This window comes from Rhinoderma darwinii, chromosome 2, assembly GCF_050947455.1.
Source record: "Rhinoderma darwinii isolate aRhiDar2 chromosome 2, aRhiDar2.hap1, whole genome shotgun sequence".
Classification (NCBI taxonomy): domain Eukaryota; kingdom Metazoa; phylum Chordata; class Amphibia; order Anura; family Rhinodermatidae; genus Rhinoderma; species Rhinoderma darwinii.
In genome coordinates, this window is record NC_134688.1 from 404,577,177 (window position 1) to 404,708,774 (window position 131,598).

The following is a 131,598-nucleotide window of genomic DNA, read 5'->3' on the forward strand; positions in this document are numbered from 1 at the left end:
TGTTCCCGTATCCTGCTTCCTGTGTACCGTATCCAGTAATTGTGTTTGGTCCTGAGCGAAGTCTAGTGTTGGCGTCGAGTTCATTCTCTGTGCCACTTGTCATCTGCCACTCCAAGTGTCACCTGCCTCGCCAAGTTTCATTTGCCGTGCTAAGTGTCATCCGTTCTGAGGAGTCTGCTATGCCAAACTGTCTGCTACGCCACGTGTCTGTCAGAACTTCTATACAGGTTGTCACGTAGCGGGTTAGTAGACCCACTAGGTCGTACCACCGTAGCGGGGAGGCAGCTGGCTAAACAACAGGAAACCCCAGCAACACAATGTCCCGCAGAAGGGTACCTGGATAGTCCAGACAGTGGCCGCAGCTCTGGCACTGATGGAGATGGGTGGAGCAGATAACGCCAAACGTGGTGGATGACACAGGTGCCGCAGGTTGCACCAGACGTGGCGGATTCCTCCGAACGTGGCAGATGACACAGGACGTGGCAGATGACACAGGACGTGGCGGACTCCACACTATAGGATACAGGAACAGGTAACAAGGCACGGGTAACACTGGAACGGGAAACACTAAGGCCCCATGCACATGACCGTAAAAAACCTCCGTTTTTGCAGGCCGCAATTGTGGTCCGCAAAAACGGACCCATTCACTTCCATTGAACGCGGACACCTTTCCGTAGCACTACCGTGCCGTGGAAATGTTCCGGGAATTATGGAACATGTCCGTTCTTTTGCATTTTGCGGGCCGTGCTCCCATACTTTGTATGGGAGCACGGGCCGAAAAGGCGGCTGTCAGTCGGCGGCCGGCCGTGCCCGCAATCGCGGGCCGTGATTGCGGGCACGGTCGTGTGCATGGGCCTAAGGGACCATTTGCAAGACAGACTGGGAAAACAAACAACGCTCAGGCAAGGATCAGAAGACCTGGGGTCTTCTTGTAGACCAGGAAATCATGGCAGTTGATGATGATGACGATTTCCTTTGTGCACCCTATGGGACACAGCAGACCGGAGCGGAAGTGAGCGCTGGCGTCTCCTAGGAAGGAGATGGGGACCAGCGCTCATGGATCCATGGCTGCAGGCGTCGGGAGGTAAGTAAACCCGACGGCCTGCGGCCATGGATGCTACACAGGTACTATAGTTCCAAAGACTTTCATTGACTGTAGTTTGGTCAGTTGCTACTCCGCTATGGCGAAGTGGCCTTGGGGTTCCACATACCCTCAGAGCCATTATATCCACCATATTGGAGGTCGAGGGGAGGCCCTGGACCATTCACAATAGGACCTCAACTCTTTCAATGCTGCGGTAAAGGAGAAACTCTGTCTCATTCACCTTTGAGGGGGTACACCATCAGTTTTTATTAGGATTTCGCACCTTTTACTTTACAGAAATACAGATTTCTTAAGCTATTGACGGACAGACTGTGTGCACTTGAGGTCTCATACTTCTGTCTACACATGCTCAGAATTATGATCCATGCTGTGGGGAAGAAGATCGTTTTCAAATCTCAGGACGATCTGTCTTTGAGCTGGGAGCAACTCTACATGGAGCCCCTGCCCATTGCCTCTTATTTGCTGCTACCTAAAGATGATCTCCAGGAGCTGCCACCACTCCAGTCTTGGTGATCCAAAAATAAAAGGGTGTGAAGTAGCACAAGTCCCAATGAATGGGATAGTGTCTAGCCATCCTGTATCCGACAAACTTCAGCCGATCGTCTACAATCTTTCCACCAATAGTATCCAATAAAGGAATTTTTCATTGTCAAACATCGAGTAAAAAATAGCAACTTTTCGACCCATTGTGTGTGTAGGATGTTTTTCAAGCCTAACAATATGTCTAAATAAATCCCCTAAAATATATGAGCAAGACTTATATATGCCAATAATATAGAAAATTCACAGCAGCAATGATCCCACTGGTGTTTACATAACATGCATATAATTGAACTATTCTAATAAATATTTATATTTATGTACAGGAAATACAATAAACATAAAGTGCACATACGTTCACAATATGTCCCCAATTTATATAGATCCCGATCTGTCACAAAAAAACGAAGAGACCGGCTCACCACACCACGAGGATCCATCATGTCCAACAAACGCCACTGCGCATGACCAAAGATCATTACGACTGTCAAAATAACCATTATGGATATTAACAGAAAAGAGAGGAGAAAGTTGTTTCTTATAATAACCCTTATGAAATAAAATATCAAAATTCAATATTTTGTAGCCTACGTAACTGCGGAAAAACCTACATCATGTAGAACTTATCGGCACTCACGTTGGTCCAGGTCGCTAAGCAACCAATTGTCTACACAAAACTCATTAGAATTTGACCAAGCATGGCGAACATAGTTTAAAATCTTCAAAAAAGAAGGAGGAAGAAAGGAAGCTGGCACTGCCCAGTTCAGACAGAGCGGTGTTCCTTCAAAGAGGTTTTAACTGCCATGCGATCATGTATGGAGTTGGCTATATGATTGCCCCCCAGGGTGCTCATCGACAAGTACAGCACATTTTGTTTAAAGTTGAAAAAAGTAATTGCCAAAAAACTTCTTTTATTTTCTGATCATGGTCTGTAAAATGTGGAGCAAGCCTACAGCCATTTCACGTTAGCACAAGCTTTTTCAAGGCCCCACAGGGCTCATATATTTAAGGGCATTTATTTAGACATATTGTTAGGCCTGAGAAAAACCCTACACACACAATGGGTCGAAACTTTGCCGTTTTATACTCACTGTTTGACGAATAAAAATGCCTTCATTTGGTACTATTGGAGATGTGTGCTGTTGTTCGAACACAGGTCAGAAAGACCACTTCAGTCTTGACGACCAAGCCCAAATCCCCGTGGTCCAAAAAATTGCCAACCAGATCGTCTAATGCATGATTTGTTCTATTTTCCGTCTACGGAGTATCCTTGGCTCCAAGGTCCTTTAGGGAAACCCCTTGATGGAGTCCCCCCACCCTGTATATGGCATTTAGCCCCAGCATTAGTCACCGATTTCTTCACCTACTTGCTCTCTGATCATCTTGATCTCTTTACACTCACTTCAAAAATGCATGCCTAACTTGCCTTTCTCACTGTTTGATTAATAAAAATGCCTTTATTTGGTACTATTGGAGATGTGTGCTGTTGTTCGAACACTGGTCGGAAAGACCACTTCAGTCTTGGCGACCAAGCCCAAATCCCCGTGGCCCAAAAAATTGACAGCCAGATCGTCTAATGCGTGATTTGTTCTATTTTCCGTCTACGGACTATCCTTGGCTCCGTGGTCCTTTATGGAAACCCCTTGATGGAGTCCCCCCACCCTGTATATGGCATTTAGCTCCAGCATTAGTCACCGATTTCTTCACCTACTTACTCTCTGATCATCTTGATCTCTTTACACTCACTTCAAAAATGCATGCCTAACTTGCCTTTCTAACTTCTCTGTTCACTTTGCCTCATACTTTACACCTATCCTGTTTTGGAAAAAAAAAAATACACAGGAAACTTAGAGTAACTCCCTGCCCTCATTGTTACGTCTTCCACAAATTGTAATTATGACTGGCTAACCTATTAATCTAGCTACCTTCTATGTAGATGGTTGCAACTCTCCAGTGAAACGTAGTCAGATTTTCTCTCTTATTTCTAAGGCGAAAGTGGATGTTCTACTGCTAAATTCGGACCACGTTACGGTTTAACACTACTCCTACTGCATGGTCTGGTTTTATCCTGGCAGTTCTTACTCAGCATCGAGAGGAGTTAGCGTAGGCTTTCATTCTTACACCCCCTTCTCTTATAAAAATACTGTAATGGATGCAGAGGAGAGATATCTGATGCTTAAAGTGGTTGTCCCAGTATAAAATGTTATTGAAATATAATGCAGCAAAAAAAATTATTTCGTTTTGTAATTAACCTTATGTTCCAAAAATGCTCCAGTTGCGAGATATTCCCTTTACTTCATTATAATGGTGCCCCCTGGTGTTTAATCTGTATAGTAATGAGCACCGCCTCCAACACTGCTGAATGAGGCAGGACGCACATTCTCCGTTCCACTGTCCAACTTCCACCAGCCAATGGAAAATGCCTTCACTGCTTGGTAGTAAAGAAGTCCCTCTTCTTAAGTTATATAGGGCTGGGCTCTCCCTCTAAAAAGACATGTAATGGGGGGCATTTATAAAGCTTCTTCTAGAGGGGTGACAGAGGCAGTGAAACAGAACGATCTGCCTATACAAGCAGGGAGGGGAGGAGCTGCAGCAGAAAGGCACGCCCCCTTAGCTGCCAACCTGAAGAAAATCGAGCACAGCAATTGGAGCAATAAATGGGGAGATATCTGGATCAATGTAAGATACTGGGCTGGTGTTAACTTTGTTAGAAAGGGATTGTCATGCTCTTTAATATGTCTGATTTTATTTTTTCATGAATTCTGGGACCACCCCTTTAAGTATGTGTTTGCCATGTTTTTATCCATGTATCCAGTCCTGTGACTGCCCGGAGCAGCGCTGGATGTCGAGGGGTGCATTATCATATTATGCACTCTTCCTATACAAGAAGGACAAGGAAGAAACCACTATGCATGCACGTCCACAGCTAGGTGAACCGCCGATGTCCAACGGTAACCAAATTAAACTAGGGCTGCAATTACAGGTTTGTGGTCATTTGTCTTTACATAGATTTCCCAAAGTTGATGTACATGGCAGAATGGATAACTGGCCACGAGGAAGCTATAGAAATATTACGTATATAATGAGACTATCCTTTAAGTCACTCTTTTATCCTTGCTTTTGGCCAAACAGTCATAACTTTAGCATATTTCTAACTCGAAATCTCTAGTTCAAAGTTTCATGTCTCTGAATGTGGTTTCTTACAATGTATAATGAATGACATTAACTAAATTCCACTTTCAATAAGAGTGCAGGCAAACTTTGCCTTTAATAGATGCGCTTTTGTGTTTTAAGAAATTCACTTCTTTTTAACACAAATCCATTATCACAGATGCAAAAAATTCAGGCACAATTCATTAAAATCAGTTGACCCTTTTATCATACCAAACACAAACTCCAGGTAAATTAATATCTTCAAACAGACTTTCAAGCATGCCCATGACCTCACAGTTATTTTCCATGATTCAAACTATAAGATTTTGATCCATAATTCAATAGGTTATTCAATCCTAACTTTTTGACCAGCTTTAAAACGTTTCTAGGACAATCTTCATCCAATGACACATGATCTTCATCCAATGGCCAGCTGAGCAATGCCCATTATAATATTTCCCACTTAGTCTCCACATGAGACATCAGGCTATCACGTCATTGCACCACCTTATGTTGTTGATCCGCATTCACTCATCTTAAGTGTCCTGTGGCCACGATGGTGAGCAACAGGGCAGGAAGCCATAGGCTCCCATGCTCCGCTTTAGTTTTTAACTGTGTCTGAGATTGCGGATACAGTTAAATGTGGCGCTCGCTTGAGATTTGGAGCACTGGGCATAATATCTGTGGCATATGTCCCGTATGCCCTGTGCTAGTGACACCCTTGAACGGCATCCGCAGGAACCCATTTAATGGAGCCTCAGATGCAGATGTGAACAGTGCCTTAGAGACCAGTCTGTTATAGGTAATTCTTCATCAGATCATTGTAACTAGCATGTCTGAATGCGTTTAAATGTTCCCCTTTGCATTATTTGCAACTATATGTTACTTTAAAAAGGTCTGTGATATGCGGAAGCACTTTGAACACCAAGCATGAAGTGGTGACTTTTTATTGCTGAGTGTCTTGAGTGTAAAATATTGGATTGGGATAAAGCTTAACTAGGATAAAATCTGTAAGGACATAAAAATATATAGAAATTAACAAATAAAAATATTGTTTGCAATTAAAGTTTAGCTTAGAGAATCTGTGTATTTCTGTTCAGTTATTGGTAATGAAAATTACATAGCTGAAGAACAAACTTTCCATCGCAGTTTGTTGGCTGTAACATTAACCCCAAGTTTGCTCAACCATTTGGTTTCTAGACATGAGCTCAACAACTTGGGATGGGGTTGGCACTAAGGACAACATATCCATTCTGCCCAACATTACTTCCCATTCCCTCTCTGGCACCAATTTCCTATTTACTCACTCTAATTTTTTAAGATTTAGAAAATCCATCTCATTGGGTGACTGTTTGCTGTTATAAAAAGCTCATGAGGTCGCTTTATTATGGCAGTCCTGCAATTCTTGTGTGTAGTGGAAAACAATATAAGGTCATCATAAGTTGTCTTCTTAGTAAATGTCTTTTAAAGGTGCAGAATGTTTGCAATACAAAACAGAGCACATTCAAATGTTCTGCTTCGCAAAAATTTTAAAGGTTCTAGGGAAGACCAGCATGGCGGCACAGTGGTTAGAACTGTTGCCTTGCAGAATTGGGTCCTGGGGACAAATTTGATCAAGGACAATATCTGCATTACATTTGTATGGTCTATCCCTGTTTGTGTGGGTATTTTCATGGACCTTCCAAAAACATATTTATAGGTTACATAGTTACATAGGTGGAAAAAGGACACAGGTCCATCAAGTTCAAACTTTCTCAATAAATTACACGCAATTTGTTGCTTGATTAATTATAACCCTCAATGCCATTCTTCAATAAATAAGCATCTAGCCTTTTTTTTATTGTAGACATAGTATCTGTCATCACTACCTTTTGGGGAAGGGCATTCCATAGCTTGACCACTCTAACTGTAAAGAACCCTTTTCTATATTGAGGTCTGAAACGTCTTTCTTCCATTCCGCCAAAATTCCATCTAACATGTGTGCAAACCTCATCATCAACTACAAAAAACGTCTGACTGCTGTGCTTGCCAACAAGGGTTTTGCCACCAAGTATTAAGTCTTGTTTGCCAAAGGGATCAAATACTTATTTCTCTGTGCACAATGCAAATAAATATATATAATTTTGACAATGTGATTTTCTGTTTTCTTTTTTATATAATCTATCTCTCACTGGTAAAATTAACCTAGCCTAAAAATTCTAGACTGTTCATGTCTTTGACAGTGGGCAAACTTACAAAATCAGCAAGGGATCAAATACTTATTTCCTTCACTGTAGGTCTTTCTGTAATATTTTATAGTCAAATTGAGTTTTAAGTATCCTACAAAGTCTTGTATCGTCAGCAAAAACTAACACCTTGATATTATTCCCTTCCACAAGGTCATTAATAAAGAGATTAAAAAGAATTGGTTATGCATGTGCGTTCTTGAATTTAGACTGTGAGCCTTATTGGGGACAGGAACTTATGTGAATGATGATAATCTTTTTACAGCACAGGGGAAAATGCATACCATCCAACATATGAATCCCCATTCACAGGACACTTAAAGCCCTACCCTCAATCTGCCCAAAAACTCCCCAAAACCTCTTTTTAGAGGCACATTTCATAAATTCAATCCTTTCTATGTCTGTTTTGCAAGACAATACTGCAAAAAATGGGATGGTTGGGAGGTATGGAATATGCTGGTGTTATATAAATCGACAGGAATAATGATGATACAAAGAGCATAAGAAATTTAGCGAAAAAAAAGAAGGGAAAACACTAATAAAAGCCATAATACCCATGAGAGACCTCGAATCTGGTTAATAAATTGATTAACGTTACCAGCAAAAGCTTGCAATTGTATTGACTGTCATATACCTACAAAATAATGATTCATATCACAATTTAGTACTTAGTAAAACAAGCCAAATGTGTAAATTTTGGCTTTATATAAAGGTTTGACAACACATATTTCTTTCTATGAGGGGCCTTTGTTATTTCCAGAAGCTAATTGTAAATCCTTCCAGTTTTCACCACAATTATAAAGATAATATCAGAATAAGCATTTCATTGTGTAATATATTTGGTACACAAATGTGGCAAAAATTCCCCAAATAAAAAACTCCTCACCTTCTTGTGTTGTGCAGAAGTCAGGCGGTAAGTGTGGCTGCCGCATCAAACCCAAAGGCTGCGCTAGAAGTAACAGACTCATCCATATCCACCAAATATTCAGAAAAACATTGAAAAGCTAATAATAGGCCAGGACTTCCGTGATATACAATTCAGTGCGGGGATTTCTTACAACTTGAGTTTTATAATGTGACTTTCATTTAAATCTAGTCATGAAACTTTTTCTGTCCATAAAAATCTGTGGAAATCTGAAGCTCTTATCTTCTGACCTCCATGCACTGTAGTAGTAACTTTTGCTTACTAAAGCTTGGCAGACGCAATGAGACGTACATATTGCAAGACTCAACTCATGTCTATGGACCTCCCTGTCTCTCACCTCAAATTTCATAAAAATAAATTTAGGAGCAGTGCTACTAGAACTCAGTGGTGGTCCAAGAGTCTCCACCATTGGGATCTTCTCACATACTCTATATGTAGAACATATCAGAAGATAATTTTAACTGGATTTCCTCTTTAAATCTTTCTGTCCTCAGTCTGGTGCCTGTGCCCATCATATAACCTTGACTCAACTCTTTCTTCACTGGAAAAAACACGACTACAGCTGTTGGCTTCATAAGAAGTTGGAAGAGTTAACATGTTCTTCGATCAAGATATGTTTTTTAGGAATACTCAGAGACTTTCTGCAAATGGAACAAGATTTCCTAATCTAAATTCTTTCTTCCATCCAAATTTTTCTCCGTGCAAATCACTCCATAACCTTATTAAATCGGGTACATTAAAGTGGATTTTTGGGTCACGAAATCCCTCTTAAAAAGGCAATATTAACCCCTCCCAACTAAAGAGGTCAGTGGAGAATTCCACCCCTGCCAAGCCATGAATTATGAGATCCCCTTAGCTACCCCCAGGGTCGACATGAAGGAGGGCTTTGAGTTAAGTCTGTAGACTGTCACATGTAGTCTGTCACCGACAGCCCCACTCTGTCACTCCGAAAAGTTGCCAGAGTTAGTTTCATAGGGGTGTAAACTTTGTCACATGACCAGGCGTCAACAGCTGAGTTATGTCACATGACTAGACACCGAGAATTGTGTCTGCGTCACGCCTAGTTGCCAAAAAAAGTGTGTGCTGACTAATATTCTGACTGTAAATTCATAACAGAGAAGTGATTTTAGACATAACAGCATAAAGAACAATGAAAGAAACAAAAACTGTAACATTCTAGAAGAATCATAATTCTTATCATATCTATGTGAACTATATACGTAACAGGTTGAAGGTTCTAAAGAGTAAACTGACTAGATCATAAGTCTATTAAAATCATTAAAATCTATTAGGATGCAGTCACACATGGAGTAATTTGCCTTGTATTTGCACAGCGTAAAAGCAAGCTTTAAAAACGACAACATATGTCTATGGGAAAAATAATCCGCAACAGATTTCTCTAGTTCTTGCGTTACAGATTGTTATTCCCCATAAGCATAGATTGTAACGTTTTCTGCAGCTCATCTTATACAATCATGACATTTTGAAATGCTCCATCTTCTTCAAGCAAGCCTTCTGATGATTTCCTATACAAACACTGGCCACAGAGGTCACATGCAGAAGTAACTTGAAGTTCCTGGGTCCCAATGCAAAATCTGTAATAGGACCCCCACTTATCACACATTATTATAATGCTGGTCTCCTCATATGGGACAGAGGGTCCTTTTGTACCCCCCTCAGGTCTAAGGGCACCCTTTGCCCTCCCTATAGATATGCCCCTGGTCACATTGTCATCATTCCTGGAATGTAAACAAAGATCAGTGTGAGACCACAAGATTAGCGCTGGAGCGGTGGGGGATTTAACAGGTTAATAATGTGTTTTTTGTTGTTTTATTATATATTCTACTGCCAGAACTTTTTAGTCTTGGACAACCCCTTAAAGTACTTTTGGGCCCCACACTCTACTAGAAGAGAGCTGCTACTAAGAGTATATCTTACTCTGGAGGACCACTGGTGTCCATGCATTACATAAAAGCTGATTCGTTTCCCTGGCTTTCATTTAATGCTTTATTTCCCTGCAGCATGATCATAAATCTAGTTAGTATCTTCACTGCCACCATAAAACATATCTAAAAGTTGAGAACTTAAAGGGGTTGTTCAGGTTGGGGGCTGTTTTTTAGACTGATGACCCATCCAGAGGATAGGTCATCAGTATATGATCGGTGGGAGTCCAACACCCGGACTCCACATGGATCAGCTGTTCCAGCTGCCTTTGGGCGCTGAAAGCTATGCAGAGGTCAGTGCCAGAAGAAGATGGCTCCGACCACTGTATAGTGGCCGTGCTGGGTTACTGCAGCTCTACTCCTATTCATTTGAACTGTCAGGCATTATAATTAGAGTGGAGGCGCCTTTTTACAATTTTTAAGGGTAGGTGTAAAAAGGGTCAAAAACATATAATAAACGTGGCACATGCCACATACTCTACATTTTTAGTTCAATTTGCACCAGAATTCCAGTCTCACAGGTGCAAAATATTGATCAACATCCTCTCATATGCCTACAATTCAGGAGCGGATGGCTGCTTAGTATTATAATTGCACAAAGATAAGGCTTCTATAAGGTGCCAGTCACATGCCTTTGATTCAAACCCTTTCATCAGTCAATAAGAGTAGTGCAAAAAATATCACTGTAAAGCCACATGAACACGATTCATATTACATGCAAATTTTCCTATGGCAAATTTTTTCCGCACGTAAATTGACCTACGGTGTGAATATTAAAATTAGCAGCATGTCCATTTATCTTGTATTTCCATCTCAGAATTGTATCTGACAAGTTTCTAAAAAAAATGCACCAAAATCCACAGCATAAAATCTGCGCCTGTTTCCAGAACGAAATTTCAAATATGCACCTAAAAATGAATTAAAATCGCAATATTAAGTGTGGCTTTTACCTGCGGAATTACCTTAGTTTACCTGCGGTTTTGATGTGGAATTTCCAACCATATTTCCTGTGCGAAAATTTTACAGTAGCAGCAAAGTTGATGCGATTAAACAAATCTCATTTACACACTGCGTATAAAAGCTGTCTAAAAATCGGACGGAAAATGAAATTATACACAGAATTTCATTCCTCAGCATGTCAATTGTTGTTGTGAAAACGCAACACTATTTCCGCACAGAAAAACAGTCGGGAATTCTGCAGTGTTTTCACAATCTCCACTATAATTTACACCAGTTTACTCGAGTATAATATAATAAATTTGTTAGGCCACTTTGGCCCTGCCCACTTTTGAGAAGTCCGCGTAAAAAGGTCAAAAGTTGCAAGTTGCGTTTGCTTTTGTGCCCTTTTGCAACTTTTCTATAAGAAAATTGTGATTATTTTTTAAATGCCGCTTTTTTCTTTGCTGAAGTCAATGGGGGAAATACTGTAAAAAACACAAGATCAAAGCATGGCTCCAAAAAATTCACTACAATGTAACATCTGGCCACTATGGTAAAATACTACGGCGTTCAAAATGCAGCAAAGATGCTACATGTGAACATACCCTGATATAATATTAATACGATCATGTCAAAGACTATTACCTACAGTTGTGTATGTGGAGCTGATCTTTCCATGTGCTGAGAAATACAATACTTTATAGAGAGGAGAATGTAAGAAGCGGCAGTGCAAGACTCCCTCTATGCTTCACTCTTGCACATTACTCCCTGTGCTCGGACTTGTGCTGTGTCTGAACATACTTTATGAGCTGCTTATTTGTGTTGAGTTATATTTGCTTTTGGGAAACGATTGATATTACTTTGTATAATTTCCATGTGTTATTATGAAGTGTACACACAAAACATCTGTCGGTGCCCAAAGCAACTAATTAATAAGTGGCTTTTGGCATACGTGCATTGGCATACTTTCTTTTCAACTGTACTGAAAAGCATAGTCGACTATGTTTTTTTAGTGCACATCCCGCAAAGATACCCGTCAGTATACGTTTCTTTTACATTGGTTCCTATGGGTGACATATCCAGCTGCATGGCGCAGTTGCATATGTCAGGCCTTTACACAGGCCAATAACAATGTCTACATAGTCTTATATTGTAAAAAATACAGAAACAATAAATCCAATAAAAGTAAACTTGATTATAAAAAAAACTATTATCAATTAACCATGTAAAACAGAAAATTGTATACATTTTATGGCTATCGCAATATAATTTCAATGTTGAAAGACAAATTTAAAAAAATCATCCAACCAGACGAGTCACCCTAAAGCTCAATGATATTTTCATACCTCCACTTTTAAACTTTAACTTTCATCTTATTAACTTTGTTCATAACAGCTTAGTGGTTGGGTGACATTGGGCACTTCACCACATACCATAGGTGTGTCTAATACTGGTATGACAAACGATATGTACAATGCAGTGCACACTTCGCGCAATAGGCTCTATCTGCAATGTTACCACTGGAATGGCTTATACCCTTGTCAAAAGTCCATATATGATAGAAGAGGCAGCTGCAGTTACACCTGGACGTGGAAACGTGGTGAAAAAACGGCGGAACTTTTTGCACTGAAGCCTGTATGCTATTAAATCTTCTATCATATATGGATCCATTAAAGTGTTTTCTTATGTGGCAGTATGGCACAGGCACCAGGCCGAGTTGCGACTGCCACCTTTGCCCCGTGCCTAAGCTACGCCACTGCTTTGTGGTTTCAGCCAATGGAATTCTACCTGCAAGGAGAAGATGGATTGCAAGTTTATTGAAGGATTTTATACTAAAAGAGGAAAGATATGTTCCTAATAGAAAGCTGAGTGTGTGTGTGGGTCAACAGGATAGATAAAGACCTTATAAAGAAGATTTGAGGTCTAGTTCACTGTAATTAATTTAGGTAAGCATTCAATTCCCCACATATAAATGAAAGTGGAACAACCCAAATACCATAAAGAAGAGGCAGTGGAAGTAAACCAAGGTACAAGAGAAAAGTTATATCAGTCACCAAGACGTTAGCAGCAGATTTCTTAAGTCCTGTATGTCGTGAGATGGGGCCTTCATGGATGGGACTTGTTTTTACAGCACATCCCACAGATGGTAGGTCGGATTGATAACCAGGGAATTTGGAGGCTAGGTCGACACTTTAAAGTCTTTGTCATGTTCCTCAAACCATTCCTGAACAGACGGCACTGATAACAGTCCAATATCATTCAGTATGGACACTATCTCCAAGAAAAATGCAGTGGACAATCCGCAATCCAATGAAGGTGTGGATGGTAATTCTTATCCTTGTAGTTCCACCGAGCTCCCTATCGTCTCTCTCCACATTCAAAGAACTCCTGGTAGGAAAAGGAACTTATGTCTCTAATAGATGGAAAAAGGAAGACGCATAGTGCAACACCCTCTGAAAAAGATTGCTCCACGCCAAGTTTAATCCATACTCACAGAAGTAACAAGAAATAAAAGCACTAAGGTAAGTAAAAATCTTTAAAATTTCTAGGCGGCACGCCAAACACTCTCGCCCGACCCTGGGTTTCGCCCTTCCGGCTTCCTCTGGGGCATGTCCCTTTTTCCATCTATTAGAGACATAAGTTCCTTTTCCTACCAGGAGTTCTTTGAATGTGGAGAGAGACGATAGTGAGCTCGGTGGAACTACAAGGATAAGAATTACCATCCACACCTTCATTGGATTGCAGATTGTCCACTGCATTTTTCTGGGAGAGAGTGTCTATACTGAATGATATTGGACTGTTATCAGTGCCGTCTGAGCGGTAAACTTAACTGTACTTTATATATGTCATTTAGGGTATCTGTTGGAACATGCCCAATTTAGTTTTGCCTGCTCCGGTCTGAGAGATATATTGTGGGCATTTGAGCCAAGAGAAACCACCATTATATTCATTCCTGAAAAATTTCTGAAGTGTGGCAGGACGCATTATCCTGCTGAAAGAAACTACTGCTATTAGGGAATACTGTTGCCATGAAGAGGTGTACTTGGTCTGCAACAATATTTAGGTAGGAGGTACATGTCAGAGTAACATCCATATGAGTGCCAAAAACCAAGGTTCCCCAGCGGAACATTGCCCAGAGCATCCACTGCCATTTTTTTACCAGGTAAGCAACGCACACCCACCCAGCAGTCGACATAATGCAAGAAAAAATGTGATTCATCAGACCAGACCACCTTCTTCCATTGCGCCGTGGTCCAGAACAGATGCTCACGTGCCCATCATGGCGCAATCGGTGGTCAGCATGGGCACTATGACCGGTCTCCAACTCCCATTGATAGTCTTGGAATGGGACTGTTCAGTGGGGGTTTTTCCTCAACAATCCCCACTGCTAAAAAATTATAAACGTTTTAATGGTACATGGCATTAAATTACATTACAGAAGACTGTATGTCTAGAAGAGCTGTACATTATATAAATGTATATGGTCACAAAGATCCTTTATGATGTTTTACATTGTACTACCACTCTTTGTGTAATAGCCTATTTGTTCTACATAAGACTTTGTTCGCACTACTGGTTTTAGGTTCCACCAGGGGTTCCTGTATTTTTGACGAAAGGAATAGTACAGTCTGCATCCTGGAACCCTCATGGAAATCTGATGAATTGCAAAATAAGACAATGGGACCTGTCAGGATTTGTTGAGATCCATTTGAAAATAGATACGACACAGCTGTCATGGCTCAGTGATGTCCATGTGTTTCTTTGTTTTTTGTATTTTATTTATTTGTTAGTGCCAGTATTTTAAGTATTTAATCAGTCAGATATTCTCAAATTAGGAACAATATCTATTAGGGGTATGGGGTGGAGGGAAGTGTTACCCCGATGACCCCAATACTAAATGTATGAGATGCTAGGTTAACCATGTTAACTAGCAACAATGACATTTTGGAATTCTGTGTGGCAAATATCAATGTATAGCTGTAGTGTCTTTACTAGATGCCATTGCCTTAACTTTATCTCACAAAAGATCCTGAGGACAATCACACTATGCTGATGCTGATACCCATTGCCATGAAATTAGAGAATAGTAAAGGAAGAGAAAATAATTGCCAACATGGTCTTCTCTTTGCGTAGTGTTATCAGTGTGCCTTACTGCAAATGACAAGCATTAGTTTAAAGAGGCTCTGTCACCACATTATAAGTGGCCTATATTGTACATGATGTGATGTAGATTACAGCAGTGTTTTTTTATTTAGAAAAACTATCATTTTTGACTGAGTTATGACCTATATTAGCTTTATGCTAATGAGTTTCTCAATCGACATTTGACATTCCACGCATTCTAAAAATATTCTGAAAATGCCCTGTCCAACAAGTAACGCTCTTTTTGAGTCTACGATTGTCGATTTTACCACAGCCCTGAGATAAATCAGAAGTGGCTTCAAAGCCTCCACCACTCCACCGTTAGCATGAAGACCAAAGAATTGGCATCTAGATTCACAGTCTCATAGATCATGTGTGGGACTCTTAAGAGGTCTGGACCCCTCCAGAATTTATTCCTGACAAAGCGCTGTTATCATGCAGAGTTTCCCTGCTGTGCCAGTAATCAAGACCACAACAAGCTAATTGGCAACTCCTGATGGTAAGCTAGATACTGGGCACTGTATGGTACCTTTCCCTTTGCTCGCTAAATGGCCCTTTTATTTGGGCGCTATACAATAGTAAATGTACTTATTTAACCCCATATGGTACTGTTATATGGGCAGTATGTGGTAATGTGACTAGATTGCTTTTTGCTGAGCCACTCTTTTCTATTTTTTTATGGAGGGGAAGGCCTCATGCACACGAGCGTATTTTTTTCCTCCCGTAAATACTGGCGTAAATATGGGTCCTTGGTCACACGTATTCGACCCGTATTGCATCAGTATTTACGGACCCGTGCCCGTAAATAAAGGTCCGGTGTCACCAGTATTCCACCCGAATATACGGGCACGTTTTCGCTGCAAAATTGCACTGCACTAATCGGCAGCCCCTTCTCTCTATCAGTGCAGGATAAAGAGAAGGGGCAGCCCTTTCCGTAGTAAAAGTAAAAGAAACTCATACTTACCCGGCCGTTGTCTTGGTGATGCGTCCCTTTTTCGAAATCCAGCCCGATCTCTCTGGATGACGCGGCAGTCCATGTGACCACTGCAGCCTGTGATTAGCCTGTGATTGGCTGCAGCGGTCACATGGGCTGAAACGTCATCCCAGGAGCCGGACTGGAGGAAGAAGCAGGGAGTTCTGGGTAAGTTTGACATATTGATCTATATTGTGATCGGTAGTCACTGTTCCGGGTGCTGAAAGAGTTACTGCCGATCGTTCAACTCTTTCTGCACCCTGGACAGGGACTATCCCCTGACGTCGCCTAGCAATGCTCCCGTAATCACGGGTGCACACATGTAGTCACCCGTAATTACGGGAGCCCCATAGACTTCTATTGGCTGCCCGTGCCGTTATTATGGCCTGAAATAGGACATGTTCTATATTTTTCAACGGCCCGGCCACTTTCCCGTAAGCATACGGGGAGGTACCTGTGGCCAATAGAAGTCCATGGGCCCGTAATTACGGACGTTTTTACGTTCGTGTGCATGGTGCCGAAATTCGCACAATAGTTGGTGAAGTCACTGACTGCTCAAAAAGCACATGCAAGAGGACCAGAAGTTACAAGTTGTTGAACACTGTTCATCACATTTTTCAAGCTTGGAGATGGGAATAGACAGCTTGTTAGGCCTAGTTCACACAGAGTTTTTTGGCGCTGTTGTTGACGTGGAAACCTCATTGGAATGACTGCCCAAGAACGTTTGAAATAGCCTCCCACTGATTTCCCGCGACATGCTCTTTCTTCCCGCAGTTCCATCTCTGACCTCCCATTGAAATCAATGGGAGGTAGAGAAAGCGTTTTTCACAGCAGTTTTTGCCCGCGGCACTCAATAGCCGCGGGCCGAAAAATGCTGCGTAAAACTTTTCTAACAGTAAACCACGGCAAAGAAAGTGCAGGTAGGTCAAAATCTGCCTCAAAATTCCTGGAGGAATTTTGAGACAGATTTTTCTGCCCGCAAAAAAACTCAGTGTGAACATACCCTTATAATATAGTGCACAGTGTGTAAGAATATGAGTGGACAGTATGTAAAAATTTTTGTTTCTAAGTATTATCTAAAATGGTAGAGAAGTAAAATCAGTTACAGATCCCCCTTGAAGATGTCACCCTACAGTGATAAACTGGATAAATTTAAACGCAATCACCCAATCTACATTTACTGTACCAATAATCTTTTGTAAACTACAAATATTCTTACACCACAGGACATAGGATCCTACACTGCTCATCCTGAATGATAACCATTACATGTCTTGGTAACAATACTAGAAAATAAAACAATAATTCCTCATGCACACGACCGTACATTTGCGTCCGCATACTATCCACCATTGTAGAGCCGCAATAGCAGATAGCATAGAACACATTATATCCTAGGGGCCATGGCACACGACCGTGGTTTCCACTGTCCAAACATTGATCGGAGCCCACACCGCAAAAAAATAGAACATGTCATTTTACGGACAGCAATTGTGGTCCGGGCTCTTTAAATTCATTGCACATCTTGTGTGTGCACAGTCCGTGATTGTGGATGACACTCCTCGGGCCATCCGTGCCGTATTCATGGACCTTGCACATGGCTATGGTCGAGTGCATGAGGCCTAAGGGTATGTTCACACGGCTTGTCAAAATACATCTGAAAATACGAAGCTGTTTTCAGACGAAAACAGCTTCTGATTTTCAGACGTTTTTGTAGCAACTTGCGTTTTTCGTGACGTATTTTACGGACATTATTGGAGCTGTTTTTCAATGGAGTCAATGAAAAACGGCTCCACAAACTTCCCAAGAAGTGACATGCACTTCTTTTTCGCGGGTGTCTTTTTATGCGCCTTATTTTGACAGTGACGCGTAAAATAACACCTTGTGGGAACAGAACACCGTAAAACAATGGGCAGATGTTTGTAAGTGTAATGGAGCCGTTTTTCAGGCGTAATTCGAGGTGTGAAACGCCCGAATTACATCTGAAAACAGTGCGTGTGAACATACCCTTAGTGTTTTGAAGGGGTAAAATAAAGGAATACAATAACTGCCATTATAAATATATTTATTTTTTTCCAAAAATTTGTCAAAATACAAACATTTTTGTAAAGCCAGGGGTTTAGCAGAGTAAATCTGCGCAGTGTCACATTTCCCCTGCTGCGTGAATCTGGTGTTGTGGTTTTTCCCTCTCACATTATCCAGTTCTTCAACAGCCAGATCATAATGATCCTCTACAGCTTTTCATAGATTTGTATGGATAAATAATGTCTTTTTTCAGTTGTGCAAACTGGAAATTTTTACACATAATTGCCGAATTCCGTCACACCGCACTATAGTTTGATCTTTGATAAATATTATGTGGACTTCTTCCGCAGTTAAGCTGGCTGGATATTTTGACACATTACTGTTGAATTCCCTCCAATAGGTTTTTTCAATGGTTAACATCTGAATAGGCCTTTCTTGTTCTTCATGTTGTGCATACAAGTTGAGTATATGCATCTAGGCCTGCTTAGTGCACAATATATGTATTCCGCATATGTTTGTCTTTATCATGTATGTCCTTAACAAAAAATAAAATCTATTTATTCTATTTCTCACTATGTAAATTACTGTCTGAAACAAATAATTTTTCAATAAATAATCTAAAAATTATTCATAATTTCTTCTTGGGCATGTTAGGACATATCAAAATGAGTGGTTTGCTCATTTGGAACTCTCTTACCCATTGATAGTACTGTATAAGCAATATGGCATGGCTGGTAATGAACCTCCTCAGCACTTAATTGATTAGAAAAAAAATTAAACAGTGCCACACCTGTCCATGGGCTGTGTTTGTTATTGCAGCTCAGCTCCATTGAGGTGAATAGGACTGAAATTAAAAACCACACATACCAAGTGGACATGTATGGCACTGTTTTTGGAAGAAAGCAACAATGGTTAGACCAGGGGTCTCAAGCATGCGGCCCGCGGACCGCATGCAGCCCCTGAGGCTGTCATCTGCGGCCCGTGAGACACAGAGCCACTAGTATAGACTCTGCTCCGAACAGCGATGTCTGGGGCTTCCCCAGAGCCAGAGTCCCGGGCAGAGCGCTAGTACAGGCTCTGCTCCGGGACTCTGTCAAATTTCCTGACATCTGTGTCCATGTTTGGACACACGATGTCTGGGGCTTCCCCAGAGCCGGAGTCCCGTGCAGAGCGCTACTATAGGCTCTGCTCCGGGACTTTGTGAAATTCCCTAACATCGCTGTCCATATATGGACAGTGTGTCAGGGTCTTCCCCAGAGCAGAGACCCAGGCAGAGCGCTAGTATCGGCTCTGCTCCAGGACTCTGTGGAATTCCCTGACATCGGTGTCCATGTTTGGACACACGATGTCTGGGACTTCCCCAGAACCGGAGTCCCGGGCAGAGCGCTAGTATAGGCTCTGCTCTGGGACTCTGGGGACGCGTCTGACATCGCTGTCCATACATCGACAATGATGTCAGGGGCTTCCCCAGAGCAGGAGTCCCAGTGATGTCAGGAGTACAGCTGGAGTCCCAGGAAGCGTCTACTAGCGCTCTGCCCAGGACTCCAGCTCTGGGGTTGCCCCTGACATCTCTGTCCATATATAGACAGTGATGTCAGGAGCAGAGCTGGAATCCCAGGCAGAGTGCTAGAAGCGGTTCTGCTCCGGGACTCCAGCTCTGGGCAAGCCCCTGACATCACTGTGGCAGCATCTGCGGTGGGCACTGTGGCAGCATCTGCGGAGGGCACTGTGGCAGCATCTGCGGAGGGCACTGTGGCAGCATCTGCGGAGGGCACTGTGGCAGCATCTACGGAGGGCACTGTGGCAGCATCTACGGTGGGCACTGTGGCAGCATCTACGGTGGGCACTGTGGCAGCATCTACAGAGGGCACTGTGGTAGCACCCACAGAGGGCACTGTGGCAGCATCTACAGAGGGCACTGTGGCAGGATCTACAGAGGACACTGTGGCAGCATCTACAAAGGAAACTGTGGCAGCATCTACAGAGGGCACTGTGGCAGTATGTACAGAGGACACTGTGGCATTATCTAGCGGTGTGTTGCAGCATCTACAGAGGGCACTGTGGCAGTATGTACAGAGGACACTGTGGCATTATCTAGGGGTGTGTTGCATTATCTACAGAGGGCACTGTGGCATTATTTAGGGGTGTGTTGCATTATCTACAGAGGGCACTGTGGTATTATCTACAGAGGACTCTGTGGCCGCATCTACAGAGGGCACTGTGGCAGCATCTACAGAGGGCACTGCGGCAGCATCCACAGAGGGCACAGCGGCAGCATCCACAGAGGGCACAGCGGCAGCATCCACAGAAGGCAAAGCGGAAGCATCCACAGAGGGCACTGCGGCACCATCCACAGAGGGCGCTGCGGCAGCATCCACTGAGGGCACTGTGGCACTATCTAAAAAGGGGCTGCCCAATCTTGACATGTGTGTCTATCAAACGTTGCTAACTGAACCGCCGGACTGCATTTAGAGACACTTTTAAACTAGAAAACTGGATTGTTGAAATAAGCATATGGAGAAATATCTCAAATTTGAAACCTAGCGGTATAATTATAGTAATATAGTGTTATAGTAATATAGTGTTATAGTAGTTCAAATAACGAATTGATTAACAATAATTTTGTATTGTATCAAATTTGAAAGTAATGCGGCCCGTCAACTTCACATTTTTTCTATATGTGGCCCGCTTACCCGGCCGAGATTGAGACACCTTGGTTAGACCATGGCATTGCCTTATTCTAAGGCATGTATAACACAGGTGAATGTTCTACCGTTGTCAGAAAACAATATATATATATATATATATATATATATATATATATATATATATATATAAAAAATAACACTAGCATAGTTGGTAACAGTGCTGAATTTGCCGGGACTGTCCCGAATTTACAGAGAAAGTCCCAGAAAATTACTGTCTCGGGGCTTGTCCCGGCAACTGCTACATTAAATTGTATCTGCGTCCTCAGGACGTAGATACAATTGAATACTATGGCAGAGCAGGAAACTATCTGCTTTCTGCTCTGCCATTTACTCCTCCTAGAGCAAAATCCCCAGCCAAAGCGTTGCCAATGCCCTGGCCAGGGATTCCGCTCATAGAGGGAGCCCCTGACTTCACTGTCCATATAAGGGCAGTGATGTCAGTTGCACCTCTTGCAGCGGTGTCCCCGGCCAGAGCATTGGGAATGCTCTGGCCGGGGATTCCGCTCATAGAGGTAGTCACTGACGACGTCACTGTCCATACATGGACAATTAATTCAGGGGCTCCTCCTGGAGCACCGGAATCCCCAGCCAAAGCGTTGCCGATGCCCTGGCCGGGGATTCCGCTCATAAAGGAAGCCCCTGACTTTACTGTCCATATAAGTGCAGGGACATCAGGGGCACCTCCTGCCGCGAAATCCCCGGCCAGAACATTGCCAATGCTCTGGCCGGGGATTCCACTACAGGAGGAGCCCTTGGTGTCACTGTCCCTATGTCTACAGGGAAGGGGGGTGCTATCTACAAGGGGGTGTGTTGCACTATCTACAAGGGGAAGTGTGTAGCACTATCTACAAGGGGAGTATCTGGCACTATCTAGGGGGAGGTGTGGTGGCCCTATCTACAAGGGGGTATGTGTGGCATCATCTACAAGGGTGTGTGTGGCATCATCTACAGGGGGGCTGTGTGGCATCATCTACAGGGGGCTGTGTGGCTTCATCTACAGGGGGACTGTGTGCCATTATCTACTATGGGAGTGTCTGGCATCATCTACAGGGTGGCTGTGTGGCATCATCTACAGGGGAGCTGTGTGGCATCATCTACAGGGGGCTGTGTGGCTCTATCTACAGGGGGACTGTGTGGTTCTATCTACAGGGGACTGTGTGGCTCTATCTACAGGGGGGCTGTGTGGCACTATCTACAGGGGGGCTGTGTGGCACTATCTACAGCGAGGCTGTGTGGCACTATCTATAGGGGGGTTGTGTGGCACCATCTACAGGGGGCTGTGTGGCACTATCTACAGAGGGTACTGTGGTATTATCTACAGAGGGCACTGTGGCACTATCTAAAAAGGGGATAAGTGACACTATCTACATAAGGCACTGTGGCACTATTTACACAGGGGCCATGTGTCAATATCTACAGGGGGCACTGTGGCATTATCTACAGTAAGCAGTGCGTAGCAATATCTACAGGGAGCAGTGTGTGGCAATATCTACAGAGGGCACTGTGGTATTATCTACAGAGGGCATTGTGGCAATAACTTAAAACAAGATTAATGGCACTATCTACAGAGGGCACTGTGGCACTATCTACAGGAAGCAGTGTGTGGCAATATCTACTGGGTGCAGTGTGGAGCACCATCTACAGGGGAGCAGTGTGTGGCAATATCTACAGAGGGCACTGTGGTATTATCTACATTGGGCATTGTGGCAATAACTTAAAACAAGATTAATGGCACTATCTACAGAGGGCACTGTGGCTCTATCTACAGGAAGCAGTGTGTGGCAATATCTACTGGGTCCAGTGTGGAGCACCATCTACAGGGGAGCTGTGTGGCAATATCTACAGGGAGCAGTGTGTGGCAATATCTACAGGGAGCAGCATATGGCAATATCTACAGGGAGCAGCATATGGCAATATCTACAGGGAGCAGTGTGGACCACCATCTACAAGGGGCACTGAGTGTGGCACTATCTACACTGGCATAGAGTGGTCAGCACATATCGCCTAGCTCTAGTGATAAAGTGAGACATCACCTGCCTGTATGAAAGCGGATAACCAGAGAGAGATACCGGCCACCATAATAGTTGTCAGCCAAACTAGTGCAGACATTATTGTTGACTTATGTGTATGCAGAAATTCTGGAAAGAAAGCCACGCCCACTAGCCACACCCTTCAGATAAGCCACACACCCCACAAACATAGCCACCAAAGATACCCTAAGTGTCCCTGGAAAAAAATCTAATGTTGACAACTGTGCACTAGACAAGTGTGTAATATTTTGTGCTACGTTTGTTGAAATACGGACAATCCAACAAAAGAATTCAGAGTCCCCTTTTTTGCATGTAGTTTTTTTTTGTGGAGATCATATGTTTCAATGCTCAATCCTACTCAGTTAAATAGAGAAACAGACGCATCTTTAAATTAAGGCCGGGTTCACATTGCACATTTTTGGTGCGCTTTTAAATGCATCCTGAAGTAACACATGCATGCATTTTTTAAATAACCAAGTGTTTTTCAAAGTGTTTTAGCTGTAAGCCTATAGCCATTCAATTCAAACCAAAATTACAGCTCAAACATTTACAAAAAATGCATAAATTTTTCCAAAAATACATGAGATTTTTCAGATGCCTTTCCGTAGGCTGCGTTTGAAAACGCAATAAAAATGCACAATGTGAACCCAGCCTTAAAGTCTACTTCAATCTTAACATACAATCTCAGCACATTCATGTTATCCTTGGCTTTAAGTTGGTGTTATCTCTACCTGCTCTTTAGTGACTTGATAGAAACGATATCATAAAATAGAGTTTGAGTGTTATCCTATTGCCCCAGAACTTGAGGTTACTGTAGTTGGATAGAGGATGTCCATTAGTAGGTGGGAGTATAGGGAGAGGTGCATCATGGCAGGCTGTACATTTCTAGAAGATATAAGTCACAAAATTTCAATGCCCCTTTTCATTTAAGACCTAGTAAACACCAAAAGCATGGCAAAAATAAACTTAACAAATGCACTGGCAATCTGAGAATAACCGGAGTAATAACAGCAATCTAGAGAACAGTTGCACTAGTCTTGGACTAGTCAAAAGGAAGAGAAAAACCATGACCTGGCAGGGCACATCTGCATTACTGAGGTGGCACAAAACTTCACTTCAAAGTCAGGTCAGTAGATTTGAGAAGAACAATGTTAGCCCAGTCTTTGGAGACTATGACGTATTTGCTGAGCTCTGGCCAAATGTCACAGGCTAGTTGAGTTTGACAAGTCCTGTTGAATTTCATTCAGTCTGTCAATTAATGCTGTGTATTATACCTAAAAGCTTATGCAATCCACCAAATGTTTTTGGTTGTGTGTAGCTAAGTATGGTATAGTAGAGGAAATTACTGTAATCTTTCCATTCAACAAATGCATTTCTTTGCAATTTCATTTTTCAATTGTCTTGATCCACTACTGGGAACAGTTTGGAAATCATAGTATCACCTAGCCATCACCCATTCCTCTATGGTTTATCAGTCAGAACTTACGACTGCCAAGAACTAATTATCTAACCAATAAGCAAACCCATAGTAATGCAAGGAATGGGGTCACCAGAGCGTGATTTATACTGGTAGAACCTTGTCTAATACCTTCTCTTTGTATTCACTTTTATTTCTTGTAACGCACTACTGAACTTCAACTGGCAAAAAGAGAGGAAAATAGGCCTTAAAGGGGTAGTCCAGGATTGGAAAAACATGGCGGCTTTTTTCCAATAACAGCTCCACACCTGTCCATGAATTGTGTCAGGTTTTACAGCTCAGCTTTATTGAAGTGAATGGGGCTGAGCTGAAATACCATACAACATGTGGACAGGTGTGGCGCTGTTTTTTAGGCTTCTTTCTAGAAATTCTAGACACATTTCTCTTCCTTATACCACCTATTAGTTTTCTTAGTTTATGCCAGTTTTTTGCTCCAAAATTTGGGCGCAATTTCAGTGCACGGTGTTGCTTTTTGAGCCAGGTGCATTTTGGGCAGAGCAAACCCCCTTAAAGCTAAGCCACGCCCCTTACAGAGCGTGTGTGTGTGTGTGTGTGTGTGTGTGTATATATATATATATATATATATATATATATATATATATACATATAAGGTCTAAAATAGTCAATAAATGGCTCAATTTGAATAGCAAATTTGGCTTTTCTACAGTACTTTTCTCCTTCCTTTGTTCTGCCAACTGCCCTGGAAAGTATATAGCAGACAGGCAACTTTCATGCTATTCCTTTTCGATCTGGAATAGTATGAATGTTCATAAACAAATATGTGCGTAGCGTCCATGGCCGCGGGCCGTCGGGTTCACTCACCTCCCGACACCCGCAGCCATGGATCCGAGAGCGCTGGTCCCCATCTCCCTCCTAGGAGACGCCAGGGCTCACTTCCGCTCCGTTCGGCTGTGTCCCGTAGGGTGTGCGCGCAGGCTCGCGCCTGGCCTTAAAGGGCCAGCGCGCGCAAATAGGAAGTCGTCATCATCATCAACTGCCACGATTTCCTGGACTATAAGAAGGCACCTGGCCTTCTAATCCTTGCCTGAGCGTTGTTAGTTTTCCCAGTCTGTCTTGCAAATGGTCCCTTAGTGTTTCCCGTTCCAGTTGTTACCCGTGCCTTGTTCCCCGTTCCTGTTTCCCATGCTGTGCCTTAGTATCTAGTCGTGCCACGTCCTGTGTCATTTGCCACGTCCGGAGGAATCTGCCACATCCGGTGTCATCTGCCACGTCCGGAGGAATCCGCCTTGTCCGGTGTCATCTGCCACGTCCGGAGGAATCCGCCACGTCCTGTGTAATCTGCCACGTCCGGAGGAATCCGCCACGTTCTGTGTCATCTGCCACGTCCGGAGGAATCCGCCACGTCTGGCGCAACTTGCGGCCCCTGTGTCATCTGCCACGTTTGGCGCCATCTGCTGCTGCAAAGTATGACGGCCGTGCTGCCCCGCTATACTGTGACCAGACCCTTCTGCTTCTGGCACGACCCCTGCATAGATTCATTCGGAACAGCTGATTGGTGCGGGGTCTGGGTGTTGGACCCCCACCGATCATAAGCTCATGACTTATCCTGTGCAGCTCTGCTCTTATTCAAGAGAATGGGAGAATGGGAGAAGAGCTGCAGTAACCCAGAATGGCCGCTATACAGTGACCAGACCGTTCTGCTTCTGGCACGACCCCTGCATAGATTCCGGCATGTGAAGGCAGTCGGAACAGCTGATCGTTGTGGGATTTGGGTGTCAGACAAAGTTTTCAAGGTATGAATGGACAACTAGGTAGTAGAGGGAAAATTGCTTCAATAATAAGGTGAAGCATATTAATAGTAAGCATACGTCATACTATTAGGATGATTATAGCAGATACAGTAACGCATCAGGAACTAAGGACAAGATTCAATTGGCTACAAAAGATTGAAGGTCCAAGAATGAAAGACAGAGACATGTCTTGAACTGTATTTCAGCCCACTTACAGATTGGAATAAATAAGTAAAAGAATAAAAGGATATATTGTAATATTGGACACTGGGGAGATGATGATTAGATAAATCAAGAAAGGAAAGACCAGTACTTTGAAATATCTTGTCACTGGAAAGACATAGGAATTTAAATTGCAAATTGTTTACATTTACAAGCAGTCGAGCATCTGATTTATTCATACGATGGACATAGTTTTTCACAAATGGGTGATATTAAATTAAAACATTATCCAAGGCGAAAGAACATTTTTGTTAATTTTAACTTAAGGGAACCTGTCACCAGCATTTTACCTATTGAACTCTACTCACCCCTCGCTGGCCGCTGCTGTCAAAAGTTCATTGCCATTATCCCCTCTCCTAAACACCCCTTCCGACCGTAAATAACGATCTGCAAACATTTTGCTCCACTTATGGTAATAATCTGGCAATCTCGTCCATTCCTCTTCTTATGCCCGCCCACAGCCGAAAAATTGTCCCGTCCTGAATGCCAAAATCTTGTCTGAGATAGCATGCATGTGCCTGTCATGTATGGCCCGACACCCTTCCCTGCTTCGTCCGGGCCTCAAACATCTAGTTACTGTGCATGCACCTCTATGGTGTCCTGTTGTGCACATGCACTAGAACAGGACTATGATGTGCAATTGTGGGATTTTGTGTGTGCTGGGGAGAGGGTAGTAGCTGTCAATCAAAAGTAAGGAGGCGGGGTTAACTCCAAAAAGCTTCAGGAATGAAGATATGACTCTTTTTTGCTCATTAGCGCAGGAGCATTAATGAAAAAAACGGAATACTAAAGATACAGAGCCTGTTTAGAAGATAATTCTAGGTTACATACAAACGATTTTTCACCCACTTCCACTAGGTATTGCTGGTTTAATAGGTGAAATGCTTGGGACAGGTTCCCTTTGACTGCAATGAACTATAACTCATCTTAGCTTTATTTCACTTGTCAAATGCGGTCTAATAAAAGTGTAACTCTAACATGTTGTGATATGCATAAAATATTTTGTTATGGTTAATTACGTTAAATTTCTAAATCAAGTTGAGTACAGCAACAACATAAGAGAACTGAGAATTCCCAATTCAATCCTCACTAAATGCTCATACTTTATCTTATCAACAATTAATTAAAAAGTATGTTAAACGAAGATAGAATCTATGGTTAGTGGCATACAGAGAAGATAGGGGGCCCCTTGGGAAAGATTAAAATGGGCCAGCCATTGTAGTGCCATGTTTTGCCACACGTGGCAGAAGAGCTTAGTGTTTTTTTCCCGCATTCACATCCATTCTATGACCCTTGAGCCAATTCTTCAACCAATTGTTTGACAACAATTCGGTAAAATGCTTTAAGAGGATGAAACCAATTTTTAAGGGGTTGTCTACAATAGACAATTCCTTTTTGTTAAACGGGTCCCCCAAAAATCAGCTGAGCACAGGATGATCCACTGCTGGGATCCCCAGGATTCAGCTGTAACCAGTGGAGGAGACTGGCAGATTTATTAATGCTGTCTATCATTTAGACAGTGTAATTGTAGATCAGACAGTCAGAAGATGCGCCAGATTTATGAGGCTGTATAATAAATTTGGAGAATCTTGCTAGACATGTTAGACACTTTTCTCTTCCTTATACCACCTCTTTGTTGGCTTTATTAGGCTACTTTTTCACGCCAAAATGTAAGCACAATTCTGCCGCACGTCAGTGCATCTCAAGCCATGCCTCTTTTTGCAAAGCCAAGTGTCTAGTGAGGCTCAAATCTAAAATAAATTTGTCTAAATTGATTTGCGTAAAAAAAATGGCGCATTTTAGGCCAGAACTCTGGTGCAACAACTGTAGTCAATCTGCCCCTATGTGTTCAACTTCCATGCAGCACCACCGCAGGTGAAATGAAGCATTACATGCTTTCCATTTAAAAACAATTGGCTGTGCATGTGAAGCATAGATGTGCCCATGCCTGCTCTCCGGTTTTGCTTATAGAACTCAGAATTCCATGATAGGGGACCTGGAAATGGGGCATTTAAACTAGATATCCCCTTTTAGACAACTGTGCGACCTGTGCTATTGGTATTTTAAAACTGTATGGTGGTAGTTACTTAGCCTTTGTGTGGCACTGGTGCTTAGGCAGTGTACTGTATATTATTTTGGCAGTGTATGGTGGTGGTGGCTGCGCTGTATAGCATTATTATTTAGGCATCTTTATAGAAGTATGATTTGGCACTGTATGGTAGTTATAAGTAGGCACTGTTTGGTATGGCAATGTATACACTGTATGACAAAACACTATATGGGAAAGGGGGGCTCCAACAATACCTACCGCACCGGGCAACATCCAACTTAATTACGACCCTGGATGTGCCGGGTCCTCCAGAGCGAGAATTGCTCTTTGTACCTGCTCTCCGGTTTGGCTAATAGAACTCAGAATTCCATGATAGGGGACCTGGAAATGGGGCTTTTAAACTAGATATCCCCTTTTAGATAACTGTCATAGGTTATCAAATGATTTCTAGGGCATTACCCAACTGGGCTATAAAAAAAAGTTTCCTTCATGCAGTTGCTGTATAACAACAGCTGAGCAGCCATGACGATCAATATTTGGTTGGTTAACTTGGGAATCTCTCTTCAGCCTAGTGAATACTATTTCTTAATAGTGCTCGAATTATTGAAAGCATGGAAATACATTTAGTGGCCAATGTATTATGACCAGTGGGTCAATTTATGCAAAGTGGTCATTATGCAGAAATAATGTGATCTCACAAGCTTGAAATGTTGGATAATTGTGGGTGAAGCCCTGGTACGAGCATAAGAAAAAACACTGCACTTGAGAATTGTTGGAGAACACCAGGTAAAATGTTCAGAATGTCGACTGTAGAACAAAAACAGGGACTGAAAGTAATGCCTATGCTGGTAAATGGCTATTGGATGCTGAAGCTGAGAGTTGTTAGACTTGTACGAGCAAACAGTCGAACAACCGTGTATTAAATAAAACATACTCTAGATCAGGTTCCCAGGATCTAGCCAGGATCTAGCCAGGATGAAGGGTAGGCAGAGTAGCTAGTAATCTAAGGTGCCATTGATGGTGGTACAAAAAATTGCTCTGTTTTTAAATGTCTTTGTACAACTTATAGATAACAACCAATCTGCTGATAATACTGGGCTTTTTTAGTGCATTGGTGAAGGAATGATGCGCGTTACACAGGATTAGACTTTCACTGTGTGACAGGCTCTAACCCAATCGGGTGGAGGGACACTTTCTATAACCCCTCTCTTGGGCAGGTATCAGCCTCTCACTTTACAGTGTGCCATACAATACAACACATAGGTATAGACAAATGGTGGTCCAACAAAGTATTAGCTCCTAATAAAAGGGCCACCAAATGTATAACCAGGAGGGCTCATTTCTCACCCATGTATAATATTGAAATTGAAGATGGACAGTTAGTGTTTGAGAACGTGGCAGACAACCGGTTGGGCCTCAGCATATTTTTTTGATCTATAAAGTTTCGACATGAATGAAGTGAAAATTATTTCACTGGGGGAGCAGTCTGTTCTGAAGGCCTGTGCCCACCGGGAACCAGTGCATTGTAACTAGTGTCCTCATGCTTATTATGACCTCATGCTTATTACTTAATAGTAATTAGAAAGTTAATAAATTAGAATTTAATAGACTTGCTTATTAGGAAATATGTAAATGCATTCCATACTATATGGAAAAATAATTTGTAAAATAACATAATTTACATTCGTTTTATATATACAGTATATATATGTATGTATGTATATATATATATATATATATATATATATTTATATTTACATATATTTATATTTTTATTTATGATGCCGGACTGTGCCGCCTGATCTCATGTAAATGTAATTGAAGTCACAATTCTGCATATGAAAATCATAACCGGCAAAAGGTCTTACTGGGATTTTGATATAAAACCTACCTATGTTCTTTTTTACAATAGGAAAGTGCCATAAATTCGAGCCTTCTACATGTTATTGTTTCACTATGTGATATTATCCAATATTGAACGCAAAGGGTTTCTTTTCCCTGAAGTATAAACGCTTGTATATGCTGGAAACAATCTGCTTAAAACCCAGTCTTCTCTTATTTCTCCGCTGTTAGTCTTGCACCTGTGATTGAAAGTATCGTGATGAGTTCATTGATAAAAAAAAAAAATGGACGTCTTTTTACCCTAGTATACAGCTAGCAAATGAATTTGACAAATCCTCTGTTAAGAAAGTGAAGGGACAGACAGACAGAAAATAAGAGAGACAGATAAACAGGGAGAGGAGAATTCTGCACCCCCTCTCCCTGGCTCTACTCCCATGTCTATTTCAGCCAGAATTGCAGAACGTCAGCCAAGAAAAATGAAAAAAAAAAAAGAAAAGAAAAAAAGGAAACAAAACAAAATAAAATATTCCCCCTCCTCTCCCAATAATAAGGGGGGTGGGAAGGGGCTGCTGGCACTGTAAGAATGACGTCGTGTCTCTTGCTGCCCCTCCCTCATTGGGGATGTGAGCTGAGCGGCGGGATAAAACCCAGCATGTGTGAGGGGACGGGGGCATTGTGAGACATGGAGAGCATACGGCCTGCCGCTCCACTTCGGAGCATCATCCTGCTTCTTGCCTTCTGCCAAACTACTCTGCAAGGAGGTGAGTGACCATGCACACAGCAATGCACTTTTACCTACAGAAATGTTCTCAACACTCAATATTCTGCAAATGTCCTTGATATTTTTTATAGGTATATATTCCATAATGCTTAATATTATCTGTGCTTAGTTGGGGTTCACTAAACGTCTTCTATACATACGTTTTATATTGGAAGTCATACCTTATACACTACAGCCACCTGTCTGCAGTACACTACAATTGTATACTGTCACAATATACAGTAAAAGTTTCGGAACACATATAGTTGAGTGCACCAGTAGACATGAAAAGTCCTATTATGATTAGTAGTGAGCATCTTACCTTGAAGAACACATGCCCTGAAAGAAAGGTGCCGAAACATGTTCAATCCCCGCTCTGTGGGATGTAGTACCCTGGTTTTGGAGCAGTTCGCAACTTAACCTTGGATTTCTGCAAATCCCAATTCAGGTGTTGCCACATACAACTAAACTTCAGAACTAAGACCAAACACAGGGTGAACGCCAGGGCATGACTTGTGGAGTAACTGACACATGTGAATTCATTCAGTTCACATAAGAAACAGATATTCACAATTGATGCGTAGAGAAGCCTAAACAGAGCGAGGCCCTGGACACCACACACACTACCTCTCACATTTGTTAGGGTGCACAGACATTTCAGGGGTACGTTTTCTGGACTAGAACATTGCGCCCGTATGTTTAACCTCTTCATTACCATAATATTCATTGTTATAAAATTAAAACACACATAACTCTAGCAAAATAGAATAATAATAATAATATGTTTGTGCCAACAGCAATATAAAGATGTAGTAGAGCGGAGATTGTTATTTAACTCTTTGTGTTAAGATAGTTTCTGCTTCATGATAAATGTGAGAAAAAAATACATAGCTGGTTTATCTGCAATGACATTTAAAACCATAGGTACAAAGTCTAACACTGCTCCATCTGACAATTCAGCTTTGCTACATTAGTGTATTTTTAAAATCAATAAGCAACATAAGTTTTGTGCACCTTTTTACCATAAAACCATAATAGTAGATCAGTTCTGTTAATAAGATGTATATATTACACATACCTGCAGAGGTTCTTATGAAGTCCTTGACTTTCCTCTTGGATGCCGACAAAGTTAAGTAGTGTATAATTTTTCATCCAGTGAAGAACGCTTTGAACCATCAGTCTATAGTTTTAATGTTCTCCAGACAACTTAACGTCCATTGGTGTTGCAGCGTCCGGTGTATGCACAGGGAGAAGCGTAGAGAGTTGTACTCTGGATGGTTACTACAGCACTGATAGAGGGCTGGGTCTAGTTCCACAGAGGAAACAAGTGTCTGAATTGCTGCCAAATTTACATGGACCATAAGTGCAAATTTCACGGGGATTTGCAGTTGAATGTCTTGTTTATTGCAGAAATCCGAGTACATTATGGGGGTAAAACTGTACATTTCACGGTAATTGAGAATGAATTAGACTAGCATACATGTCAGTCTAACATGTAAATATATTTCCAGTGATGGAAAGGGTTAGTTCACAAATCCAGCTTGTAGGGAAAGCCTGCATATGCCTGCCTTGTGTGTGAGCACTGCTGTCATGGATTACCTCCACATATATTTTACTAGATCATATAATAAAGTTTATTTTTAGGTTAAGCTTTTGCTTAACAGTCCTACAATATTGTAACTGGATCTTCTGTAGTGTTAGATAGCATACATTATTAATTTAAGCCCATTAAAATTGCTTTATATGTCTTTTTATATTAGTAAGTCTACCCTTGTTACTCGCTTACACTAAATACTATAGCAGGAGCTTAGCCAGGGCAGTCTCTTGGGTCATGTGTCCCGTATACTGGGTGCCATGTGCCCCGTTGGCTTGGCCAGGGCCAGATACTGGGGTAGTGAATGAATCAAATTAAAGCCTAGCTACAATTGTCAACTAGTTAACTAGTCAAGCCAAGACGGGTTATATGAGTGATACACTATGCTATTGAATAATAATGCTTCTAGAAGTTTTATTGAATTTTAGTTCTGCAAAGTTGTCTATGTCATATCATAAGTAAATCTCATTATCACATATTCCTTTGAGTAATTATATGTATGATAGCCTACCTTACCTCAACAACCTATGATTTATGAAAATAATTCTACATATTATAAATGTACTAACTCAACTATATATGTTTTTAAGAGAGGATCACTGTCCATGGTAGAGTTTGAGAACGTGACAATTTTATAACTTATTGATGTCCATGTTGTAGAATAGACATGTTCTATGTAGGTCACTGTCCATAATCTTGGTCCTGGTTCTCAACCTGTGATACTTGTTCCCCAGGGGTACCTGCTACCTTTCTAGGAAGAACTTGTGCTGTCCTAATGCTATGCTTCTAATGTGCAGAACATGGTACTGTATAATTATGGCCTTGGGGGGCTTTATGTAATTTATTGGAATTAGGGGTAACTTGGCTTAGAATCATTGAGAAACATTGCTCTAGATGACCTCTTTTTAGCATTTTGTATGGATTGTCAATTGCCTTACATTTAGGAAACGATGTCAAAACATTGTGAAAATCAAGTTCCCCTGTGTCTTTCTATGCATAGAGCAGCTAACCATGAAGTATACTATAAGTTCCATCATCTTGTACAATGCAAGGAGTTGATGGGCATGTTCCATACAACTTCACTACATTACGACAAATTTTATGTTGGCACTTGCACTAGTCATTGTATAATATAGTCAATATGTGCATGTTCTGCGAAAGCATTGGGGATTAAAGTCCCCAAAAGATATTGTCCAATTTGCATAGGGTACCCGTGTATTAGCTGAGGTCAGCAGAACATGTTCTATTAAGGTTATCCCTATCCTTGTTATTCTTAGAGTCAGATGAAATCCACACTGTAGGAGAGATCTGTTTCTCCAGATATTCCAGATGTTTTCTGTCAAGGGAAGCAAAGGCTTTAACTTGCAAGTGAAAGCTGACACATTCACATCTGACACGAAAGCAAAGGCTGGAGCTGTTAACTCCTTCCTGCCAGCAAGGACCTGCATACCTACAGAGTAACATTCCCATTGCCACATTGCAATAGAACCAAGATCGAACTACTACTTTAAATCAGCCATTTCAATATCTCATGCATGGACTTTTACTATCTAGGGTTTACATGAAAAGGGAACGGTCTTCTGTCACACTTTGGGTTAATGCAACAATGTTTTCAGGCATCTTGATTTCAAGAACAACATCCTGTAAGTAGGTCTATTACCCTCACAATTAAGAAAAGATATTCAGCATGAGATCGTGACTGGGATATGTATAGGCTTAGCAGATGTGTCCCCTCTGGATGGGATCATGCCTCCTTAATGGCTGACAGTTTTGTACAGTTGTATAACAATTGCATACAAAGTTATATCGATATCCGTAGACTCGTTTTTGGAATGAAGTTAGTGCAAATAGCAACAAAGAAACAATAACAGATGTGATTTCATGGATCTGTTGCAATTTGTTCTCTATTTGTTTACAGTTTGGGAATCATCAGTAAATCCTCTGTTAAGTGATTAGACGAGAAATGATGGAAGAAAGGCATTGGGGGATTGAAATGTGATTGATCTCAAACCGTCATGGATTACTTAGTGATGCTTTATCATGTATTGTTACCAAGTAAATACAGTTATGAGGAGATTTTGGTCACTAAAAGTGAATTAAACGTAATATTTCTGGCCGTAGCTAACCATAGCAATAGGTTCAGAGGCATAACTTGAAGGTACTGGGCCCCAATTCACAATCTAAAGCAGGGTCCCCCATTTATAATACTGGTTTCTTCTTCTGTGGCAGAGGGATCTGTGAACTACTTAGATATCAGGACCTGGATGCGACTGTTACGTACCTCTCCACCCTCTTTAGCGACGCCCCTGAATAGGTTGTACAGAGGTTCCAAAAGCAGAAATAGCGACTGCTATGAGGCCCAGCAGCTGATGTGATAGGGGATCACAGTGGATGATATAGGGGAATAGAGAAATTGAGGACAAACTGGAGAAAGAATGAAAGTCACAATAATCATAACCGTTCCATCTTCTGAACTCACTTGCGGTTGATAATGGTACTGGCATAATGTCGGACCCTCTTCATAAGTTTGCTATGGGGCCCCATGGTTACTTGTTTTAAGATCCCCTGCCCCCACCCCCAAGTCTGTGGTCCACGGACTTCCTTACAATTTTAGTGGACAGTGTTTTTTTTACAGGGGTGTATCAATACCATAGACATATGGTGCGAACTGCACGAGGGTGTATAAGCAGTGGGTGGCGCTATCTCACTATTCAAGTGAACACTTTATATTGGATATATAGCCTACAAAAGTATGATGTCATGACATATAATGACATGTGATGTCACTGGGAGTTAGGTAGAATAGTTTTTTTCCCTGGGGCACAGGAGCTTTAAGAACACCTCTGGCTGTCCTTTTGCGCTCTACAGAAGTTTACAATTTATAGCAGTCAATCTGTACTTAATAACAGTGACATATATTAAAATACAACTGGAGCATAAACAAATTCTCTGAAATGTCATTGCTCCGGCCCAGATATTTATATGTATTAATGCTCTAGACTCTCTGGCGACTGTTTATCATTCACTTTGCTGCTAAACTGGACCATTACAGCAACAGATTACAGGAGAAAATTATACTCATTGAAACCAATGCAATTTTATACTTTGACAGGTCTGGTCCATGCTTGCACCAGATTTGGATCCTGCAGACTCTGATACATGATACTTCTCCCAGTTGTGCTTTTAAATGTTTCAGGCGTATTCTTTCCAGAAGATAGAATGAGGTTTGGCAATGCGTTGTGTCTTTTCCTTTTTTTAATCGTAGGATATTAACATAAAAGGAAATACTATATGTGGAAAAGAAAACTAATACAAATAAAACATCCTTTTTCCTTTCACCCTCTAAAGTTTTATTCTGCAGGCAGGTTTTTCAGTTTCTGTTATATCAATAAGTAGTAGTGGTTAACTAGCTCTTTCTGTGCTCCAAATAACTGTCTACGTAACCCCGAGACACCATATTCACCTTTTGGCCTAAATTTGATATCTGTATGGTACTTGTTTTTCTCAGCAGGGGCTTTCTAACGGTTAATTGAAATGCCAGTCATAGACCACCTCCATCATAACTCTCATCATTGTGCCAACCTGCTAGTAGTTGTGAACAATTGAATCATTAGCTCAGGCCCTTGAATACAAAGTCATAGACAGTATGGAGTGCTATTATTTTTATTGTAAGGTAGGGTGGACAACCTTGACTACAGGGCCCCGGTGCAACTGGTGGCACCTATTGTAATGTCAAATTTGGCCTTATAGGGATGACCTAATAGTCTTCACTGTGGGTCTGAATGGTTTCTGTATGAGTCCTATAGATCATGAAAACTTAGGACCGCTAAGAAGTATCCCAGGGCCTCCCCACATTAGTATTATTCATACTTTTCATATACTACAAAGTACATGATGTTGACGTATTTAGGAGGCAACCTCCAGATTTGAATGTCAACTTTTACTGACTTCAGTGATTCATTTTTACAGGAGTCGGTAGACTTTTCTACACAAGTTTGTACACTGCATGCATAAGAGGTGTAAATTTGTGTAGTCATAGGGGGTAGAAACCGAACCAATTGAACTTTCTGACTGTACAAAAAAGGCTTAGCACAGTGAAAAGTGGGGCATAAGACGTTGAATGGTGTGTGACTTGGTAGAAATAAGGTGTGGTAAGGCCAGTGTCCTATTATTACAATACATTCAGATAGCCAGCAGTCACATGCATGTTATTATTTCCTCCTCTGGAAAACTAGACATTGCTACTGGACAAATACATTGGGCAGAAGTGATTTATAACTGATCACTTCTATTAAGACAGATTTATGGAGTCCTGCAAAAGTCCTAGGAATTCAGGTGGTTGGAACGTGTTGGAGTGGGAGACATGAGCCGCATAAAATAAGCACAAAAGCAACATGCGGTTCCCAAGCCATACTGTGGCCACTGTGTGCATATAGTATGCGCTGAATACTTATCTACTTATCCAGGATACAAAAATGCTTAGGTCTCATGCACACGACTACATTGGTTTTGTGATCTGCAAAACCACGGGTCCATTGCCGTCCATTGGACCTCTGTTGAACCTCTGTTGTGCTTCCGTGTGTCATCAAGACTCACTGATCCACAACAATTCACCAGTATTAGTGAAGCCGCCAATCTGGACCTTAAAATGACTTGTCCTGAGTTTTTGCGGTCCGGATTTTTCGGCCCCCACATGGATCCATGTAAACCACGGTTGTGTGCATGGAGCCATAGAAATTAATGGCCACAAAGGCACGGACGAGTGCATGAGGCCTTTATACACAAAATTTCCCCCCATTAATTAATTCATCTTTTTTGTAATATGTGAGGTATATTCCAAACACATATTGTACACGGCTGCTTGAATATAAACATAGTTTTACCCTTTCATTGACTATTAAAGAAGTGACTAAATACATATATAATATTAGTCCATAAGGACTAATTCCATTTCATTCAATCATGGTTTCCTCATGTCATCTACTTTCCGTTATACTGGATTCCTACCCTAAAGGCTCAGAAAAAATGACATGTGCCGCAGCCTTTTAGTAAACCTTGTATAGGAAAGATACTGGAATATTTGGAAGTGCTTATACAGCAGGTGGACAGTAAAGCAAGTGAAAACTCTCATTTATCTCTTATTAAAAGAGGAAGTTACACGCTACAAGAGTATATTTTAGAGTATATACACCGTTTATCTTTAGAGCTTTACATTTAGGAAGAATTTAATGATACCCAAATTTTATAAGTTGATATGTTTTACTATATATATATATATATATATATATATATATATATATATATATATACTATATGGGCAAAAGTATTGGGACACACCTCCTAATCATTGAATTCAGGTGTTTTGTACAGTGCCACTGCCACAGGTATATAAAATCAAGCACCCAGCCACGCAGTCTGCCGTACACACATTTGTGAAAGAATGGGTCCTTTTAAAGAGCTCACTGAATTAGAACGTGGTACTGTAATAGGATGTCACCTTTGCTACACGTCAGTTTGTGAAATTCCTTCCCTTCTATATATTACACGATCAACTTTCAGTGGTATTATTGTAAAGTAGAAGTATTTAGGAACCGCAGTAACTCAACCAAGAAATGGCAGACCATGTAAAGTTACAAAGCGGGGTCGCCGTGTGCTGAGGCGCATAGTGCAGTGTTCTAAACCGCCCCTGGCATTAACATCCACGCAAAAAGTGTGTGCCGGGAGCTACCTGGCATGGGTTTCCATGGCCAGGTAGCTGCATGAAAGTTATACCAAGCACAATGCCAACTGTCAGATGGACTTGTTAAAAAGCATGTCGCCACTGTACTTTGGAGCAGTTGAAACGTGCTTTGTAGAGTGACGAATCGCGCTTCTCTATCTGGTAGTCTGATGGACAAGTCTGGGTTTGGCGAATGTCAGGACTTTTACCTGTCTGACTGCATTGTGCCAACTGTAAAGTTTGGTGGGGTAGAGATAGTGCCTTGAGGTTGTTTTTCAGGGGTTGGCTTAGGCCCCTTAGTTCCAGAAAAGGGAAATCTTAAAGGGGTTATGTGGGGATCGAAAAGTTTTAGCAGTGTACTCACTGCAGTATGTGAGTACACTCGCTAATTTACATTCTGGTCCCCTGTCGCGCTGATTATGTCGTGTCGCCATGTGACCGGCCCCGCTGTACTCTATGTAATCGCTGTAGCAGTAGTACAGCGATAACATAGAGTACAGTGGGGCCAGTCACATGACGAAGAGTCATGTCATCATTAAGAAAGACTGTGCCACTAGACTTCCGGAACCCCGCAAGCGCTATGAAAATCTATTAAAATCTTATAATCAGCACGACTGATTAATAGATTTAATGGTAGTAGCATACCAAGACATCTTGGAAAATTGTATACTTCCAACTTTGTGGGAACAGTCTGGGAAGGGCCCTTTTCTGTTCCAGCATGACTGTACTCCAGTGCACAAAGCGAGGTCTATAAAGACATGGTTGGGTGAGTTTGGTAGGAAGAACTTGACTGGTCCACACAGAGCCCTGACCTCAACCCCATCCAACACCTTTGAGATAAACTACAATGGAGATTGCGTGTCAGACCCTTTCATCCAACATCAATGTCTGTCCTCACAAATGCTCTTCTGGATGAATGGCCAAAAATTCCCTCAGATGCGCTCCAAAATCATGTAGTAAGCCTTCACAGTAGAGTAGAAGCTGTTTTAGCTGCAAAAGGGGATCAACTCCATATTAATGTCTTTATAATGGGATGCTATAAAAGCTCCTGTAGTTGTAATGTGTAGGTGTTTCAATACATTTGTCCATATAGTGTACATATATATATATTTATATATATATAGATATATATATATATATATATATAGATATATATATATATATATATATATAGATAGATATATATATATATATATATATATATATATATATATATATAGACACACACACACACACACAGTTTGGTTGTCTGTATTATGTTATTATTTTATTTTGCTGTAATTGAAATCAGCTCTTCTTGTTCTGACCTGTACTGATATATACGTGGTGAACTTGGAATGGGCTTTTCCGTATACACAGCAGCCAATCCGAACAAGCCGAGCTAGTGCAGAGGGACAGAGCAGGCATCGGGAGGTAGATTACAGATTACCCTAGTCTTCTATTAAATGATGCAACAATGTTCCAGTCACTAAATATCACTGTGTTCCAAAGGGGCAGAGCTGCAAAGCAATAAGACTTAGTAAGTAACTTGACCTCCCTTGTTGAATGCCAATCTGGGCACATATCCTATTATGAAAACAAAATTGTTGCCAGCAATATTAGTGATTTTAACTTAATGTCAAATAACGTGATAGAAATTTGATCATGTGGTAAAAATATGACATTACCACTCATAACATAAATTGTGGAAACGAGTTTTTTTTTCTATATTCCTACAGAGATAATCACTTATTGTACATAGTTCAAGTGTGATGCTTTATATGTATAGTAATAAACTGTTCAGAGTTCCTATCAAAGAATGGTGCCTCAATGGACGAGCAAATTAGCATAATGATCCACCCTAGGCCTGTAAGAGGTTTTATTCGCTACTTCGTGCATAGTAGTATTGACACTTTCACACTAGGATACCAAATGTATTGTGGAATTCACATAAACCCAATGTATTTACATTCCAAGAATATTTTTTTTTGATAGTTCATTTACCACACAGATGGCAGAAAAGCTCTAAAGCATTACATGTATGCACTTGTTTAAATTGAATGGTTCACATTTCGTTATGTTACATCATCACCATTAATGCATAAAAACATCATAAATGGAAAGCAACGTGGATAAGTGCAAAAAGTGGGACCACACTGTGTATTTTTGTTGAGTTATTAGCATCTGTTTTTTATTTTGGTTGATGAATTCCCATTGGCAGACTTGGGAGTTTATCTAGAAAATAAAAAAAATTGCATGCTAAAAACACAACAAAAATGCACAGTGTGAACCCAGGCTAAATCATCCAGTCAGGAGTGTCAAAATAATCCTATATTTAGAAAACCTGGCCAGACTATTCTATTAAATTATATTCCATGGATCCTCATTGTGAGGAGTTTTAAGTTTAAACTTAATTCGTTAGGCTCAAAGTAAATTGAGTATAGTTTAGTCTGCACAAATTTCCACACCACATAAAACTGAAATAAACCCAAACTGTTATACTGGAGTACAGCATACTCTACACAAATGACTCAAGCTGGGAAAAAATCCATCTAATTTCATGCATAACCATAGGAAAAATAACAATTCGAACATAACAATATCCAAAAATAGTTTTTACTGAGGAGGTAGACTCATAAATGTTGGCTGAGCTCAGACATTGCCATTTGGTCTGTAGTCTTTTATAATGAGAGTATCTGACGTCTCTCAAGAGGAGTCTAATGAGCAGACATTTTAGACAATGTAAACTACTGAAGACAAGACCCAAGGCACTCTGACCTTATGAATGAGGGCACCAACCTCAGCAGATCCTTAGATCATTACAATGCATCTGGTTAATCTAATAAGACTGGTAAGACTGAGAGTTTTTGTCAGATATATCTATTGTATATTTCATATGATGTCTTATAAAAATTCATTAAGGGTTTCACCTCTGGCCTGTACACTTATACATAATTTAGCAGCTTTCTCTACCTGCTTACAGCTTATTGGCCTATAATGACATTCATAACAAGCTCCACCCCATAGACTTGTTCAGAGATAGCAAATCCTCTAAAACAGGGCTTTTCAATTATTTTCTACTACAGCCTCACCCATAAGAACATGGTGATGCCTGTGCCTCACCTGGGGTCAAAGTCAACATTAAAATGACAAATATTGCTCCATTAATATTTCATTTGTCTCCTGTACACAGAATATCATTAACATAAGCACAAAAGGAGTCATTTATGTTGCTAAATCAGATCCTGTTGAAGACAGGGAAAGTCCTAAACAGCAGGAAAGATTAGCACATGATCACTTCTATCAAAACTGCCTGACCAGCTGCCCCTAGAAAATAACTGGGGGGTCTACCTCAAAGTTTGAGAAGCACTTCTCTAAGACTTGTCCACAACTATTTAAAAAAAAAAATCCTAAAAATAGGCCATTAAAACATACAAGTCATAATTTTAATGAACATGAGTATATATCATAATGCGACATTGATACTACGGTGAAAGGTGCTTTACTGAGATGTTTCTCACCAATTGTTCTCAAATACCATATCCCAACATAGTCATGATTTATAAGGAACCATTGACAAAATACTTAAAATAATATTTAATGATAAAGTTTTGGATTTTGATACAAAGTAATTATTATTATCACTGCCTGTATGAATGATTAAGAACTGAATTTTATTAAGGTAAGTAAAAACTCTAAAAAGGGCTCAATGGCCAAAATACTAAACAGGCATAAGCAATTTAACCAGAAGAGGAGATATGTATAGGGTATCACAGTTCTGTGTGTAGATACCACACCAACATGTCACTCTCCCGTGTTATTAGATATAACTCTGGTCACTATTGCCACTAAAGATGAGTCCCTACGCCTTTTCTGCACACCTCATTTATAGAGTACATCTTCAGGGGTCACATTTACTGATTTATTAAACACAGAATAGCCGGTGAGCACCTATTGTGTGCACGACACTAGTCAGCTGGCCTTACACGTGCCGGGGAGACGCCGAACATAAGTAAGATAAGTCCCCCCCACCTGCTGATGACGCGTTGTCCGGCAGGCCAATCCGTGCCAACCAACGTCACTTCTGACGTAACGGGCAAGATCGTGCCCCCAGGATCGTGCCCGTGTGGAAACGACGAGCGTCTCTGGTAACTTGAGGATCCTCAAGCGGCCCGTACATCCACTCTGAGAGCACAGTGACACCAAGACAAACAATGTATAGAATTACACCACTCACCATATACATAACAGATATGATATGTAGAACGTCCTCAAGGGTCAAATGTACCCGCACCGACAATGAAGAAACAAAAATCGGCGACTGGGTCATAACACAATGATAAATCCCTATAGTATGTGGGGATCTCTAATGTATAGGTAATGGGGAGAGTAACCCTGAAAAGTCATGTAGGTGAATGCCAGCATCACATCCCCCTCCAAAAAAAGGGGAATAGTGAACTTGTTAAAACACACAAATTAAGCAAACCTCGTGTTCTCAAATACCATATCCCAACATAGTCATGATTTTTAAGGAACCAGTAACAATGTACTATTTAATACAACATACAACAATAATATTTAATGATAAAGTTTTGGATTTTGATACAAAGTAACTTAAATTTTAGGATTTTTTGTTTTATCGTAGATAGTAACATGTCTATAGAGATCATATACAGGTATAAACCCTGAAGACAAGAAATTTGATACTGAGCTGTCAACAAATTATGGCATATATTTCAGATATCAAATAATATATTTAAAATTAATATAAAAAGATAGAATTTTTGCAGTATCAATAATACAATAAAATGCATAGGTTTAGCAATTTAACCCAGGATCTTGTACAAGCTTCAATGAGTAGTAAATACCATTTTATGGATGGACCAATTTGACTTGACTTTTCTACACTGACTGAATCCAGTCTTTATAAAGAACGTAAGTACAATTACTAATTTGACATGTTCTTGACATGAATGACTGTGAGGGTTAATGGTGGAGCACTTTGAAGTTCCCTAAAAATGGCATATTATATGATCCCAGAGGGGTTACTATAATTGGAAACACCTGCAGCCCATGCTGCTGCCTTGCTGATCTTCCAAATGCCTGGTTTTAGTCTCTGCTTGTATTATGTGTGACAGACAGAGGAAACTAGCTGAGGTCAATCTCTGAGAAAGATGCAAAGTTTTAGCTGCTTCATGTCCCATCTTTCTCTGCAGCTGAGCACTGCAAGATCAGTAAAGTATACAAGAAGTTTGTTTCCTCCTTCCCTGTCCTCTTCATAGTAAGAACATCTGTGGATATAGCCTAGGGCCCATTACAGCCCTTAATCCTTCCAATCCTTTACATTCGGCACGTATAGATAGTGACATGCAGCATATTTTACTGATTTATTTGCCAGATCATAGAGTGGTAAGAAGTTTTGGTTTCTAAAGTAGTTTCCTTCAATGTGTAAATGCTTATTGGGGCAATGATAACTATTGTGGCTAATAAATAGCCGAAGGAACTGGGATGGGGAGGTTGAAGGGAGTCAACAAGATTTTTTGGGAAGATCTTCATTCATTGATATCAGCACCAACATTGGTGTTAAGCAATTAATGAAAATGGTATACTAGGAAAACTTTGTAAGCATTCATCTACAGTGGGCATGGATAAACCATACTGGTCAGAACCCCAACAATCGGACCCTTGTGGAAAACGCAATCTCTAAGCATAAATGTTTGTCAATTACAAATTGCAATTGAGAGGAAGTTCTGACCATACTGGTCAGAACCCCAACAATCGGACCCTTGTGGAAAACGCAATCTCTAAGCATAAATGTTTGTCAATTACAAATTGCAATTGAGAGGAAGTGAAAACAGAAATGACCATAACAAGTAAAAAATATAAGTTTGTGGTAACTGACTTATATATGTGATGAGTGATGGAAAAGATAGTTGACTTGGATTACGTCTACATTAGCATCAGTTACTTATGGCATCTTTTTTTACCTCAAAAAGATACATAGGCTACAGGCTTCCCATGCTCATAGTTATATCTTGTCAAGGCTGGACAAATGAGAGAGCTCCATGTGCAAGAACAGTATGTGGGCCCATTACTCTCCAACAACTTAGCATAGAGAATCCATCTTGTGTCTCTCTATCAATACACTAGTTACTGTGAGCCATGACATTTATAGCTCAGAAGCTGCTAGTTGCTTATGGGGGGCAGGGGGTCGCCTACCTACTGGGCCCCTGGGTAGCTTAATTGTTTACGCATACAATATGCTGCCCCTGCATCTGTGTTTTTGCCATTGTTAGACCAATGTGAATGAATACATCCATTGTACAGTTTTGAAACATTTATTGGCACTGTATGCCCCAGGGTAATAGATAAGTAACAACATGCAGAATAATCGATAGTAGCTATTACAGCTATCAAAAAGCAACTGAAAAAAGTGACATTTTCATAAAGCCCTACCCTACCAGGCAACCATCACACATACACTTAGGTATACTACATTGTGTCAAAGCAGTGGGGTCTCATCTTTTTTTCAATAAACATCTCAAGGTATGGATAACTAGAGCTGTCGCTCTGATGATCGTCTTCATTTCAGCCTTACTTTTCGGTCCTACAGGCAAATATGTAGAGCTAAGAAAAACCCAGCTTGAATTATTCATCCAGTTGAGCAACTAGAGCTGTAAGGATGGACTTCGATGAAAACATAGCCACTTACTGTAAATAATGTCTACATTTTTATTCGGAGTAAACATAGTTACCCTAAAAGTTATGGAAAGGGAATACAATTAGAGTTACTCTTTTATTCTCTAGTCTGTTGCCACAGGGCTTAGTGCAAGAGAAGCATGGATGGACATCCGATGGAGCATAGTAATATATTTTATTGTAAGACAAGCTAACATTGACATCTCAACTGCTGCAACTGACGACGTGTTGTGCCACTTTTTGTGTTGTACATTAGGAGTTACAGAGATTAAGATGTTGGTCATTTGAGACATTGACCTAAAATACCTTACTGAGCACAATAGTTCTCTGCAAAGCTTGTCTTCAAGTAATGGCCAGAAAAAAGAAGCTGCAGCTGTAATCTGTAAGGTGTCAGAACCCTGGACAGCTGCCCTGAGGCGAGGTTTATCATGGGCCAAATGGGTTCCCAGTGCTGTAAATCCTATTCTGCAACTCATGATGACAAAAGTGGCTTGATGTTGTAGCAACTTCATTCTACTTTATGTTCTCTTTGATACTTGTTGACCGTAATTAAATATTCATGTTTTATTCCCTCCGTTTATATAAAAATTATTTTTCAATTGTATTTATCAATGTTTACATACTGTTACTGCATTGGATCAATGTCCATATTATTAAAGGACGTGTATGGGATTAGAAAAAGGGTTTTGCTTTGTTTCCAAAAACAGTGCCACTCTTTTCAATGGGCTGTACCTGGTATTGCAGCACAGGCCTATTAATGGAACTGACCTGGGGTACCGGACACAACCCATGGACAAAAGTGGTGCCGTTTCTGAAACAAAAGCAGATTTGTTTTTCTAGCCCCCGACATCCCATCTAATATTGTATCTGTGTGAAATATCTGGTGACATTGTTGACCTAGAGAATTTCCATCTTCTCATATTCTGATTCCTGTAACTCAGAATTACTTCTTCTCAACTATCACTTAGGTGTACTACATTGTGACAATGCAAAGGGGTCTAATTTTGTGTCTCAATAAAAACCTCATGATGGATAGCTAGAACAGTGGCCTTAATGATCTTCATACCATAGAGACAGTCCATGAGGCCCTTGGAGTTGGCCCAGTCCCGGTTGTTCTCTGCCCTTTACAGTTGGGAGACAAGAACCTGAGCAGGACTATTCTCTGCAGCGGAACTGCATTGTTAGCAAACAGGTGGGGGGAAATAACCCAATGGTCAAAAAATTATGTGGAGGGGGAAACAAACATCAGTTTCTTCTGTTCTGGGTGGCAAAACCCAATTTAATATTTATTACAGGAACCCTTCTTTGGTCTAAATGGTGTAATGTAGGCATTTTAGTAGCAGCTCCATTGTGACATTTGTCGTAGCCTTATGTGATTGGTTCTTTCAGGGGTTATGTGGGGTCTGAAAAGTATTAGTAGTGTGCTCACTGCACTATGTGAGTACACTTGCGAATATGCGTTCTGGCCCCCCATCGCGAAGATTATGAGATTTTAATAGATTTTTATAGCACTGGCAGGGGACCAGAAGTGTAGTGGCACAGTCTTCCTTCATGACGACACAACTCTTTGTACATAGAGTACAGCAGGGTCGGACACATGATGAAGTGTCGTATCGTCATCAAAGAAGACACTGCAACTCTATCAATCTTTGTGTCGAACTGTAGCTGCAATGCTGCATATGACCCTAGATGTAGAAAATGGCACTGGGCCTGATAAACTTGGTTGTCAATGAGCTTCTACTACATGCGACGCATGCGACAAGGATGTTTTAGCCTTATAGGTACTTATATGATAACACAGAATTTCATATTTGTTTTTCTTTTACTATTTATCGTTCACCCTGTTATATAATACCTAAGCTTGAGGCACTAAACTTGTATAAACTTTAATAATCAATCTCCGACCCTAGTCTAAATGCTGCCACTATTAGTCATTGCCAGTCTTTCAATAGACCACCTGACAGCACTTATATGGCTCCCCCACTGCAGTTGTTTACTAAACTGCCCTTAAGCCAGTATTGTTGCAGTGCTCCCCCACGGCCGGCAGTCTTACACTGAGATCTGGCGCTGGTGTATCAGATACTGTGCGCTCCAAATTCCTCTCATGCTGAGATCAACAGTTCTGGATTTCTTAATTCCTCCGGGGTTTTAGTAATCAAACACACACCTCTCATGTGGGGTTGTGGTTATTTGTTTTAACCCCGTCACTGCAGCGCAACCTGCCAAACATTCCTGCACTAACCATTTCAATGCCAGGAGGCTTCGACAGCCAAGTACAATCCTTTATCAGGGATCTGACAGATAGGACTCTATAAATTCATCCAGGCTTTGCATTACACTTGAAATGTTTCCATATAAGATTATGCAATAGTATGTCTGGAATATGGTCCAAACTCCAGAAAAGGTTAGAAAATTGGATTGGCAATGTTTTATACTTAAGTGTCATGAGAGAACTCGATTCACAAAGCCACTAATCACAGATCGTCCGTGTGCGCACCAAAGGAATGTGTTTATTATGAGGAAAAGCAAGGATCAGTGCATCTCTTAATATCAAAGAGATGCAGAACACAAAAATATGATATGCCTCATTTATACGTGGTACATCATGAGACATTACACAGGCCCTACGGAATATGTCACTGCAATGCATGATGTCTATTACAGTCTATCAATGATGTACAACATTTGGTATTCAACATCTTACAACTATCCTGCCCTGTAAGAACGTTGCGTCATATTATCCTATTCAGGACTCATTCAAAAACATCTAAATCAATCCACTGAACACTTGATACAACATTACGCATAGTACTATGTACAATATCAACCTCGTCATAAAAGAACATATGGATCATATCTGTGTAAATCCCATGAGCTAGGTAGAGTATTTCAGGAATCGCTCCATTAATCCTAGTATATATAATGTAAATGTCAGTGATGCTATGTTAACCTTACTCCTTCGGAGATCTGCTATCTGCTAAGACATCTGGAAAAAATCTCTACACAACGATTGTATGGTTAACAACAATATAAGGAATTAACAGCTTGGGAAAATAGACATTAATGGAATATTGGACAATATTAGGCTTGTGTCATTGGTAGAAACATCATATGGACGGAAACATTCAAATATTCTGGTTATACAAATAGAAAATACAATTAAAGTGCATATCCATGCAAGCAATAAACCCGATGTCTGTATGGATAATGTTTCAATGATTAGGACAGTAGTTTGTGCTCCAAAGCGGTTCTTCCTGCTATCATTGAGAAAATGTAGTAGAACCCACAGGCACACAAAGTATACATAGATACTTTTCTGCTCTCTCCTCACACTCCATGTCTGTCAATCTTAAACATGTTTTTTTTCCATAGTAATGCCCCTGTACTTTCTCTGTCTTTTTGAAATAATACACAAGAGAAATAAATTCTTATAATGAGGTATGAACATCCACATGATAGTCCACACAAAACCAGGTAGTTGGAAATGCAAACTCATGATTTTAGGGTTCCTATTCATTTCAATGTAAACCTGGGAGATGCAGCTTTAATATATGAGAAAACGTTATTTCAAAAAAATAAATATATGTATATATATATATATATATATATATATGTTTATATAGTATTTTAATAATGCAGGCAAGGCAGATCTTTACAAGACAATTTTATTAAATCAAAATGCACGCTAAGAAACAGATGCCTTACTGTAAAATTTGTAGTCGTGCATTTATAGTACAAAATGAAATTATTCGTAAAATGGATGTACTAGGGTCATTTAACATACCAGAGATGTTAACTCATTGGCTCTGGTCACTCAAATGTAAGTTTTCAAGGTACTTTGTACAATATAGTTCCTTAAGAATAAAACAGCTGCACGTTCCTGGATTTTATAGGAGAGGTTGCCCTCTTCTATGATATTACTCAATGGCTTGTAGATATTGGCTGAAACTTCACCTCACAGACTTCCTGCTCTGCCCGCCCCTGTAGGTACTCCACACATAATACCGGTAATACTGAGAGCTCTATGATTGAAAACTTGCGTTTGGGAGACTGTACAAATGGAAATAACAGTCCGGGTATGTTACATGACCCTAGTAGCTCCATTTTACTAATAAAGAAAATTTGCCTTAAGCTCATATATAAGTATATTTAATCGGGGTTTAATTCTTATGCACTAAATGTGTGGGAATTTAAACATTTTGTAATAACTGGGTGCGCTCTATTCTTTGTACAGCACTATGGAGATGTTGGACATTCAGTGTAGACAAATAATGACAAGTTGTATCCTACTACATTTATGGGTGCAAACATAGGTATCACTGTTGAAGAAAATCATATGTCCGGAACTTGAACCAATTTTCCACTGAATCAAAATTGTCGATCCTTTAGTGTTGATAGATTTGGTTGTAAAATCATCAAGTTCTATAAATTATTTATTGATTTTATATTGATTACTTTTATTAATTCAATTAAGAATATCCTTCTCTGATATTATACATTGATGTCCATTCTTCAGTCTATTCAATATTCAGGCCCGCTCATATTTCCATAATATAGCTTCTCCTTTTACATTTTCTTCCTCTTCATCAACACCCTCCTCTACTCTTCCTAGAGTGATCCTATCCAGTTACATTATAGTTAATAACTGAAAATTGAGCTGACAGAAAGTTTGCCAATTCTTAGCTGTTCATGTCAGTAACAACTTGATTAACCATCTTGAAATCTAATTTGATAAGCGTGCGCTGCTTCATAGCATCCATGAAAGGAATACAAACAAAACTGAGTTCAAGGTCCTAAATAATATCAGCATGGTAACAAAGAAAATAATCTGAAGAGCTGGGATGTGCGCAATGTTATTTTGACCATCTCCACCATTTGGCTTACATTCCACTGTAGAGGAACTTTTTTAATGCTGAACTAAAATGTAAGATCAATCTATGGTGGTCGTCAAGTAAGAACAAAAAAATCCTCATCTATGCAGTTAGCAATGTAGATAAACAAGGATCACTATGTTTTTAGTTTTCATTTTTCATTAATACTAAGGCTGTTCACACTACTGTTCAGAGCCTAGGTTTTATTCACTTTTGACGGCAAAATATGTAGAATTCAGCACTTTTAATTGCTGTATAAATGACAGAAACTCTTATGGTGCACATTAAAGTCAATAGGGTCTATTGGAAGCCATGACGCTAGTGTGAACATAGCCCAGCATGCATCAACCTATTTGGGAACATTGGAGTTAAAATACTTATTTTGAGGTGAATGTTATGGGAAGATATCTGGGAAGAAGTTTCTTACCTTGATTGCTTATCCTTAGGATAGTCAATGTGCAATCGGACCCAGGACCCCATTTGATATACCTAAGGTAGGAGCAACGGTCGTGGCTAGAGCACTGCAGACCCTTCACTGCAGTACTAATATAGCAGCACATGCCCCTGAGTCTGATACTGCAGCCCAGTCCCACTGGGCCCGAGCTGCAGCACCAGACACAGCCGCATGCCAATGGACGTTGCTTCCTTGGGTATTACAGCGTAGAAGCCACGGCACACTGGTGATTGCTGATGCCCCTGGGTTTTACTGATTGGTGGGGGTTCTAGGGTTCTAATACTTATCAGAAAATTATTAAATGTTATCTCCACCTGAATGAATAACTTTTCAGTTTGGCTGGGTTCACATCCGCGTTTGTCTTTCCGTTATTCTGCTCCGTCAGAGGAGCTGAACAACGGAAAAACTGGAAATGCTGGTTCCGTTGCATGATGGACATCAACGGTGGCCGACGGCACCCATTGACTTTAATGGAGTCTGTCGAGTTTCCTTCGAGGTGTCTGTGGTTTTACCTGGAAATAATGTTGCAACATGCTGCACTATTGTTTCTGGTAATCTCGGTCGGATCTGCAATGGATCCTAACCACTGGTTAACTGGGTAGTCAGGTATGTCAATCAGTTGTATAACTGTTGCTCCTTTTTTATTTTTGTTTAGGAAGGTTAAAATGTGATACTATCAATAATATTTTTATAAAATTTGGTTAGAAATCTAGTTATGTACTGGACTGCTCTTTTATGACCTCCTAGTCAATATGCATCTGAACAAGGAATTAACACTGGCACTGAGATGTGAAAGGGAAGAAACTCCGCAATAACTCCTTTCTCCGCATCAGCTGGCAACAATAGAACCTCTTTAAATATTAATTAACATTAAATGTTTTCCAAATGGATCAATAGCCAACCAAATAGTTACTAATGAAAATCTCATACAGTATCCATAACAAATGTCTGTTTTTCTGTCCATAGGAGCACCTGCTGGAGGTCAGTACTTACCAGGTGGAGGTCAAGGGACATACCCCGGTAAGAGGAACTACGTTTTGATAAAACAACAGAATTTCATGTAAAGTTGATGCATCACCTACACACAGTGGGGCTGCTATTTTGTGTGCTGATTCAATATATGATACAAAACTGAATCTTGGCTTACCTGATTTATTGGTTTATGGCTGAACTTTAGTTGTACTTTCCTTATACACTGAAATGGTGTAAAATTTCTGCTCACACAGAAGGACGCTTGGATTAGGAATATTAAAGGATTTACTTGTGCATTTAAATATGGTGTTAAAATAAAACCAGCTTCACAGTGGAATACATTGGTTCTCTGATCTCAGCCATCAGATCACATAGCACTAACATAACCTAGTACTACATGGTGCGACATAAATGGCACATTGTCATATAACATATTAGACACCCGTGTGGTTATCTATTTAACCTTGATAATGAAAAATTAAATATACCATTTATAATGTTAAATATAATATTAGTACATCCCCCATGGCCTGAGGGGGCAATGCATGACACAGGGATTTTTTTCTTTGGTGTTTCTTGAATCTGTGTCATGCTCCACCCCCTCATATTGTTCATTGCTTAAAATGTTCCGTTAGCTCTATGTAAGTATACTTTTAGCCTAGTAAATCACTGAAGGAAACGGGGGAGGGGGCTTGTTCCTGACTCATTTTTAGGGTCATCTATTTATTGTTCATAATCATCCTATACGGTATGTGATTAGCATCGGCTGCTACATGAAAGAAAACATGATCAGTAACTTGTTCTTAGCGTATCAGCTTTCTCTCTAAGAAAGGTTGTTTGTTTAACGTAATCTCTGTTTCCACGTGTTACAAGCAAAAGTTATCAACATTACTGTCTAAACTACTTCATGATGTTGACTGCTACTGTTCTGGGTTTCTTTATAAAGGAGGAGCTGGTGTGGGACCTGGAGGAACGGGTCAGTATAACATATGAATTTCACTATAGCACTAGGGAACCAGTGGTAATGCAGTTTGTAAATTAGAGACAGTTGTTACAATAGAAAAATGTGGTCATGTTTAAAGGGGATGTCCGGTATTAGAAAAACATGGCTGCTTTCTTCCTGAAACAGTGCCACACAATTTTTCTGCCATAGGTTGTATGTGGTATAGCGATTTAGCTCTATTGAAGTGAATGGGGTAAGCTGCAGCACCACACACAACCTGTGGACAGATATGGCCCTGTTTCTAATAGTTGGCATTCATGTTTGTCTAATCCTATATATCCACTTTAATTTATATTGCTGTATATATTAGGTCAGGGGTATAGCCCTGGACTTAGGGGGCAAAATAAAACCGTTTAAGAAGTGATTTTGGAAAGTAGTTTACAAAAAAAGTCTGAATATGGCCACATACCTTCTAATTGGTGGTCTATACGATTCATAGCCTTTGTATAGAAATTTGCAGTCAGTATTGGAGATCAACCTGCCCAATCCTTTGTTGCACCCAGTAGATTAGACATTGCCGGAACTGCCTGACAGCAGCTTATCCCCTACCCCTTTTGATATAAACATGCTCAGATGAGTCGAATTTACACGTTTATTGGTAGGTTAGGAGAAATAGCTGTAGAACGTATTACTTTTTGGCTGACAGCTGTCTCCTGTTTTATGGGACTTTTACGTTTTGGGTTTATGGGACTGACGGAGACAGACGAATACAGTGCTCGGATGTTTCTGTCAGCCCCACAGACATTAAATAGAGCACCACGGTGCACGCTCAACTGCCGCTCCATTCAAACTCCTCCTCACTGAAGTCATACAGTAAAGAGGAATGGGGGGCTTTGGACCCCATTCTAGTGATTGGTGGGGGTCCCCAGCGATCAGACATTTATTCTGTGGAAAGGTGATAAATGCACATTGTGAGAATACTCTTTTAATATACCGATACCAAGTAAAAACATGCTCCTTTATATCAAGTACTAATGAAAAGTGACATCATACTGTAGTAATAATAATAACATGAATATATATTGATTCTTCACACTAAAACCATTTTGTTTTATCTAGGGTTATATTCTGGAGGAAAACCCCCCAAGCCAGGTAAAATTATGATTTTGTAAAACATTTTGATGTTGTGGTTTCTAATGCTAAAACATTGAAGAATGGGAAATTTAGATATTAAAAGGATATAATGAAATCCTAGTGATGTCATACAGGAACAGGCTTTCCACCATTAGGATGCAGCTGCTACATCCTCGGCATATTGAAGTCAAGCTCCTATACATGCTTACCACACTAAAACTAGGGTGTTACTCTTCAATGTATTATATTGGACAGGAACTGATTTGAAGGTTTTTTTGCCTCTACATTTTCAGGCACCATATTCTTTTACAGAACACTTTGTTAAGCATGCACTATTTTTTGGCCAGAAACTGCAATGATGTCATCACCCTGCGTTGCCCTTGTTTGATGGAACACTCCCCTTAATTTCTGACATTATGCAGAATGTGTTACCATATTGCAATATAATCCCATGTATGTTGGACCCCTATACATTTAATAAAAAATAGTAATCAGTGCCGATTTTATAGACTACGATAAAAAGCAGAATGTGCCGACATAAATTACAATTCTGCACAATGTTCCCATTACTGGTTTTGAAACTGACGCCATACAATTGCTCTATACAATTTTTTTTGGGTATAAGTTAAAATGTTCATGGCAGCCTAATGTGCCTTGTAAATATTCAGAACCTTGTCCCTTTACTAATTCCGATTTTATTTGTCTCTCTTATTTTTCATAAGAGTGAGAAGAAAATGGAGCCATTTTATTACGTCAGTTTAATTTCAGCATGGACCATATTTATGCATGAATTATTTTCTGGGAAGCCGACTGACATCTATTTTATTATTCCTGGTAGGGTTAGGTTGTTGCATGTAATATAATTTATTCATCAGAATGCTATACCATTTCATAATGCTTGAGAAAGATGTAGACGGCTCATAGATTGGCACACATAGAAAATAAATATCATGATGTGCTCCCATTATAGTTCTAGACTTTTCAGGGGCAGAAGGGCCTGGTGTTTGTTTCCCCCTCTTTGTCCTTTCGAAGACTTGTGGGCCAGTCCCCCATCCCATTGTTTGCTACAAATGCCATTCCTCTGGAGAGGGGAGTCCTGCAAAAGTATCTGCCTCTCAATAGGAAAGGAGATGGGACCAGCCAACGCTTAGGCCCCCCTCTTTACAAAGTCCCCATAGCAGCTACATGAGATTCCTGTATGGGACGTACGCCCTTGGGTTAATATATAAGAATTGCATTATGTCTGTTGTATTCTGTAAGTATTGGGCAACATTTAAAAAAAATATTGCACACAGGCTTACCAGAACAGTAGTTATTTTAATTCCTATGAGTGATAGTATTGATACATGCTACCCATAGAATAAAGGCTTTTATTATCAAAAGAGATACATTTTCTGCCGCATACAAGTAAAGAAGACAACTTATAGGCTACGCAAACCTTTGAAAAACTTTTTTTTGTTTTTATAAAACAATGTATCATATTATTTTAAACAACTTTTGGATATACAGCTTCTATGTATCCTGGATACATAGAAGCTGTTTCTTGCACTCAAACCCGAATCCATCAGGTCTACAGGACTGACGGCTTTGGTGACAGCGGGTCCTGCGTGTCTCTAAAACGGCGGGATCCACCTGTTATCAATCATATCTAAGTTTTTAACGTAGATATAATCGATAACAGCTGGATCCTGCATGTCGGAGACAGGCAAGACTTGCTGTCCTCTAAGCCGTTATTCCCAGTGACCTGACGGATTTGGGTTTCAGAGCAACATACAGCTTCTACCGTATGTATCCAGGATACATCTAAACTGTATCTCAATACGTAAAATAATTTTTTTTAATAAAAAACAATTACAAAGTTGTTTACAATAACATGATACATTTTTTTTAAATTTAAAAAAGTCTTCACATTTTTAAATAGCCTTTAATTAAACCTTTGTAAGTTATTTAAAGTGATAACATTAACTATCTTAAGCAGAAGTACAATTTAGAGTCTTCGCTACCATTTTTTAGTTCCCACATTCTATATTTTTCATTTTATCTCCACCAGCTCCCATTATCAGATGTTATTCTTATTACCTGTTTCTTAAAAAACTGAATGAAACCTGAATTTCCTCCCTGCAGCCTGAATCACTAATACCTGAAAATATCAAATTAATAAATAAAAAGTATTCATATCTTAATCTTAATGCATTAATAAATTTCCGAGATCCATGGTATTCAGCCAAGGTGTCCAACAACATGGGCGGATATGCAGCTGCACAGGGACCCTATAGGCAAAGTGGCCAGACATTATCTTCAAAAGAAAATAACAGGGCTTCCTACTGTCATTTAGTTTGCATGAAAAGGGCTCTTAATGATAACCATAGCTTATAATTACTGCTGGATTACAATCCACAAGAGAAATTGGCACAACATTAGAGAAGTTGCTAGAAAGGCGTTGTATGACGAACATTCTGAACCAACTAGCAATGCTTGAGAAAGGCTTCGCTGAGCTGAGACGTTGCATGGGTGAACAAAAAGTTCCATTATTTTTGGATTTGTTGCCTTGTCCCTCTTCGATTCATAGCAAGGGACTTTTTGGATCAAGTCCTGCAAGGCTTGTACCCATCTATTTAGTTGATCCGGTGCTGTGGTTTTTGGATTTTTCTTATGCTGTCTATGTCTGATCCTGACCAAGATCTTCAAATAGGAGCGAGCCAGCGTCTTCACCAGGAACATTCATGCACTTACTGTACTTCTCCATAATCAAAGTACCCCCAAACCATTACATTCTCTATATTACTGGCACGTAGCAAAGTTATGAAATGTGTTCTGTTCACAAAGTTATACAGTCCGTCTGGTCAATGCTGCAATACAGAGTATGAGAATAGTTTTCATAGGAGTATAATGTGAGTGCAGAAGTTGAATTTGTTTTACAGTATATTAATACGTTCTTGTACTCCCAAATGAAAGAAACTAGAGAACGATGAATTAACTTGTTCCATGCAGAACGCCAAGTCAAACACAATTACTTGAACTTAAAATAATAATGCATTAATATGTAATTACCATTGCATTTTCATTTTTGATGAATTAATCTCTCAGGGGCACAGCAATCACCTGTTTTCAATTTGGGTCCCATGATATTTGCTGTTTCTACTTAATAAGTCAATCTTAATACAAAAATTGTTAGTAGTATCATGATATTTTTTACTGAAATATTTAAAGTGCATAGAACAGATGAAATATCAGTTGTTTCCAGGTTGTTCCATGTCTTACATGAACATTTTATAATAGTTGTTTGTGATCTTGGTGCAGGTGGCATTGGAGCTGGAGGTGGTGGATATGGAGCTGGTGGATATGGAGCTGGCGGATATGGAGCTGGTGGATATGGAGCTGGCGGACAGGGAGCTGGCGGATATGGAGCTGGTGGACTAGGAGCTGGAGGCAAGCCACCAAAACCAGGTTAGATATACTTATTTGCCAATTGGTGCAATTAATAATATAACAACAATATATGTTTGTATGATAGAATTTGACAGTCTCTACTTCATTTGTGGTTAAATGCAGATATGTTTACAGGTATAGAATGAAATTATTACATTTTAGGTATGCACAACTTTGGTTCCCAATTGTTTCGATTTTGCTGTACGTGTTATACATAATGATAAAATATTCTAACAAATGTCTAGTAGACATACATACTCAAGATACACTCTTAAAAGTGAATATCCACCTATTTACACCATGTTGCTCTTAGGTCCAAAATTCTGTGTTGCCTGCATAAAATGATAAAATGCTGGCAGTGTGAAGCTGCCACTAGGGGTAGCTAAGGAGCTTACTGCTAACTATTTGATTATTGAGTTAAAGAGATTTTTTTTCGAGTTCAGCAAAAATCTGGCAAAAGGGGGAGGGGGAGCCATAGAACAATAAAAGAGCCATTACTCACCAGCCAAATCCCTCAACGTTCTAGTGCAGCCACTGTGGAGCTCCCCGTCACTCTCTTTTGACAGTGCTGCAGCGATGACATGCCCATATACCCACATAATTGCTGCAGCCAACCACTGAGGCCAGTTTTTTCTGCAGTGATCAGGTGGGTATATGGGCATGTTATCACTGCAGAACTGTCCACAAAGAGCGGTGGGGAGCACTGGAGCAGTGGCGTTGGTACATTGGGGGATTTGTCAGATGAGTAATGAGTTGGCCAGATTTGTGCCGAACTAGGAAAACCCCTTTAAGCCCTAAAGATCCTCCTGTTGGCGGCTGCAGACCACCAAAATGTTATAATTTAGCTCTGTCTATAGAGATTTGGTGCTCTTGATTGACGGCTCCAGCTTTTAACGGATGATAGTAACGCCAGCACATGCTGGAACCGTCAATCAAGGTATTAAAAGGAGGTATTAAAAAACAAGCCCTGTGTGTTATAAAAAAAAACGACACACAAATTATTTTGGAATATTCAGAACTGCTTTCTACTGTATTTAATACACATTCAGTATGTATTATTCAGAAATCTGTTATAATGGACTATATTTTACTTTGGTATGTTTCTTTTATTTAGGTTATGGACAAGGAGTTGGAACTGGTGTCGGCGGGCTTGGTGAGTGAAACCATGCTCTTTGTCAATGTCAACTTATTAATGCAACTCCTAAGAATATTTTCTCCAATTTCCCCAAATTTACAATATATTGTTTAGGCCCACTAGATGCAAATCACCAGGTCAACTGAGATCAAGTTACTCTTATTTTCAGCCAAAAAATGTTCTACCATAACTGAGAATGCATGTGGAGTAGACATAATAATGATGCCATGTCCTCAGCCATACCACCAAGGAGCCAACCTTACATTTGGCCATAGAATAACCCTATTTGAATACCATCCCTATTCTTAGCTGCTAGATTAAACGGCCGGCCAAACATATATCATTTTTTATTTTTGTTGTACTGCACTAATTTATTTATTGACTATTATACCGAAATGAAGACTTATTTTGAATTTGTTTTCTTTTATGCTACCATAATTTTGCCTTTCTGGGGTATAATATGTAATAACCTAATTGTCGCTTCGTCCCAATGCCCAAAAACAGTAAACTGTAGTCAACCAGAAAAGGTTGTTGGTATGCCATGGTATGACTACAACTGGGAGAAGGACTCATAGGAAATGACTGGGGAGAGGTTTATGGCTTAGGTTTACAAGAGACAAGTGAAGTTCTTAATGGACATTAGATCCTTATCAGTGCTATAAAACAACTGGTACTTTTCTAGGTGATCCAGGGGCTCAACAACTAGAAACAGAGCCATCAAAATGTACAGGTACGACCATTAAAGTCTGCACATGAAAAATCAATGTGCAGAAGACTGTGACATATTAGGGATGTAGCAGTCTTAGGGATGTGAAGTATTCAATCCCAGCTTTTACTAACAAGGTAATCAAGAAAAGACATGTCTCTTATATATGCCACCAGATCTAGAAAAATGATAATATATTAAATTAATCAACCATTAACCAGTAGTATTAAAATTGACTTAATACAGCTTATTGCCTAAAACAACAGTGAGTATTCACAAGCATATTCACTAGAAAATTCTCACTGACCTAGCGTTGATTGTAGGTTTACTATATGACATTAAAACTGATGTGATTTTTTTTTAAATTAAAATAACAGGTTTTGTCTTAAAGAGAAACTTTCACCTGCCCATACATGTGCAGCTTATTGCACCATGTAATGGGTAGGGCTGTACACCCCCTGTCTCACTATAAAAAAAAATCCTATCTTCCTCTGTTATTTAGATATCGGTGCTGCTATATTTGGTGCCCAATATTTAAATAACCCCCTGAACAGTCAATGGGGTGTGTAATTGGCAAGGGGGCGTGTAACATCACTGTGACACTGTTCAATCAGCTACGCACAGTGTCACAGCAAGAGCTGGAGAGAGTGAGAGCGTGTGCTCCGCCGCCACCACGGAACAGAAGAGGAGAAGAAGAATGTGAATTCTTCTTCTTCTGTTCCATGGCGGCAGGACTACCTTTGGCAGCGGCATCGGAGCTGTGTGCGTACGCTCTCACTTACTCGCGAGAGATCACACAGTCTTATCGTCCTTGTCTGCCGAGAGCTAAAGAGTGGAAGCGTGTGCGTGCATGCTCGCACAGCTCCGACCTGCACGTGCGCTCCTCTCTCCAGCTCTTGCTGTGACACAGTCTGTAGCTGATTGGACAGTGTCACAGCGATGTTACACGCCCCATTGACAATTCAGGGGGTTATTTAAATATCGGGCGCCAAATATAACGGCACCGATATCTAAATTGTGCCCCAGGGTTTGTGCAGCCCTGCCTATTACATGCTGCACTCAGCTGCACATGTATTGGCAGGTGAAAGGTTCTCTTTAAATCCATACAATTACAATAACTTGTATTATCGGTTACACTGACTATTCCTTTAAGAGCTTGCTATTATATTGATCAGACATGGTCAGTGAGTATTTTCAAACAGCAAAATGGAAGAAATGAAATAAAAGAATCTTTGCTCTGCATACAGTATGTCCATATGTACCAGTGCTTCATTACACGTTCAATGACTTCACAACATTTTTTGCAACTGAACAAACTATATGAGTTTCACATATAAAAATATAGTACCCCTAAATGTAACATTGAAGAACATGATAACCTAAATGATGACCTGGTCAAATCAGTTAAAAAAACAACATAACTTTTGAAAAATATATGTCCAACCAGGGGTGATTCTGAAAATTAACCCCTTCCCCCTGCTTGCATTCTGGGCCCTAATGTCCAAGCCATTTTTTAAATTTTTCCATTGTCACATTAGAAGAGCTGTAACTTTTTTATTTTTGCGTCGGCATAGCTGTATAAGGTCTTGTTTTTTGCGGGACGACTTGCAGTTTTTATTGGTACCATTTGAGAGTAGATGCGACTTTTTGATCACTTTTTATCACATTTTTTTTAAGTCAGGATTAACAGAAAACAGCAATTTTTCCATTGTTTTTGATTTTATTTTTTACGGCGTTCACAGTGTGGGTTAAATAATGTAACAGCTTTATAGTCGGGGTCGTTACGGACGCGGCGATACCAAATATGTGTAACTTTTTTGCTTTATTGTATTTTTTTTTAATAGTAAAGCATTTTGTAAGGGGAAAAAGTGGGTTTTTAATTTATTTTTTTTTCACTTTTTTTTAAAATTAACTTTATTAAACTTTTTTTACTTTTATACTAGTCCCACTAGGGGACTTCACTATCCTCCGATCGCTATTATAATACACTGCAATACTTTTGTATTGCAGTGTATTACTGCCTGTCCGTTTAAAACGGACAGGCATCTGCTAGGTCATGCCGGCGGCATGATCTAGCAGGCATTCGTTCCAGGCAGACCTGGCGGCCTTTATTAGACCCCCGGCTGCCATAGAAGACACAGACACTCGGCGATTTTATCGCCGGGTGTCGGTGGGGAGAGAGGGAGCTCCCTCCCTCTCTCCAAAACCATTCATATGCGGTGCACGCTATTGTGCACCGCATCTGAAGGGTTAAACGGGTGAGATCGATACTAATATCGATCTCACCCGGCAGAGTAGGGACGCCCCCAGCCCTCAGCTGCCTCTGGAATGGCGGCGCTGTAGAATAAAGCCCATTAATGACCGCCGTGAAAAGGCTTATCGGCGGTCATTAAGGGGTTAAATAGTGCCCCTAATTCTCAAATTGCAGATAAAAAAAGTTTTTTAGATAACATATCTGACACAATGCTTCCCCCGTCCCTACAACCAGGGACAGAGTGCCGCCTAAGTTGGAGTTTTTACTTGGCCTTTCCACACTAGCATTGTTTTTGCAGTATGTCTTTGATACATCATAATCAGTTGTTTTATAAAAACATACTTAAAAAACTACTAGTGTGAAGGAGTCCTTATAAGTAGATTGCGCTTCCTGCTGAAATATGATCCCTTAAATGGACACTAGTTTTTCAAACAACTTAGGCTAATCTAATAGTATAACTGATATAGATAAACTTAGCAATTTGCTTACTGTCAAAAAAAGTTTTATCCATGCAAATTCTGTGTGAAGATACTGCCACTAGGTTTCTCCCTTCCTATAATCTGCTGTGCACCCCCTGTTTTCAAGCAAAATCTCTCCCTAGTTACAGAGCAGAAATGACTGACTGCAGAAAGTTGGGGTGTGTGTCTTCACCACCTACCAATAGAACTTGATCGAGAGGGGAGGGGGGAGCATGAGGAGGAAGCAGAGTGAGATAGAGAGAGAGACATAAACACACTGCCCATAGAAGTCTATGGAGAGGGGAGCAGGAGGAGGGAGCAGATTGAGTCAGACACAGACACACTGCCAATTCAAGTCTATGGAGAGGGGAGCAGAGTGAGAAACACACATACAGATGCTGCAGCTTCCTGGTAAGTGTTACTGTCTCACCCAAGTGTAGGATTGTCAGTCACAATGCTTATTACTGCTGTGTATTGTCAACCATGCTGCTGCAGCTTCTAGATATGTATTAGAGAGAGATAGAAGAGCAGATTTCTCCTCTTCTATGTGTGCTGTGTATAGAAGACATGATAGCAGCTAGGCTCCGCCCACTAGCTCAGGGAAAACGGAGAATTAGAGAGTCTGCAGAGAGAAAAACTGCTAAATAATGCAGAAAACAAGTCATGTATTGGTCAGAAATAGTGTTATTCCTCTTGAACGCACATATAACAGCTTATTCTAAAAATTAAAGCTAGGGATCACATATTTATGGTCAATTAGTTTTGGATTCCCTATCATTTCAATTGGATAAAAAAACAAGTGTACCATTCAGTTTATCCTTTAGCTATCAATTGTCAGCATTTTTTGACATGATAAATAATGGCGTAGTTGGATTCCACTGATGCATGCAGAGTTTTTAAGGTTGTATGCCTAGAACATAGTCTAAAGATTCCTATACAGTGCTATCTGGTGGGCTTAATCTTCAACATATTTTCCCGTTCAACTTTACATTACAAGGCAGTGATGCATGACCATTATACAGTCATGTATGAGTGTTTTTAATATCCCTCAAGTAATTTTTATAGTCTGATAAAATTAAATCCAACCAGATATTTGGAAAGTGATGTAAGCAGGTTTTTGACCTATTTAATAATAGGAGACATGGCTACATATAATAATTTTCTGTGGCCAATTGTTTAGGGCCCCCCTGTGTATTGTTACAGATTACACAACCACCAAATAATCCTGAGATTCTTAGAATTAATCTGATAAACCTTAATAAAACAACCGGATATACCAGAAAATGAAAATGCATGTTTATCCAGTACAATAATAAAAATAACATTGGAAATGGTTAGTCAGTTCGTGTTGACATCAGCCCTTACCATTGTGGTTTGTTTAAGTTGGCCAGTGCCTGTTTCCTGACTCTTTATCTTGCATTTATTGGAGCTCATTACTCTAAACACACTGCATCCATTGGGCGAGAGCAGCGCATTGTACTTCTTACAAATGTTTGCTGATAAAGAATTCCACATTACAAGCTGTGGATGGAATTCAGACTACACTTATAACCCAAGGACTTCTTTATTATTCATTGCCACAATTCCGCAGACTATAACAACAGTTTCTTCTGCATAGTCCAAAAAACACAAGCTAAGTGCATGTATTAAACAGAAGAATCCAAACTTTCTAGTATGGTATCTACTTTATATTAAGCCTGAGGGGTCCAGAGACAGGTATTCCCGGTAGGTGGAAGCTGCAAATTTTTTTTGTGTGCCCCATTTTAAGATATCCCCTCTATAATGGTGATAGCAGCCACCGTTGTTGCTCCAAAATTATGCCTTAGTTCGCACATAACCATGCTTCTTCGCCCCTCTGCCCTGCTTTGGCTAGAGAGTATATGTTATGATGGAGTGTGTGAAACCCACAGGAGTTAATAGTGACTCACAAATCTCAAAATTATTAAGCAATGAACATTTTACTAGAAAATGTTGATATGACAGGCATACTTGTGATTGTGATATACCATCTTACTAGTTTTTGGATTCAAATATATGGTGAAAAACTTATAAAGAAATGACGCAGTTTAGTTAAACAATACAATGAATATTAACGCCATTGATTTGAATGGGCATTATGTAATGCTTAATATCCCCTGTGGTGGCGCTGCAGAGGAATTGAATGCTTATTATCGGATTTCCACACTGACTACAGCTGATCGCTGAGGGTCCCAGTAAGGAATTTTTTTTAGGTTACCTTATCATCTGAGACTTCTATGATATTCTGCAAAATAGGACGCGCTCAATTTGGATGAGTACAGACCAGTTTTTCATGGAGTTTTCATAAATCTAAAATACCTCTTGATCTGGAGGGTATAAAATGATGCACTCTTCCCTATTATGTATAACTGTTGTATTTTATATGGAACACATATTAACTTTATCTATATATTAAACAAAATTATTAAGCTAAATAATGGACGAAAATCTTATAGTGCCCATTAAAACTACAAATAATTGGTCCAAAGGCAAGAAAAGTGAGACTAAACAGTTGTGTAATCATTGTATAATGTTTACCACTGATAGGTGGCGGTGTTGGTGGAGCTGGTGGCGGTGGAGTTGGTGGCTTTGGTGCTTGGCTGCAACCAGGTAAATGGTTTAGAGTTATATGGAGAACCTTCTGTTCTATTTCCCCTACCTCAAGCACTGTTCTTCCAATTGGCTTAGTAGTAGCTTATATCAGCCAGAGACATTTAGTATTTGTTTATCTCTGCCTCTTTCTGGGATGACTAGATAGTTGGGGGTCACCAATGATTCATTTTCCAATGTCTACTAATACTGATTCCATATAAAGTATGTGAGTCCGGGGGCTGCACATACCATATGTACAACCCGGAGCCCAGTAGGAAGGGGCCCACTGCCACCTTAAAAGCAGTATCTACTATCTATTAGTTTGCATGTGAGAATTGAGCTATTGAATTTCAGTAAAATTAGGCACCCATAAAGGGGGTGCTGTATGATAAGCTACTGTAGAGCAAAGGACCCATATACTGTTTTTGTACGATGTCCTCTTCTGCTGTCTGTGCCCCCCCCCCCTCCCCCATGATTAAGTTAATCATGGATTTCTACAAATTTGTGTCCTACATCTTTCTCCAATTATCCTTTAAGGTGGTGCCCAACAAGGCGCTGGTGCTAAACCAGGAAAAGGACCAGGTAACAATATTTACAGCTGATCTTACAACATCCTTACATAATTCATTATTTTTAATGGCTGTGGTATAGATATCTTATTTGTTTGGTAATGTTGCAACAAGATTTATCAGTATATTTACATGGGATATAAAGTCGATTTCTACCTCAGAAAATCTCATACATTTTAAGAGTTTCCTTTTTTTGAGTTAGAAATAAAAATATATTCATGGTATAATAAAAAATAACACCACTTTCCGATATAATTTGTGCATGAATTTCTCACCAGTTTCAATATGCCTGCTTACTGTCAGTGAATGGCAATGTCATTAAAAACCTATCCTGATGATGTCCTAAAACTGCATTTATTCTTAAGTGTACCAGAGCTCTTTCTTGTCACAAACAATGTACCTGTGACAGTTGGACATGATCAGGATGGGTTTTCAGATTTGGATGTAAGCAAGAACTTTTCCATTTACTGACAGCATGCAAATGTCTTATATTAATTTTAAATTTAGGAATACAGATTTCCAACTAGTATTAGTTGACACAAACTGTCTCTATGCTTTTATAAGCACATTACACGTATATATCCCTCATGGTTGATCGTTCCTTCCTGACAGGTTCAGGGATCCCTGGCTTGTACCCTGGAGTGGGTGGAGGTCAGAATCTTCTTTTTCTTTTCCTCTGTACCCACCGTGTTCTATCAAGTGTGATCATGATAGTCTTGTATGGCATTCTGTATGATGAGTTAACATTTTCCATTAGAATTTCTTGGTGTATTGTGGGTTTATAAAAAAAAAAAAGTACAATCTTAGGCCTTATGCACATGACCGTGGTGATTTTTACTGTCTGCAAATACGGATCCGTAGTCATCAACAAATCATCTGCAAGTCATCCGCATGTTCGGTATGCTGTCCGCAAATACGTTCCATAGTGCATCAGTGGTGCATTTACTGATCCCCAAAAAAAGGGAGGCTACAAATGATGTCACCAACATGTACCCACCGCTTGAAAAGGTCACATGATCGCTCAGGCACCATTTTCTTGGGGAATCCCCTGCCGTCGCATAGCAACGTTTCTGCAAGGCGAGTTTGTGCCGCAGTTGCGGACATGTTCTATATTTTGCAGATCATTTCTGCGGCCCAGACACACATCAATAAATATACGGAAAGGTGTACGTGGCCTATAGAAATGAATGGGTCTGCAAATTATCCGTAATTACAAATCCTACGGTCGTGTGCATGGGGCCTAAAGCAGTAGTAGTAGTAGTAGTAGTAGTAGTAGTAGTAGTAGTAGTAGCTGTAGTAGTAGTAGTAGTAGTAGTAGTAGTAGTAGTGGTAGTAGTAGTAGTAGTAGTTGCAGTAGTAGTAGTAGTAGTAGAAGTAGTAGTTGTAGTAGTAGCTGTAGTAGTAGTAGTAGTAGAAGTAGTAGTAGTAGTTGCAGTAGTAGTAGTAGTAGAAGTAGTAGCAGTTGCAGTAGTAGTAGTAGTAGAAGTAGTAGTTGTAGTAGTAGTAGTAGTAGTAGTAGTAGTAAGTAGTAGTAGTAGGTAGTAGTAGTAGTAGTAGTAGTAGTAGTAGTAGTAGTAGCTGTAGTAGTAGTAGAAGTAGTAGTAGTAGTAGTAGTAGGTAGTAGTAGTAGTAGTAGTAGTAGTAGTAGCTGTAGTAGTAGTAGAAGTAGTAGTAGTAGTAGTAGTAGTAGTAGTAGTAGAAGTAGTAGTTGTAGTAGTAGAAGTAGTAGAATTAATAGTAGTAGTAGTAGTAGTAGTAGTAGTAATAGTAGAAGAAGAAGTAGTAGTTGTAGCAGTAGTAGTAGTAGTTGTAATAGTAGGATTAGTAGTAGAAGTAGTAGTTGCAGCAGTTGAAGAAGTAGCAGTAGCAGTAGTAGTAGTAGTAGTAGTAGTAGTAGTAGTAGTAGTAGAAGTAGTAGTAGAATAAGTAGTAGTAGTAGTAGAAGAAGTAGTAGTAGTAGAAGTAGGAGTTGTAGTAGTTGTTGTAGTAGTTGCAGTAGTAGAAGTAGTAGTTGTAGTTGTAGTAGTAGTAATAGAAGTAGTAGTAGTTGCAGTAGTAGTTGTAGTAGTAGTAATAGAAGTAGTAGTAGTAGTAGTTGCAGTAGTAGAAGTAGTAGTTGTAGTAGTAGTAATAGTACAAGAAGTAGTTGTAGCAGTAGTAGTATTAGTAGTAGTAGTTGTAATAGTAGGATTAGTAGTAGAAGTAGTAGTTGTAGCAGTTGAAGAAGTAGTAGTAGTAGTAGCAGCAGTAGTAGTAGAAGAAGTAGTAGTAGTAGTAGTAGTAGTAGTAGTAGAATAAGTAGAAGTAGAAGAAGTAGTAGAAGAAGAAGAAGAAGAAGAAGAAGTAGTAGTAGAAGTAGCAGAAGTAATAGTAGTAGTAGAAGAAGTAGCTGTAGTAGAAGTAGTAGTAATATCGGAAGTAGTAATAGTTGTTGTAGTAGTAGTAGTAGTAGTAGTAGTTGTTGTAATACTAGGATTAGTAGTAGAAGTAGTAGTTGTAGCAGTTGAAGAAGTAGTAGCAGTAGTAGTAGAAGTAGTAGTAGTAATAGAAGAAGTAGTAGAATAAGTAGTAGTAGTAGTAGTAGTAGTAGTAGTAGTAGGAGTTGTAGTAGGAGTTGTAGTAGTGGTAATAGAAGTAGTAGTAGTAGTTGCAGTAGTAGTAGTAGTAATAGTAGAAGAAGTAGTTGTAGCAGTAGTAGTAGTAGTAGAAGAAGTAGTAGTAGAAGAAGTAGGAGTTGTAGTAGTTTTAGTAGTAGTAATAGAAGTAGTAGTTGCAGTAGTAGAAGTAGTAGTTGTAGTAGTAGTTGTAATAGTAGGATTAGTAGTAGACGTAGTAGATGTAGCAGTTGAAGAAGTAGTAGCAGTAGTAGTAGTAGAATAAGTAGTAGTAGTAGAAGTAGGAGTTGTAGTAGTTGTAGTAGTAGAAGTAGCAGAGGTAATAGTAGTAGTAGTAGAAGAAGTAGCTGTAGTAGAAGTAGTAGTATTATTAGAAGCAGTAGTCGTAGTAGTAGTAGAAGAAGTAATAGTAATAGTAGTAGTAGTAGTAGTAGTAGTAGAAGAAGTAGAAGTAATAGTAATAGTAGCAGAAGTAGAAGAAGTAGTAGTAGTAGTAGTAGTAGTAGTAGTAGTAGTAGTAGTAGTAGTAGTAGTAGTAGTAGTAGTAGTAGTAGTAGAAGAAGTAGAAGTAATAGTAGTAGTAGAAGTAGTTGTAGCAGTAGTAGTAGTATTATTATTCGAAGTTGTAGTAGTAGTTGTAGCAGCAGTAGTAGTAGAAGTAGTTGTAGTAGTAGCAGTAGCTGTAGTAGTAGAAGAAGTAGTAGTAATAGTAGTAGAAGTAGTAGTAGTAGTAGTAGTAGTAGTAGTAGTAGTAGTAGAAGTAGTAGTAGCAGTAGCAGTAGTAGTAGTAAAAGTAGTAGTAGTAGTAGTAGTAGTAGTAGTAGTAGCAGTAGCAGTAGTAGTAGTAAAAGTAGTAGTAGTAGTAGTAGTAGTAGTAGTAGTTGTAGCAGTAGTAGTAGTAGTAGTAGTAGCAGTAGAACTAGTAGTAGTATTATTAGAAGAAGTAGTAGTATTGTATTTTTTTTATATATGCTAAACAATTACTTTATAGTCATTGCTAAATATATATTGACATTTAAGTGGATGGCCATCCAGGGCTGTAGCTACAGGGGGTTCAGGTGTACCTGGTCCCAATACTCTATCTGCCACATAAGAAGACATTGTTATTATAAAAGGCATTTAATAGCTGGGGGACCTATTACAAATTTTGCATTGGGGGTCAGGAACTTCTCCTCTGTGGTCGTCTTTGTATTACAGTCCGCCAGTGTGATAGCCACTGTTTGTTCTGGCTCATAGAAGTGATGTTCCTAATAGGTATATGGACACAGGTTGTATTTGTGAGACAATCCCTTTAACTTACTTAATTCTTATGGTTCTTATTTTACATAAATGTTACAAATAAAGAACAGTCTGCTATAATTCTGTATCTATTACATTGTATACATTTTACAGTATATTTTGTATTTCCCTTTGCCTACAGGAGGAGTACCTGGTGGATATCCAGGTGGTGGAATCCAAGGTAAGAGTGTTTCTGGATTTTTGTTCGTGTCTCCTGTGTAATATATCTAGTCTGCCAATAACACACAGTGGAGCGGAAGTTTCCTGTTAGGTGTATGCACATTACTGTGAATTCTGCTTTCTCAGCTATATGTGTGTGTGGCTGGAGGGAAGCAATTCTTTCCAGGGTAGGAAATGCTAAAGTTGGCTTTACTTGCTTCTCGCCAAATCTCATGGGACATATTTGTATTCAGTGTGCTGTCATGACTTATAGTCTGTGCTGGATATTACATAATAATAATAATACTACTAAAACCTGCAGAGCAGACATTCATACCAGAGATAATCTTCTAACAATGAGGTGACCTAATGCAAAATGTGTCCACATCATGCACCATGGAGGAGAATTAATTCCATTTAAAGAGTAACTTTCGTTACAAGAAACTAAATCACAATCGCTCCTTGGGCAGTTGTAGATTTTTATTAGATGTGGTGCAGCCCAAAAAAAGTTGTGTATAATCATTCCTCTTCCAGCTTTTGTAAACGCACATTTTCTCTCTCCATGCTTTCTAAGTGGACGGGGTCCTCCTGGTGATGTAATAGCTGTGCTGTGTTCTCTAAGCCAATCAAATCTCTTCCTCTACTTCTCCCCTCCCCTTTCCATCATGCGGTTTTACTTAAACACTGAATGAGAAACTGCAGCTGCACCTCCCTCCTCCGTGTCTTCCATTTACTGTTTTACACTAGATGGATTTTCTGGTGACAGGTTTGTCTGCAAACTATTTACAAAAGGTTTGCAGGCAGAGAAATAATAACATGCTGGAAGGTGAGGAAGATTCCCCTTCCTCCTAATATTAAATTTTACTAAAGTTCATATATTTAGAAAATTTTCAAGTGACACTTAAAATTTGCATCTCGGGGGCATCTTAGAAATAACCCTTTTGCGTGTACATTTTTATGAATAACTACATATAACTTCTCTTTACTAGGTGGGGGAGGAGTCGGTGTAATTCCTGGTGGTACTACAGGTAATTTCTTTACTTTTTTCTAGAGTTCCCATATGGAGAATGCAGATGAAGTACATTTTAGTGCATAATTTTGATGCAGCATGGCAACATAATGTAATCCCAGTTCAATTTGATGTTTTTTGTTTCTTTTTCGGATATTATGTTGGAATGTTTCTTACTGGAGAGACAGATGCTAAAAATGTCCCTGCCTTTGAACCTTACTTCATTATGTGAAAATAATAAAAAATATTTTCAGGAGCTGTAGTACCCCAGACAGGAGTCCAACCAGGAGCTGGAGGAAAACCAGGAAAACTACCAGGTAGGATAGTGTATTGTATATAACAGTGAAAATGTCTGGAGATTAGTGGTATAGTGGTTTATAAAAATGTTTGCCCAATTCAAGAGATCCCATATTATTGTGTATTTTGTCGCACTGAATAGTTTATGGTTTATGACGCTATTACTGCATTTCAATGGAGTTATACATAACACCATGAAAAAAAATTGTAGCAGAATCCATCGCATGCTACATATCAGACCAAGTCCTTCTCCAGAAGCACTGAATTCACTGCTGCTAGAGGAAACTCGATCCATGACTTGGAACTACGCAGCCACAATACGGTTCGATTTTGCACACCATATTACAGGCCAAAATGCACGCGCTCATGTGCATGTGGCCTTATCCTGGTGTTTTTTGTACATGTGAGATAAGCATTGATATAACCCTTGGTTAGCATTAGTTTATGTTGCTAGTCTCTATCGCATATTATTTTGGACCAGTATTTCTTACTGTGAAATCATGTACAATGTAGTTCTATGGATGTTCTTCTAAGTTTTTGTGTGACTAGCCTTAGAAAAGCTTTCTCACCTTTTTCAGACAAACATACATTTTTTCTTTGACAATGGAATATTGTACTGTAAAAAAATGTAGGTCAATACTTCACTGACATGCTGAGGTTCCGTATATAGTGAGGTTTATATTAAAGAGTAGCTGTACTTGAAAAATAACTTTTGACATGTGATAGCAACATGTCAGAAGTTTGGATCGGTGTGGATCCGGGTGCTGAGATCCCCACCGTCGATGAAACAATGGTGCCGAAGCGCTCATTTGAGCGCGCTGCACATTTGTCTGTGATCGGTCCTCTTTGTTAGGCTAAAGGTGGCTCACATAGAATGTCTATGAGCCCATCTTCAGCCCAACAAGGAGCGCCAATCCCAGCCAAAGGTGCAGGGAGCTCAGCTGAGCGCTTCTGCACCATCGTTTCAGCACCTGGACCTCCACCGATCCAAACTTCTCATATGCCTCTATGACATTACAAACGTTTTTTGAAAGTTCAGTTACTCTCTAGCAGAAGTAGTTATAATGAAGTTTGGCTGTGTTCAATTGAACTGAATTATCCACTAAATTTGATCAGTTGGCTGAACGATTGAAAATGATAAAACTGGAAAAATCATCCACAGCAAGCATATCAACATGCATTATTTGTTGCACATGTTCTTGCACTTGTAGTTTTGAATGGCAGCATGGTGGCTCAGTGGGTAGCACTGTTGCATTGCAGCTCTGGGGTCCTGGATTTGAACCTGACCAAGGACAATATGTACATGGGGTTTGTATGTTCTCCCCTTGTATGCTTGGGTTTCGTCCTACCCTCAAAAACATACAGCTAGGGAATTTATATTATGAGGTACAGTGAGCAATGACATTTTCTATACAGCGCTGTGGAATATGTTGGTGTTATATTAGCAACAGAAATAATTATAATAGACATGGTTTCTATTGTATTCAAAACCGATACTCCAATTGCGGGTGTTACCATTACTGCAGCATGTGAATATACCATTCTGCTCAAGCTTATCCAATTTGATATTTTTTGGTAAAGATCAGAAAAAATTTAGTGTGACACTCAAACTTACCCAAACATTATGATTAGTCATGTTTTAAAGTTAGTAATATGAATTGAATTATTTTATTCATAAAATACTGATCCACCAATTTCAGTTTTGCAAATTGTGTGACAATTAGAATTTTAAAGCCTTATTCAAAACGTCGAATTTCTGAATTATTTCCTGATCCTCCAAAATCCAAATTTATAGGTTCATGAAGCAGAGATCTATGGTCCTGTTTGAGAGATCCTCACTGTAAATGGTCCTGATGTGGTTAAGATAATGGTCAGAACAAGACAATCACCAATATATTTCTTATAAACTTATACTGTAGGTAAAAACCTTGTTCCCTTTATGTCAGTTCTGCTGGCAAAGAGAGAGGGAGATAAATCAGAATTTCAGTGCATAGAGGCTGCATACGGCAGCACAGAACTCAGTTTCCAAGACCCAGAAGTGTTCTTGGGGCATTGGAATATTTGGTCAATATCGGTTTTCTGTTTAAACATTACATATTAAACTATAAATATACTGTTCTTTATTAGGACATCATAGGGTACTTTTTAGAATCATATTCTTTGGTCAACTTTAACAGGTGCAGGAATTCCAGGGGCCTTTCCAGGAGGAGTGTTGCCCGGATCAGGTAAGTGTTGAAAATATGTTCTATTATTTTCATTGTGGTCTTCAATGCTATTTCCAATTTTGCAGGTAAGGTCAGACCTCATGGCCCCAAAAAATCAAGGAAATTTTAGATACTATTACATAAGAATGGACATGATATTAGTCAAACATAATTACCTATCCTGTAATTCCCTCCTTACTAGATCCTTCCACATATAATCAATTTCTCATTTATTTTCTAGGCGTACGATACCCAGGAGTTGGTGTTCTCCCTGGCGTGGCCACTGGTAGTGGTGTCAAACAGAAACCACAAGGTCAGATTTACTTTCAAACAAAGCTGTGTATGTCATATCTTTCTATTACTTCCTTACAACTCAACAAAGCCCCCACACACTCAAGAAAACAGTTACTTCAATACTTGCTGCTCCAGATCAGTGCTGATCTGCTAGTCATTTTGAAGGATTCTTACAATGAGATTCTTATTATTTTACTGACACACTTAGAGCTGAGCCTGAGCAGGTTAGTACATAATACAGGGGTTCTCCATGTGTCATGCCCCACCCCCTGGGTATCTGGCACTAGGCATAACACAGTGTTTCAGTTTTGTCCAGAGTGTTCCTTTAATATTATAATTGTTGGTGGTAGCGTTGTGTCCATCATAACCTTTATTTCTTCAAAAATATATGTGTATTTCAGAGATAAAGTCAAGTGATGGGGTTGTCCTCTGTCTAGCTATGTCTCCTCTATTTTCTATTTAACTAGCAGTTACTTAGTTATTCATAGCTAGGCTTTCCTTTTCCTGAGGCAAAAATTTAGTTTACTGCCTTAGCCCTGTATCTTAATATCTTAGGCAAGGCATAGTGGCTTGTTGGTGCCCATATCATCTGAGGCACATACCTCGCAAGCCCCCATAGCTACACCCATGACCAACAGAAAGCTTTGTCATTTTTTTTTCCTATTTATGACAAAATAGTTTAAGCCTTACTTCCAGTCCTATATTAACACTTGTCTTGCTCATAGCTGGCGGTGGTGTTTTAGGTGGTCTTCCAGGTAAGCATATTTTTACCATTTTATTTATATGATGTGCTATATATAAATTTACTATGTGTCCATTTTCATCTTTAATCAGGTGTAATACAACAATTTCCAACATGCATAATGTACTAGAAAAACCATTGAATATCCTAACTTCATATAGTCAGGTTAAATACACATTTTAGCACCCAAACTTCTAAAAATCTGTATTTGTTTGTGAGCAAATTAAGATATTCCACACATTTACCTACTACAGAAAGCCACATATAAATGTTCTCATTCATATGGAGGTAACAGGCCAGCAGATAGTTCTAGAAATTTGCCAAAGTTCAGAAAATATTTGCATTAGTTAACATTTTTGAATTAGGAAGTGTCAAGTGCATGCTGTCCTTTCCCATGCTCCACCCTGTCGTCACTGGCGAGGCAGTTAAGATAATGGCCCGGGAAGAGCGGAGGTCCTCACTGTGCAGTTATTCTGTGCATAATAGTATCAGAAAAGGGAATAACAAACGGAAACCGAACCCTTGTCACTCTGAATTTACAAGGTTGTTTTTCAGACTGCCTTTAGAATCATTACTCTCCTGCCAAGTCAAATGACAATGTTGTAACCGTCAAAATAGATAAAAAATTTATAATCATCACATTTCTGATTGAAAACACAAATTTGTTTACAAATTACCTTCTGCCATCTTTTAATTATTTTTTATTTTATTAAAGAGTGAAATGTTCATTTTCCTGTAATACAAAAATTTTCATATATATATATATATATATATCTACATATATATATATATCTACATATATATATATATATATATATATATATATATATATATATATATCACATTTGTGTTAAATATGTGCTGGTGCCTAATTGTATTGACTGACATAGTAAACATTATATATTTTCTAGGCTTTGGTGGTTTTGGTGGACAGCAGCCTGGTGTACCTTTAGGATATCCTATTAAATCCCCCAAACTACCAGGTATATGTTTCTGTATGACTTGGTTTGAATGGACAGAGATAGATTTTCGTGTTATGACCATTAGTAAACAACTGTGAATTTATAATGTCCTCTTTAAGATGTTGTCTCCTCTTGACAACGTCTTTTTAAACTGAAGCTGGCCCAGCAATCAGCCGATCGCCAGGGGTCTGACTTCAGAAACCTCCAACAATCAGCTGTGATCACTGGGGGAAACTATGGCTGTGGCTATGGTCAACGCTGGGGGAGAAATGTAGTACTACATGCCAGCTATTTAGATGAATGGCCATTCATGTAATGGATGGGCCAGGTCCACCAGAGTTCCCATCTAGAAGTTGACATTTTCATATACTATACCTATAAATGCACAAATTAATAGTGGGCTAATGTATATTCTTTGGTGATCATTTATCTCCAATCACTTTCTTCTTCCATTTTCAGGTGGATATGGGCTTCCATACACGTCAGGAGTACCTGGAGGTTATGGTGGTATGTGTATTGAATATTTGAAATTAGTCTGAATAAAGTCTTAAATGCATGAAAAATAATGTCCAAAAAGCCATTTGGAAAGTTCAATGTCAACGTATCAAGACGCAGCGTTCTGTCTCATTGCTAACAAGGAGGAAACATTGAGCAGACTTAGGCTGAAGACCATAAGAGAGCAGAAATAAATAAACAATGCTATGTTATTATTCCAGTATAGTTCTTGGCATACGGAGTATTTGGTGAAATTTGTTTCTATGCAGCAGCATCCAACTATGTAAGAGTGTGTCTGGCCAATACAAGAATAACTTATAACTCGCTGTGACATGTAATGAGTGTGGCTGACATTAATAGGCTTCTAATCTACACTATTCTCCTTGCAGCGAGCAGAGAACTCTGACCCAGGGGTTTGAAAATATAAATCTTTAGTGGGGGATACTAACAATGTTCATATGTATATAACATATTGTGTAGATTTGGAAGGACCATTGTTTATAACTCTCCTTTGAGCTTTATCTTCTATAAAAATGTATTGGTTACAATCCAAGGAAATTAGTAAATGTGACAAAGAAGCTGAAAATCTAATAGGAAGCTATACCAAGTTGTATGTAAGAATTATCTCCTGTGTAGTGAGAATAGGAAGAACTCTGATACAGCTGTCTACAGATGGGTCTCTGGTTTGACTGATATCCTTAGTCATGTTTCAAGGCTCTTTAATGGTTCAGACATTGATTTACACGATAGGTGGCACTAGAGAGACAGTTTTCTTCCTTCTGGTGGAGAGATAATTAGCATTTCCAGTTAGTTAAGCACTAGACACCAGGGGTAGCTTTACACACATACTTTACTCACTTACTTGCTATTTGGCCCTAGGCTCTTTCCACTTTTATCATTTCAGTCTGGAACTCCTTGTTTGCTACTAATGTATAACATGACTCCATGACGCCTGACCTCAGTGTTGTATGAAAGTGCAACAAATGAGAAAAATGTTAGTACTCACTGGATGATGAGTTAACAATTATAGCATAAGAAATAGACTCCACCTTTGCTTCTGTTGTACCTGGGGTATCACAACAAAATGGGGGAACTGAGGAGCTTACTTCATACTTTGTTTTATTGAGTTCAATGTATAAACAATATGCAATGAGCTCCTAAGCACCCCCTAGTGGTGACTGAAAGAAGTCAGAATTTTCATATTTATCATTTTAACTTTTTGCGTATGCTGGGTATTTGGAGCTTTATATTAGAACACAGAGCTCCAGACACTAAAATGATATATTAAGATATGAATCAGCTCAGAATTTTGGACCTATATAGACTAAAAATACAAAAAGGTAAAATACAAAATTGGTAAATCAACAAAACCACAAACTTGCTCCTACAGTACAAAAAGAGCTCACTGCCTGTAATAAACAAATAGTAGCACACAACCCTTACAGGTTTCATTGAACTGTATTGGTGGCAATGGTCAGGTTCTTCAGTAATGGAACTTTCTAATTTCGGAAAGCTGCATTGAACTAAGCTTTACTTTAAAAGGTACTTCTTATTTCAATGTGCAAAGCTAGAATTTAGAAACCTCCCACTGATAGGACCTTCATTGTTTTAACAAGAATTGTTCTCCATTTTACAGGTACCGCTGGTGTTGGAGCTGGTGGCAAGGCTGGATACCCTACAGGAACGGGTATGTACCAAGGAACATGGTAAAGATGATGGAACCATTGTAGGAAATGTAACAAATCCCAGCTGTGTTTAATATTCTGCAGTGCTGACAGTTGTTGTTTTTGTATATAGTAACTTCATGTTACCATGTAAATGGTCCCCAGTTAATTCTGAGTTATATATTACTTTGGAAGGCTCGCTCGTCTTTTTGATTTTTTTTCGTTTTGTAAATAAAGTTTCCATACAATACAGCATCTGTTTTGAATATTGCACTGTATTAATCCTATGAAACTAACTTAGGGAACTATAATTTAGAACGAATTTTACATTCATCTATGGACAGTTCCTTTAATTTGTTATGTCCATTTTTGTTGTGCTAGTCAGAAAAGAATTAACGGGCCTTTCTATTAAATCTAAACTAATTTCCTGCTTTAATCTTTTATGGCAGGTTTGTAGTGTGATGTCATATAAGCAGGTGTGCTCCGATAGCTCTGAACATGGTGACATCTACTGACTATGCTTCCTGTACATTTTTTAGGAGTTGGAGCTCAAGCTGCAGCTGCTAAAGCTGCAGCTAAAGCATCAAGATATGGAGGTGAGATCCTCTGTTCATCCATCTATCCATCCATTCATCCATTTGCAATGTATTATTTCTAATGTTGCGGGCCTGAAATACTTTTTGAGCATTTAGGATGTTGTATATAAAAGCATAATTTTTACATTAAGGGCAATTCCACGTGTGGAAAATGCTGGGCAATTTTGTGGGTAAAACAGCTCTTTACCTGCAAAACCGTACGGATATTAACAATCAATTTGAATATCGCAACGATTTACGGTAAATACCCATGATGGCAAAGGTTTCACACACATCGCGGCTACCTAACGGTCGCTTCATGTGGCTTTACCCTTATTCTCTGTATCAGGTTTATTATTTAGGGATTTTACAGGAGAAAACTCAAGAACAAGAAGGTTACATTTAGCTGTTTGGCAGTTTTCACGCCCCCTTGTGGAGTAATACAAGAGAACAATCATTATATGTATCATATGTAGAAATCCTCTAGATTATAGAACATAAAATTTGAAGGACCCATCAAGGACATGTCTTTAGTTACTAGTTTAAAAGAAAAAGCAATATATAATATTGGATCATAATTTTAAAGGAGCAATATAGGAAATATTAAGATAATCTTTATTAAAAGGTCAAAAATTTAACCAAAGGGAGAATCATAACAATGCAAAAATATTTTTTTGCAGTGACAGCTATCCAAATTGTTATAATCTGTAAAAATTAAGAAAAAATAAAAAAGTTAAATAAAGTACAAATCACATTGGGAGGCAGAGGGTGTGTTACGAACTCTAAAGATTTAGGTCGTATATCAATGATATGAATGAAACACTTTAAAATTTCCCTAAAATACTAAAACACAGTCAAGCCTTTAAGCATAAACATGTAGACATTGCACATTGGAAAACATTTAATAAATTTTTCAACTTTGGGGAATAAATAGATATGCAGTTAGACTAAAAACTAATTTTTTTTTTTATTTTTTTTAAAACCCACTTATTTTGTGCACAGATTTATTTATTGAATTTTTTTAAGCCTTAAGGTACATTCAACATCAATTGGGCATGTTGCAGTAAGATGTTTTGAACTCACAATCCCAACATACAAGCAACCACTTCATATTATGTCATGTGGGGATTGTGTTTATAATTTCCAATTGCTATTACAGCTCAGTCCCATTCACTTTTATAGGGATGAGCTACAATAGCGGACATAGCCCATTAAAAAGAATAGTGTTGTTCATGGGAGATAGCAAATCCCCTTTAAATCCATATATAACCTTTACAAGGTTGGAATGACTGTAAATCATAATATATGGACCAAATTAGTATTATTCATATGATTTTAGTTCTGCAAGCAATTGACATAATCTAAAGAAGGATGTTTCCTTTTATCATAAGTACATCTATATTCCACAGAAAACTCTTTAAACAGTCACAGTTGATAAACAACATCTTTGAAGTACTGATAATGTAATCCTGTTTATGAATTTCTTAGGAATTATGTAATAATAACGTAGGGCAGAAGGAGAAAATGGGACGCATTATGTATTCCAAAGATTGTAAAAATATTATTTTATTCAAATATTAGTGACATAACTTATTTATTAAGACAACTTCACCTTATTAAAGGCAGTTGCTTAATAAATATAGTTATTTTAATTGTTTAGTGATTGAGCGGATTTCATTGAATTAAAGGTTATGGACTACTTTGACATGGAAAAATGATTTTATATATGTTAGTGGTTACCTTAAGTTAAAAAAAAGTTGCACCAAGTTTTTTCAGGCAGCAATCTTCATTCCTTCAATCATTTTCATCCCTCCTGATATGCAATTTGCAACCTGCTCCTAGGTTCATACTTTTCTCATGTGTGCATCCCTCCGAGTAATACATGCTGGATGTGAAGTCTGTGTCCAGGATGCTGCTGCTTTCACTAGCTCTCATGTACTAGCACAGCTTTATTCCTGTACTGCTTTCCCCTTTTATAGCCCATGAGGGATCTCTTCTCATTTGTGCTGACAGACAGTGATGCTGAGGAGCGTGTGTTTCCCCCTCCCGCCCACTGCAGAGTCTACCATGGTTGCTCTCCTTTCTCTCTACGCTCCTACACAGCCTGTGTAATTCACTCCCCCTCCTGCAGACTTCCACATGTGCTTTCTTTCCTATTTTCACTCTGAGGCCATGTTCGCACAGGGCGGATATGCTGCGTAAAAGTACACAGTGTATCCATCCTGGAACCCGCAGGTAATTCCGGTTGAAAAACCGCACCAAATTGTGGTGCAGTTTTTCGGGTGAAATATCTGCTGCAGAAAACAGGGGTTTAATTCAAACAAAAAAAAAGCTTATACTTACCCTGGTCTCCGTAGTTTTGGCAACGCATCCCTCTTTTGTCCATTTTGTCCGCCTCCTGGGATGACGTTTCATCCCATGTGATCACCGCTGCAGCCTGTGATTGGTTGCAGCAGTCACATGGGATGAAACATCACCCCTGGAGGCCGGCCTGGATGGAGAACAGAGGGACGCGTCACCATGACTATGGAGACCAGGGTAAGTATAATCTTTTTTTTTGTGGCGAAATCGCAGCATTTGCTATTTGTTGCAGGTTTTACCTCCCCATTGAATTCAATGGGGAAAGCCTCTAACAGAACAGCAGTGATTTCGAAGTATAAATTGACATGCTGCGGATTAAAAAAACGCACTGCAGGTCAATTTATGAACGTTTTTTTCAGCAGATTTTTTATGCATTGTGTGGATGAGATTTGTTCAAATCTCACCTACACTGCTCCTACTGTATTTCACTGCGGATTTTCCACATTGAAATCCGTTGCCGAAAAACTGCAGTGTTTACACTGCGTGTGGACATACCATACAACTGCCAGCCTGTGTGAGCTTTCCTCTCTGAAGACTTGGATGATTCCCCCTCTAGACTCTCTGGTCTTCCTTAAGAGAGCAGAGATAGACGACACAGGCGGGAGCAGTGTGCTGTTATATGTGTCAGAATTAGCAGTGAAGTATCTAAGTGAAAGAGCTACATAGACTAAAGACGCAAAATGCTAGGACATTTTTCTATAAAGACTATTAAAAAAGTTGTTTAATTTAGCATTTAGGAAGTGAAAAGTTGTACATAGGAGTAATTCTATAATTGTAATCACACGAGATGTTTAGAAAATGCATATAGTTTTATTGCCTGATATTATTTCATGTAGGAGCTGGAGCTGGTGCAGGCGTTATACCTGGTCTGTATCCTGGAGGTGCAGGTACTTTGCCAGGTGGTGGAGCAGTGCCAGGAGCAGGTAGGGATTGTATGGCATTTTTAAAGCTAATTTGAAAAATATATATTTTTCAAGTTTTTGTTAAATTAATCTTGTGTTTCATCAGGAATACCTCAACTAGGAGTTCAGCCTGGTGGCAAGGCTGCAAAATATGGCAAGATTATAATACTCTACTTTATATCACATCTTAATATATTTTCCTTTGCTTCTCTCTTAATGCATGTGTCGCAGTGACAGCTAAAGGGCTGTTCACATCACGCTATGGCCCTACGATTAGAGAGTATGTCGGGAAAGCTCCAAACATACATGCTAAACGTCTCCATGGGAAAGAATTGCCTGAATTTTTATTTATGTCCTGTGAATTTTGTATGCTTCTTTGTAAATACACAGCTGTATACTGTTATACATACTTGGGCCTAAGGCCCCATGCACATGAACGTGCTTTTGCGGCCACAATTCGCCTGAAAATCCACGGGAGAATTAATTCATTCATATGGGGCCATGCACACGACCATGGTTTCCACGGTCCGTGCATGGCCCCGGAGCCTGGACCGCAGAAAGAACTTGCAAGCCTTATTAAGGCCATGTTCTGCGGTCCGGGCTCATTGAAAATAATGGCCGGAGCCATGTGCACAGCTCGCAATTTGCGGGCGGCTTGCGGCTGACACTCCGTGGCCGGCCGACCCGAAAATCACGGCCGTGCACATGGTTACGGTCGTGTGCATGAGGCCTTAGGCCTCTGGAGTAGGACTAGTATTGTCTACATGGTAAAATCATCGAATGTGAGACACTACCAATCAAGTAATCTACTGAAAACCTCAGGCACGAGTCTACCGTTGTCTGCTCTCAGGAAAGTGAAGCTTGTGTTCCCCTTTAGCCTGTTTCCCCCCACTGTCACACAAGATATTTCCAATGTAAACGTTTAATACAGTCCTCTAGGCTATACAGTCCAAATTCAGTACATTATATCTTATGGAGAAACATACAAGGTCATAATACAACTGAACAATTGGATAAAGTGGACCAGTCAGAGGGAGATGACGCCCCTATATAATTATCATGATTTATTGAAATCTCACAAATAAATAAAATATATTGTAGGTCATACTGTTGTTTTTTGTTTGGCACTAATCAAATATCATTAAATATACATTCTAATGAGCAACAGACTCAAATAACTGTGAAAATAGATACCAAGCAATGGCAATTTCAACAGAGTAAATAAAATTAGTACTTAAATGGGACTGAGCTGCAAAGGGTAGCAGTACCAGGCACAGCCACTGCCGAATGTACGGAGCTGTGCCTGGTAAGCAATGAAGAGGCTACAATGCTCACTCGAGACACCATCACTGATTAGCAGGAACAATTTACATTTTCCATTCTAGCTCTAGCTCTAAATGACATAATGACAAAATTTGTTTGGGTACAATCACCCATCCGATTCAAATCAGTCTTGGCGACGGCCACGATTTTTCTGCCCCAAAAGTTTCAAAAAATTGGGAAATTCTAAACAAATTCGATTTGTGTAAAATCAATTCACTCATCTCTAGTTAACATTATAGCTAATGCTTTTGCAGGTAACAAAGCTCCTACCAGTATTTAGCAAGCAATTCCAGACTGTTTTGGTGTAATGACTTTGTGAGACTGTCACACAGAACAAGAACAGCTTCTAATAAAAAAAAGTCAAGGTCCAACAGGTTCAACCAAATATTAAAGGGGTTTTTCCACCATATGCAGTGATAGTATAACAATTTGATATTTCATCAATGTCTGATCGATGGAGTATGACCACTGGAACCCCAACGACCTTGAATGAAGTTTACACGCAAACTCAAAAACGTCTGAAAATACGGAGCTGTTTTCAAGGGAAAACAGTTCCTGATTTTCAGACGTATTTTAAGCCACTCACGATTTTCGCTGCATTTTTTACGGATGTTTTTGGAGCTGTTTTCTATAGAGTCTATGAATAACGGCTCCAAAAATGTCCCAAAAAGTGACCTGAACTTCTTTTTCGTAGCCATTTTTTGTTTTAAAAAACGGCCTGTCGGAACAGAACGCCGTTTTTCCCATTGAAATCAATCGGCAGATGTTTGGAGGCGTTCTGCTTCTAATTTTTCGGCCATTTTTCGGGCGTTTACGGGCCGAAAAACGTTAGAAAATAGGCCGTGTGAACATACCCTTAGAAGGGGAAATAATATCCCATACTCCTTCAAAATTATCTAAAGTTTTTCTTTATCTGACAAGTAGTTGGAGTTAGGCCTCGTTCACATCTGGGGTCCCGTTCTGACGTTCTGTCTAAGGTTTCCGTCAGAACGGGACCCTGAACAGACACAAACGGAAACCAGAGGTTTCCGTTTCCATCACCATTGATTTCAATGGTGACGGATCCGGTGCCCAATGGTTTCCATTTGTCTCTGTTGTGCACCGGACCCGTAGTTTTGCCGAAAGCAAGTAAGTAAAGGATGGCAAAATGGAAATGCATAAGTTGTTTTAGTCAATTATAAGGGCTAGTCCACACAAGGTGTAAATACTGCGGATTTTCCGAAGGTATTTAGTTGCACAAAATCCGCAGCATAATACAGTCGCAGAGGAGTGGATGAGATTTCAAGAAATCCACTCGCTTTCATACGTGATATGCAGAGATTCCGCACACAAATTGACTTGTGGTGCTGTTTTTTTACCTGCAGCATGTCAATTGTGGTTGCGGAACCGCTGATATTTTGTCGCGGGTTTTCCCCATTTAATTTAAAAGGGATCTAAAACAAGCAACAGTCAAGTGTTGTGAATTTTGCGGCGGAATGGCAAGATTTACGCCGCAAAAAAACACAACTTAGAAAAAATAAACACCTTATACTTACCTCTGACATTTTGCAAGCCGGCTTCCTAGGATGACGTTTCATCCCATGTGAGCGCTGCAGCCAATCACAGGCTGCAACGGTCTCCAGAGATGAAACGTCATCCCAGGCAATGTTCCCTTGGCAGCTCCTGAGCGGGGCAGTTAGGGAGCAGGGCAAGTCTCCATTAATGGTGGGCGATCTGATGACCAAAAGTAGTACCCCCAGTAAACGCTAATATAGTGACTACATAAGAGAATAAGAAAACATATTTTAAATTAGTTTCAATTACTTTATAAATACTATAATATTAGAACTCCACCAGTAAAATAGACGACAGTTATAAACACCAATTATAGGCATCAATGAAAGAATCCCTCTCTTACACCACTGTCCCTGTAGATAGCTCCACACAGACCCCCTGTAGATAGCATTACACACCGCCCCAATAGATAACGCCACACACCCCTATGGAATGCATCACACACATCCCCTATGGATAGCATCACACTCAGCTCCCTGTAGATAGGGCTACACAGACCCCCTGTAGATAGCGCCACACACTCCCTGTAGATACTGCCACACACTCTCCCTGTAGATAACGCCACAAACAGCCCCCTGTAGATAGCGCCACACACAACCCCCTGTAGATATTGCCACACAGCCTGCCCCCTCTTGTATATAGTGCCACACAGCCCCCCTTGTATATAGTGCCACACAGCCCCCCCTTGTATATAGTGCCACACAGCCCCCTCTAGTATATAGTGCCACACAGCCCCCTTGTATATAGTGCCACAAAGTCCCCCTTGTATATAGTGCCACAAAGCCCCCCTTGTATATGGTGCCACACAGTCCCCCCTTGTATATAGTGCCACACAACCCCCCTTGTATATAGTGCCACACAGCCCCCCTCTCTTGTATATAGTGCCACACAGCTCCTCCCGTGTATATAGTGCTATACAGCGCCCCTCCTTTGTATATATTTTGCCACATAGCCCCCCCTTGTATCTAGTGCCACACAGCCCGCCCCCTCTTGTAAATAGTGCCACACAGCCCCCCTTGTATATAGTGCCACATAGCCACCACCTAGTATATAGTGCCACACAGCCCCCCTTGTAAATAGTGCCACAAAGCCCCCCTTGTATATAGTGCCACACAGCCCCCCCTTGTATATCGTGCCACCCAGCCCCCCTTGTATATAGTGCCACACAGCCCCCCTTGTATATAGTGCCACCCAGCACCCCTTGTATATAGTGCCACACAGCCCCCCTTGTATATAGTGCCACACAGCTCCGTGTATATAGAGCTAAGCAGCGCCCCTCCCTTGTATATAGTGCTACACAGCCCCCTCTCTTGTACATATTGCCACACAGCTCCCCACGACGGTGTATATAGTGCTACACAGCAATCTTCCCTGTATATTGCCACATAGCTCACCTCAAAAAAAAATATTGTACTTACCTTGCCCCGTTCCCACAACAGACGGAGCGCTGCACTGTCTTGTGGGCGGACGCATGAGCAGACCAACATGATGCAGTGACGTCATCACGCCGGCCTGCGCAGGGAGTCTTCCCAGTGCCTTATATGCTGCGCCTTATATGCTGCAGGCCTAATGTGACCTGCAGCCTATAGTATTAATTTGTATCTGCGTCCTGAGGATGCAGATACAAGTGAGTGTGGCTGTCGCTAGCATCTGCGTTTTTTATGCACATATGTCATCCGTATGTCATGCGTTTTTTGTATCAGCAAAAAAAACTGAAGTTGTCTCTTTTAAAAGGGGAAAATTGTTTTAATCCTGCTATTAGGCCTGATTCACACGAGCGTATTTCACGTCCGCGTGCTGTCCGCTTTTTTCACGCACCCATTGACTTCAATGGGCTGCGTGGTGCACAAAAACGCAACAAAATAGGACATGCAGTGAGTTTCACGCAAAAGTCACGCTGCATAAAAAACAACCTATGTCTGAATAGCCACATTGAATTTCATAGGTCCGTGTGGTGTCCGTAAAAAAACAAAACAGCACACGGACGTGAAATACGCTCGTCTGAATCAGGCCTAATAGTAGGATTAAAACAATTTTCCAGTTTTAAAAGAGACAACCAACATGGCTGAACATGGAAAGGCTTCCACTTTCCTTTTTTTTTAAGACTTTTTTCTGTGATATGCTCATAGGTGATCAGCATGGGTAAAGCTCTCAGTAGTCTTGGTATTAATATTCATAATTTCTTCACTCTATTTTTTTTAGCCGGTGTTGGACCTGGTGGCTATCCAACTGGAGGTAAAGTCACACAATATACAAAAAAAAAAAAAACACCCAAAAAAAAAGAGACAATACCAATGAAAATAAGGATCTTCCGCAGTCATAATGCCTTTTTCTTTTTCCTCTCATTTTGTAGTTGGAACCGGTGGTGTACCGGGAGGAAGTAAGTAATGCAAACTGCTTATTTCGAACTTCTTCCATTTTCCCCTTATATCTAGATGAATTAAACCATGCACTGTATTCAAAGATATGATACATTTATATTTATAGCAGCATTTATTAATATTGAAAACAATAAAGATTATTTTTTGTATAATTAAGTTATACAATTTTCCTATATATTTTGTGTATCAACTTTTCAAGATCTCTGATTGGAGTCATTCCATAGAAACCTTCATTAATTACTACCAGTGGATAAAAATCTGTCCTGGTCATGTGATGGACACATAGGTGCTCAGTTTGTTACAGTTCTAGCACTGTTATCAGGACTGTGTCTAGCAATGGGTCGGACACTTGTGTGATCATCACATGACCAGGACAGATTTTCATCTACTGCTCATGAATTATAAAGGTGCCTATTTAATGACACGAAGCAGAGATCTTGGAACTTGTAAGGAATTGATACAGAAAGTATATTGGAAAATTTCTTGCATTGTAATGTCATAAAATCATACAAACAGTATCGTTTAGTGTCTTTTTCTTTATTTGCAGTTGGTGGTGGCGCAGGAGGAGTGCCAGGCGCAGGTATGTAAGATCCCTACTTTTTTCTAAAAAACAAAAAAAAATATCGGAGCTGTCAAATTGTGCTGTCAGTATGTGTTCACCACAAGACTGAGGCTACTATCCGTTCTTTGTATTCTTCATAAATCGATGCTTAAGGTTACTGTACAATAAATGGCTATGTTTATATCGACTAAAGGCCATGAGATGTCCGAAATATATGTTTAACTTCTCACCAGCTCCAATCCATGTAAATTGTTGGGCAGTTGAATCTCAGATATAATCTCACCATAACAACCTGAACGTTTTTGGTACCAAAGTTATTATTTAACAGGGTTGTTTGCTATAGACAATCCCTTCTCGTTGGAAGTTTCCCTTCACAATAAGCTGATCACAAAGTATTCAACTGCTGGAACCACCAGTGATCAGCTGTAATCTGTGGGTAAATCTGGCAGCAAGTATTTCATTTCCCTGCAGCGCCACCACAGGGGAAATGAAACATTACACAGTTCTTATTCAAATCAGTGGGCCGGCCTCCACCATGAGAGAGGTGCTTTGTAGGATCTCTCCAATCCGGCCTAGAGATGTGAATATTGAACAGAGGACCCCCCTATATTAACTCAGAATTTCTTAATAGGGTATATGAATGGCATTTTAAACTAGACAACCCCTTTAACTTATAATCGGTATCATCAATAATATGGTTGTTTTGTAGAATCATTATTTATCAATATGTAGTTTAAGAAATGTTAAGTTATGTTCTCTGTTTTCATCACTTCTTCAGGGCTTTATCCAGGGGCAGGGGGCAAACCTCCCAAACCAGGTGAGCATGTCAGCATCTACTGGATGTTTGGATTGATGTAAAGGTTTTCATATGGTTAGCAGTCACTTGCACTTTCACAATTTACAAATCACAATGTATTTAGGTTATGGAACTGGAATATTACCTGGTGGTGGAGTAGCACCTGGTGGGGGACTGGTGCCTGGAGCTGGAATAGGAGGTGGATCAGTTCCCGGTGCTGGTCTGGGACCTGGAGGCATAGGAGCTGGAGGTGAGAGTTCAGGGCCTGTATATATATATATATATATATATATATATATATATATATATATATATATACTATAAACTTACCCTTTGTTCCATTCACGTGTTTCCCTTGAAATGTTGATTCCTTCAGGTTCAATGCTGTATTTTTTTGTTTGCTTTTTCTCAGGCCTGTACCCAGGAGCAGGTGCAGGAGGAAAACCACCAAAACCAGGTAAAATGTTCTTCCCCATTAATACAATAAATGTATAAGCTTTTTTAATCCATACTTTTTGGTCAAATAAATTTGCTGCACTGCATAGATTGTTGTTTCTACATTAGGAAATAGTCTAGTGCTTATAAGAATTTTTTCTTTATAACGTTTTATTATTATTTTTTTCTCTAAGGTTATGGAGCTGGTGCTGGACTTGGAACTGGTGCTGGTGGTCTAGGCACTGGAGCTGGAGGTTTGTATAATGTCTTACATAAATAACAAAATGACTTATCAGTGGAAGGGTATAACATACCAAAATATTCCAGCATAGCGTATGGGACAATCATATTGCAGTATTTCTAAGGGGTAATTATTACCAGGACAGGAACCTTTAGCCCTCTTGCACACGACCAAGTGCCACTGGGCCATTTTTCCCAGCATCCGGCTGGCACCCAATAGTTTTCACGAACCCATTCACTTCAGTGGGTGAATCGGGTCAGTGAAAACAGGCCCAACTCTCCGATCCGTGGTGGGATAGAACGTGTCCTATTATTCCACGTATCACAGACAGGACTCGGGCGGCACACATAGTTGTGTGCAAGAGACCTTATGCTAGGGAATTTTACAGATGCCTTATATACCAGTGGACTAAAGAGTACAATTGCGTCCACTGTAGTACCCTTCAACTGTTCAGCAGAGCAGAAAGTGGTCATGTAACAAACATCCCTGAAGCTCCAAGTCCTCCTTTTCGTAAAGATTCACTGAAGCATGGCACACTTGTTGGTAATTTGGGGTTTCTTTAGTGGATATAAGTCAACTCATTAGCACAGCTTTGATAGGGCATTGTACAACTGTTTTCATTTAAGGCACTGGTAAGACGTGTACAACATCTACCGTATTTTCCGGATTGTAAGGCGCACCGGATTATAAGGCGCACTTTCTATGAGCGCCTTATAAGCAATCTTGTTTCATATATAAGGCGCACTGGATTATAAGGCGCAGCACATTACCGTTAAATAAACCATTGCTCAGACTGCAAGTCAAAATTTATTACACTTTTTAACAATAACTTGCAACTGGTTCAGCTGTAATTGCAAATCAAAACGTTTACCGTACTTTTTCAGTTCATTCCTCCACCAGAAATCCATCAAATCCGTCATCTTCAGTGTCGGAGTTGAACAGTTGGGCGATTTCGGCATCAAGCATGGGGTCCTCCTCTTCATTATCCGAGTCGGTCTCGTTGCTGCTGCTAGGCTCTTCAGTGGTGATTCCAGCCTTCCTGAAAGCTCGGATGACACTGGAGACTGATACATTCTTCCAGGCATCCACGATCCACTGGCACATAGTGGCATAACTCGCACGGCGTTGCCTCCCTGTGTTGGTGAATGTGTGGTCACCTTCTGTCATCCAATGCTCCCATGCAGCTCGCAATTTAACTTTAAATGACCTGTTGATGCTGATATCTAGCGGCTGGAGCTCTTTGGTTAATCCACCAGGGATGACAGCAAGCTCCGAATTAGTTTTCTTCACTTGGGCTTTGACAGTATCGGTCACGTGGGCGCGCATCGAGTCACAGACCAATAGGGATGGGGATTTGTGAAAAAAGCCACCCGGTCTCTTGACGTAGACCTCCCTCAGCCACTCACTCATCTTCTCCTCATCCATCCAGCCCTTTGGGTTAGCCTTAATGATGACACCAGCAGGAAAATTTTCTTTAGGCAAAGTCTTCCTCTTGAAAATTACCATGGGTGGTAGTTTCTGGCCATTAGCCTGACAAGCGAGAACTACAGTGAAAGATGACTTCTCATTTCCTGTGGTACGTATAGATATCGTACTGGTCCCTGTTTTCTCAACAGTACGGTTTACGGGGATATCGAAAGTGAGGGGAACCTCATCCATGTTAATAATGTGTTCTGGCTGGATATTCTTTTCATTTATCTTGGTTATGCAGTAGGTGCGGAAAATGGCCAGCTTCTCTTCATAATCCTTTGGTAATTGCTGGCACACAGTAGTTCTGGTGCGAATGGAGAGATGACGCCTTTTCATGAAACGAAAGCACCATGAAGGACCTCCTCGAAAGTCCTTGATCTCCATGTCACGTGCTAAAGCAGTGGCTTTGAGTCGAATAGAGACAGTGGAGACGCTTCTACCTGCGTTTCTCTGTTCCATAACCCACTGTTCTATTTTGTCCTCCAACTGTGGCCACCTTGCTTTGTTTCCTCGGAAACTCAGTTTGGTCTTCTTTACTTGGCGGAGGGCATCTTCTTGTTTTCTCCACTTACGCACCATGGATTCATTAATGTTGAATTCTCTTGCAGCTGCCCTATTTCCATGCTCTACTGCATAACTTATAGCTTTAAGCTTGAAACCTGCATCATAAGCATGTCTCTTAACAGGAGGCATTTTTTGGGGTAGTGGGTATAGTTAACGCTAAAGCACAGATATATTGCAAGGATCCTGCGCGCAGAGCTGTAAGTATCACTCAGTGTGGCTCCTGACTACGGTGGCCGTAATGCTCAATCCATTTATGGATACTGTAAAAACCCAAGTGAAGAATAAATTCATAGGCGCACGGGGGGGAGGAGCATGGTGTGTGCTGTGGTATGCCGCCGCCGACCCCTGCCGCCCACGATAGAGGTAAAGGATCCTGTATGAACCCCTCTCTTTACTGTCGGGTTCATATATAAGGTGCACCGGATTATAAGGCGCACTTTCTATTTCTGAGAAATTCTCAGCATTTTATGTGCGCCTTATAGTCCGGAAAATACGGTACTTCTTCCATACTTTATTTACTTTGAATGGACTAAAGTAAATATTTTTTTATTTATTTTTTTTCAATTTATTGGCATGTTCATTGTTGTAAACAGCGGTCGGCATGAAAAACAAAAAAAAAATAATAATTATCCCTATTAATGGATCTCAGACCCCAAAAGTTATTGCTTCAGTGGTATAACTTACAGTGAATCAGTGAAAACAAAAAATTTTCATTTTAGGTCCCCAAAAATAATAGACATGAATAATTGAGATGTAATGTTCTTACAATGAATGTATAGTAATTAAATAGCATAGTGTGAACAAGAACTAGTCATAGGTGCATGAAACATGCAGCAACAAGTCTTTAAAGTTCTCTAAAAACAGCCTCCCCCTCCCCTGCGATCAGCTGATTGTCATGCTCTTGCAACCACAGGCAGTTTTCTGCAGCGGACGTTCCGGGTGAACAACTGCACCACAATTTGGTGATGTTTTTCGCCCCCGTACTTCCCTGCGTCCAACGTGGCGGATACGCTGCATACCTTTACGCAGCGTATCCGCCCCGTGTAAACTTACCCTAAGGTTTGATTCACACGAACGTGTCCATTTGGTATGCTTAAAAAATGCAGTGTTTTTCTTGCGTTGCAGTCCCGTCTGGCATCCGTGTGGCATGAAAACATGATTACAGTACGGGACAGTTGTCCGGCAGCGAGGCAGGGACTCCTAGCATCGTACATAACTATGATGCTAGGAGCCCAGCTCCCTGCACTGCATTCGGTCCGGGACTTGCGGCCGAAATACGTCCGTCAATTACGGACGTAATGACCTCGTGTGAACATACCCTTACAGCACAGTTATCAGGACTGTGTCTAGCAATGGGTCGGACACCTGTGTGATCATCACATGACCAGGACAGATTTTCATCTACTGCTCATGAATTATAAAGGTGCCTATTTAATGACAGGAAGCAGAGATCTTGGAACTTGTAAGACATTGATACAGAAAGTATATTGGAAAATTTCTTGCATATGTTTCTTGCATATTTCTTGCATATGTCATAAAATCATACAAACAGTATCGTTTAGTGTCTTTTTCTTTATTGGCAGTTGGTGGTGGCGCAGGAGGAGTGCCAGGCGCAGGTATGTAAGATCCCTACTTTTTTCTAGAAAACAAAAAATTATCGGAGCTGTCAAATTGTGCTGTCAGTATGTGTTCACCACAAGACTGAGGCTACTATCCGTTCTTTGTATTCTTCATAAATCGATGCTTAAGGTTACTGTACAATAAATGGCTATGTTTATATCGACTAAAGGCCATGAAATGTCCATAATATATGTTTAACTTCTCACCAGCTCCAATCCTGAACCTAATGTAAATTGTCGGGCACTTGAATCTTAGATATAATTTCACCATAACAACCTGAAAGTTATTATTTAACAGGGTTGTTTGCTATAGACAATCCCTTCTCGTTGGAAGTTTCCCTTCACAATAAGCTGATCACAAAGTATTCAACTGCTGGAACCACCAGTGATCAGCTGTAATCTGTGGGTAAATCTGGCAGCAAGTATTTAATTTCCCTGCAGCGCCACCACAGGGGAAATGAAACATTACACAGTACTCATTTAAATCAGTGGGCCGACTACGTAAGGCAGGACAGGACAGGTCCTCCACCATGAGAGAGGTGCAATGAAGGATCTCTCCAATCTGGCCTAGAGATGTGAATATTGAACAGACGACCCCCCTATATTAACTCAGATTTTCTTAATAGGGTATATGAATGGCATTTTTAAACTAGACAACCCCTTTAACTTATAATCGGTATCATCAATAATATGGTTGTTTTGTAGAATCATTATTTATCAATATGTAGTTTAAGAAATGTTAAGTTATGTTCTCTGTTTTCATCACTTCTTCAGGGCTTTATCCAGGGGCAGGGGGCAAACCTCCCAAACCAGGTGAGCATGTCAGCATCTACTGGAGGTTTGGATAGATGTAAAGGTTTTCATATGGTTAGCAGTCACTTGCACTTTCACAATTTACAAATCACAATGTATTTAGGTTATGGAACTGGAATATTACCTGGTGGTGGAGTAGCACCTGGTGGGGGACTGGTGCCTGGAGCTGGAATAGGAGGTGGATCAGTTCCTGGTGCTGGTCTGGGACCTGGAGGCATTGGAGCTGGAGGTGAGAGTTCAGGGCCTATAAATATATATATATATATATATATGTGTATATATATATATATATATATATATATATATATATATATATATATATATATATATATATATATATATATATATACTATAAACTTACCCTTTGTTCCTTTCACTTGTTTCCCTTGAAATGTTGATTCCTTCAGGTTCAATGCTGTATTTTTTTTGTTTGCTCTTTCTCAGGCCTGTACCCAGGAGCAGGTGCAGGAGGAAAACCACCAAAACCAGGTAAAATGTTCTTCTCCATTAATACAATAAATGTATAGGCAGGGGCGTAACTAGGAAAGACTGGGCCCCATAGCAAACTTTTGACTGGGGCCCCCCCCTCCCCCGGGTGTCACACAACCCCCCCCCCTCGTAGATAGTGCCTTTTTTACAAACCCCCCCTTTTGATAACGCCATACAGCCCCCCTGTAGATAACGCCATACAGCCCCTTTGTAGATATCTACAGAGGGGGCTGTATGGCGTTATCTACGGGGGGACTGTATGGCGTTATCTACAGGGGGGTGTCTGGCGTTCCCTACAGGGGGGGACTGTATGGCGTTCCCTACAGGGGGGACTGTATTGCGTTCCCTACAGGGGGGGACTGTATGGCGTTCCCTACAGGGGGGGCTGTATTGCGTTCCCTACAGGGGGGACTGTATGGCGTTCCCTACAGGGGGGACTGTATGGCGTTCCCTACAGGGGGTGTGTCTGGCATTCCCTAAACGGGGGGGACTGTAACGCCATACAGCCCCCCCCTGTAGGGAACGCCATACAGCCCCTCCCTGTAGGAAACGCCATACAGCATCCCCCCTGTAGGGAACGCCATACAGCGTCCCCCCCTGTAGGGAACGCCATACAGCGTCCCCCCCCTGTAGGGAACGCCATACAGCGTCGTCCCCCTGTAGGGAACGCCATACAGCGTCGTCCCCCCTGTAGGGAACGCCATACAGCGTCGTCCCCCCTGTAGGGAACGCCATACAGCCCCCCCCCTGTAGGGAACGCCATACAGCCCCCCCTGTAGGGAACGCCATACAGCCCCCCCTGTAGAAAACGCCATACAGCGTTCCCCCTCCCCAAAAAATGCGACCTACAGTGTGTCCTAATAAAAGACATGTATCCCCTATCCACAGGACAGGGGATACATGTGTGATCGCCGGCATTGATAAGGAGAACGGGGGACTGAAAGTTCCCCGAAGTTCTCCATGACTAACCTCTGACTTCCGGGGTCTGTGTCGGCAGCTCACTAAAAATGAAAGGAGCGCTGGTCACGCATGCGCACAAGCGGGACCGGCGCTCCATTCATTTCTCCGGAGCTGCCGACACAGACCCCGGAAGTCCGAGGTTTGTGAGGGAGAACTTCAGGGGACTTTCAGTCCCCCGTTCTCCCTATCAATGCCAGCGATCACACATGTATCCCCTGTCCTGTGGTTAGGGGATACATGTCTTGTTTAATGGCAGAGCGGGGAGATACCTCCCAGCTCTGCCGTACTGTTCAGTGGCGTCCCGCTGTAGCCGCCATAGCGGCTGCTAGCGGAACCTCCGGCCATGGTGGGGACCCGTGCCGGCGGGCGACACGGGCCCCCTCATACCACGGGCCCCGTAGCAGCCGCTACTGCTGCTACGGTGGTAGATACGCCACTGTGTATAGGCTTTTTTAATCCATACTTTTTGGTCAAATAAATTTGCTGCACTGCATAGCTTGTTGTTTCTACATTAGGAAATAGTCTAGTGCTTATAAGAATTTTTTCTTTATAATGTTTTATTATTATTTTTTTCTCTAAGGTTATGGAGCTGGCGCCGGACTTGGAACTGGTGCTGGTGGTCTAGGCACTGGAGCTGGAGGTTTGTATAATGTCTTACATAAATAACAAAATGACTTATCAGCGGAAGGTTATAACATACCAAAATATGCTAGCATAGAGTATGGGACAATCATATTGCAGTATTTCTAAGGGGTACTTATTACCAGGACAGGAACCTTTAGCCCTCTTGCACACGACCGCGTGCCACTGGGCTGTTTTTCATGGCATCCGAGTGGCACCAGATAGTTTTCAAAAAACCCATTCACTTCAGTGGGTGAATCGGGTCAGTGAAAACAGGCCCAACTCTCCGATCCGTGGTGCACTGCATAGATTGTTGTTTCTACATTAGGAAATAGTCTAGTGCTTATAAGAATTTTTTCTTTATAATGATGTTTTCATTTTTTTTTCTCTAAGGTTATGGAGCTGGTGCTGGACTTGGAACTGGTGCTGGTGGTCTAGGCACTGGAGCTGGAGGTTTGTATAATGTCTTACATAAATAACAAAATGACTTATCAGTGGAAGGGTATAACATACCAAAATATTCCAGCATAGCGTATGGGACAATCATATTGCAGTATTTCTAAGGTGTAATTATTACCAGGACAGGAACCTTTAGCCCTCTTGCACACGACCGAGTGCCACTGGGCCGTTTTTCCCAGCATCCCGCTGGCACCCAATAGTTTTCACGAACCCATTCACTTCAGTGGGTGAATCGGGTCAGTGAAAACAGGCCCAACTCTCCGATCCGTGGTGGGATAGAACGTGTCCTATCATTCCACGTATCACAGACAGGACTCGGGCGGCACACATGGTTGTGTGCAAGAGCCCTTATACTAGGGAATTTTACAGATGCCTTATATACCAGTGGACTAAAGAGTACAATTGTGTCCACTGTAGTACCCTTCAACTGTTCAGCAGAGCAGAAAGTGGTCATGTAACAAACATCCCTGAAGCTCCAAGTCCTCCTTTTCGTAAAGATTCACTGAAGCATGGCACACTTGGATCACTTGTTGGTAATTTGGGGTTTCTTTAGTGGATATAAGTCAACTCATTAGCACAGCTTTGATAGGGCATTGTACAACTGTTTTCATTTGAGGCACTGGTAAGACGTGTACAACATCTACTTCTTCCATACTTTATTTACTTTGAACGGACTAAAGTAAATTTAAATTATCCCTATTAATGGATCTCAGACCCCAAAAGTTATTGCTTCAGTGGTATAACTTACAGTGAATCAGTGAAATAAAAAAATTGTCATTTTAGGTCCCCAAAAATAATGGACATGAATAATTGAGATGTAATGTTCTTACAATGAATGTATAGTAATAAAAAAAAAAAACATAGTTTGAACAAGAACTTGTCAGAGGTGCATAAACATGCAGCAACAAGTCTTTAAAGTTCTCTAAAAACAGCCTCCCCCTCCCCCTGCGATCAGCTGATTGCCTGTGGTTGCAGGACCATGACAATCAAAAAAAATGTAGTATTACATGCCACATTACATTAAATGAAAGGCTAACCACATAAGAGATGGATGGGCATGGGTTGTCAGTCTTACTTAGCAGCTCTTTGCACTGCCCCCCCCCCCCCACCTCCTATTGTACCCAAATGACAAAATAGGGCATATGGACAGGGGTTGTTTTAAAGTGATACACCCTATAAAACTAATTGTTCAGCACTGTTGTTACAAAACCAATTCAACCATAGAACAACTTCCAGACCTATATACTTTATGTAGTATTACACAATGAAAATGAAAGATGCCAACAGCTAAACTTTGATACATTAGTCACAGTAAATAGTAATGTGCTGACTGTTTTGATGTGGGAAATGTACTAATATCATTTTACGTCTAACTGGAAAAAAAAATGAAAAAAAGTATTAAAAAATATCTTGGAAAACCAGGACTAGACCATGATGTCACTTTTGACCTGAGGTTAGCTGACATCTCTTTATAAAATAAATGAAATATAGCTGGCTGTTTGCAGATCTCTTGTTCCCCTGAGCTACATCAATAAAAACTATGGAAACATCCTAAGCTGGTAATCATTTTAAAGGAGAAAATTATTTTCATTCTAAAATGAGAATCCAAAATTACGATGAGTCACCAAACATGCAGCTGTAATGTCACCAAGTAACGGCTGTTTACTGGATGCATGTGGCTCTGTTTTCCCTGAGATGTTCAACTAAGTCCAAGGGATACTGAGTAGATACATATATTATATTTACTTAATTGTTTAATTGCACGCTAATTTGGGAAATTTTTGTAAATCTTTGTAAACCATCCAGTCCATGGGGACTGCATTTTACAGCTGGAATTTTTTTTCCAAAATGCTAGTAAAATTAGGACCCTATATGTGTGTACATCTTGTCACAGTGTGTACAGTTTGTCAAAGGGCTTCTGTCACAGAACAAACCCCAAGATGCCTGAACTTAAGCTAGTGGTTACATTTGCATCCTCTATTAGTGCTGATCAAGGAGACAGATTGGTGTACCTTCAGCCCACCAAAGGGAATAATTCTCCCTATACCTATACAGAACATGTGTATGTCCCATTTTAGGAGGTACTGGTGTGTGCCACCTTTCACTGAACGCTCTTGGTCGGTCAATAGCGTCTACAAGTGTTAGAATCAAGCCTATGGGCAGGAAAGCATCTTCATTTTAAATATAAAACATGCTGTATTTTTGCGCCCCCATCGGTTCGTCTGGGCGATTTATTGGGTATAATTTACAAGCGGCCTGTCTCCTTTAAGTGGCCCTTCTCAGTAAATATTGAAGAATATCTCAGGTGTGGAGGCACAAAGAATGATATATTAAGACTCTGCATTAGCTACTGTATGGCTTGCGCATGTGTGTGTCAAATAACTTAAAGGGGTATCTTAAAGGGCTATTCAGGTTTCTGTAAATAAAATGTATTTATTGTATAATGAAAAGTTAGAAGCAGAACTGTGAATGCAGCTCTGGACTATAATACAGGCTACAATTTAGGACCAGTACAAGATAAGAAATGAAATCTATTTACAAAGTCACTCAACATTCAATGTATATTAAACAGTCAACAATAAATTGATAATCAAGATGGACATATACTTTAAGGGTTCTAAAATGAATATTTTGGCTACACAACAAAGTTGTAAATCTGTAACTCATTGTTCAATTGTATTTATTATATCAGGTTATCCTGGAGCTGGAGTTGGTGCTGGAGGCAAACCACCTAAACCAGGTAATAAGAAGTGAAGTAAAGCAGTATCATTATTTCAGCAGTAGAAATCTTCAGGCCTTGAATATTGAATAGGAAAGACCATACTAGAATATTGCTTTAGCAGGGAGAATCAGCAGGAAGGCGGTAAGATGTCAGGCAATGGTCAGTCAATACATTGGTGTGGCTATTGGTTGAGGCAAATGTTTTTTTATGACAAAGTTGACATACTTTTCGTGCTATATAGTCAGGCTATTCTACCTACAGTAGGACATAAACTTCAGCAGGAAAGGGATATATAGGATCAATGATAAATAATCCCAGCAATAATTTTATAATATCATGTGGGTTTGCCATTCTTTGTAGGTTATGGACCTGGAGCTGGATCATTAACCGGAGGAGGCTATGGACCTGGCGGTGGTTATGGGCCTGGTGCTGGAGTTGGACCTGGTGCTGGCCTTGTGCCCGGTGGCATAGGAGGCGGAGGTGAACACAGCCTGCAAATGCCTTTTAGATGGGTTCTTTACCCACAGATGGGTTTTTACAGACGACTTTTATGCCATATAAATCAGACATGACCTCAGCCAAAGTTTAAAACAAGCTAGTACCCATTTCTATTTTTAGAAGACACAATGCAACATATGCGTAGTCACCTCTCTATTGGAATCAGTAAGAGTTATAAAAACTTACCAGAGTTTCAAAATTGTTGATAGTGATCTGCAGTAAAAACTACCATCCTGCTTTCCTGCACACTGACTGTCAGATTTGTCTTTACACAGGGATAGGATGGTATATTGTAAGTGTTGGGACATTGGGAATCATGTAGCTATAACAATGGAGAACATGAGGAGAATTTAGAGATATATTAGTTTAATGTAGTTTACTATTCTCTTAAAGTTGCCTCATTTATGGACCTTTAACTCCAATTTCTTCAGAAAAGTCTCCAAACATTAAGCGGTTGAGAACTTTTGCAATCCGACATTATTAGTATGGATCCCACCAGTCAATGCTCATGAAGAATTCCAAATTACCCCAAGACTAATAAATAGAGTGGCCATATTAAGTAAGACTGCCCTAAGGGGGCACTTGAAAGGGGATAGCCTTAACTACTCTACCCCCTTTCGAGGTCCTAGATTCTAGTTCTACTACATCTGTTTCAAGTAAACTGCCTGTGGCTTCTTCATACTTCAGTTTGTAAATGATCCTGAGAATTTATTAGTACTGTCAGACACACATGTCTGGCCAAACACTTGTAAATGCCGTTCAATTTGGAGTTGGATGGAGTTAAGCTTCACATGTTTACATGATAAAATGGATATAAATTATAAATCCATTTGGTATTTGAAAGTATAAAAAATAGGTCAAGTGCTTACATTAACTGGCAGATATTTGCAGTAGAGTGAGTAGACATGAGTAAGCTAGCCAGTGTTACACTATAGTCCATGAGAAGAGCTTACTACAGAGCAGTGGGGCTATAGACATATGGATCATTCCATAGGATTGGATCCATTAAAATGTGACATAAAGATTAAAATAATAAAAAATGTGAAAAGTTTTGCTTCAAAAGGGACAAATGATGCTACATTGAGAAATAGCTGGGAAAATGGCATGTATTGTTATTGCCGGTCTCAGTGGAGTTTTATTGATACAAAACAGATTGCAGACAGCTGGAGGAAAACAAGTGAATTTCAGACAGTATAGAAAATGCTCGAATACCAAGAATAGCAATAAATATGTGCCGTAAGTGAAAACTACTGACAGCAGCTGTATCATGAGGAGGTTATTTTATAGCATGAATTATGAGCAGCCCTTCAAGGAATGTTTCAGCAAGGGACACAAGGTCAATTAATGTCTCATTTTTGGCAGGCCAATACCCTGGAGCAGGAGGCAAACCACCCAAGCCAGGTAAGCATGGGCAACATATGTGCTCTAATGTAGGTCTAAAGCAGGGGTCTCAAACTCGGCCGGGTAAGTGGGCCAGATATTAAAAAATTGGAAGTTGACGGGCCGCATTACTTTCAAATTTGATACAATACAAAATTATTGTTAATGAATTTGTTATTTGATCTATAGGGTGGGCCATTTATATGGATACACCTAAATAAAATGGGAATGGTTGGTGATATTAACTTCCTCTTTGTGGCACATTAGTATATGGGAGGGGGGAAACTTTTCAAGCTGAGTGTTGACCATGGTGGCCATTTTGAAGTCGGCCATTTTGTATCCAACTTTAGTTTTTTCAATGGGAAGAGGGTCATGTGACACATCAAACTTATCGAGAATTTCACAAGAAAAACAATGGTGTGCTTGGTTTTAACGTTACTTTATTCTTTCATGAGTTATTTACAAGTTTCTGACCACTTATAAAATGTGTTCAAAGTGCTGCCCATTGTGTTGGATTGTCAATGCAACCCTCTTCTCCCACTCTTCACACACTGATAGCAACACAGCAGAAGAAATGCTAGCACAGGCTTCCAGTATCCGTAGTTTCAGTTGCTGCACATCTCGTATCTTCACAGCATAGACAATTGCCTTCAGATGACCCCAAAGATAAAAGTCTAAGGGGGTCAGATCGGGAGACCTAGGGGGCCATTCAACTGGCCCACGACGACCAATCCACTTTCCAGGAAACTGTTCATCTAGGAATGCTCGGACCTGACACCCATAATGTCACCCATAATTTGTAAATAACTCATGAAAGAATAAAGTAACGTTAAAACCAAGCACACCATTGTTTTTCTTGTGAAATTCTCGATAAGTTTGATGTGTCACATGACGCTCTTCCCATTGAAAAAACTAAAGTTGGATACAAAATGGCCGACTTCAAAATGGCCGCCATGGTCAACACCCAGCTTGAAAAGTTTCCCCCCTCCCATATACTAATGTGCCACAAACAGGAAGTTAATATCACCAACCATTCCCATTTTATTTAGGTGTATCCATATAAATGGCCCACCCTGTACTATAACAGTATATTACTATAATAATAATAATACTAGATTACTATAATAATACCGCTAGGTTTAAAATTTGAGAGAATTCTCCACGTGCTTATTTCAACAATCCAGTTTTCCAGTTTAAGTGTTGCTAAATACAGTTTGGCCGCTTAGTTGGCAGTGTTTGGCAGACACACATGTCAAGATTGGGCAGCCCCTTTTTAGATAGTGCCACAGAGCCCTCTGTAGATAATGCCACAGTAAACTCTGTAGATGCTGCCACAGTGCCCTCCGTAGATGCTGCCCCAGTGCCCTCCGCAGATGCTGCCACAGTGCCCTCCGCAGATGCTGCCACAGTGCCCTCCACAGATGCTGCCACAGTGCCCTCTACAGATAATGCCACACACATCCCAAGTAGATAGCTTCATTGGGGCTCCCTCTAGGAGTGGAATCCCCAGCCAGAGCGTTGTCGACGCTTTGGCTAGGGATTCCTCTACTTTTGGAGCCCCTGACATCATTGTCCATACACAGTGACGTCAGGGGATCCTCCTGGACCGGAATGTGATATCAGGGGCAACCCCAGAGCTGGAGTCCCGGAGCAGAGCACTAGTATAGGCTCTGCGCCGGAACTCTGGGGAAGCCATTAACATCAGTGTCCATATATGGACAGTGATGTCAGGGGCTTTCCCAGAGCTGGAGTCCCGGAGCAGAGCCGCTTCTAGCACTCTGACTGGGATTCCAGCTCTGCTCCTGACATCACTGTCCATATATTGACATGGATGTCAGGGGCAACCCCAGAGCTGGAGTCCCAGGCAGAGCGCTAGTAGGCTCTTCCTGGGACTCCAGCTGTGCTCATGACATCACTGGGACTCCTGCTCTGGGGAAGCCCCGGACATCACTGTCGATGTAAGGACAGCGATGTCAGAGGCTTCCCCAGAGTCCCAGAGCAGAGCTTATACTAGCGCTCTGCCTGGGACTCCAGCTCTGGGGAAGCCCCAGACATCGCTGTCCATATGTGGACAGCGATGTCAGAAGATTCCACAGAGTCCCGGAGCAGAGCTGATACTAGCACTCTGCGCGGGACTCTGTTCTGGGGAAAACCCTGAAAACACTGTCCATATATGGACAGCGATGTCAGGGAATTCCACGGGGTCCGGGAGCCGAGCCTATATAGCGCTCTGCCCGGGACTCCGCTCTGGGTAAGAGCCTGACACACTGTCCATAAATGGACAGCGATGTCAGGGAATTCCACAGGGTCCCGGAGCAGAGCCTATACTAGCGTTCTGCCCGGGACTCCGCTCTGGGGAAGACCCTGACACTCTCCATATATGGACAGCGATGTCAGGGAATTCCACAGAGTCCCGGAGCAGAGTTTGTACTAGCAGTTCTGTGTCCCGCGGGCCGCAGATGACAGCCCCAGGGGCCGCATGCGTCCCCTGGTCTAAAGCATAATGAAGAGTGGATTTATTGTCATTTAAAGAAAATTATTAACTAATTTTCTTTTTTTTCTTCCAAGGCTATGGTGGTGGCCTTGTATCTGGAGGAACAGGTGGAGTTGGTGCCGGTGCTGGCTATGGTCCTGGTGCTGGCTATGGTCCTGGTGCTGGCTATGGTGCTGGTTATGGTCCTGGTGCTGGCTATGGACCTGGTGCTGGAGCTGGATTTGGTCCTGGAGGCATAGGAGCTGGAGGTGAGAGTTAATAACATTCATGAAGATATAGTGCAAAAAGCAAGAACAAAAGGAATTATATTGCAGCTTTCTGCAAACTCCTCACTAGAACCAGGAAATGCAAGGAGGAAAGATGTGATGATAAAATAAAAAATAATATGTCTCATTAACGCTGCTAAACAAAGGAGAAATAACATCTTCCTCTATTGCCAGGTCAATACCCGGGAGCTGGAGGCAAACCCCCTAAGCCAGGTGAGGATGCAAAACCATAATATCTGAAAATACTTTCTGTAACAATCTGGCTTTACATATGGGTGGTCGTTTTGACAAGGTCTGTCAACAATGGCCACATTTGGAGTAAATCAATGGAAGTTATTTATTGTATCCAAAATAAAACCATGCAAGCAGATTCATAGGTTACTAGCATATCTGACCATTTCAATAGGAGCAGTGTCATTATCATGGGTCATTATTGTAAATGACAAAAGTGTAATATTGCTATGAGTTTACCTATTTTGAATAAAACATCATTATAAAAATAATAAAAATTATTCCCTTTTCAGGTTATGGTACTGGAGGCATTTTAGGACAAGGTGGAATAGGAGGAGCAGGCGCTGGAGGTACGATTTTAGCTATTTTCTGATGTAAAATTCCCCTTTTTTACTTTTTATTGTGTTATCTTAATAAAACAATAAATAGTCTAAAGTTTAGGACAATTAACAATCATTGTAAATATACGTAGTCATATATCATGTAAAAAATATTTAGGAACTTCTCTTAGCTATTTGAAAAATATCATTAAAAATCTCATTGAAAATACCTAATCATTTCAAATCTACCGACTACAGAAATGAACAAATGAACCAGGCGAACTTAAGTTTTCAAAGTGACCCCTGAAGTGATGTGTATTAGACCGTATATGATAATAATCACCCAAATAATATATGTCAAATGGTTTTAATCTATAAGCATTTGTCATTTCATTCCACATGCCAATTAAAGCATAGGGGGATTTCAATGCCATAGATACTTGTGCCAAGTGCCACTTCAATTAAAATGAATTAAGACTTAATTATGAAGTAATTGTTCGATTCAATACAATAAACTGTAGCAACATGCTAGAAAAGCCCTTGACAGGCTAAAATTCATATCACAACCACGGAGAAGCTCCACATAGACACATAGCATCCCGTAACAGAGTATCGCAAAATCATGTTTTTTTTTCAAAGCTGGCCATCTCGCACCACAGATAGATAGATCGATCGATCGATCGATAGATAGATAGGTTTGATGCAGATAACAGTGGATAACAAACATCCTACCATACCCATACCCTAATACAGAGTACATAGTTCTTAAGCGAAGCAGCAATTCAATATTATTGGAGTGGCTGAACAAATAAATTGAGCACAGAGCATTTGGTCCTTAAAGAAAATGTGTCATCAAAAAATGACCTATGGTTTAAATCAAGATTTTATGTTAAATATATTTTTTAAGGATTTTTGTAGAGGTTTTTTTTTATTCTCCATGTCACGATCTATATTAAAATACAACAAACTGAAGTCTTGCAATTTTGGCTCTGGTCATTGAACCTTACAGTAGGCTAACATTGTTCTCCATTGCCAGGTCAATACCCTGGAGCTGGAGGCAGACCATCTCAGCCAGGTGAGTAGGCAAAAACACAATATCTAAAAAGACTTTCTGCCACCAGTATTAGTGTCTAATTTGGCTTTACATTCGGGTGGTCGTAATGACAAGGTTTATTTTGCGATGGCCACATTTGGAATAAATCGATGGAGGTTATTTATTGTTTCGAAAAGAAAACCACGTGAGCAGATTGATACGTTACTGGCATATATGACCGTTTGAATTCTAGTAGTGTCATTATCATGGGTCATTATTATTCACTGGTAAATAGAATAATGTTTGGCACTGACAAAAGTCTAATATTACTGGTAATCTACCTGTTATAGTTTACCTGTTATAGCATAATACATCACTATAAAAAATAATCTAAGTACGTTATTCCCTTTTCAGGTTATGGTACTGGAGGCATTTTAGGACAAGGTGATATTGTTCTATCTTAATAAAACAATACATAGCCTAAGATTCAGGACAATCAATCATTAAACATATACGTAGTCATATATCATGAAAAAAAATATTTAGGAACCCCTTTTAGCTACTTCAGAAATATTATTGAAAACCATATTGAAATTACCTAAGAAAGGAACAAAGGAACAAATGAACCAGTTGAACTTAAGTTTTTAAAGTGACTGCTGAAGTGATGTGTATTAGACGATATATAAAAATAAACACCCAATTAATATACGTCAAATGGGTTTAATCTATAAGCATTTCTGTCATTTCATTCCACATGCCAATGAAGACATAAGGAGATTACGATGCCATAGATACTTTCCATGAATACTTATTGAGTATTGTGCCAAGTGCCACTTAAATTGAAATGAATTAAGACCCTAGTATGAAGTGCTGATTCAAAACAATTAATACAATATTGTAACACACCAGCAAAATCCTTGACAGGCTGCAACACACATCACAACCATTGGGTGGCTACACATACACACATATAGCATCTCGTGACAGAGTATCGCAAAATCATGTTTTTCTTTAAATCTGGTCATCTCACACCACACATATCAGGATGGATATATAGTTTAATGCAGATAACAGTGGATAACAAACAATCTATCATACGCATACCCTAATAGAATAGAGAGTACAGCAGCAGCCATTCCGTGCAGCAGCAATTGGAGAGGCTGAACAAATAAATTGAGCACGGAGATCATACAGGTTTGGTCATTAAAGAGGATCTGTCACCAGTTTATTAATTCCCTATCTAACTAATCTAATAGGCACTTTGCTGCTGATAACTAGAGTGATTTATTTAAAAAATATATATTATTTGCAAAGTTATGAGTATTTTTCTAAATATGCCAATGTGGCCCTAATAGCCAAATAGGAGTTTACTCTTTTTCACTCTGCGTGGTGTAATATTTTCTGTCCAATCATCATACAGCTTCTCCCCCTTCCCTGCCCAGCAACACAGTGTGATCATATAGTATACAGCTGCCATTCCCGACTGTGTATTCAACTGGCGATATCTCCAACTAGAACTGCGATTCTGGTGTCATATGAAAGATTAGAATCTCATCTTTCATATGCCATATGATCCCCCTTCCCTACAGCCTCAGTCTCCCACATTGCGTGAAGAAGCTTCATGCGGATAGGACAGCGTCAGAGGCTGTGAGGAGACTCCACCTCAGGAGAATCGCTGGGGTTAACACCCACTTGTCTAATAATGGCTCATTTACATATTTAAAAAAGCTTATAACTTTGCAAATAATAAACATTTTGGGACACCATTTTCACTAGCATTATGAGTGTGACAGCACCTATTAGATTAGCTAGGAGATAGGACATTACTAAACTAGTGACAGAGCTTCTTTAAAGGGTATTTGTCATTAAAAAAAACAAAAACAACCTATTGTTTAAAGAGGCTCTGTCACCAGATTTTGCAACCCCTATCTGCTACTGTTCTCAAGAGATCACGCTGTGACGTCACTCACTTCCTGCCCCAGGTCCTGCATCGTGTCGGCCACATCGGCACCAGAGGCTACAGTTGATTCTGCAGCAGCATCAGCGTTTGCAGGTAAGTAGCTACATCGACTTACCTGCAAACGCCGATGCTGCTGCAGAATCAACTGTAGCCTCTGGTGCCGATGTGTCCTCGCTCGTCCGACACGATGCAGGACCTGGGGCAGGAAGTGAGTGACGTCACAGCGTGATCTCTCGCGAACACGCTGTGTGTCTGCACTGCCAGAAGCTGGGCGTTCTGAAGAGAAGTGGATGATACTTCTCGTCAGAACGCCCAGCTAGTAAAAGAAGTAAACACGCCCCGATGTAACACACATAATACACGCCCAGTTGGACTTTTACTTTAAACACGCCCAGTTGGACTTTTGCAAGCCTCATTTGCATAAATACAAAAATGGTCATAACTTGGCCAAAAATGCTCATTTTTTAAAAATAAAGACGTTACTGTAATCTACATTGCAGCGCCTATCTGCTGCTATAGCAGATAGGGGTTGCAAAATCTGGTGACAGAGCCTCTTTAAATCCAGATTTTATGTTAAACACATTTTTTTTAGAATTGTTGATTTTTTTTATTTTCAAACTGAAATCTTGCAGTTTTCAATCTGGCTACTGAACCCCACAATAGACTAACATCTTTCCCCATTGCCAGGTCAATACCCGGGAGCTGGAGGCAAACCACCTAAGCCAGGTGAGGAGGCAAAACCATAATATCTGAAAAGACTTTCTGTAATATTCTGGCTTTACATATGGGTGGTCGTATTGACAAGGTCTGTCTGCAATGGCCACTTTTGGAGAAAATCCATAGAGGTTATTTAAACCACATGAGCAGACTGTTACATTACTAGTATATCTGACCACTTGAATAGGAGCAGGGTCATTATCATGGGTCATTATCATGGGTCATTATTATTCACTGCTATATAGGATAAAGATTGGTAATGACAAATGTGTAATATTGCTATGAGTTTACCTGTTGTTAATAATACATCACTATAAAAAATAATACTATGTACGTTATTCCCTTTTCAGGTTATGGAGCTGGAGGCAGTTTAGGACAAGGTGGAATAGGCGGAGCAGGCGCTGGAGGTAGGATGTTAACTAATTACTGAATGGCAGTATTCATGTCTAATCTGGTGTAATGGCCGGAAGGAGGTGAAGGGAAAGTGAGCCCTAATCTACCCACCGCCCTGTCCCTGCCTACTTGCAACGACTCGCCCTAGGCGACGAGGTACAACTGGGCGGCGGTCCCTACGCTGTCTAAGTGCACAGGAAAACAAACAGGGAACATGCAAGGGAAGGGGCAGTAGCCACGGAACGCCACGAGGAAACGGAGCGGCGAACGGACAGTCAGGACCAGGACGAAGTGAGTACACCCAAGCGGGCAAGGAGACAGAAGCAAGCCAGGGGCAAAGCAAAGCAGGTCAAGCAGAACTGCAGCAAGGCAGAAGCACGGCAGAAGCAGGCTGGAGCAAGCAGCAGTGGGGCCAGGAATCCAAAAGAATTACAAGCACTGAGGGAGAGAACAGGGCAGGTAATAAAGGACAGGGGGCGGAGCTAACTCCGACAGACCAGGCCGCGATAGGCTCTCCCACTCCTGAGCCTGCCACCCTGGTTGGTGGGAGATGGTGTCAGTCGAACAGGTCTGGCCTCAGGTGTGGATTGATTAATCCCAGGAGTATACCTAGATGAAGTACCTGGCAGATCCCTAACAGTACTCCCCCTTTTATGAGGGGCCACCGGACCCTTACTAAGGGGACCCGGTTTAGTGGGGAAGAGAAGGTGGAACCTCCTGATCAATACCCCAGCGTGAACATCACGGGCAGGTACCCAAGTCCTCTCCTCCGGCCCGTATCCTCTCCAATGGACCAGGTACTGGAGGGAGCCCTGGAGCATCCTACTATCCATAATCTTGGCCACCTCGAATTCCACCCCCTCAGGGGTGAGAACGGGAACAGGAGGTATCCTCGAGGGGGACCAGGACGGGGAGCAGCGTTTAAGGAGGGAGGCATGGAAGACGTCATGTATGCGAAATGATGGGGGGAGCTCCAGACGGAAGGATACAGGGTTGAGGACTTCAATGATCTTATAAGGTCCAATAAATCGGGGAGCAAACTTCCTGGACGGGACCTTAAGGCGCAAGTTCCTGGACGACAACCAGACCAAATCCCCGACGACAAACCGGGGGTTAGCAGAACGTCTACTATCCGCCTGAATCTTTTGTGCGCTCTGGGACGCCTCTAGGTTCTTCTGAACCTGGGCCCAGACAGTGCACAGTTCCCGATGAACATCCTCTACCTCAGGATTATTGGAACAACCAGGGGAGACGGAGGAGAATCTTGGGTTAAACCCGAAATTACAGAAAAACGGGGAGACCCCTGACGAGTTACTGACCCGGTTATTCAAGGAAAATTCAGCAAGGGGAAGGAATGAGACCCAATCGAATTGACAGTCAGAGATGAAACACCTTAAATATTGTTCCAGGGATTGGTTGGTCCTTTCCGTTTGGCCATTAGTTTCGGGATGGAAGGCGGAGGAGAAGGACAGATCAATCTCCAACTTTTTACAAAAAGCTCTCCAAAATAAGGAAACAAATTGTACCCCTCTGTCAGAAACGATATTGACTGGGGCCCCATGGAGACGCAGGATGTGTTTCACAAACAAAGAAGCTAACGTCTTGGCGTTAGGTAGCTTCTTAAGGGGCACAAAGTGGCACATCTTGCTGAAGCGGTCGACTACCACCCATACCACCGACTTGCCCTGAGATGGAGGCAAATCGGTGATAAAATCCATGGAGATATGGGTCCAAGGTCTCTGGGGAATTGGCAAGGAACGTAGTAGGCCCGCAGGTCGGGACCTAGGGGTTTTGGACCTAGCGCAAACCTCACAAGCGGCGACGTAAGCCCTAACGTCTTTAGGCAACCCAGGCCACCAATAGTTTCTGGTAATGAGGTGTTTGGTGCCCAAGATGCCAGGATGACCAGATAGAGCGGAGTCATGGTTTTCCCTGAGTACCCTCAGCCGGTATTGCAGGGGAACAAACAGTTTGTCCCCAGGGACGTTCCCGGGAGCTGCACCCTGATCAGCCGCGATATCAGAAGCTAAATCAGAATCCGTGGCAGAGACGATTATACCAGGGGGTAAAATACAAGCAGGATCCTTCTCAGAAGGAGGATTGGCCATGAAACTACGTGACAGAGCATCAGCCTTAATATTCTTGGACCCAGCCCTATAGGTAACCAAGAAATTAAATCTGGTAAAGAATAGTGCCCACCGAGCTTGTCTAGGATTAAGCCTCCGGGCCGATTCTAGGAAAACCAGATTCTTGTGATCCGTAAGGACCGTTACCTGGTGTCTGGCCCCCTCCAGGAAGTGCCGCCACTCCTCAAAAGCCCATTTAATGGCTAGAAGTTCGCGGTTGCCAATATCATAGTTACTCTCCGTGGGCGAAAACTTCCTAGAGAAGTAAGCACAGGGGCGGAGATGGGTGAGGGAGCTGGTACCCTGGGACAAGACGGCCCCCACTCCCACCTCGGAAGCGTCAACCTCCACAATAAATGGCTCCTCTTGGTTGGGCTGAATCAGCACGGGGGCCGAGATAAAGCACTTCTTGAGGGTCTCAAAGGCCTGGACGGCCTCAGGGGGCCAATGGAGGACATCAGCACCCTTGCGGGTAAGGTCCGTAAGAGGCTTAGCGACGACCGAGAAGTTGGCAATAAATCTCCTGTAATAGTTGGCGAACCCTAAAAAACACTGTAACGCCTTAAGGGAGGCAGGTTGGACCCATTCCGCCACAGCCTGAACCTTGGCAGGGTCCATGCGGAATTCATGAGGAGTGAGGATTTGCCCTAAAAATGGTATCTCCTGTACCCCAAAGACACATTTTTCAGTCTTAGCAAACAGATTATTCTCCCGAAGGACCTGGAGCACCTTCCTGACATGCTCCACGTGGGAGGACCAGTCCTTGGAAAACACCAGTATGTCATCAAGGTACACAACAAGAAAATTACCCAGGTACTCTCTCAGGATTTCATTAATAAAATTCTGGAAGACAGCAGGGGCATTACACAACCCAAAGGGCATGACCAGGTATTCGAAATGACCCTCGGGTGTGTTGAACGCAGTTTTCCACTCATCCCCCTCTTTGATGCGGATAAGGTTATATGCCCCCCGTAGATCGAACTTAGAAAACCATTGGGCTCCCTGAACCTGATTAAAAAGATCCGGAATCAAAGGAAGTGGGTACTGGTTCCTTACGGTGACCTTATTCAGGTTACGATAATCAATGCACGGCCTAAGACCACCATCCTTCTTCCCCACGAAGAAGAAGCCAGCACCTACAGGAGAAGTCGAGGGGCGAATGAAACCCTTGGCCAGGCATTCTTGGATATACACCCTCATGGCTTCACGTTCAGGACATGAAAGATTAAATATCCTACCCTTAGGAAGCTTGGCACCAGGCACCAAATCGATAGCGCAATCGTAATCTCTATGGGGGGGCAACACCTCGGAGGCCTCCTTAGAAAACACATCGGCGAAGTCCTGAACAAACTCAGGAAGCGTGTTTACCTCCTCCCGGGGAGAAATAGAGTTAACAGAAAGACATGACATAAGACATTCACTACCCCATTTGGTGAGATCCCCAGTATTCCAATCAAACGTGGGATTATGCAACTGCAACCAGGGAAGACCTAATACCAGATCAGACGATAATCCCTGCATCACCAGTACAGAGCACTGCTCCAAATGCATGGAGCCAACAAGGAGTTCAAAAACAGGAGTATGCTGAGTAAAATAACCATTAGCAAGGGGAGTTGAGTCGATTCCTACTACAGGGATAGGATAAGGTAAATCAATACAAGGCATCTTTAGCGACATAGCAAATTCCGCAGACATGATATTAGCAGATGACCCTGAATCCACGAAAGCACTGCCCGTGGCAGCCCGGCCAGCAAACGAGACCTGAAAGGGAAGCAAAATTTTATTGCGTTTCACATTAACGGGAAATACCTGTGCGCCCAAGTGACCTCCCCGATGATCACTTAGGCGCGGAAGTTTTCCGGCTTCTTATTCTTGCGCCTGGGACAGGTGTTCAGTAGATGCTTGTCGTCCCCACAGTAGAAGCAGAGACCATTCATTCTGCGAAACTCCCTACGTTGTCGAGGGGACATGGAGGCCCCGAGTTGCATAGGTACCTCCGAGTCCTCCGTGGAGGGGCGAGGAGACGGGACCTCGGGGGGGATCGCAGAAAAGTCAGAGGGGAGCACACTGAAGCGTTCTAGCTGACGTTCCCTGAGACGTCGGTCAAGTCGTACTGCTAGGGCCATAACCTGGTCAAGGGAGTCAGACGAGGGGTAGCTAACCAGCAGATCCTTCAGGGCGTCAGATAATCCTAACCTAAACTGGCACCTTAGGGCCGGATCGTTCCACTGAGAAGCTACGCACCACTTCCTAAAATCAGAACAGTATTCCTCAACCGGTCTCCTACCCTGACGTAAGGTCACCAGCTGACTCTCGGCTAAGGCAGTCCTGTCAGTCTCGTCATAAATGAGTCCGAGGGCAGAGAAAAAACGATCAACAGAGGAAAGTTCAGGGGCGTCAGGAGCCAAGGAGAAGGCCCACTCTTGGGGCCCTTCCTGGAGTCGGGATATGATGATACCCACCCGCTGGTTCTCGGAACCTGAGGAGTGGGGCTTTAGGCGGAAATACAGTCTGCAACTCTCCCGGAAGGAGAGAAACGTCTTACGGTCCCCTGAGAACCGGTCAGGTAACTTGAGGTCGGGTTCTAGAGGTGAGGTGAGGGGTACTACTAAAGCAGCATCACCCTGATTGACCCTTTGGGCCAGGGCCTGGACCTGTAGGGAGAGGCCCTGCATCTGCTGGGCCAGGGTCTCAAGGGGGTCCATGATAGCGTCAGCGTAGGAGAAATGGTAGACTAGGTAAGGGCTTGTAATTATGTAATGGCCGGAAGGAGGTGAAGGGAAAGTGAGCCCTAATCTACCCACCGCCCTGTCCCTGCCTACTTGCAACGACTCGCCCTAGGCGACGAGGTACAACTGGGCGGCGGTCCCTACGCTGTCTAAGTGCACAGGAAAACAAACAGGGAACATGCAAGGGAAGGGGCAGTAGCCACGGAACGCCACGAGGAAACGGAGCGGCGAACGGACAGTCAGGACCAGGACGAAGTGAGTACACCCAAGCGGGCAAGGAGACAGAAGCAAGCCAGGGGCAAAGCAAAGCAGGTCAAGCAGAACTGCAGCAAGGCAGAAGCACGGCAGAAGCAGGCTGGAGCAAGCAGCAGTGGGGCCAGGAATCCAAAAGAATTACAAGCACTGAGGGAGAGAACAGGGCAGGTAATAAAGGACAGGGGGCGGAGCTAACTCCGACAGACCAGGCCGCGATAGGCTCTCCCACTCCTGAGCCTGCCACCCTGGTTGGTGGGAGATGGTGTCAGTCGAACAGGTCTGGCCTCAGGTGTGGATTGATTAATCCCAGGAGTATACCTAGATGAAGTACCTGGCAGATCCCTAACATCTGGCTTTTCATTTGGGTGATTGTATTGACAAGGTCTGTTTTTGATGGCCACATTTTGAGTAAATTAATGGAGGTTATTTACTGTATCCAAAAGAAAACCACATGAGCAGAGTGATACGTTACTGGCACATCTGACCGTTTGAATAGGAGCCGTTTCATTATTATGGGTCATTATTATTCACTGCTATACAGGATAAAGATTGGTAATGACATTAAAGTGTAATATTGGTATGAGTCTACCTGTTGTGAATAAAAACGTCAAAATACGTTATTCCCTTTTCAGGTTATGGTACTGGAGGCATTTTAGGACAAGGTGGACTAGGAGGAGCAGGCGCTGGAGGTGCGAATTTAACTTTTTACTAAGTGACATAAGATCCCGCTTTTTAACATTTTTCATTGTGTTATTTTAAATAAAAAATACATTACTTTTAAGAACAATCAACAATCATTGTACATATATGTCTTCCATTATCATGAAAAAAATATTTAGGAACGCCTTTTTGCTATTTGTTAGCAATATGTGTATATTATTCAGTTTTACAATACACCTTTTCCCTCCTTGAGGAATATAGGCCAATATATCATTTATCTGAACACTGCACTGCTGGTTTTTTCTTTTTTTGACCTATTGGTTCCACATCAAATCTCACTGTGTGTTTACACACCACCCATTCTCTAGACTATTAAATCGGATAGGCCATTAACAGGGCGTCTAGGGTATAGGTTGGCAGTCGGGCCTGTCCCTTCAGTAGGGGCGTTGATCTGTTTAGGCAGGGTGACCTGGTAGAGTTTAACAGGGGCAGTTTGTCTTCCCTATAGCATTTTTTGACACACCCTCTTTGTTAAAGAAAAACCTCCTTTTTTATCAATATGAAGTAAAAGTTACGTTTTATTATGTCGTTTTTTTGATTAGTCAGCTTTTTCTGTGACTTTATATTAAAAAAAACTAAAATTTTCCACTAAACCTCAATAAAAAACTGATATCTTTTTCTATTGCCAGGTCAATACCCGGGAGCTGGAGGCAAACCCCCTAAGCCAGGTGAGGAGGCAAAACCATAATATCTGAGAAGACTTTCTGTAATATTCTGTCTTTACATATGGGTGGCCGTATTTAAACCACATGAGCAGATTGTTACATTACTAGTATATCTGACCACTTGAATAGGAGCAGGGTCATTATCATGGGTCATTATTATGGGTCATAATTATTCACTGCTATATAAGATAAAGATTAGTAATGACAAAAGTGTACCTCTTATGAATAATACATCACTATAAAAAATAATACTACGTACGTTATTCCCTTTTCAGGTTATGGAGCTGGAGGCAGTTTAGGACAAGGTGGAATAGGCGGAGCAGGCGCTGGAGGTAGGATGTTAACTAATTACTAAATGACAGTATTCATGTCTAATCTGGCTTTTCATATGGGTGATTGTATTGACAAGGTCTGTTTTTGATGGCCACATTTTGAGTAAATTAATGGAGGTTATTTACTGTATCCAAAAGAAAACCACATGAGCAGATTTATACGTTACTGACACATCTGACCGTTTGAATAGGAGCCGTTTCATTATTATGGGTTATTATTATTCACTGCTATACAGGATAAAGATTGGTAATGACATTAAAGTGTAATATTGTTATGAGTCTACCTGTTGTGAATAAAAACTACAAAATACGTTATTCCCTTTTCAGGTTATGGTACTGGAGGCATTTTAGGACAAGGTGGACTAGGAGGAGCAGGCGCTGGAGGTGCGAATTTAACTTTTTACTAAGTGACATAAAATCCAGTTTTTTTTTAATTTTTCATTGTGTTATCTTAATAAAAAATACATTACTTTTAAGAACAATCAACAATCATTGTACATATATGTCTTCCATTATCATGAAAAAAATATTTAGGAACGCCTTTTTGTTATTTGTTTACATGTGTATATTATTCCGTTTTACAATACACCTTTTCCATCCTTGAGGAATATAGGCCAATATGTTATTTATCAGAATACTGCACTGCTGGTTTTTTCTTTTTTTGACCTATTGGTTCCACATCAAATCTCACTGTGTGTTTACACCCCACCCATTCTCTAGACTATTAAATCGGATAGGCCATTAACAGGGTGTCTAGGGTATAGGTTGGCAGTCGGGCCCGTCCCTTCAGTAGGGGCGTTGCTCTGTTTAGGCAGGGTGACCTGGTAGGGTTTAACAGGGTCAGTTTGTCTTCCCTATAGCATTTTTTGACCCACCCTCTTTTTTAAAGTACCACCTTCTTTTTTATCAATATGAAGTAAAAGTTACGTTTTATTATGTCGTTTTTTTGAATAGTCATTTTTTTCTGTGACTTTATATAAAAATAAAAACAAATGAAATTTTGCAGTTTTTCACTCTGGCCACTAAACCTCAATATAAACTGACATCTTTTTCTATTGCCAGGCCAATACCCGGGAGCTGGAGGCAAACCCCCTAAGCCAGGTGAGGAGGCAAAACCATAATATCTGAGAAGACTTTCTGTAATATTCTGGCTTTACATATGGGTGGTCGTATTGACAATGGCCCCATTTGGAGTAAATCCATAGAGGTTATTTAAACCACATGAGCAGATTGTTACATTACTAGTATATCTGACCACTTGAATAGGAGCAGGGTCATTATTACAGGTCATTATCATGGGTCATAATTATTCACTGCTATATAGGATAAAGATTAGTAATGACAAATGTGTACCTCTTATAAATAATACATCACTATAAAAAATAATACTATGTACGTTATTCCCTTTTCAGGTTATGGAGGCAGTTTAGGACAAGGTGGAATAGGCGGAGCAGGCGCTGGAGGTACGGTATTAACTAATTACTAAATTACGTAAAATCCCTAGTTTTTTTTTCCTTTTTTTATCGTTTTTGTTATCTTATAAAATAATATATTACTTAATTTGTGGATTTAAAACAACTTTTTTATTGGTATTTATTAAAAAAAAATACTTTTGGAGATACAGCTATGTATTATGGATACATAGAAGCTGTATCTTGCGCTCAAAACTGAATCTATCAGGTCAGCGGGACTGACAGTATTAGTGTGTAATCTGGCTTTACATATGGGTGGTTGTATTGACAAGGTCTGTCTGTGATGGCCACATTTGGAATAAATCAATGGAGGTTATTCATTGTATCCAAAAGAAAACCACATGAGCAGAGTGATACGTTACTGGCATATCGAACCGTTTGAATAGGAGCAGTTTCATTATTATGGGTCATTATTATTCACTGCTACACAGGATAAAGATTGGTAATGACATTAAAGTGTAATATTACTAGGAGTTTACCTGTTATGTTATTCCCTTTTCAGGTTATGGTACTGGAGGCATTTTAGGACAAGGTGGAATAGGAGGAGCAGGCGCTGGCGGTACGATTTTAACTATTAAATTACGCAAAATCCCCCCTTTTTATTTTATTAACTTAATAAAACAATACATAACTTAACGTTTAGGGTAGTCAACAATGATTGTGCATATCATGAAAAAAATAATTAGGAACCCCTTTAGCTATTTAAAAAATATTATAGAAAACCTCATTGAAATTATCTCAGAAAGGAACAAATGAACCAGTTGAACTTAAGTGCAATGTATAAGATCATGTATAAAAATAAATCACCCACATGATATATGTCAAATGGGTTTAATCTAGAAGCATTTTTGTCATTTTATTCCACATGCCAATGAAGACGATGCCATAGATGCCATAGATGCTTTCCATGAATACTTATTGAGTACTGTGCCAAGTGCGACTTGAATTTAAAACAATTAAGACCTTAGTATGAAGTGCAGGTTCAATTCAATACATGTTATACAATATCGTAACATGCTGGCAAATCCCTTGACAGGCTGCAGTTCATATCACAACCACTGGGTGGCCACACAAAGACATGTATAGCATCTCGTGACAGAGTATCTCGAAATCATGTTTTTTTTCAAAGCGGATCATCTTGCACCAAACATATCAGGATATGGTGATGCGTAAGGTAGGACACATCTGGATAGATAGATAGATAGATAGATAGATAGATAGATAGATAGATAGATAGATAGATAGATAGATAGATAGATAGATAGATAGATAGATAGATAGATAGATAGATAGATAGATAGAACAGTGGATAACAAACATTCTACCATACACATATCCTACTAAAGAGTTCATAATTCTTATGTGCAGCAGCAATTCAGTATTATTGGAGTGGCTAAACAAATAAAGTGAGCACTAAGAGGCATTTGGTTCTTAAAGGGAATGTGTCATCAAGAAAAAAACTATTTTTTAAATCAAGATTTTATATTAAACATATTTTTTAAGAATTGTTAGTTGGTGATGTTTTTTTACAATTTTCCATGTCATTATCTATATAAAAAAAAAACAAACTGAAATCTTGCAGTTTTTTTTCCTGGTCAAAGAACCTCAATATAGACTGACATTTTTCTATTGCCAGGTCAATACCCGGGAGCTGGAGGCAAACCACCTAAGCCAGGTGAGGAGGCAAAACCATATGAGAAGACTTTCCGTAATATTCTGTCTTTACATATGGGTGGTCGTATTGACAATGGCCACATTTGGAGTAAATCCATGGAGCTTATTTAAATCACATGAGCAGATTAATATGTTACCAGTATATCTGACCACTTGTATTAAAGCAGGGTCATTATTATTCACTGCTATATAGGATAAAGATTGGTCATGACAAAAGTGTAATATTGCTATGAGTTTACCTGTTGTGAATAATACATCACTATAAAAAAATAATACTACGTACGTTATTCCCTTTTCAGGTTATGGAGCTGGAGGCGTTTTAGGACAAGGTGGAATAGGCGGAGCAGGCGCTGGAGGTAGGATGTTAACTAATTACTAAATGATGTAAAATCACTCCTTTTTTTGTGTGTTAACTTAATAAAATAACATATTACTTAAAGGTTATGTAAACCTAAAACAACCTATTAGAGGATTTAAACAACTTTATTTTATTGGTTTTTATTTAAAAAAACGTTTTACTTTTTAAGATACTGCTCCTATGTATCTTGCGCTCAAAGTTGAATCTGTCAGCTCTCCGGGACTGACTACTTCAGTGACAGCGAACCACCCGTTATCGATCACATCTAAGCTTATAAATTAGATGTGATCGATAACAGGTGGATCAAACCCGCTGTCATCCTGCCAGCTGCGTCTTGTCCATTATCCTGAGGCACTTTCTCACAGACGTATGTGTAAATACACACACGTGTCTGAGGGGACAATATGTATTGACACTAACACCAATTCGCAATGATATATGTTTATATATACACAAATGTGTCCACCGTTACTTTTGCATGAGTTTGGTTAGGGACTATAATTTCTCATAAAATAAATTCAATACAATATTGAGATATGCTAGCAAAACTCTTGACAGGCTGCAATTCACATCACAACCCCTAGGTGGCCACACATTGTCACAAGATGTTTATGCTATGTGTGTCAGAAAATCATGTTTTTTATTTCAAATCTGGTCATCTCGCGCCATACATATCAGGATATGTTGAAATATGGAAAAAGTTAAGGAAGGATAGATAGATAGATAGATAGATAGATAGATAGATAGATAGATAGATAGATAGATAGATAGATAGATAGATAGATAGATAGATAGATAGATAGATAGATAGATAGGTAGGTAGATAGATAGATAGATAGAATCTGTCACATGAAATCTGGTCTGGATAAAGGGGTGGTCTTCTTACAAATGTGGTCTTTTGGAGAGAATACACCTCTTTGAGAAGATCACCCTCTTATTCAGACCGGATTTCCTTTGACAGATTTTCTGTTCTACCATATACTATGCATACTGCCCATCTTTTTTGAGAAGACCCACTCCATAGAAGACCACATTTTAATGAAATTTTGGGTGGTTGTATCAAAGCGTTTCACTGTATATGTTATATCTTGCATTCTCTCAAATAAACACTAGATGGTGTATCAAACTTACATTTACAATTTCATTTTTGATCTTTTTTTTTTTTTACAGGTACTGGAGGATACCCATTAGGAGGTAAATTATTATTTTTCAAAATATTTACATTTATTATAACAGACAATGTTATACAGAGCTGATAATTGTATGATATATACATTTCTTTTCACAGCTCAAAAGCCAGCTAAATCCTACTACCAAGGTAATTGGGAATGATTAGTTTCTTTGGCAGTAGTCTAAGTGTATGATGTAATCAAAACAACCTAAAAGATCGTTATGAAAAGTCGAGCATGTCTCTTAGTAATATCTGTATGTCAGAATGACGTCAGATCAGGGTTCATGAACTACTAATGCGACTAGTCCAGCAGCAAATATCCCATTTTGTTAAGTGCTGGCGCTGTCATTCTGGTGGTAGTTGTAGGATAACAGACCTGCGAATTTAACTGGACGATACAAATTAGTAATACGTGAAAAACGTTAACTTGGTTACTAGATTTAGGAGCAGCAATGCAATGGAAATCACTCATTTCTTTTACACATTCATTCTAAGTTCATGGTGAGGACTAGACATAATGAAGGATTATAGATTAATAGAGCTTTACGGCATATGGCTGAATACAGATCTTTATGACTATCATTTAAGGTTATTATTTTTAGGGCTCATGCACACAGCTCTACAGGTCTGTATTATGTATCCATAGGCACGATCGGTGTTGCCACGTGGTTTCTCTAGTGTTTATGCTTCATCGGAGAATATCTTCGTAATACGGCAAACAATGGAGCATTCTATGATTAATATTCCTCTCTAGTGTTCCATATAAATCAATGAGAACAAACCCTCCATATGCCTCTGTATAAAGTCATATGGCGGTGCAGCACGGGCCAATAGCATGCTATGGGTGACATACTACAAACCTGTACAACACTGCCATGTACTTGTAGTCCTGGAAGACTTCGAGAAATATCTTGGGAGATATTAAAGTGTAACTAAACATTCGACAAACTTCTGACATGTCATAGTGATATGTCAATCGCTAAAACAAAGCGGCAGAAGCGCTCGTGTGAGCGCTCAGCCGCTTCGTTTCTGTTCGGCCTTTTCCGGAAATCAATGTATCAGAGTACGGGCTCAATAGAAAGTCTATGAGCCCGTATTCTGATACATCGGCTTTCCGGAAAAGGCTGAACAGAAATGAAGCGGTTGAGCGCTCACACGAGCGCTTCTGCCACTTCGTTTTAGGGATTGGTGGGCGTCTCAGTGCTCGGACCCGCACCAATCAAAACTTCTGACATGTCAGAAGTTTTTCGAACATTTAGTTACCCTTTAACCTTTCCCAAACTGGGATTTAAAATTCTGCTTCAAGCTCCTTAGCAACAGACTACAAGCTATGACTTTTTCAAGGTACTATTACGAACAAAATAAAAATAAAAAAACCGCTAAGGAGCAACTGAGAAAATGTAAATGTCTTTAAGAAAAATGTCTGGACAAACTAGAACAACCTTTTAAACATTATTACATGCAATTTTTGTAGAATAATAACAGTGATAAGGTCTCTCACTAGTTGTCCCTACCTGATATGTCAGAAGATAATTGAGATGGTCTGTAAGGGGAGACCTCATAATTTCCCCGTGACCATGTAATTAGTCTGATCTTTTCAGTGCTAGTTACTAGAGATTCCACAAATTACAAATCTCCTGTTGACGTGCCATTGATTCAATGGTGCCAGATCAGAAGTGCATAGCAGTAAACCATTGAAATTATTGACTATTCCAAACTAACATTATATTGGACATTCCTATTTATAGAATTTCCAACAAACACCAAGACATTCAGGTACATCACCTAGCACTAGTGCCTTCTTTCTAGGAAATTGTGGGGGTTCCAGCTTAACAGCCTCCCTCCATGTTATTCCATTTTTATAAGTATAAGGCTTATGGCCTTAAAAATGTCCGTACACACAAACCAATAATAATACAACCCTGTAATAGTGAATGTACGACCTTTGGATCTATTTACTCTTTGAATAAAATGTTGCCACGTTTGACTGTCTCTATGTAGGTGGTGGACTGTGCGGCCAAGGGAAATACTGCGGCAGGCGGAGAAAATAAGCCGTCAGAGAGCTACGATTAACCTCATCAACTATGGTGCTACTGCATGGTGTGAATGTAAAAGGATTCAAGTATCCCCCTCTGTCCTCCTTTCCTTCAGTTACCCCCCCCCCCACCCCATTACCCTTTTAGACGCCCATCTGTAAACAGTCAGGCAGCTACACTTGATAACATGAGCCTGCAGTCTGACATTAATACATCGGCAGGCACATACTTGCCGATAGAGAACATAGTCTATGTCTATGAATGCACATGAAGAAAGCTACAGAGATGTGCAGACTTGCTTACAGTATGCTCACAAGTATGGACATACATGCACTATATATATATAAATGTAAAAAACACATCTATATTCAGGAGCTAGTTGGCATTAATCTTGGCTACCATGAGAAACCAATTGTCCACTGTATGGCTTGGTGAAAAAACGTACAGAACCCTTTTGTGAGCAAAGACTTGATAGATGATGGCTAGAGCAACGACTGACCTGATAGGGCCTCGTGTCCAAAAACAAAAGCATTGGAGCACTAGCAACCAATCAGGTCATTTATTTCATTTTCCAATCTGCCTCGGAAAAGTGAGAGATTTAATCTTATTGGTTGATATGTGCAAAATTTTTTTTTGCGATCTCATTTTTTTCACCTAATGTCCTGATGGGTTTTATGAATCACTGTTAACATAAAGTGGACAAGTGAGGGCTACTGGTGGCCTTGTGGTTGGGCCAGTAATTAGGAATTGACCCATGTAAGCGAAAGAAAAAGGCTATCCAGGCCCTCCCCCTCGCTCCTGTTTCTCACACCATGGTCCCAGTAGGTTATTGTTGCTGTTGTTGTAACTTATACGTAGAATTTACTCCATTGTAATGCAATTGGTCAGCGACTGTACGGGATATGTTTTATATTTTGTTATTTGTATTATTAAAGTGTGTGACTCCCTCTTTGAGGGTGGAGCGTGACAGAAAAGTCTTCAAAAGCATTATCCTTTTTGATACAGAAATCTAAAAAATATATTTCTTACCTTTTATTCGCCACAAAACGCAGAGCCTTGCTAATTTTTGTTTTTACTAATGCTCCATTCTCTGCAGGACCCTTGTAACTATTAATGTGAGGGCTTATTGAAGTGTAAGCTTCTCTAGAATAAGGGAGAGTGACAATGTCAAGAGAGAAGGGGACAAGAGCTGATATATATGTAATTATTATTATTGTTATTATATTACACGTTGCTGCCAAAAGACATTTGTAACATATTTAAACATTCTGGCGTTGAAGGGGTTAAACATAAAAAGCTGTGAGATTTTAGGTAGAGTGAGGTCTCTCTCCCCTTTCTCTCAGGCTCCGCGCCTTCTCTCTGCCTTCCCTCGGTTACCATTATGCTGCAGAATGATCTTGAGTTTCCCCCCCTGCTGTGTCCGGTTGTGAGGGGTGTGTTTGATGTGTGAATGCCTTCGTTTACTGACCACCCCCTCATCTTCCTCCTCTCAGTGTATTCCCTCTCATACCGCCTCCAATGGAAAAAAAAACAGAACACTTTTTTTGTAAAAATAATACTGAAAAAAAAGTTATTAAAAGTAATTTTGCTTAAAATAAAGAATAAAGAAATCTTTTTAAATGAGATATTGTATGTTGTGTATTATTGTGTTTTTACTACAGTCATAACAAACACAAATATGCTTTACAAGGGTAAAGTCTGTGCAAATATTGTTTGATGCCCACTCCCGTACCTCTTGCCCATTTTACTGAAAGGCAAAAAACAGAGAATATCGGTTATAAGTCTAAAAACAGTGTCCAAATAAGGCTTCGTTCACATCTGCATCAGGGCTCCGTTCAGGCGTTCCGTCGACTACGGTATTCATTCCGTCAAAACGACGGAACCCTTGCACAACGGAGACAAATGGAAACCATTTGCACCGTATCCGTCACCATTGAACTTAATGGTGATGCAAACGGAAACCTACGGTTTCCGTTTGTTTCAGTCAGGGTTCCGTTCTGATAGAAAACTCAGACTGAACGCCAGAGCGGAGCCCTGACGCCGATGTGAACGAAGCCGAATACCACCATGCTGAAGGCAGTGGATCAATGTACCACCTTCTTATGGCCTAGCTACATGCAGCTTATTGAACTATGGGATCCCAAGGTATATAGGCCTGATTACAATTGCTCTCTCTACAAACTTTACGACTTTACCATTGAAAAAAAAGCCACCTGGAATGAATACAGAAAAGTCAGAAAATGACTCATTGACTTCTATTGGAAAATGCAGCGAGCATGCCATGGCAAATGTGCAGAGGTCACTGTACGGGGAGGAGGGACTGAGCAGTCCCCATCACCCAATATCAGTAGTGTGATCTTTCCTCCATTTTTATAATATAGATGTTACCATTTATTATAATCCTACCCTCTGATTAAATGGGGTGACTGTGGACATTGCCCCAGTGCACACAGCACAAGCTGAAAACTGATGTCTACGAAACAGTGTCGGCAGAAAACTGAATATTTCAGGATTTCCTTTATAATATATATACACATACACATTTCTTATTCCTTTTAAGAAAGTCTATAGAATACAGCGATTTCTACCTACTTGCAGAGAGCAAATATGTTTTGTTTCGGTTGTAAATGGATCAAGCACCCGGCTTTCAGTTTTTTCTCCCAGCATTCGTTTTTTAAAGCTCACTTTTAGACATTGATGTGGTCAGACAAAGCGATCAGAAAGTCTTAGGCCTTAGTTAGACGAACGTAGAATACGTCCGTGTCACGAACGTTAAAACAATGGCCATCACACGGATGCATGTATTTCAATGGGACCGTTCACACGGCTGTTGTTTCTACTGACCGTGTGAAGAGTCTGTTGAAAAATAGAACATTTCCTATTTTCTTCTGTTTTCACAGATCCCACCATAGACTAAATTCTATGGGGATCCGTGAAAACAGGGCACGCACGGGGGCAACGCGGACGTGAAAGACTGCCGTTTTTAACATCGGAGTTTCCCCACGTTCGTCTGAATAAGCCCTTACACATATTTTACCCATGACGTCATCATGACATGTAGCTAGCATTCAATCAGTAGTTGCAAGCTCTTCACTTTCCCATGCTTAGAAATGTGTTCTAGAGGAAGTATTAAATGTTGACATGTTTTACAGGTTTTTCCTTCACCCGTGTCTCAATGACAGCTACGAAAAGAATTAAAGGGAATCTGTCACCAGCATTTCACCTATTAAACCAGCAATACCTGGTGGTAGTGGGCGAAAAATCATTTCTATATAATCTATAAGGCTGGGTTCACACGAGCATGTTCGGTCCGTAAAGGACGGAACGTATTTCGGCCGCAAGTACCGGACCGAACACACTGCAGGGAGCCGGGTTCCTAGCATCATAGTTTTGTACGACGCATGGAAAACATGATTACAGTACGGGACATTTGTCCTGCAGCGAGGCAGGGACTCCTAACGTCATACATAACTATGATGCTAGGAGCCCGGCTCCCTGCAGTGTGTTCGGTGCGGGACTTGCGGCCGAAATACGTTCCGTCCATTACGGACGTAACACGCTCGTGTGAATCTAGCCTTACAGTTGCATATATTGGAGGATTCTGTCAGAGGTATACATTCAGAGTTTCTTCTGATGTAAGTGTAACACAGATTCCTTAATCGTGATGTGAACAGAGTCTATGTTGTAGTCATTCAGATCCAAATAATTGTGAGCATTTTTTAATCATAACTGCCTGATATAGGTGAGCAAACAATTGAAGATGACTTAAGTGGTTGCTATAACTTTTACCCTTGCCATTCTTTGTTTTTAACTGTTTTTATCTCTATTTTTTATACTTGTCATTTTTACTAGATGGTGATTAAAATCATATGTAAGGGGCCTTATATAAATATTATATGACATATATAAAACAAGAAATAAAAGCGATGCAATTGTGGGAGGTGTAATCTTACGGCTGACAGGCTGGGAGGTTGCATGTTGAGGTCATGTTCCATCAATAAGTCATAGTTAGCAGTCAGCAGTAGTATTTTTTCTGTTTTAAGTCAGGCACCAGGCACCCCCTGCTTTGGTTAACTCTTGCCATAATACAGCTGCCAGACACAGTCCCATGTGACTTCTGTCGGTGGGCACACTGCTAGACATGATTTATTTATACATCAAAGACCAAATTAACACACATTGGTGTTTTTACACTGCACTTCATTAAAATGGAATTAGCAGTTTGGATTTCCCAGTTGGTGAAAGATCTGATAGAGTCCCGGGTGTTAAAGTGCACCTGTCACCAAATATTAATCTTATCTGATTAAATACTTTATTACAAACAAAAGTTTCTTTATCTTTCAAATCCAGTCATGTACAGAACACAAATCCATATGTGATGTTTTAATCAGACCATTGTGTCTTCAAGTGAAGGTACCGGGGGCTGTTCCTAAAGCATAATAGTGATTATTACGGTTTATATTGTTATGAGGTTTATTCACTGTGCCAGTGCTGTGACTGACTACACAGTATAATGCCCATAGTGCCCCTATAGTGCCTCCTCACAGTAGAATTCCCCCATAGAACCCCCCACACAGTATAATGCCAAATAGCTAACCCCACACATGATAAAGCCCCCATAGCTGCACCCACACAGTATAATGCCTCCATGGATGCACCCATACAGTATAATGCCCCGATAGATGCACCCATACAGTATAATGCCCCTTAGCATGTGCCTCCATACAGTGTAATGCACCCTTAGCAGGTCCCCCATACAGTATATTGCCCTCTTAGCAGGTGCCCCCATACAGTATAATGGCCCAAAGTGCCTAATAAAAAAATAATAAAATAAATACTTACCTAGCACTGTTCCCACGACGAGTGGAGGAGATCCCTCTACTCGTCCACTCTGTGCACTGAGCACTCAGGCTTGGAGCAGACAGGCACAATGACGCCACTGCATCCCACCTGTCTGTGCCGAGATGCTCACGGCTCATGAACGCTTCGCACAGTAAATACTGTAGCAGGGAGCTAACGGTTCCCTGCTTCAGGATTGTATTCAACTGTATCTGCATCCTGAGGACGCAGTTGGGAGATATGAATTCACTGAAATGCTCATTAGAACAAAGCATGAGGGCAGTGTAAATACTCACTTGAGAAATGGTGTGTACGCCTTGGGGTACACATACCACAGGTTGAGAACCTAGGCTCTACACTACCAAAAGGGGTTGTCCACTTTAGACAATACCGTTGTGTAAGGCCCCAATCATACGGCAAGAATATGGCTCCATATTGTACATAGTCGTAAAAGGGCTCCCATTCTTCTGCTCAAGGCCTCTACTGTACGTTTGAATGCATTGCTAATAGGGAATAGCTTCATATGTACGCAACTCAATGACCGCGGAATATAAGTGGTAAACTACCAGGATCAGAGTTCTCTCTGTTCCTGGCCATTAGTGTGAAGTGTCAGCCATAATACCCAGCTGACACCTGCAGTGTATGGAGCGGGCTCAGTGCGGGAGCCCGCTCTATTCGGGGATGTCCTGGTGCGTCATGGTGTTAATTATCTAATCACAGTGGCTCCTGACAAGGCGGGGGGGGGGGGCTTATTAGGCAGCAAGTGAACAGTCAGTTCTTGAAGTTGATGTGTTGGAAGCAGAAAAAATAGGCAAGTGTAAGAATCTGAGCAACTTTAATAAGGGCCACAATGTGATGGCTAGACTGGGACAGAGCATCTCCAAAACAACAGGTCTTGTTTGGTGCAGTAGTTAGTGCCTATCAAAAGTGGTCCAAGGAAGAACAAGCAGTGAACTGGCGACAGGGTTAGGGGCGCCCAAATCTTATAAATGTGCTTTGGGAGCGAAGGCTTATTTGTCTGGTCAGACCCCACAGAAGAGCTACTGTAGTACGAATTCATGGAAAAGTTATTGCTGGCTATGGTAGAAAGACGTCAGAACACATAGTGCATCAGAACTTGCTGTGTTCGGGGCTGCCTAGCTACAGAATGGTCGTAATGCCCATGCTGACCTCTGTTCACGACCTGAAGTGTCTACAATGGGCACGTGAGCATCAGAACTAGACCATGAAGCAAGGGAAGAAGACGGCCTGGTCAGATTAATTACGTTTTCTTTTACATCATGTGGAAATGTGGGTGCGTGTGCGTCGCTTACCTGGGGAAGAGATGAAACAAGGATGCACTATGGAAAGATGACAATGTGGTTGTTACTTTCACACATACCACCTACTTAAATATTGTCGCAGACCAAGCACACCTCTTGATGGCAACGGTATTCCCTAATGGCAGTGGCCTCTTTTCAGTAGGATAATGCGACCTGCCACACCGCAAAAAATGTTCAGGAATGGTTTGAGAAACATGAGTTCAATGTGTTGACTTGGCCTCCAAATTCCCCCGATCCCAATCCAATCGAGCATTTGAGGGATGTGCTGAAAAACAAGTCTGATCCATGTCGGTCTCACCTCGCATCTTACTGGACTTACAGGATCTGGCGCTACCGTCTTGGTGCCAGATACCACAGGACACCTTCAGAGGTAATTTGGAGTCCATGCCATGAGCGATTAAAGCTATTTTGGTGACACGAGGGGGACCTACATAATATTATACATACATATATCAGGTAAAGAAATAGCAAAACTCTTAGGGTATGTGCATACACACTAATTACGTCCGTAATTGACGGACGTATTTCGGCCGCAAGTACCGGACCGAACACAGTGCAGGGAGCCGGGCTCCTAGCATCATAGTTATGTACGATGCTAGGAGCCCCTGCCTCTCCGTGGAACTACTGTCCCGTACTGAAAACATGATTACAGTATGGGACAGTTGTACTGCAGAGAGGCAGGGACTCCTAGCATCGTACATAACTATGATGCTAGGAGCCCGGCTCCCTGCACTGAGTTCGGTCCGGGACTTGCGGCCGAAATATGTCCGTCAATTACGGACGTAATTAGTGTGTGTGCACATACCCTTAGGCTTGTCCACATGTAATGGAATTGCTGCAGAAAATTCCTGCAGCAATTTTGTTAAAACTTGCAGAAATTCCGCACCATTTCCTGCTTTTTTTACTGCAGAAAATGGTGTGGATTTTGGAGCATTTCTCTCAACGCAGCAATTCAGTCCACTTTCCGCAGCAGGAATTGACATGCTGCAGTACGAAAAATACACACCCCCAGGTGTATTTCTGCTCGGAAATTTTACGCAGCGTGTGGATGAGATTTGTTACATTTCACCTACCTTGCTGCTACTGTATTCTGCTACGTATTTTCCGTCCGCAATTCCGGATGGAAAATACGCAGCAATTCCGCTACGTGTGGACAAGCCCTTAGTGTGGATGCATGAACGCTCTTCCCAAATCAGGAGTGTAAAGTCTGCCAGGTGAGGCAATGAAAATAGACACATAGGGAGATGCTGATAAAGAGGCCAGTCAGGGCAATGCCGCCCTCAGGGGGGGAGGCCGCAGCTGCTAGAGATGTGACTGCTACATGAATCTTAATGAGTCCAGACTCTCCACACCCAGGGCAGGACCTGCATCCGATCAATACCAGCAGATCACTTTCCCTGCCTCCATTCACAATGTGCTCACAAACTACCACGCTCATCCTGTTCATTCACAACTGAAGGGATGTAGATCAATGGCAATAGATAGCGGTGTCTCTGTGCTTTCCGTCCTGCCATGAGCCAGATTTTTGTTTCTTATGTAATAAGTCAATCATTAAAACACATAGGGAGGGGGGGGGTGGGTAGCCTAAGAGGATTGTTTGGAGACAGTTTTGTGTTGCTACTGAATAACAACAAGCAGAGATCTTGAAAACCGTGAGGAATTAATAGATAGTATATTGGAAAATTGTATTAAATTATAGGAAAAAAAAATCACATTAATTTTCTGAAACCGGAAAACGCTTTAATGTGCGTAAGTGGCCCATTAACAGAATCCGAGCTGCTGTAAATGAAACTGTATTTTATTCACAGCAAACGCAAACTTTATCCCAAAGAGACTTTAAGATGCTGAAGAACCTCTTTTTATAAAAAAAAAGAAAACAAAAAAGAAAAAAAAAAAAAGAGGAAGCGCTATGTCAGACAGTCGGTGGTTGACACACCAGAAGGCACTTCCTGCAAAAAGGATCTTCAACATACTGCTTCTGCAAGAAGAGATAAGCAGCGCCTAAGCACCACTCATCTCTGTATAATCGCCAGGTTCTGACATCACAATGTGATGCTCTTACAAATATCGTTTACATACATTTCAATAGAATATTTTCATGTATGTGTATTATATTAAAATATTTTTCTGCAGATTGTGGCTTCCCTTTTTTTTTTACACGCGGTAAATATAAAAAATTATATATTCTATATTAACCGTTCAATCGTGAATAAACAGTGTTGAATCTTTTTTAGAATTGCGCCGTGTATGGCCGGCTTAGATTACACTGGTGTGTAAATAGCCGCATATTACCACTGCACAGTATATAATTATACAACAAGGGGGGGGAGTATATATTAGGGATGCGCTGTGTACGAGGTGATGTAATCCTATAACATGGTGATTGCTATGCTCAGGCTTGACGCAGCATTGTGGCGAATGCTCAGAGAATTGCTGGTCAGCTCTTGCCTGATGCAAGGCTGCCTGTGACAATGCTTATCCGGCCTCTCACATACACATAGAGGAGCATCTTTCCCAGGGAAACTGCATGGTTGTTCATCCTCCTCCCATTCTGCTGTGAAGCATCTGTGGATAGTAGAGCTTCCCATGCAAGGGACAAGCCAGGGAAGCTCAGCTAGAGGCAGGACATACATCTTGGGACCCCCTGATCTGCGGCCTCACACGTGGGGTGAATGAGGTTGATGTTACTGTGCTGCTCCTGGAGTGAGGAACACATGGGAGAAGAGGAAGGTGAGACATGACTTCTCTAATCAGTGCAGCATGGAGCACGTCTACTGCCTGGACTCATGGTGATGGTTGGCCACTATGAAGGTGGCTGCATCTCTAGGTGCAGAATGGACTGGTGCAATGGATGCAGTTGTTATATACAGTACTATAGTAGTAGTTGATTTGCACCTTGCAGGTGAAGGGAGTATTAACATCGACAGTAAGCGGTACATCTATGCTACCAAAAAATGGGGTGTGATCAACTGATTTATTAGGAACATTTTTGGCATCGTTTCTCAAAATCGTGCAATCATGACGTGTAGGTTGTGATCTGACTAGACACGTAGGATAATTCACCGTCAGACACATTGGACATGCAGGTTATGGATTCTCAGCTCATGACGGTTCCATAATCAATCACATAATTCAGTATTATGTTTCTAGGGCGCTTAGTTAATTCAAACTATGATACGGATTATATAAGGATGTGCAGTTCCTCAGGTGGTCCATTAGGATGGGGACTGTTGGTTGCTCCGGAGTCAGGAACATACAGGAGACTAAAGCTGTATACTATACTATATATCTGGGTCCAATGGTGACAGTAGAAGCGATCATATAGTATGCATTCTGATATAGATTGGTTAGATTATGAATTTGGTCATTCTCATAATGCAATAAGATGGTGACGTTACAGGGGCTCGGGATATCCCAACAGCAGTCACATTTGGGGATTGTCTTCATGTGGACAATGTGATAGGAAAGAGTTAAAAGGACATTTTAACCAATGCAATATGGGCATAAGTAGAAGATATTGTAATATGCAATGTGCCAATGGGTCTTGATCAATGCTATGTTTTGGTCATGAATGGTGGCACCTTCATTTGTACTGGTCTGGTATCGGTTACAGAATACTTTTATGATTTTTTTTATTACTCGGTAATATACAAGTGCTAGATGTTCTGTTAGTAGGTTTCAGTTCTGATGATGAAGATGTTGTGTTCATACAGTTAAACTTGATAGATGTTTGGGGGTTGGCAGGTTTATAAGAAGTTGGAGGCGGTGGATTGTGGACGTGTTGATGGCGCGATATACTGTGCATTGTTGTTATTACAGCAGTTATAGTAGATTGATATACTCTTTAGCTGTTGTATACAGATGGGTTTAGCATAGTGACTGGTGACTGACCGGTATTTTGGTGTAGGTTTGGGTGTGGGTGACAGGTGCTGTGAGTGTTGGTAGAAGTAAGGGCTGTTATTTTAGTCCACGTATGGTGAAGTGTGGTAGTTTTTGATACAGTGAATTATGCAAAAGTCAGACACATAAGTGCTGAAGTTCTTGACAGGGGCTCGGCTGTAGGGGGTACAGAGGCACCCAGCCCTGTGCATGTTTCAGGATACAATGGCTGGTAATAGATTTTCCTGGGTTTTTTGTTATAGTGGTTAGTTCTAGATTTGCCATTGTCACGATAAATTGTAATTCCGTAGTGATGGGTGTTAGTAGGAGTATTATTGTAGTTCGTGTGGAAATACTTATATCCACTTTGGGTCAGTTGACATTTTTCGTATGATGGATACCACTGGCACTCAGTGGACCCCATTGACTTGTAATGTAGACCAAGTTGGGATAAGGCCAATGTGCAGGTAGTCATGGAAAAGATGCTATGAAGAACAGGAGTGATGGCAAAACAAAGTATTTTACTCCGGCGCAAACCACAGCAGGCAAAACTCAACACTTTTCAGCTGAAAGGCACTGTCTGTCAGAAACAATGCAAACTTGTGGTTCAGGTAGTCAGTGATGGCCGGCTTACCACTCCGTTAGACAGTTCACGGGCACTCATCCCTGATACAGGGGTAACGTCCTCTTTACATACCAGGTACTTACTGACCTTCTTTGCTTTCTTATTGCGGGGAGGCTCCTGCCCCTGTCACCCTCCAATCATGTTGTCTCCCATGGGAAGGCTCCTGCTAAACATACGACCAACGAAGAACATGCATGGGGAGGCTCCTGCCCACCATCCACCAATTCTCACGACCCACTTAACTCCGGGCCCTTCCTCATGCCGCTCAGCACCAACAGAAGCTCACAGCACAGGTTATTCTCTTTGGGCTTAGTATGCGCACTGAACACCATCAGGCGGGAACAGCTGTCTTTTAAAGACTAAGCACCACACCCAGCATGAGGACACAGCGGTAGTGTCCTTCTTGCTGTGCAGAAAACAAACTAACGGAGATGGCGTCCAGGCCATTTCTCCCGGAGCCAAGAATTTAAAGTCACAGTAGCCAGCTATCATTGCCCAAACCTCCAAAAACAATATAAAATATGTATATGCTACACAGCGTATATACAAATAGTCGCATAGTCATGTATCTTCCTCCTGTACTGCACTCCTGCGGAGGAAAAGAAAGAAACAGAGCCCATTTTAGCTACACCACAAATTATGTATACAACACATTCAACTGAAGATAAAGTCCCTTTAAGGATGGGGTCCGTTCGGTTCTGTCATGGTACCTGCATTCAGCGCTATTCCTCCCTTTAAATTTGACAGAATTCACAAATGTGAACATAACCTTATATTTATGCCAACTTTATCATACACGTATGTGATCTCCAGTAGTCTTTAATTTATACATTGCCACAAAATACCTGAATATACTGAATTTATGTATAGGAATATAAAGTATATAAAAACGGCCGAAAAATCGGAAGCAGTTCTGTTCCGACACAGCGTTTTTTTATGCGACCGTTTTTTAAAAAAACACCAGTGAGCCAGTGAGCCGTTTTTGGACCCGAGTTTGAATAAAAAAACGTCTGAAAATCAGGAGCTGTTTTCCCTTGAAAACAGCTCCGTATTTTCAGATGTTTTTTAGTAAGCATGTGCACCCTTAGTATGATCATTAATAGCAATTTTAAAATATATGTGAAAAATTGATAGAAATAACATAGAAAAGAGACATAGAAAAAGGAACATAAATTACCACATACATGTGTCTGAGTGATC

General features: G+C 40.7%; 2 protein-coding genes across 7 annotated transcripts in view; both read left to right on the forward strand.

Annotated features, from left to right (window-relative positions):
* The first annotated feature begins 30,713 nt into the window (after positions 1 to 30,713).
* Positions 30,714 to 121,356, forward strand: ELN (elastin). Of its 6 annotated transcripts, XM_075854109.1 has the most exons (56): positions 30,714 to 30,812; positions 51,094 to 51,147; positions 52,046 to 52,075; positions 53,162 to 53,194; positions 56,477 to 56,623; positions 57,720 to 57,758; positions 63,724 to 63,786; positions 64,306 to 64,350; positions 64,950 to 64,988; positions 68,373 to 68,411; positions 69,379 to 69,417; positions 69,653 to 69,715; positions 71,873 to 71,920; positions 72,141 to 72,212; positions 72,919 to 72,948; positions 73,847 to 73,918; positions 74,357 to 74,404; positions 76,029 to 76,079; positions 76,596 to 76,652; positions 79,829 to 79,915; positions 80,001 to 80,048; positions 84,974 to 85,006; positions 85,125 to 85,151; positions 85,700 to 85,732; positions 86,493 to 86,531; positions 86,635 to 86,760; positions 86,923 to 86,967; positions 87,140 to 87,199; positions 90,804 to 90,836; positions 91,614 to 91,652; positions 91,756 to 91,881; positions 92,097 to 92,141; positions 93,682 to 93,741; positions 94,116 to 94,175; positions 96,874 to 96,921; positions 97,264 to 97,383; positions 98,764 to 98,802; positions 101,350 to 101,523; positions 101,716 to 101,754; positions 102,066 to 102,122; positions 103,129 to 103,167; positions 103,540 to 103,569; positions 105,773 to 105,811; positions 106,153 to 106,209; positions 111,938 to 111,994; positions 112,655 to 112,693; positions 112,966 to 113,022; positions 113,350 to 113,406; positions 114,085 to 114,123; positions 114,435 to 114,485; positions 114,997 to 115,053; positions 116,131 to 116,169; positions 116,468 to 116,524; positions 117,697 to 117,720; positions 117,815 to 117,844; positions 119,699 to 121,356. In XM_075854109.1, exons 1-56 carry the CDS (start codon positions 30,734 to 30,736, stop codon positions 119,746 to 119,748), a joined length of 3,108 nt encoding a protein of 1,035 aa, XP_075710224.1. In that variant the 5' UTR covers positions 30,714 to 30,733; the 3' UTR covers positions 119,749 to 121,356. The 6 variants fall into 6 exon arrangements, with proteins under 6 accessions (XP_075710224.1, XP_075710225.1, XP_075710226.1 ...); XM_075854110.1 differs by lacking the exon at positions 103,540 to 103,569; XM_075854111.1 differs by lacking the exon at positions 80,001 to 80,048.
* Positions 121,357 to 128,277: 6,921 nt separating this feature from the next.
* The window catches only part of LIMK1 (LIM domain kinase 1), a 103,883-nt gene continuing 100,562 nt past the window's right edge, over positions 128,278 to 131,598 (forward strand). Inside the window, exon 1 of the mRNA XM_075854116.1 lies at positions 128,278 to 128,624. Within this exon, the coding sequence (XP_075710231.1) occupies positions 128,567 to 128,624 (58 nt within the window). The 5' untranslated portion in view covers positions 128,278 to 128,566. The remainder of the gene's footprint in view (positions 128,625 to 131,598) is intronic.

Bases quoted from the DNA above. Each gene is read 5' to 3' on its own strand.
- ELN (XM_075854109.1), top strand. From the start codon at position 30,734: ATGGAGAGCATACGGCCTGCCGCTCCACTTCGGAGCATCATCCTGCTT. The intron at 71,921-72,140 runs GTAAGTGTTGAA...TTTATTTTCTAG, and splicing joins AGGAGTGTTGCCCGGATCAG to GCGTACGATACCCAGGAGTT. The intron at 113,407-114,084 runs GTGCGAATTTAA...TTCTATTGCCAG, and splicing joins AGGAGGAGCAGGCGCTGGAG to GCCAATACCCGGGAGCTGGA.